Source organism: Indicator indicator, chromosome 14 (assembly GCF_027791375.1).
Source record: "Indicator indicator isolate 239-I01 chromosome 14, UM_Iind_1.1, whole genome shotgun sequence".
Lineage (NCBI taxonomy): Eukaryota > Metazoa > Chordata > Aves > Piciformes > Indicatoridae > Indicator > Indicator indicator.
In genome coordinates, this window is record NC_072023.1 from 12,381,843 (window position 1) to 12,489,630 (window position 107,788).

Consider the following 107,788-nt stretch of genomic DNA (forward strand, 5'->3'; position numbering starts at 1 on the left):
TTTAGGTTGCAATGAGGGCTCCCCTCAGCCTCCTTAATAATTATGTTCAAATACTTTGGAACAATCCCCATTCCTTAGTGGTAGTGGGCACCCATCCTGCCCAAGCAAGTTCTCTCCTATGGGCTCTTGTGCTGGTATGTGTCAACTCCATGTGGGACAGACAAAAATCAGTAGAAAGGTTTCCTGGAGAGGGCTGGAAATATCCTTCTAGCAATGTTTGCTTAGTGAGGTTTTTGGGGGGGTGTTGTTTGGTTTGTTTTTTTTTTTTTTTTGCACTGTATGTTTCAGCTTTGCCAGGGGCTGTGCCCTGCTTGCTAATGTAATGAAATAATAAAACTCCTGAATTTTACCTGTTTGTTAAGCAGACTGCTTCTGTTCACCTGTGTGTTGTCTGACTTTCAGCAGCCATGTGGTCAGAGGAGACAGAACACAGGAGAAATGATGACAGCGTCTCAGCTGTGTTTATTTTGGCTGTATGAGACACTGCCCTGGGGGAGAGACAGTGCTGAGGCACTTACCTGTTGGCCAGTATGTGTGGGAACACTGCCTTGGAGAGTTGTTACTCCACCACTGAGCATTCAGGGCTACGAGAGAACTTCTTCTTTGTGGCTTATCTAAAACATTGTGTTTAAATATCGGTCAGGAAATCGCAAAGCCCAGTTTCCTAATAAGTAGCCTTTGACTCTCCTGTGGTGTTTCAGGCTAAGGCAGTGTTTTCCTGGCCTGGGGGAAACTGATCACAGAATCACAGAGTGTTAGGGGTTGGAAGGGACCTTGAAAGATCATCCAGTCCAACCCCTCTGCCAGAACAGGATCACCTAGAGTAGGTCACACAAGAACTCTTCCAGGTGGGTATTGAATGTCTGCAGAAAAGGAGACCACAACCTCTCTTGGTAGCCTATTCCAAGGCCTCACACTGAAAGAGTTTTTCAGTATGGTAATATGCAACCTCCTCTGCTCCAGCTTGCACCCATTGCCCCTTGTCCTATCATTGGGAATCTGAGAAGAGCCTGGCTCTCTCTTCCTGACACTGCCCTTCACATCTTTCATCAACATTCATGAGGTCACCCCTCAGTCTCCTCCAAGCTAAAGAGCCCCAGCTCCCTCAGCCTTTCCTCGGAAGGGAGAGGTTTCCACTTCATCATCTTTGTGGCTCTGTATCGGAGCCTTCCAGGCAATTTCCCCGAGCTCTTTCTTGTACTGAGGGGCCCAGAAGTGGACTTAATATTCCAGAGAAGGCTTCACCAGAGCAGAGTAGAGGGGGAGGAGAACTTCTCTGGATGTAGTAGCCACACCCCTTCTAATACACCCCAGGATGTCATTGGCCTTGCTGGTGACCAGGGCACACTGCTGGCTTGTGGTCGTCCTGTTGTCCACCAGGACTCCAAGGTCCTTTGCCCCAGAGCTGCTGATGCTATTCAGCTTTCTATTCTCAACATGTGAGCAGAAAGGAAACTGAAAGGTGACACTTTCCTTCACGAGTGCTATTTATTGGCTGTTGCCTCCCCACACGAACACAGAGAGAGGCATTCTTGACTTTATTTCCTAATCTTTCCCGTTTTTATGATTTCAGCCTGTGTGAGTGTGCAGTGACCCGTTGCTCAAGATGTGACTCTACTATAAGTCAAGGATCTCTTAGGGAGCAGGGAGTCAAAGCCATCAATGCTAGGACCATTTTGGGGCATCTCATCTCCAGAGGATGGTTGAGCAAAGGAATGCTTGCAGGTGTTTTACTGACTTATGTGCTGCATCTGTTTCTTGTTCAGCTTCTGGTGGCAAGGGAAGACTCAGCTGCTTTCAAGCACTTGTGTGCTGCAGTGCAGATCTTGTCTCATTGTGATGGTTTGAAACTGTCTTTTTAATTTTTCCTTGCAAAATTCAGAACAGAGAAAGTGAAAGAATGTAAATAAGTCACTATTGGGTGTAAGAAAGCAAAATAACGATTGTTCTAAACACTTCCATTGGATAGACAGAAATGTTTAAGAACTATTACCCAAAACAAAGTAGGCATTCGGCACATTCTGCGTTCGGCAGTGGGGGCAGTTGCTGGGCTGTCTGGCTGCTGTTTCTTCTTCTCTTCTGGCTGAAGATAACACACTGACCTTGGCAGCTAAGTTAACAACTTTATGCTTAACTAACTCTGCTTCTCTGTCCAGGGGGGTCTGGGGGGGAAGCTCCTGGGAGAGAGAGGCCCCTTTGGGAGGGTCCCCTTGGGGGGAAGCAAAGGGAGATCGATTGTGCTTTTTCTGTTGATTGTATATATTTGTAAATGTTGTGAATGTTGTATATTTGTACATATTCATTGCATTTCATTGTAGATTTTAGACTCTGCTTGTAAATACAGCTTTTCATTTGCTTCCAGACTGGGCTAGCCTGGTTATTGTTGGTGGGGGGGGAATTTCAGCTCACACCGACACACTTTTTAGTTTTGGCGCTCCAACTTGGGGCTCGATTGCTTGTGATTTATTTCTGCTCAGATTAGGAAGCAAAATGAAGCTGTTTTGGATTCTGAGTCATTCTATTTCATCTATTATCGGTGCAATTGTCTACAGATGGGCCATTTCTTGCATGATAGACAAGATTGTGAGATATGTGGCATATAAGTCATTTCTTTGGGTTAAGAACAAGTTACTGAATGTTGGTGAATTCTGTTGTGGTCTTATTGGGCTAAGAAGCTATGGTAACTCAACTATGGATCTGCTAGCAGACACATATGAGTTTGTTACTCCTCTTACAACTACAGAGGGTCTTTGGAACCAGTGGTACCCTAGATATCTTGTGCTAGCCTTAATCTTAATTTTGTTGCTTCTTGGAATAATCATATGGCTACTGATAGCACTGTGTCAAGAAAGACATAAGGCTACTTGCTCTTCCAACTCTGCTGTGAATGTGAAAACCAAGCCAGTAAATATGGTGGCCACTGTAACCAGAAAGCGTAAAGGAGATGCAGATGCTGCAGGAGATGGTGCAGATGGAGATGAGGGTCCTTCTACTCAGGGTCCCTCTGTTAAGAAAGATCCTTCTGATGAGGAAGAGAGGGTTAGCCTTAAAACTCTGGTAGACCTCTTGAGACCCCACATGGATGATGGAGATGTAGGTCAGGATGTAGACCCTGGTAGATTAGCAACTGCTGGCAGAGCCTCTGAACTCAAGGAAATTCAACGGAGGATTACAACAGGATTATGGGGACAGCAACCTCAGGATGATGATGATGATGAGGATGAGGATGAGGATGACATACAGTCAGCTAATGCACCCAGACAGGAAATTAGACATGTGAGAAAGGATTACATCAGAGGAGATAATGAGCCAGTCCTGTCTTGGCTAGCCAGGCGTTTTGATATGGGAGCCCCAGCATTGGTGGTAGGTGACAAGTCGGCCTCTCAGTTGGGGATGCTCTCAAAGGATACAGGCATAGACAGGCATCTAGGCAAGTGCATTGGTAAAGTTTCTCTGTGGGCACGCCTCCTACTGGCAGTCTCGCTGAGGTACCCCAGCAGAGATGATTTACCATGGAACCCTAAGCCTTGGACCACAATAGCTGAGGGAATCAAGCGTCTGAGAGAGTTTGCTGTGAGAGAAATAATGTATGGAGATCATAAGACTCTGAATCCTGATGAAATTCCTGTTGGAACAGGCCTTGCCAAAAAACTCATTAAGCTTGCTCCTCCTAATTATGCTACTATTCTGGCAAGCAGGATTGTGGCAAGAAATTATGGTGGAGTGCCTCCCACTGTTGGCCATTTCACTGACCAAATGAGGCAATTGGAGGATAGTCTTGCACGTACTTCTTTGGTTTCAGCCATTGAAACTTTGTCTGGAGAAATGAAGAATTGCATGAAAGAGCTGAAGGAGGAACTTAAAACCTCCATATCCAACTTGATGAAGGGGGATGATTCTGATTCCTCTTCCTCCAGATGGATACAAGTTTCAGCTGTTAGGAACAGACGTGCTCCAAGAAGGCCATTCCAGAATAGGTCAAACCAAAACAGACAGCAGAGGCAATCACGTGGCAGTATCTGGATAACTCTGCGTGATCAGTTTGGTGAGAACATGAAGAGATGGGATGGTCAACCAACTTCTGATCTTTTCAAGAGGTTACGGGAGCTGCAGAGGGGCAGATCCCGAGGTAGCAATACCAGAAGGGTAGCTGTCGCTTCCTCAGTTTCCCAGAACAACTCTGATAGCTCCAACAGTGATCCTAATTCTGGTGCTGGACGTTGTGCCAGCTGTACATGTGGAGGTAATCCCCACCATTAGGGGTGCCCTGCCTTCCGCCAGGGGGAGGTAAGGGATAATGGAGATAACAGAATCTATTGGGATGTGTACATCCAGTGGCCTGGCACTTCAAAATTTCAGAAGTACAGGGCCTTGGTTGACACAGGAGCTCAGTGCACCATAATACCATCAAATTATCAAGGGGGAGAATCTATAACTATTCAGGGAGTCACTGGTGGATCTCAAGAGTTGTTTAAGATAGAGGATGATATAAGTTTAACTGGGAAGCAGTGGAAGAAACATACTATTGTAACAGGTCCTAATGCACCTTGTATTTTGGGAATTGATTTTCTGAGAGAAGGGCGTTTTAAAGACCCTAAGGGTTACAAATGGGCTTTTGGAATAGCAACTGTAGAAATTGATGGAGGAAAATTGAAGTTGTCCATTAGACCTGAGCTTTCAGATGAATCTGCAGTTGTGGGACAACATGAGATAGAGGATGTAAAGCTGCCAGTTGCTTCTCAAACTGTGCATCACAGACAATACAGAACCAACCGTGACTCTTTGGTGCCCATTCAAAACTTGATTCGTCAGTTGGAGAGTCAGAAGGTCATCAGCAAAACTCATTCACCTTTCAACAGTCCAATCTGGCCTGTGAGAAAGCAGAATGGAGAGTGGCGTCTGACAGTTGATTTCCGTGCCTTGAATGAAGTAACTCCACCCATGAGTGCAGCTGTACCAGACATGATGGAACTCCAATATGAGCTGGAATCCAAGCAGGCCAAATGGTATGCTACCATAGACATTGCTAATGCTTTCTTCTCTATTCCCATAGCAGAGGAATGCAGGCCTCAGTTTGCTTTCACCTGGAGAGGCATTCAGTACACATTCAATCGTTTGCCCCAGGGGTGGATTCACAGTTCAACCATCTGCCATGCAGTGATCCATGATGCTTTGGAGAAAGGTGGAGCTCCAGAACACATTCAGTTCATCGATGACATCATCGTCTGGGGTGAGACTGCTGAAGAAGTCTTCGAGAAAGGTAACAAAATCCTTGACATTCTCTTGCAAGCTGGTTTCGCTATCAAGCGAGACAAGGTGAAAGGACCTGCCAGAGAAATCCAGTTTCTGGGAGTGCGGTGGCAAGATGGTCGCCGTCACATCCCAATGGATGTGATAAACAGAGTCTCCACCATGGCAAATCCCATCAACAAGAAAGAAACTCTGCGTTTCTTAGGCATAGTGGGATTTTGGAGACTGCACATTCCTGGATACAGTCAGATTGTGAAACCTCTCTATGATGTGACTCGAAAGAGAAACAGTTTCCAATGGGGTCCTGAGCAACAAGCAGCCTTTGACCAGATCAAGCGAGAGGTAGTCCAAGCGATGGGTCTGGGACCTGTCCGAACTGGTCCAGACATTAAGAACATTCTGTACACGGCCGCGAGTGACAATGGTCCAACCTGGTGCTTATGGCAAAGAGCTCCAGGGGAGACACGAGGACGTCCTCTTGGTTTCTGGGGTCGTGGCTACAGAGGCTCAGAGGCAAACTACACTCCAACAGAGAAAGAGATTTTAGCTGCTTATGAAGGAGTGAAAGCTGCTTCTGAAGTGATTGGAACTGAGTCACAACTTCTTCTAGCTCCTAGATTGCCAGTTCTGAATTGGATGTTCAAAGGCAAAGGTTCTTCACCACATCATGCAACAGATGCTACCTGGTCTAAGTGGATGGCTCTAATAACACAGCGAGCTCGAATGGGAAATCTCGAAAGGCCTGGTTTGGTGGAGGTGATCACAAACTGGTCAGAAGGCACAAGCTGTGCTAAACCTCCAGAGGAGAGAGTAGCTCGTGCTGAGGAAGCTCCTCCTTACAGTGATCTGTCTGATGATGAAAAGAGATATGCTTTGTTCACAGACGGTTCCTGTCGGCTTGTTGGGAACAAGCGGAGATGGAAATCTGCAGTGTGGAGCCCAACGCGCAGAGTTGCAGAAGCGAGAGATGGAGAAGGAGAATCCAGTCAATTTGCAGAGGTAAAAGCTGTCCAGCTAGCTCTTAACATAGCTGAACGTGAGAGATGGCCAAAGCTTTATCTCTACACCGACTCGTGGATGGTAGCCAATGCCTTGTGGGGTTGGCTGAAAGACTGGAAGAAGAATGGCTGGCAGAGGAAAGGAAAGCCAATCTGGGCTGCAGATCTGTGGCAAGACATTGCTGCTCATATTGAGAGAATCCCAGTGAAAGTGAGACACATCGATGCTCACATTCCTAAGAGCAAAGCTACTGAGGAACAACAACACAACCATCAGGCAGATCTAGCTGCAAGAGTTTCCCAGGTGGACACAAACTCTGATCCTGATCCTGATCTTGACTGGAAACACCGAGGTGAGCTGTTCTTAGCTCGGTGGGCCCATGACTCGTCAGGACATCAAGGCAGAGATGCAACCTACCGATGGGCTCGTGACAGATCCATTGACATTTCCATGGATGCTATCACACAAGTCATCCATGACTGTGACATTTGTGCTGCTATTAAGCAGGCAAAGCGGATCAAGCCCTTGTGGTACGGTGACCGATGGTCCAAGTACAAGTATGGTGAAGCCTGGCAGATTGACTACATCACTCTACCTCGTTCTCCATCTGGTAAGCAGTATGTGCTGACTATGGTAGAGGCAAGCACTGGATGGCTGGAAACTTATCCAGTTCCTCATGCAACTGCACGTAACACCATTCTTGGCCTGGAGAGACAAATCCTGTGGAGACACGGAACTCCAGAGAGGATTGAGTCAGACAACGGAACTCATTTCAAGAACAATCTTGTAAAAAACTGGGCCAAAGAGCACGGCATCGAGTGGATATTCCACATTCCCTACTATGCACCAGCTGCAGGAAAGATCGAACGCTACAATGGTTTGCTGAAAACCACTCTCAAAGCCATGGGGGGTGGATCTTTGAAAAACTGGGAGAAACATTTAGCACAAGCAACCTGGTTGGTGAATAGTAGAGGTTCAGTGAATCGAGCTGGACCTGCCCAATCAGATTTGTTGCGAAAGGAAGAAGGTGATAGAGTTCCTGTTATCAGAGAAAAGAATCTGTTAGGCAAAACTGTTTGGGTATTTTCTCCTTCAGGAGAGGCCAAACCTGTCCGAGGGGTGGTTTCTGCTGAAGGTCCTGGTCACACCTATTGGGTGATGCAAGAAAATGGTGAAATTCAGTGTATTCCACAAAGAAATCTAACTTTGGCTGAGAGAGGTTAAATTCAGAGTGTTGCGCAGATACAGCATCGCGCCCAAGAGGAGAGTTCATGAGATCTACGGTGCACGAACCCTGGAGAGCCCTGAGTCACCTGAGAGTCCCTGTTCCTTTCTTCGCTCCATCTGCGAGGAAACAAGCTGTTTGCTGTTTTTCCTGTGATTTGACTCTTTTGAATCATCTACATCTGAAATAGCCGGAATGGACTATGGTCTTTATTCACCTATTGTTGTAGATATTATTTTAGATTAGATAGATGATAGTAGCAGCCAATGGAATTGTTTAGACTCATTCAGATACCTTCAGCTGTTAAAACTCCCATTTGTTCTGTCTGCCCTCTCAAATCAGGTTTTGAGCTTTTTTGACTGGTGTCAAGCCTACTGTTGCCATCAGTCCCTTGGCTGCAGTGGTTGTCCCACTGCACACAGGTTAAAGCCTTGGCAGACAAGGACAATCTACGTTGGGGCTCATCATCCAACAAGAATTTTGTGCAGGTTTACTGAATTGCATATTATGCAGACTTAGTTTCTATTGCTGAATGCAAGAATCTTGATTTGCTTCTGAATTTATGCTATAATGGCATCAAAATGAGCCTCTGATAGCAGCTGAGGCAAACAGATGTTGTGGTTCCTTTAATTCTCACAGCAAAGTGTATGGAGGGGGCACGTGGAAGGGGATATAAGAGGCTCTGCAACACTCTATGCTTGTGCTTAGAAAGGTCCCTGGCAGAGGGAGTGTTGAGCTGACAATGCTTCTGTTTCCACCCAGCTTCTTGGTCTTTCCTCCCAGCAGGCTGGGGTGGTTAAAGAGCTTGATCTGGAGCTTGTATTTCACATAGGATTTCTTCCTTCAGGGCCAGAATGCTGAGAAGAAAACTGATGCTAGCACAGCTGAGACAGAGCTGTGCTCAGAGCTGCCCACTGAGCAAACAGAGACTACAACCAGAACAGCTGCCAACAGCACTGACGCCATGGGGGTCCGTCAGGAGCAGCCTTTCATTGTCCTGAGCCAAGAGGACTATGGGGAGCACCATTCATCCATCATGTACTGCAGGTAAAGGACTGCCAGAAGAGTTGGTGTGACTGAAAACAGCCTGCAGCTTGTTCAGTAAGAATGGGCAGAGATTCTTGTGAGTGGGAGGTGGCAGCCAGAGAGAAACTCCCTGGGACAGCAGGATGGTATCCCTTCAGGGCATTGTGCTTTGCACATGGAGCTCAGTGAGCTTCATTGTGCCAGTAGTTGTGGACTGAAGAGAAAGTGGTGCAAGGAAGTTCTGATTCCTGCAGAAGGAATTAGCATGTGGCCAGGGGAGGAAGGATGCTTAGGATATCTAATGTCCAGTTTTAGGCTCCCCAGTTCAAGAGAGACAGAGACCTGCTGGAGAGAAGCCAGCAGAGAGCCACGAGGATGATTAGTGGACTTGAACATCTCCCCTGTGAAGAGAGACTGAGAGCTGGGGCTGTTCAGTCTTGAGAAGACTGAGGGGAGATCTCATCATTGTCTATAAATATCTGAGGGGTGGGTGTCAAGTGGAGGGGTCCAGGCTTTTTTCGGGGGTGCGCACTAATAAAACAAGAAACAACAGGTACACGTTCTCTCTTCCCCTCCCCCGCTGCCCTTGAGCAATAACTATGAGACTCTGCAGGCTGAGGGCAATGTGGAGGAGAGTATTGTAGAGGAACCGATCAAGGAGATGCCAAAGATGAAGCAGCCCCCCCAAACCTTAAGGACCAGTGCCACAAGGAAAAAGAGAAAGGTTATAGTTATTGGAGACTCTCTCTTGAGGGGAACAGAGGGACCCATATGTCGTCCCGACCCATCCCATAGGGAGGTGTGCTCCCTACCTGGGGCCCGGGTGAGGGACATCACTCAAAGGTTCCCTAAACTAATCCATCCCTCTGACTATTACCCATTGCTGGTAGTCCAGGCTGGAAGTGAAGAAATTGAAAAGAGCAGCACCAGGAAGATTAAAAAGGAATCGAAGGCCCTTGGGAAATCAATTGACGGGGCAGGAGCTCAAGTGGTGTTCTGCTCAGTTCCCTCAGCAGCTGTGGTGTACACTGAGAGGAACAGGAAAACCCACACCATCAACAGCTGGCTTAGGAGATGGTGCCAGCAGTGGAATTTTGGCTTCTTTGATCACGGGGCAACTCTTACTGCACCTGACCTGCTGGACCTAGGTGGGTTGAATTTATCTAGAAAGGGTAAGAGGGTGCTGGCACTGGGGTTGGCAGGACTCATTGGGAGGGCTTTAAATTAGGTCTGAAGGGGGTGGGTGTGGAAACCAGTCTCCCTGGAGAGGAGGGAGGACCACACAAACTGGTGAAACCAGCAGCCCAGCTGAAGTGCGTGTACACCAATGCACGCAGTATGGGCAAGAAACAAGATGAACTGGAACTCTTGGTTCACCAGGAGAACTATGATGTAGTTGCCATCACAGAAGCATGGTGGGACGATTCTCACAATTGGAGTACCACACTGGGGGGTTATAAGCTCTTTAGGAGAGACAGGCAAGGGAGAAGAGGAGGAGGGGTGGCCCTGTATATTAGGGAGTCCTTTGATGCCTCAGAACTTGAGGTTGCAGATGAAAGGGTTGAATGCTTGTGGGTTAAAATCAGAGGGAGGCCGCACAAAACTGACATCCTGGTTGGAGTCTGTTATAGACCACCCCACCAGGACGAGAAGGCCGACGAGATATTCTATAAGCAGCTGGAAGCTGTCTCAAGATCATCAGACCTTGTCCTTGTGGGGGACTTTAACCTACCAGACATCTGCTGGGAACTTAATTCAGCAGAGAGGAGACAGTCCAGAAGGTTCCTAGAGTCCATGGATGACAACTTCCTGATGCAGCTCTTAGGTGAACCTACCAGGGGTAAGGCTCTGCTTGATCTGCTGTTCTCAAATAGAGAAGGGCTGGTGGGAGATGTGATGGTCGGAGGCTGTCTAGGGTGCAGCGACCATGAGATAGTGGAGTTTTCAATATGCAGGGAGATAGGGAGGAGCAGTAACAGAACCCTCACTTTGGACTTTCGGAGGGCAAACTTCAGCTTGTTCAGGCAACTCATTCAGAAAGTTCCCTGGGTAACAGCCCTTAAGAACAAAGGCGTCCAGGATGGTTGGACCTACTTCAAACAGGAGCTCCTAAAGGCACAGGAACTGGCAGTTCCCACATGCCGTAAGATGAGCCGGCGGGGAAGACGACCGGCCTGGATGAGCAAGCAGCTCCTGAAGGATTTAAGGGGAAAAAAGAGGGTTTATCGCCTTTGGAAAGGGGGGGAGGCAACTAGTGATATGTTTAAGGATGTTGTTAGATCATGTAGAAGAAAAATTAGAGAGGCAAAAGCACAGTTAGAAATTAAACTGGCCGCTTCCCTGAAGGATAACAAAAAGCATTTTTATAAATATATTAACGCTAAAAAGAGGGCAAGAGGAGCCTCCACTCTTTGTTGGACGTGGAGGGTAACATTGCAACTAAGGATGAGGAGAAGGCTGAGATTCTAAATACCTTCTTTGCCTCCATTTTCAACAGTAAGGCAGGAGGACTTCAGGATAACTGGCCTCCTGAGCTGGTCGATGGGGTCAAGGAGCAGTGTTGTACTCCTGAAATCCATGTGGAATTAGTTCGAGACCTGTTGAGTCACTTGGATATTCACAAGTCCATGGGACCTGATGGGATTCATCCTAGGGTGCTGAAAGAGCTGGCAGATGAGCTGGCCAAGCCTCTGTCCATCATTTTCCACCAGTCCTGGCTCACTGGAGAGGTCCCAGAAGACTCCAGCCAATGTGACACCCATCCACAAGAAGGGACGGACAGAAGAACCTGGGAACTACAGGCCTGTCAGCCTGACCTCAGTGCCAGGGAAAATCATGGAGCAGATTGTCTTGGGGGGAATCACTGCGCACCTGAAGGATGGCCAAGGAATCAGGCCCAGCCAACATGGATTTAGGAAGGGCAGGTCCTGCCTCACCAACCTGATCTCCTTCTATGATCAGGTGACCAGCCTGGTGGACGTAGGAAAGGCTGTGGATGTAGTCTACCTGGACTTCAGCAAGGCCTTTGACACCGTCCCCCACAGCAAACTCCTGGCCAAGCTGGCAGCTTGTGACTTGGACAGCAGCACTGTGCGCTGGGTTAGGAACTGGCTGGAGGGCCGAGCCCAGAGAGTGGTGGTGAATGGTGCCACATCCAGCTGGCAGCCTGTCACTAGTGGTGTCCCCCAGGGATCAGTGCTGGGCCCCATCCTGTTCAATATCTTTATTGATGATCTGGATGAGGGGATTGCATCAATCATCAGTAAATTTGCAGATGACACCAAGCTGGGAGCAGGTGTTGATCTGTTAGAAGGTAGAAGGGCTCTGCAGAGGGACCTTGACAGGCTGGACAGATGGGCAGAGTCCAACAGGATGGCATTCAACAAGTCCAAGTGCCGGGTGCTCCACTTCGGCCACAACAACCCCATGCAGAGCTACAGGCTGGGGTCAGAGTGGCTGGAGAGCAGCCAGGCAGAAAGGGACCTGGGGGTACTGGTTGACAGCCGCCTGAACATGAGCCAGCAGTGTGCCCAGGTGGCCAAGAGAGCCAATGGCATCCTGGCCTGCATCAGGAATAGTGTGGCCAGCAGGAGCAGGGAGGTCATTGTACCCCTTGTACACAGCACTGGTTAGGCCACACCTTGAGTACTGTGTCCAGTTCTGGGCCCCTCAGTTTAGGAAAGATGTTGAATTGCTGGAGCATGTCCAGAGAAGGGCAACGAGGCTGGGGAGAGGCCTTGAGCACAAGCCCTATGAGGAGAGGCTGAGGGAGCTGGGACTCCCCTGAGCCTGGAGAAGAGGAGGCTCAGGGGAGACCTCATTGCTGTCTACAACTACCTGAAGGGAGGTTGTAGCCAGGAGGGGGTTGGTCTCTTCTCCCAGGCAACCAGCACCAGAACAAGAGGACACAGTCTCAAGCTGCGCCAGGGGAGGTTTAGGCTGGAGGTGAGGAGAAAGTTCTTCACAGAGAGAGTGGTTGGCCATTGGAATGGACTGCCCAGGGAGGTGGTGGAGTCACCATCCCTGGAGGTGTTCAAGAGGGGATTGGACGTGGCACTTGGTGCCATGGTTTAGATAGTCATGAGGTGTAGGGTGACAGGTTGGACTCAATGATCTTTGAGGTCTCTTCCTACCTTCTTGATTCTATGATTCTAAGTTTGAACATTGAAGATTTCACCTCAACATGAGGAGAAACTTCTTTACAGTGAGCGTGCTGGAGCACTGGAACAAGCTGCCCAGAGAGGTTGTGGAGTCTCCTTCTCTGGAGACTTTCAAAACCCACCTGGATGCATTCCTGTGTGGACTACCCTGCTTTGGCAGGGGGGTTGGACTGGATGATCTCTTGAGGTCCCTTCCAACCTCTAATGTACTGTGATACTGTGATCTACTTGCATCCCAGAACTCTGTGGAGAAAAGTATCCAATTGGTTTCCTTCTGCACTTAGGGTTGATTGTTCTGGACGGAGGGTGGCCAGTTTGGATGTGGATGGGGTCATCAAAGTCTGGTCTTTTAACCCCATAATGCAAACTAAGGCCTCATCCCTTTCCAAATCTCCATTGCTGTCTCTGGAATGGGCGACCAAGCGTGATAGGCTGGTGAGTAGTCTGCCTGTGGAGGCTTCAGAGTCACAGCAGATGGTCTGGGGCTGTACTGCTGCCTGTGGCACATTGTCTTCTAGACAGCTACATTGCAGATAAGATCAGGGCAACAGTTTCAACTTTAGTGGGACATGGGCAGCTGAAGCCTCTAGGGTCCAAGGAAAACTAAGAGTGGCAAAGTGTGCTGTACGTGGTATTGAGCAAGGAATTCACCAGTGGTTGCCCTGAAACACAAGTTCCCATGCTGTAGTGTGGGCAAGGCTGGAGGACAGAGGTAGCTCCTTTTAAGAGAAGTGCTCCTCTTCAGGCAGAGCAGGCAGCCACTTGTGAAGGCAGGCAGAGGCACAAGAGCCCATGGGAACCCTGCAGCAGGGAGCTGTGGAGCTTTACTTGCACTCTGAGCCGGAGGGAGGAAAAAGAGAGCAGGGATGTGGTGTTGGCGTTCTAGTTACGCAGGTGTGAAAAGGGCTCCATGACCACTTTTACACTGGTACTTCATGAGCTGGGGGTAGGTGTGTGCTTAAGGGGCTCGAGGCTTGGTTAAATACAACAGTTTAAATGTTTCCTGTAGCGCTTTTCTCTAGCTCTGTTAGTAGAGAGGAGCCTTAAATTACACACAGTTGTTCCGAGGTTTCTTCTGCTTTGTGGAGCTCGTTTCCTGCTTGCTGATAGATTCTTCTTTCTGAACCATATGGGGATTCAGCAGTAAATCAGGTGCTGAAGTGAGAAGAATCTGGCTTGCTTTTTTGGTTTTCTTTAAGAATATGTCCCTCCATGGTTTTACTCTTGATTGTGGCATCACTGCTAAAGCGTGTGTGAGCCCTTGTGAATGATTTCATTTCCCCCCTGGAGGAGAGGAGGTGGTGTCTGCTTGGTTTTGTCTTAGATTGTTAAATCTGTGTTCCTCTTTCCTTGCTCCCCTAGATAGTGAAACTCTACATATGTTTTGCATCCTATAATATTGAGCCATACTCTAGACAGTTGCTTTTACTCCACCTTGGTGCCCACCAGATCTTTTTCTCAGTGGAAAGCAGTGCTTTTACCCTGACATCCCTAGCTCTGGGGCAGTCCTACTCAGTGTCACATGCACAGAAGGACAGGCTTTACCCTAGTGGAGTGGTGTTTAATCCAGATGCATAAAATGGTGTTAGTGGTTGTTGGAGAGCATTGTTGTATTCCTCACTCACACTGCTTCCATCTTCTCCTTGCTGGTTTCAAGCTCTTGCTTGGCAGTGGGGTCAGGACGGTTCGTCTCTAGGACACAGAAGCAAAGAAGACTCTCTGTGAAATCAGCATTGATGAAGACGTGCCCAGGTAACTGTGGAATCTTGATTTTTATATGTAGATACTGGGTTTGCCTGTGAAAAGGTAGGTCAAGTCTCAATGTTCCTGCTGTTTTCCTGCAGCGGCAGGACCATCTAGCCTTCATCCAAGAGGCCAGTCCTTGTCTGAGCAGTGTAAAACTGCTGAGTTCAATGAGACCTTTAAAATCCTGCTCTCCTTTCCAGTGCACCCTGTCTTGCAGGGTCTTAATGGGATTGCTCATAGCTGAGTGTTGTGCTTGAGGCAGCTGCTGGAGAGAGACTGTTTGCTGTGTTTCAGGATCCTCTCGCTTGCCTGCAGCCCAAGTGGTGCCTCCTTTGTCTGTTCTGCAGCAGCCCAGAGCCCCATCTCCCACATGGACTTTTCAGCAGTAGGCTCTGGTGGCAAAAGCATGAACCAAGTTCCTGGGAAACTGCTACTGTGGGACACTAACACAGTGAAGCAGCAGGTACTTGCTGGGTTTATTTCCTTCTTTCTGAGAATGAGTATCTTCTGTTTCAGTGGGAGTTGGACTCCTTGATCTCTGGAGGTCCCTTCCAACCCTAACACCCTGTGATCCTGTGAAGGTGTGGGAGCCCTCTTCCTAAGATATGCTGAATTTCTTTTCCATCCCCTTCTTGTTCCTCCTTTCACTTGTATCCCATGAGGGTAAAAAGGAACAGTTAAGTAGCTGCTGGGTTTGGGTGGGTGGGGTATTTCTGGTTGAGGTTTTTTTATAAGTGCATGGCCTTCCAGTGTCTCACCACCCTTACTGTAAAGAGCCTCCCCATCAAAGAAGTCATGCTGCTGGACACCAACTGCCCCCCTAGACTCCACCACGCAGGCTCAAAGCACAGCAGCTCCAGAGGAATCAGGAAATGTATAGGCTTTTACCCTGAGGCTGCCCTGCCCAAAACCCTGACAGCTTCCTCACTGCACACCTGATCTTGTCATCAATAACCTGCCCACCAGGAATTCAAAGGCCAAAAGCAGCCATTCCCAGGAGCTCTTCATCTAGCTCCCAACGTTTGTGTTGCTCTGCAGCCCACACTGGCTCAAAGCTGGCTGTGATGGCCTCCGGGCCCTTGCGAGCCTGCAGCAGCTTTCAAAGAAGAAAAAGGAAACTATGCTAGGGCTTTCCTGATAGGAGCTCACCCCTCACAGCAGTGCCACCCAAGCAAGCACATCACATACTGCCTATGGAGGTATTATTCCCTTATTAGTGGTGGACTTTCCCCTTTGGATGCCTTCTCCTTGCATTATGGAGCTGCACCTTCTGGCCAAGCAAGCTGTGCACAGTCACTAAACCAGGAGGTGAGCAGAATGCAGGCAACTGAAGAATTCCTCTCCCACTCTGCGCCTCCAGGACCAAACAGCCAGCACCACCCCAGCCCAAGGACAGCCTGCAGCCCAAAGTGCCTGCAGCTGTCAAAGCACAGCAAGAATCCCCAGGAGTCAGCTCAGATGTGATAAAAAGGAGTGAACTGCTTTGCCTCTCACACTGACTCTCAAGATTGCATCTTTTGTGCTGGCCCCTCTCCTACATCATCTACACTGATTTCCTATCCTGCTTCCAAAACCCTGCCACCACACCCCTCTTCCTCCCCTCACAAGGACACACTCAATACTCTTTAGAGCCACTTGTTGGCTACTCCAACACAGTTGGAAGTTCCTCCTGCTCCTAACGGGACCTTGCAACTCCATCACAATAAAGGAATAAAAGAGGAGCCCCAGCACAACACTGCAGGCTCATGCACTAAGACCACGCTAGCACAGCCCTCCACTCTTACTTCAAGAGATGCAAACATGCAGGCAGCAAAGGCAGCAGTGCTGTGCCCTCCCAGCCCTGTCATCACAGCTGGCAGCACAGTGAACCCAGGGTCACATACCCGCCCCCCCCCCCCCACCCCGAAGTTTCAGTTCCCTGCTCTGGTTGGCTACAAAACAGGCTTGGGCCCCTGCCAACAGATAGGCCTTCTCCATACCAGAGCTTTCCACCTCTCTAGTTCCTCCCGCAGGGCCTGGATCTCCTCCTGCTGGTGCTTGTCGCGCATCTTCTGGACTTTCCATGAAGATTCTGCTATCTGCCTCATTCGGAGAGCGTGGTCAAGCTCCCCCTGCTGCTGGAAGAGCCTTTGCTAAAGAAATGGAGTTCCGTGAGCATGGAGAAATCAGTAAGAAGCTGACAAGAGGAAAAAGGCTTTTACTCAAGGGATTATATCATTGGAAGAGTCTTCAAAGTGGCCAGCTGATCAAAGGAGGTGGACTCTCCCCTTCTACTCAACTCTGCTGGGGCTCCACCTCATGTACTGCATCCAGCTCTGAGGTCCCCAGCACAAGGAAGGCATGAACTAGTAAGAGTGCGTCAGGGGAGGGCCACAAAAGTAGTCAGACAGCCGGAGCAACTCTCCCACAAAGAGTTGGAGCTATTCAAGCTCAGGTAAAGCAGGCTGTTGGGAGATGCCATCACAGCCATTCCACAGTGAAAGATGGAGAGAGGGACATTACTGAGGGCACAAGTGACAGGACAGGGGGCAAAGCTTTTAAAATCAAGAGGGTAGATTTGACAAAAGGAGGAAATACATTGAAATGGGGATGGTGTGACACTGGAGCAGGTTGCCTAGAGAAGCTGAAAGAGGCACTATACCTAGAAGTTTCCAAAGTCAGGCAAAACTAAATACAGTCCAGGTCTTTCCACTCAGCAGCGTGAAAAACTCTGTGCACACAAACAGGCTCCATTTATGACTCCCTGCATCAGCCCCTGTAATAGACTCACCTGCATGACCGCTCGAAAATTGGCATGAGCTGCAGCACATTTCTTGAGGTGGTCTTCTTCCTGCAGTGCAGAAGGAAAGTGAGGGAGGACACAGTCAGAAGAGGAACCTGACTTGTATCAGAAATAGCATGGCCAGCAGGACTAGCAAAGTGATGGTCCCCCTGGATGTGGCACTAGTGAGGCTGTGCTGTGAATACTGCCTTCAGTTTTGGGCCTCTCTTTACAATACAGACACTGAGTTACTGGAGTGTGTCCAGAGAAGGGCAAGGAAGCTGACAGGGGGTCTAGAGAGCAAGTCCTGTGAAAAGTGCCTGTGGGAGCTGGGCTTACTTAGTCAGGAGAAAACGGGGCTGAAGGGAGACCTCATTGCTCTCTAGACGGTATTTCAGCCCTGGGGCTACAGAAGCCCTGACTTCTGCATTACCTTTGCATGTAGAGGTACAGGTTTCTGAGTGGAATCCTTATCTTTCTCATGCTGGCTCTCAAAACTTCTTCATCTTTTGTCCTGGCCCCTCTCTTACATCTACACTGATTTCCTGTACTGCTTCCAAAACCCTACCACAACATTCCTCCTCCCCTCAGAAGCACACTCAATACTCTTTAGAGCCACTTCTTGGCTACTCCAACACAGTTGGAAGTTCCTCCTGCTCCCAATGTGACCCTGCAACTCCATCATAATAAGGGAATAAAGAATGAGCACCAGCACCACACTCCAGTGTGCCTATTTTACGTCCACCAGCACACGCTCAGCTTTGTCAAACTGAGAAGAAGCAACAAACACAGGTGGTGTGTGAAACTTGTGTTCCAGGAAACTTGAGAAGCAGCTTTTGGAAAGGAACAGACATGCCCTCCTTCTCCACTTAAGGACAAAGCGACTTCACTCTTAGTGTCCTTTCTAATTGCAGGCACCAGGCTTATACAACAAAGGCGACTCACTCCCAGGTCACTCGATCTGCTCTTGTTGCAAAGTCTGCTCTCATGCACTAAGGCCATGCTAGCACAGCCCTCTACTCTTACTTCCACAAATGATGCAAACATGCAGGCAGCAAAGGCAGCAGTGCTGTGCCCTCCCAGCCCTGTCATCACAGCTGGCAGCACAGTGAACCCAGGGTCACATAAACTCCCCTCCATGAAGTTTCAGTTTCCTCCTCTGGTTGGCTACAAAACCGGCCTGGGCCCCTGCCAACAGATAGGCTTTCTCCATACCCGAGCTTTACACCTCTCCAGATCCTCCCGCAGGGCCTGGATCTCCTCCTCCAAGGCCATCTGCTGCTTCATCCACGCTCGTTTCTGCCTCTGCAGGGCCTGATTCTTCTTCTGCAGGTGACTGATCTGGACTCGAAGCGAGGATTCGGCCAGCTGTCTCGTGCAGAGAGACTGGACAGGCTGCCTCCGCAGCTGGCTGACACTTGGCTAAAGAAATGCAGTTCCATGACATGGAAAAATCAGTAACAAGCTGACAGGATGAAAGAGGCTTTTACTCAAGGAACTGTATCATTAGATGGGTCTTCAAAGTGGCCAGCTGATCACCGGAGGTTTGTGGCAGTTTAGGCTGGGTGCCCCCTGCCACTGCCGCATGAGATACACCTCTGGTGTCCTGGGTGCCCACCCACAGGGGTGGACACAGGAAACGACGTATTTCTACCCATAAATCCTGCACCCTATAAGGCCATCTGCAAAGTCATTCTCTTCCTCTTTTTCTTCCCTCTCTGCTCCCCTGGGAGATGTCCTCTCTTATCGGGTAATGCCGGGGGAGTATCCTCAAGGCCTCTTAGGCCTGTCTAGGCCTAATGCCAGGAGGAGAATGGAGGGGGGGCAGTCTCAGACCTGGCCAGCCTGAGACTTGCCTAGCAGTGGGAAGGGGAAGAAAGAGCCCTGGGGGGTTTGGGTTTACCCTCAGGTGGGAAGAAGGGAAGGATTGGGAAGCTTTGGGAATACTGTGAGGGGTTCTGTACGCTTTGGGATACTCTTTGTCACTATGCTTTGTGGTTTGTAGTTCTTTGTAGCTTCACCAATTGCTTTTTCCATTTAAACTTTCCATCACTCTCCAATCCGTTTGTGTGAGTCTCATTCTTTTGTCCCTTTCGGGGCAAGAGAGGATCTGTGTCTGGCCCTAAACCAGTACAGATTTTTGGTAGCAGAGGATGGTTCCTGTGCTGAACTCTGCAAATTGGATTGGAGAAGAGCAGGAGTGGAAAAGTTAAAATGGTATCTGGGCGTTGTTGGTTTTTTTGGTGGCTGGGCTCAAGGTTTTGTGCTGGGGCGACCGTGTGGGCGTTTTATGGGTTCCGAGGGGACACCCTGGTGCGTAGCCGTGGCGTGGAATCCCTCCTGCTGTTCCGAAGCGGCAGCGGCGATTCTATAGCTTCAGGCACTGGGGAAAAAGCTTAAGAATGCGGTGCCTGTCCCTTTCCCTTTTGTTCCCCGCGGCGCCAGCGGCGAGTAGAGCGGCGCGGAGCCGAGAAAGGGGGAGGGACAGTCGGAAGCAGACCAGGGTCGGCTTGTCCCGCGGCGGTGGGGGCTAGCCGCAGCGGGGCGGTGAGCGGTGGCTCCCGCAACTCAAGAAGGCGGGCGGTGGCTCCAGTTCAAAAGCTGCTTCCGAGGACCCAGGGAGCGAGTATAGCTTTGGCTGGAAAAGCCGCTCTTGTGGCCCGAGGGGTGGCGGCGGTTTTGATCTGTACCGCGGCTGCAGAGGTGACGGCGGCTCTCGCTGTTATCTCTCCCCTGATTTTCGGACGCGCTCCGAAAATGGCGCCTAGCACCTGGCTCCGCCTCTCTTCTCGGTGGGTTGCAGTGCAGCCACTCCCTCTCCGGGGGAGGGCTGTGTAGCCGGATGCCTCCACGCCTCAGCATGCTTACGCTCAGGGGGAGCGGTGTGCCTGTGCGTGGTGTGCATCCGTATTACCCTCAGGTGGGAAGAAGGGAAGGATTGGGAAGCTTTGGGAATACTGTGAGGGGTTCTGTACGCTTTGGGATACTCTTTGTCACTATGCTTTGTGGTTTGTAGTTCTTTGTAGCTTCACCAATTGCTTTTTCCATTTAAACTTTCCATCACTCTCCAATCCGTTTGTGTGAGTCTCATTCTTTTGTCCCTTTCGGGGCAAGAGAGGATCTGTGTCTGGCCCCAAACCAGCACAAGGTTACACTCACCTTCGATGCCACTCTCTGTTGTGGGAGGACAAAGGGCAACAGTTTTAATCTGTTTTAAAACTCGATTTATGGCTTTCTGCTTCAGTCTCTGCAACAGAACTCTCTGTCTGCCCCTTTAAAAACTGGCCCCAATCTAAAAGAGTTCAAAGTCAAGCAGGAAATGATGTCAGCCACCTTTTAAGGGAGCACATTGGCATCACCACAGGAATGAAAAGATGTGTGAAACACAGTCCAGGTGCTGGACTGTGAGAACAGAGTGAGACAGACAGTGTCTCTCAGTGGGGAAAGGGATCCTCAGCACCACTACCCTGCCTTTCAGCCCTGCTGCTCCAGAAGTGTCATTTCTGCATTACCTTGGTAAAGATCACTTCACCATCCTGGCAGGAGGAGCTCTCCTTGTTCTCTCTTTCAGCAGCTCCCTCCAGGCTATATACAGAAAGGAAGGAAACACATTGGGTAAAAATACTCACACACTTTCACACACTCTCTACTGGAAGAGCAAGAGCTGTTCACAGGCCATTCGACCTGTATTCATAGCCAGTGGGTAAAGGGGAACCTTTACATTTCTTCAGACCTGGGCCTCTGTGGTGACTTTAAGCCTGACCCTGAAGGACTTGAGAAATTTTCATTGTTAATCTGACCATCTGAGAGTTTAGTGCTCTCCTAAGTGGCTATCAAGAGCCTGACAAAGCTTGTGGTTGCACAGCCAAAGCCTGGCACCAGCGAAGAAAATTCCTCAACACATCCATTGAGTCAGAAGGCATTTCCTCAGCTGTGCCCATGTTAGGGCTCCTCCAGCCAGGGAGAGTGGAGGATTTGGCAAGGGCACTGCCCACCCCTGACAACTGCTGCACATCCAGCCCATGGACATGGAGTCTCTTCCACTCACCTCTGCTGCTGGGCCAGCTCGCCCCGGACTTCCTCCTCCTCCTCCTCGGTGCTCAGCACGGCGCAGGGTGTGGAAGGGCTGGTGTTGTGCTGCCGCTTCCACACCCTGCCGAGGAGGGCCTTGAGGCTGCTTTTGCCTCTTGGAAGTCCTCCTACAAATGAGGCAAGGAAAGCAACCCTGCTGTGAGTGCTTATTTTGCTCTGCTTTTCCTTATCTGCTTCCTCTAAAGGAGCTTTCAAAGGTAACCATTCAGCGTGTCAGGAATTACCTTTGCCACGCTGCTCCGTCCTCGGCTGCTGGCCTGCTCCCCCTGGACTCTGCACTGTGGCAGTGACAGAGTCTCCCTTTCCTGAATCCTCCTGCATGATTTAATGGCACATGTGAGAACTGGCACAGACTCCTTCTCGAGCCATTTCCACACACAAAGCCTTTCAATATGGAAAGATGGAGAGAGACTTTTTACGGAGGCCTGTAGCGTGAGGACAAAGCGGAATGGCTTTAAACTAAAAGGGGAGAGAATGGACACTAGGAAGAAGCTTTTTGCACTGAGGATGGTTCAACATTGGACCTGGCTGCCCAGAGAAGTGCTGAGAGCACCCCCAGTGTAAAATAGTTCAAAGCCAGGCTGGATGTGACTGTGAGCCACCTCTTAAGGGAGCCCATTGGCATCACCACAGCAATGAAAAGAGGTGTGAAACACAGTCCAGGTCCTGGTTCAGTCACATCCACTCAGCAGCACTTCAAGCTGTGCTCAGGAAGAACAACAACTATGTGCACAGCAAGAGGCTTCATTATGGCTCCCTGTCTGTATCAGGTTCTCTAACAGAATCACCTGTCTGCCTCTGTGACAACTGGCTTCAGCTGAAGCACTTTTTGATAATCTGAAGCTCTTCCTTCTCCAGGGCACAAAGTAAAGGAAGTGAGCAAAGAGAGAGACAGACAGTGTCTCTCAGTGGGGAAAGGGATCCTCAGCACCACTACCCTGCATTTCAGCCCTGCTGCTCCAGAAGTGTAACATTCTGCATTACCTCAGTAAATGAAACTACAATATCCTGGCAGGAGGAGCTGTCATCTTCTTTTTGTTCTGGAAGCTTTTTCTCCAGGCTATATACAGAGAGGAAGGAAATACATTTGGTAAAATTACTCACACACTTACACACACTCTCTACTGGAAGAGCAGCAGCTGTTCATGTGCCATTGTACCTGTATCCATAGCCAGCTGGTAAAGGGGAACACAGCCACCCCACACTCTCAGCCACCCCTTACTGCTCTACTAGACTATCTGAGACTGAAATACTGGTGGCATGTTCACGCTACAGGTGCCTATTCTTGTCTATGGAGTAACTTATCCCTGCTGGCTACACTCTCATCTGATAAACTCCTTTTCCTTTTGAGTGGCCAGCAAGATAGAAAAGGCCCCTGGCAGACTATGGAGGCTGAGGGTTCTGCTGAAGGCTCTCTTTTCTCCTGATCAGTCTTGCATGAGAGGAGGCTCAGACATGGAAGGGATGGGTTTTATAGCAGCTATGGGAAGGCTGTGCCATGTCTTTCTGCTGATCTGTGCCCTGCTCAAGCCTGGCAAGACAAAAGGAGCCATCTCTGCTTGGACAAAGGGCTACTGAGCTCTAGAGAAGCCTCACCACAGGAACCAGGCAGGCAGGGTGCAGCAGCAGAGAGCATCATCTGCCTCCTGTTCCAGCTTGAGCAGGCCCTCGTAGGGCTGGTGTTGTGCAAGTGGCCCTGCTCCTGGGGTGTTTGTGCCATGCTAGGCTCTGCCAGGTCTTCCAGCTAGGGTGGGTGGAGGCTTTGCTATGGGCACTGCCTGCCTTTACTACTTCTTCACCTCCAGCCCATTGATGTGCACTCTCTTCCACTCACCTCTGCAGCTGGGCCAGCTTGCCCCGGGCCTCCTCCTCCTCCTCCTTCCTCAGTGCGGCACAAGGTGTGGAAGAGCTGGCGTTGCGCAGCCGCTTCCACACCCTGCCGAGGAGGCCCATGGCTGGCTGCAGCGTGCGGCGGGGAAGAAGGTTCTGATACTCCGGGGTTAGCAGCCGCAAGACTAACCCCGGAGGGGAAAGGGAAGGGGAACCGAAAAAAATAATTTCTCTGCGAAAAGAATCTGCCTCCACCTCCGTGAGTCTCTCACCACCGTCTCCTAGCAACGCAGCCTGACGCTTACATTGCCCTGGACGTCACAGGAGAGTATGACGGAGTCGGACCGAGCCCGTCACGGGGGCGTGGTTGGGCGTGCCCCTCACGCCCCCAGCCAGCCAGGCGCTGCCGGTCTCGCCACGGCGCTGACTGCAGCGAGCCGAAGCGCTTCATGCGGGCGGCATAAAGCGCGACGGCGGCGGCAGCAAAGCTTCGCCCTGCCTGAGCTCCGCACTGGTGCTGTGTGGCCGGCGGGAGCTGTACAGGCACGGCAGGCCCCAGCGCGCCGACGCCGGCCAGGCGAGCGCTGGGCTTCCCGAGGCCGGCGCTGCTGCACGGGCAGTGGCTGCAGGTGTCGGCGCTGGCTCCTTCCGGCCTGGACGGCGGAGCCCGGGGAGCAGCGGGTGACGGCGGCGCCCCGCAAGGCCGGGCAGTGGCGGCAGCAGAAGGTAGCAGGGCCCAGGTAGTGTCGGTAGGGTGGTGGCAGTGGCGATGGTGGCGAGCGGGCGAGGCTGGACACTGCCCGCGCTGAGGGTCCATCCTTGCGGTGCGCAGGGCGGCGACGGCGGTTGTCTACTGCATGAACGAAGCGGAGCTGGTGGGCGTAGCCTTGTCTGTCCTGGCCGAGGTGAGCTGGGGACTCCCGGGGTCGGGGACTCAGCCCTGGCCGTACCTGAGCGTGGCCGGTGTCCGGGGCGCGGGCAGAGCGCTGCCGCCCCAGCTCCGTGGCAGCCTCTTTCCCGAGGCGCTGCTCAGCGCCTCCCGGGTTTTCCGGTCTCGTCCTCTGCTTCCCGGCGGCTGCCGGGGCCCGCGCCCCTGCCTTTCTCTTCCGGTCGCCCTGCTGGGCGCTACGGGACAAAATCGGCCTCCAGCGTGCACCTGGTCAGGGACGAGGAGGGTCCCACGGGGATGGTGGGCTGTCCCCCCGCTTCAAAGCTCGAGGTGCTCCCGGAGTGAAGTCGCACACAAACGAATCTGGTTGTTTTCTCACCGGTCAGAATCTACAGCGCAAGGAAGGTGATGAGAAGGGTCCGTCCGGGAGTGAAGAGGAGCAGGAGTGCCAGCCAACGCCAAGCGAGGCTCCTGGGAGCACTGGGGAAGGCAGCAACCGCAGTCCAGTTGCCCTGTGCCCTCCTGCCGCTGGTGCTGACACAGAGAGGACAGTGGAGGACGCTGAAGGCGATGTTCTGAAATAACGTCAGGGAGATCTTCTTCAGCTAACACAACCTTCTGTGCAGCTACCCAGGAGCAAACCGGCAAAGTAGGGAGGGTGTCGCCTCCCACGGCACGGGGCGTGGGGGGGGGGCCTGGAATGGGCTCTGTGTCTGCCGTGTCAGTGGCCCGAGGAGCTGATAGGAGGCCCACGAAGGCCATAGGGGAAAAGGAAGGGGTACTCTCTTCAGAGGGTGTGCTGTGTTCAGTGTGATTAGGCTCCAGATTAGGTTATGTTCACTTCTGTTTGGCATCTGAGAGCATGAAGAGATTAAGAAGAACATCTGACTTTCTATGAATGTCCCTTTGGTGGGTCAGTGTTGGCACTGGAGGGGAGCAGGGAGTTGCTGGCCCTGGAAGGCCTTTGCTGGCTCTGCAGTGTCAAATAGTCATGGTCCAGCCTTAGGACTCCCTTGTCCTTGCAGTCCTCTGTGACAGCTGCAGCAGGGCCTGGCAGGCTGTCCCCACTGGGACTGATGCTGAATTTTCTTCCAGGCTTGGCCAGGTGTCCCATAGCTGAGGAAGACAGGTGGGGGCAGACTGGAAGGGGCAGGGACCATTCTGAGGTGATTGACCCCATGACTGTGGTGTGGAGGTCCAGGAAAGGAAGAGAATGGTCCGAAGCAGGGGGGAAGAACAACCCACATGAGGCTGGGCAGGTTCCAGAGCCTTTATTGAAGTGAAGAATCAGTGAAACAAGCTTCACCACCCACATCCCTACAAGCACCAAGCAGGTGAGAAAACAAAGCCTTGTGTCCCTGAAGGGCATGGGGGAAAAGTAGGTGCTTCTGTGCAAGGTTACAGACATGGCATGGAGTGGTCCTATGCACTGCTATGGCAGAGAGACCCCTTCCGTTGTTCTGGCTGTGTCAGCCCAGGCAGGGCACTGCTGTCTGGCCTTTGGCAGCCCCTCCCCTGCTCCCTAAGCACACCCTTGCATGGGTTGTCTGTTGGTCTGAACTGGATTTGCAAGCAAGCTGCCCTTTTACAGTCTGCCTGAGCGCTAGGCTCAGCTCTGTAGTATCTGTTGCTCTGGGCCCAAATCCTTTGCTTTCTTGTGGAGACACTCCTTCTTAAGGCTGTTTGGTGTTCAGCAAGCTGTTAGGCTGATTCTCCAGGTGCTCTGCTGCTGCTGGCATTGGATGTGAGCCACTTCATCCTAAAGAACTGGAGATATTCCAGCAGGTGAAGTGCAGATGCTGCTTCTGAAGGGTACTTCCAGTGCAGGTCTGGGGCTGCCACTGTTGTGCTGCAGTGCAAAGCCACAGCTCCTCGAGTCACAATCGCCTCAAAAGCATCCCTCATTAGTCCAGGAGGCAGAGAAGCAGCCGAGTTTCCTTGGGCAGCTCTAAGAAAGGAAGCCTGTTTGCTTCTCTACCTGCCTATATTTAAGCTGGATATGTCCAGAGGGCTGTGTCCACTGTGTGGGTTCTGATCTGTCCCCTTCACTGCTCTTGGGGTGAGGGCCAGAAACACTGCTAGTGTGACGCTGTGCCCCAGGCCGAGGGGTGTGCTTACACACTGCTGTTCCCAGGAGCCTTATGAGCTGTGCTGTGGGTGGTGGCATCTGCTGCCTGTTTGCTGCAGGAGTGCTGCACGCAGCCACGTGCCACAGCGTGTCTGGATGTGGGCCTTTGGACCAAAGATGACATTCCTGCCAATGACTAAAGCTGTAGTGGGGTTGCTGTTTTAAATCAGGTTATCCCTAGCTTTTGCATCTTCTTCCCTGTTAAATATCAATGAGCAGAGCCTCCTCAGTATAAGGGCTTTGACATGGGTGTGTGTGCTTGGCCCAGCCAAGGTAGACAGTGACCGTGAGAATCTGGAGCAGTAGCAGCGCCTGAGTCCCAGGCAGTGCCAGGAAGCCCCCAGTTACATCACAGAGGTGAATCCACTGTGAAGTTTGTAAAAAAAAAAAAAAAAAAAACAAACAAACAAAAAAAAAACCCCACCAAAAAAAAACCCCACCCCCAGGCCTCTGGACAGAATTACCATCTTGATGATGAGTAGGAGGTGGATCATCTTCCAGCCCTCTCCTCAGTGCACTTCATGTGTGCAACAAAAATGAAGTAGAAGATGCTGAAGACCAGGCAGGCATACACACAAATCCTGGCCAGCATCATTCCTCAAAGGCTGATGCCCATCATCTGCAGATGTTTGTACTTCAAGCACTGCAGCTCCCCGACTGTCTCATTCCACAGGCAGAAGTTGTAGAAGCCAATGTGTTTCTCGGGGAGGTTGATCAGGTTTCCAGCTTCCCACAACAGGGCTTAGAGCATCAGGGCCAAGGTGCCAGCAGCCTTGAGGAGGATCAGCACAGACAGCAGGTGCCCAGCGCACTTGCGGTGCAGCAGACCCATTCTGGTGCCTAGAACCAACCCTTGCCTGTTTCTTTAGCCTGGTTTCCTGTGGAAGGAAGGCTTGTAGAAGCATGTGCTTTTGGTTCAATCACCTCACCTCCATGAGGTACAAAAGTAATTAAAAATTGTCCTAGCTGCAGAGGGCTTCTAGAGAGGGGGCAGAGAACAAATTTCCTAGCAAGCTCATGGAAATAGATGGCAAGGGTGGAGGAGAGCCAGCTCAGAGAGCCTGTTCTGCTGTGTGATCTCTACGTGTATGAGGGCCTAGGGAAATCCCATGGTATCTCTGCCCTCTCCTCTGCTTTGAGGCTCAGGTCTAGCAGGACCTATTCCTCAGTGATGCCCCTCTGCATCTGCCATACTGCAGGCAGATTTACCTCAGCCTCCTGCCACCTTCCCAGCCTAGCTCAGTGAGTAAATCCCTGTACTCAAGTGTCACAGGGGCAGAAACATGCCTGTGCCCTGTGTGAGGCAGAGAGCACAGGTGGCCCTGGAGGCAACTTAGGGTTTGGCAATGAAAGCTGCAGCCTGGCTCCCTGCCACCAGCAGAGCTGCAGACACAGCATCCGAGAGCTCTGCAGCAGCCCTAAGGCCAGACTGGAGAAGCAGAGGATAAACAAGAAAGAGCTATCACCCAGTGTACAGCTGTGACTTCTCCCAGACATCTGCAAGCCCTTTGCCTCTCTGGAGGTGACTGCCTTTGGATGGCAGAAGCTGTGCCTTTGCTTCCTAGGTGCTAGAAGCCAAGCGCAGCACAGCGAGCCCCAGCCTCGCTTCACTCCACTTGTGTCTGGGAAGCCTGGCTAGAAGCACTGGGCTTCACCATGACAGAGCTGTGTGTCCTGGTCTATCGGGCAGAGAGCCTCCATGTGCATGGCTTAGGAGCCCTGAGTGTGAGATGGGGCTTTTAGGGACCCTCTGTGCTGCTGGGACTGCATGGCCCTTCCTTCTGCTGGCTTGTAGGCAAGTGAGCACCTTCCTGGCCTGGGACCGTGCCTCCCCCGCAGCGACCAGCTGCTGCCTGAGTACCTGGGTAAAGGCAGAGGGACTGGGAGGCCAAGGCATGCCCCTCCGGCACAGGATCTGCCTTTTAAAAGGCAGATGTTTAAGTAGTAGTGGTGGCTTCTGCGATAGCCTGTGGAAAGATGCCAATATCTCCAAGCAGCAAGACATCTCACCTGCCTCAAGACACTTGTATCTGCAGTGTCCAAATTGTGCAGAGAGCACACTATAACCTAGAAATTTGGACTCCTACTGGTATTGTTGTATGCCAAGCCAACTTAGGTCTTGGCTGACAGTGGAATCATAACAAAAAGGATATAAAAATCTGCACGGTGTTAAAATTGCTTCCACTTCAACTCACATCAGTGTGAGAGAAGCCCTCTCCCAGCTGTGTTTTATACCACTGAAGGAAAAAGTAGTTCTGCAGTCGAAAACTTGAGACTCTCAGTATGATGTTGTACTAAATTACTTTGTCCTCTGAGTATTTTGCTGTCAAATTTGGTGATTAGGAATCAGTATGGATCAGGTGGATAAAGCTGCTTCTCTGTGCCAAAATCCCACATCATGTACAACTCAAATAACATTTCATTTGAAATATAACAAAAATCTTAAAAGGGCAAGAGATGTCTGTGTCTCTGCTGAGCCACTGGGTCATGGAGACCAGTCATTCTAGCTCTGGTTAGCCTACACTATCCTGGAGCTGAAAGGGTAATAGTGTTCAAGTTAAACAGCTTGCTTCCAAACCAGTATGTACTGGAAGACAGAGTAAAACTTCCTTAATGTACTGGAATTCTACCAGCCAAGGTAAAGAAGAAAGTTCCCACTCTGCAGGTATTAGGCAATGAATTTTGCCCTCTCTGGAGGTGGAATGGGCTAAGCTCATCTGTTAGATTTGTTCTTTCCCCAAAAGGATTGACCCTATTCTCCCATCCTCCCCCTCCATCACCTCCTCTACTGCTCATCTGGCTGCTTTATGAGTTGTCTGAGAACTGAAACAATTATCCCAGGGGAGGGGTAAAAAGGGCAGAACACAGCTTCTTGTCATCAATTTGGGTTTTTTTTCCATGGGTTTGATTCTTAACCTGTTTTACTTTTTTTAATGTTTTGGTGGAGTTTTCCCTCTTTCAGGAAAGAAGGGAAGAAAGACCCACCAGACTGAGTAACAGATGAATGCAGGGCCAGATGGGAAAAAGCCTCTTTCTCAACAAAAGCATGTCAGTAGCAAGCTCAGGAAGTAGCTGAGCTTGTGGTCTCCATCCTCCAAAGACAATTATTACAATCCTTCTGTGTCCACTGTGGTTCATGTTGTTAAGCAAGGCAGACACACGGGGGACTCCCTGGAAGCTGCATACAAGAGCACCCACACAATTGAGGCAGCATTACTGCTCTCTTGGCTGAAAGGCCTTAGTCTGGTTAGTGCCATTTTTGCATGGCAGAGCTGTCACCTCAGCTCCTGGTGCTGCTGGAGGACAGTTGAACATTGTTTAGCGACAGTACAAATGCACCTTGCAACACTGCACTGTATTAGAATTACTCCAAAATGGAAACAAAACATCTTCCACATAAACTACAGGGCTAATAGTAACTGTCACAGAAAAGATCTTTTGTAAACTCTAATGCTTCACTAAAAAAGGCTTTATTTTATACTTAAAAGAAAAAGCCTTGTCAGTATTGCACATTGTGGAGATTTAATGAAAGATGCCATTTAAATTAATTCAGTTCAAATGTTTAAAAAGTCCTGGAAGAGTATTTAATTACATTTCAACATTATTTGCAGAGGTTTAGTTTAAGTTCATTCCTTACAACTTTGGGCTGCTCATTGAGAATCTAAAAGACATACTCTTGACTCAGCTGAGAGATGCTGAAAGGTGGGCTCTTCCATAGCAATGCCCCACATCAGGAAGTTCAATGCTGACTCAAGGAAGTGGCAAGTGAAGATGTTGTCTGAGGGACAGAGAGGTCTGAAAGGACTGGAGGTGTCTCTGGGGAACAGGCCTAAGCAGAAACCTTTGTGGTTCAGCTGCCACACTGCTCTCCCTCCAAGTCATCTGCAGGACAGAGAGCACAGTAGAACTTGGAAGTGGAGAGCTTTGAGACATGAAAATTTTAAGTCTCAAGAAGACCAAGAAATTATAAATCCTTTCTGCCCCAAGGTGAGAGATATTAAGCATGAAGAGCCTATACCATAAGCCCCTTTACTGTGATATTATGGCTCCTGGGCCAACACAGTTAAAGCTTATACAGAATAATCCACATTGAATACACAGAGTGATGCTTCCTGTAGGTTTTCCTTCCAAGCTTCCAGCACTTAGTGGTTTAAGGGCATCCTGCACCGTAAGCTACAGCCACATCACTGTTTTACTACCCTCACACTGCGTGTGCATATGATTGGTCTCTCAACACAAGTGTATTTTTAGACTGTAACATCCTGTGGCCATGACTTCCATTTAGTTATGTGCAATACAGAAAAAACCCAGCCCTTGACTGCTTTGGTTGTAGCTCTCCTGTGATAAGTAATGGTGAATCATTGCCCCTTGTTTTCCTTTCCCATAAGTTTTATGATTTTGGGACTGCTTAAAAATATGTCCTAGGAGACCTCCTCAAGACAAGTCTAAACCGGCAAAAACTTGGGAAAGAAAACAAAAGGAGAAGAGGCAGAAGCAGATTAAAGCAAAAGTAAATATATATCAACATATCCAAAACAACAGATTTAAAACTCTGCAGGATTTAAATAGACATCAGCACCATACTTCTTGTTTTAAGGAAATCAGCAGCATCTCACATTTCCTTGTGAGGAATGTGCAATCCTTGTGCAATGCTCTTTCTCTGCCTAATTTGTAGGAGGCAACATGTCTAAAGCAGAGACACTACTTTAAGGTGCTTTATGGCAACTTCCCCACCAGTTTTATTTTCGGGTTGCTTTGATTTCCAACATGACTTTACCTTCAAAGGTACTTCAGAGCATACCCTGCTGATGGTTTGTGTACACATCCCCAGCCTAGTCAAGAATCTCTTTGACACGTTTTTCATCTTCCTAAATTAGGAAGCATGCATGCACACACCCCAACATATCTCCCATCTAGTGTCTCAGCCTAACAACTGTGCTTTAATTGGCCCAAAGCATTAAACCAAGCCTAACTGCTGTCTGAGTGCAGAGCCCTGGCTCACATGTGTTTTCCATTGTTTAACTTTGTACCTCAGATAGCAGAGAAATAAAGAGCCTGATGGCCACCTGTCAGACTCATTAACAGTACCTCTGTTAGCAGCATCTCTGCTATATTTCCTCCTCTAGCCATGCACTGAGAGCTAAGTGGTCCTGAGGTGAGGTTATCTGCAGAGATAGCCTCGACAGGCTGCCTTCATCTGTGTTAGCCCTGTTACAGGTTCTGCCCACTCAGTGTGCTCCAGAAACAACCCACCAAGTCTACCATGCAAATCCTCAGAGAGCACTGCTTATCTCAGATGTGGGCAACTTTCTACCCTTCCTGGTTTGTAGCTGACCCTGCTCCAACATATCCCTTCAAGAGGAGCTTCCCATCACACACAGCAGGCATGACACAGCCTGCAGACCAGGAGATGGATATGTGGAGCCAAGAGACCAGCCTGTTGACCAAGGGCATCACAGACTTCTGGCTGAGCCTCCATAAAGTCTCTGCTGCAGTGGGTCAAGCAGACAGGACACGGCATGTACTTACAGAAGTACAATGGCCATTACTCAGCCTAAGTGAAAAGATAATGATGAATTGGGAGGAACAACAGCTCTGTGGCAGGAGGGAATTAAAGCCTGCTGCTGGAAGGAAACATTTTAAACCAAACACCACACTTCTGTCAATTTGACATGCACTTAAAGCACCACTCTTGAGTACAGGAGCAGGGTGGAGAAGTAGGGACTTAGAGCACATGTGAGCAGCAGCTATCCCCTTGCAAAATACTGAAACCTCCATGTCCTCAGCAGCCTCAAGGGGACAGGTTGGGAAGAGATTGAGGCCCCAAAGGGCAGGCAGGTGCCAGCCAGACATTAGAGCACCTGGATCCATGGCTCCTGCTAGAGCTCTAGGAGACACACACCACTTGTGATTCACAAGCTGTGAAATCCAGCTCAGCTAAGCTGAGGTTCTGTTTAATTAGAGAAAATGCTACCCTATGGAAAAGCAAAGACTTGTGCAATCAGTATTACCTGTCTGACTTCAGCTACCAAACAGAAACCTCAAGGAATCACACTTACAAACGTGCAGTAAGCAGCAGTTTTGGTGCTCAATGGATTGACCGATGCAATTTTAACAGCTTAATGCAAAGGGAAGCCATTTATTTAAGGTGTTTATTTTTAGCAGCTGTAGAGCTAAGGGAGAAATGGTGCTTGCAGAGCCAAGAAAAACACAAACAAGGACAGTATGAGTCTCCTTGCATCCTCCCTTGCCACTGCCACCGCCACACCACCACCAGACCTGCTATGCCCGCTACCACACATACCTCTATCATGACCCACCTTCACCTCAGGGGAAGTTACTGTAAGTCTTGAGCTTTTATTTTCAGATATACTGGTGGTGTAGGGACGACCAGGGTCCTCACAAGAGGTGGTTGTGCTACGGCATTAAACAGTATTCATTTATGTCAAGCAGCTTCTATCTCTGGGATCATCCTTCATTCCATGATATAGGAACCTTGATATGTCACCTAAGGGAGAATTTGCCTTGAAACACCTTGAGTGGCTCCCTTCCACAGTTTATGTGTATACCTATGTATGTGTGCTTACGTATGACAGAGCAGAAACCTCAGGGTGGGAAGACTAACTCTGGGTCAAACTCAAATGCAAGTCACTGCTTTTGTTTGCCTTGTATCACACCACGTGGCACACCTGCACTTCTCATCAGGGGTCATATTGCTCGGCCATCTACAAGGCCATTAAAAGGGAAATCTTTGTGCTAAATGTATTTAACATTTCTTTTCAAAAGCAAGCAATAGACAGAGTTCTATTTGTTCTCCCAGGCACTAGCACTAAGTTCTCAGTATCAGCCATCTACCCATGCTGTCTCTGAGATGCCTGGCCACAGAACCTTGCAGTCCCTCAGAATAAAGCCCTTCCCTCACCCCCGAAAGGCAGCTTTCACCCAGCGTGGAGACGGAAAGGAGTGTCTCAGTGAGTGCATCCAGCAGCCTCCCACTGCCCTTTGGCAACAAGCACTTTCTGAGCGACCTTTGGGTTTGGTCACAACATCCCAGCCTTGCAAAATGTGTAGTTCAGAACTGCAGGCTCCCAGAAACCCCACATGAAAAGCTGCCCATCACTGCAGCTACTCTCCAGCACTTCCTAAGCCTGGTGGTGCTCTGGGGAGCACACTGCCACATGCCCCTTCTCCAAGGCCTCTGCTACGCTTCACACACATCACAGCCCCTGCCCTGCACTGTGCCTTCATCCTTCCCACCCCATACAACACTTTCCCACCCTCTCTGATAAATGCCCAAGCCCCTGCTCGACTCCCATCTCCCTGTTGACAACCCCAAAACAATACCTTGCACTGACACAAACGGTTCCTCCAGGATAGAAATCTTTCAAGACACTTTTGCCATTTTGTGCATACAGAAGGGAAGCAAGTGGTGTGGCAGATCCCTTTGTGACTTCTTTCTGCTTTTAATTTTTTTTTTTTTCAGATTTAATTTATCTCTGGAGGGCAAATAGGTGTTGGCAAGAAAGTAGTCTCACACCATCCCATGCAGAGGACAAGCAAGCAATCAGAAACGCCAGTCATCAAAGGACTGATGAAACTTCACTTTCAGCAGAGCTCACATTTTACCAGAAACATTTATACCGTATTCTGACCTGAAAGGAGTCTATCAAGTCTTATATAAAAGATTCAGCCATCTGGTCCCTTCACACTCTTGCATCGGCATGGCATGCACCCGCAGCACGCAGACATGGCACTTCCACTATCATCTACCAGCTGTCATTTCTGGAGCAAGAGACGTGCCATGGTGGCACAGCCAGAGACACGATCATTAGCAGGCTTTACAAGTGCAAGGTCTTCCCACAAGGCACAGCGACACCTACCCTACCATGAAACCTCCAGCACCTGAGACATCTTCAGGAGATCCACCTTGTCTGAAACTACTCCATTGTATGGATCTGCAACTACAGAGTCTCCAGCACTGGAACTCTCGTCAGGCAGCAGGTCTTGAAGGAGGGAAGGTAGGATGCAAGCTGGAACATGAGACTTACAGGAAATTAAGGATTGCTGCAACAACTCACACCAAGGGGAAAAGGGAGGAAGGAGAATGATGAGCTAAAGTTTGTGAAATTTGCCATCTGCATTTGTATCTGTAATAAATTAGGGTGATTCTCAGTTACACTATGGTAAAGTTAAAAAAACCCTGTTCACAACAAATGAACATGTCTGATTATAAATACTGTTCAACTTATTAAATTTTCTATTAGCCAATGTATGCTTAATTTGATAAGATTAAACAGTTTGTTTTGGCATTTAATACATCCTTTATATATATCTCTCTCTCATTCTGCACAGATGACACAAATGCACACCTGAAATAAAAGAAAATGCCCTAAAAAAAAAAAAAAACAAAAAACAACAAAAACCCCCAAAAAGTTTAAATTTAAAGTAAAAATAAAAGTAATTAAAACCAACAGCTACTGAATTGTAAGCCACTAGTGTAAAAATGCCCATTATTATGACATGACCCTGTATGTGGGTCCAATCTTGCAAAGCCAAGGTCATACATATCTATATTCCTTACATGCCAGGACCTGTCTTTCCTGTGTGAAAATGCTGCTATCCATGTGCTTAAATATGAACAGCTCAGGAACCTGTATTCCTGAGTTTTCAGATGTTATATAGATGGTAGGTAGTGCAAAGAGTGGAAGGTTTCCTAATTAATTTCTTATTTTTAAGTATGACCTTTGCCCATGGTTAGAATGTAAAAAAATGCACATAAAATAGATCCAAACTCTATTTGTGAGAAACACCTACCTTCAAAATCTAAAAAGAGATGGCAACAAATCACAGCTGGGTTGATCAAGGGGCCATCTTCTGGCATTTAAAAGAAGAAAGTGAGCTTGCTGTCACTCTTTGCTTGGAAGAAGCATTGAAATATGCGTATGTTGGTGCAAATATTCAATTTATTTAATAAACTGGCCAGAAAAATACCACTACAGATTGTTCATGACACCATACAAAACACATTTAAAAATCCTTAAGTTACAAAAAATAACTTAAAACAGTATTTTAGAAATCTCAGTAGAAATACATGAATTGGTTAACAGGTAGAAATTTTGACGCAAGGCACTCTGCCCATTTACCTGCTTTTCACACCACGCTATTGAGAACCTGAGAACCATTTAATAAAACCATTCCTGCTAAAACAGAGGGAAATGAAAAACCAGATCAAAACCCACATTCCTTTCTGTTACAAAGACGCATTTTAAAAATTTCTTGCTAAATAAATATGAAGTTTATCCAATGCAGGAGGAATATTCACGAATTTGTTATTTTCAACGGAAATCTCTTAAAAGTATTGGGTTTTTAATTAAACGTAAAACAAAGCACACGTGGAATAAAATACAGCTTTTAGGCCATACCTACACTGAAGATTTTTCACTATTGGTTTTTGAAGTGGGTGGGAGTTTGCTTTGCTTTCTTGTTTTGGGGAGTGTTGTTTGTTTGTTTGTTTTATCCTACAGGCCTACTAATCTGAGGGAAAATCTCAATACTGCTGTGTTCAAAGTGTCCAATTTTGACCTGAAATAGTGCAACGTACAATAGATCACCTGCAAAGAAAGAATGTGTTCAAATTTAATAAAGTTGCATGGAATTCTTGGAAATACAATTCATTCAACATTGGAACTGTCAGTTCCAAACTGGATTAATTATAATCACGTTAAGCTGCAAGATAAAGCTAAGACCACCACATCTGTGTTACATGCCATGGTTATTGCTTTCAGGAGGAAAAAGAACAAACAACTTTCTGTATAACAAGGCCTTAATAAAAAAATATTTTCCATTCTCACTAACGAGAACATTTGCACAAATAAGTTTCTCTAAAACAAAAAAGTCACAACGGAGTCAGTTTGGAAGCCAAGAAATACGTTATTCTAGATGGTACTAAACTATTTTCAAATGTTATTTTCTTCCTCATGATCAAACATGCAGTCCCAATTTCCCCTCCACAGGCATGTGAGCTGGTAAACACATGCTCAGGAGACCTTGCAATTGCTGTGTTATAACCCAGCACCTAGGGGTACCAAACAATTATCTGAACTTGTGGTAATTTTCTTGAGTTCAGAAGTTCTTTGTTCAAGTAAGAAACTAGAGAGGAATCAAACCAAACCAGAACAGTTGTCCAGCTGTGCTAGCAGTTCTTCCATCACTGCCTACCAGACAATGCAGGTTTCAGGCTATGACTTCATGAAAGCATTTGTTAAATGCCCTGCTAAGCAACAGCTCAATAGTCAATATTCCCATTGCATTGCTAATTGCCAGCCAATCACCACAAGTGACCAACTCCTGCAGTGCTCTTCTCCATTAGGATGACTGAATGTGCTGGTTAATATCTACACACTTCTGCAGACATCCCAAGATGGATTGTCCCTAAACATTTCTTCTGAATTGCAGAAGTTGGACATTGTGATGAAGGTCAGTCTCTGGCAATAACAAGAATGGGGGTCTTTAACCTCAGCATCCAGACTGAAGAGTACTTTCACCAGAACGCTTAGTCACAGAGAGAGTGGTGAATATCTTAAAAAGAAAGAAAAAAGAAGACTTTTAGTATGATCAGAATTAATCTTTTCTGGAAGATAAACTTGGGCATAATGCTCAAAACCACTGCTAAGTAATAAAATAATAATGAAAAACATACAATTTCATTTCTTGCCACACACACTTGCACATGCACTCAAATACCCTTTCTTCTCTTCATTTACCTGATGGTCCTCCTTCTACAGTGGAAAAGAAGGAATTAAGGAAGTGACATGGCTTTACACCACCCCATGTCTTAAAGCTCCTAAGTAGCAACGAGCTCAGCAATAATAAAGTCCAGGCTGTACACCTAATGAATAAGTGGCTTTATAGCTCAAAGATAACGTCTTTGTCGGGAAAATGAAGTTAACTCAAGGCTACAGCATTTGGAGAGAACATAAATTTTGCCTCTGTACATTTCTAGATATTATGGCAATGTGAAACTGATTGTTGATGTAGATGTTATGTCATTGATCCCTATCTTCCGGACAATAGCTAAGGTAGTTTGAAAAAGTCCAATCTTTACTGCTTTCAAGTCACATTAAAAGAAAGCAACATATTCAAGAATAATTTCTGTAAAATTGAAATGTATCAAAATTCAAGAAGAAAAAAGTTCATAAAAACTTGGTTTATATTGGAACTTTGCCATGCACATAATTGCAGAGTTTTGCATAGATATAATATAGAAAGGGAAAAAAAGGAAATCAAACCCACTTCTACCTAAATGGTTCAAAGTTGCAATAATTAGCTATCACGAGAGCCATCTCTCAGGAAAAATAAACTTAGCATAGAATAAAATACATGCACATTTCAATTATGCAAATCACCCTGAAGTAGCTAAAGATAATGGGGATCTGAAAGCTCTACAGTAGACGCTTTGCTGCATTAAGGCTGCTAGCAGCTCTTCAGAGAACAACATCACTAAATGATACACCTCTTCCATCTTCTGTAAGCATGTAAAGCGTCACACACAAATCAGGAAGACAAATGTATGTTTAATATACATGGCAAAAGAACAGCTGTTTAAACTCTAGTGCATGGCTTGAAACAGGGTTTCTAACTCTTCAGACTGGATCTACAGACTGGCATCATACTGAAATCTTCATTTATTATTTCACTTTGAAAGACAAAGATTAAACCCCACAAAATTTATCTGCTTTCTTCTTGGCCCCACTGCAGGCTCTGGGTGTGCTAACCCATTCCAGTGGCTGCAGGCACCACACAGCTCCCTAACTCTAGTAAGGCACCTGAAGAGTATTTGACAGCTATTGGAAACAGGGGGTTTTGACAGAGTTTGTTAGTTATTCAAGTGAACACAAAACCTTAGATCCAATGGCTGCAAAGCCATCATTGGCTACATGCAAGATCCATCACAGCTTTCAGAAGACACTCTCTTCATCACAGATGCTCAGTTACACACGTTTGTATCTCAAGTGGTGCAGTACAAGTCTGTGCTGAGAGGTAATTCTCTGTAAGTCTGTCCTACCAGCTTTGTGGATACAGTTATTTGTACTTTGCCTTGCAAAAAATTCCAGCGTTGTGGATACAGTTATTTGTACTTTGCCTTGCAAGAAATTCCATCCAGAATTCATGTGTTCTGCAGACTAAAATGCTGCTTGACTAAGACGAGAAATCTGGCTCTCAGTCTTACCATCTTCTTCAAATAAGAGTAATACCATGTTTTACAGGAGACTCTTTGAGCAATGAATTAGCACTAATACCAGTGAAGATGCTAGCATCTGACCCTGCACCACTGTACCTTTCCCGCTCAGATCAGGTTTCGTTTTCCTTATCTTTCACATGGATGTAAGATAAAAATAACACTACCAGTATCCAGAAATCTATTCATCCAGATTCATCCAGTCCTCATAAACTCCAAATAATTTTAAAACATTTTTTAAATGAAAGAGCACCATCTTGCACTTAGAGTTTTGTTTACTGCTTAAGAGAGTAAATTAAGTAACAGGCATAAAAAAACCTTCTGAAGACTGCTACTAAAATTGATCGTTGTTCCCTGGAGCTTTTAAATAGTGTACTTCTCCTGAGCCAATTTCTTCCTCCCCCACTCAAACAAATATGACTATCTGAAATTACCTCCCTAAATTATACCTAATCATCGTTCTATTCAGTTTCAATTTTAGCAGCTCAGATGTCCAGAATAAATTATGACTGTCATCCTCTCTTCACACTGCATATGCTAATATCCCACTTGAGTTCACAGGTTTGAATGGCTCCCTTGAGAGTTCCCCCTGCACAGGGCCCCCGGTAAGATAAGGATCCTCTAGCCCTCTTCAAGGGCTTCCAAGAACACCATTAGGTGATACTACAGAAAAAAACCTGAGTCTGTATTGTGGATGATGATTTGAAGATGATTCAGATTCCATTCCATTAATGAAATTCGTATTGTATCGGTTATACTGTACCACTTAGGAAACAAAACAAAAGAAGCAGACTTCACTTGTGCAGACCCGCATCCTGTTTGCAGGGGTCCTCACTTAACATAAACTGGTCCTGATGGTACTAAAATTCAGTGGAGCACCTCTGATTTACACTTAAGAGAAGGTGTCCTCCACACGCTACAAAAATTGATCTCTTCCTTTAAGAGGAACAGCAAGATAAACACAAGAAATGTTTGTGTGCCGTTGTGTACTTCAAAAGTGGAGACCTACAGAGTCAAGGAGAGATCTTGAAAAAGGCAGAACCTCATAGAAAAAATTGTCTTGCAGCTGGTCTCCTTCTAAAGTACTAGTTTATAAGCCTATTTTGAGTACACATATCTAAAAAGCCCCAATCTATTTAGCAGAAATAGTATTTGAAGCCTTCGTAAACAGAACTTTGAGGGTGAGGAAAATTCTGTACTTCCCTTTAGGAGTGCACTGGATTAGGGGAGACCATAAGCATTCCACAAATGAACATATTAAAAAAAAAAATCACAGATTAAATCTAAATGTTAGATTTCTAAATATTAAAACCAGGTAACTTCCTGACCTTTCTTCCTCTTTACTTTCTCTCAAATTCAGACCCCTTTCATTTTATTTTTCTGCTGTTCAGGTTTCCAACACCTTACTCCAGAATGCTACAGAGCTGGGCTATGAGGTGATTTCATATACGAACCTCAGCACAGACAGGATGAATTCCTATGGTGTTGTCCATCTGTTCTTTTGTTATCCCACATTTCATAGCAGCTGCAAACCCTTGGGTGACTTCTCCAGCATTTGGACCAAGGACATGGAAACCAATGACTCTCTCCTAAATACCAAAGACACACAAATGCAACCACAGTCATGCATTCAGTTCTCTTTAGACAACATGTAAGATTTTCTTACTCAGACTATATAAGCAAAAATTAATGTAACCACACAAATGTGAACTATCACTAGCACCAACAGATGGCAGATAGTTGGTATAATTTTGTTCTATCTCTGAAAAGTAAAAGGTTCAACTAAGAACTCTTTACAAAGTTTTGCGCAGGAGTCATCTGAATCGACAGTACACAAATTTAACACACACCATAGTCTCAGCTTGATAATGGTGTGTGTCCCAGTTGCAAACATGCATTTCAATTTTATTCAGGCAAGCTATTCCACTCATTACAACTGACTGCTTGCCTAAGGGAAGTTGAGCACCTTGCACGAAGGTTTGCAGTATCAGGGCCTATGGTGGGTGGCTGCATGGTGCTTATCTACTGAAGAACTTTCAGTTTGATAGCTGCTGACAGGGAAGGGCCACAGGCTAAAAGTCTGCCTAACGAGATGTGGCAGAAAGTGTATTATAACTAAACTGATGACTACTCTAATTGCAGGGTTTACTGTCATTTGGAGATAAGATACCTAGAGACTGGTAAAACAAACCAAAAGACATCCAGTTACAAGGAAGATGCTGTTACTTTACACTTCTCGCATCTATATTACTGTTCAATTGTAAAATACATCAAACTGTAGATGCATCCTCAGCAAACACTCAATAGAACAAGCTGTACTGACTTAGACCTGTTGTTCTATGGAAAAGCTTGTTTCTCTAAGAAAACCAAATCTCCTTTAGCAAATGCCAACTGCTGTGGGCTTTAGTGGCTTTTTCACAGCATTAATCAGATTTTGCTGAGCACTAACGTAGCCCAGTTAGATACCAAAATTTATCAGCTTCTCCCACTAAATGTAACATATAAGGGAGTAAGGATACTCTGTACTGAAAGGTCATTTTTCTTTCAGGAAACCTAAGGACTGAGATTCACCACATGGCTTATTTAAATAAGAAAAGCTATAAATAGTTAACAACTAAAATGGAATTATCCTTATTTTCCTTTAGAAACATGAACGTATGTAAAAAATAAAACCATAGTAATGAAACCAAGGTAACTACAATTTTAAACAGTTACTATACTACTTCTCATCCAGGGTAACTCTTAAGGTTTAAGGATTTTCCAAATTTTCAGGACAAGAAATGGAAACAATTCAGTGAAACACTTTAAATCACCATTGCATATTTTCATTTTCTTTAGTAACTTTGGATGAGGAACATAACCATGGGTTCTGAAATAGCTTCCACACTAGCAGAAACTCCTCCAGAAAGAGATGGGCAAAACCAGGAAAGTTTGCAAATTTTACAATACGGTGATGTCATGCTTAGAAAGACAGTAGGAAATTAAATCTGTATCTAATGATAAAAGAAAATAGTTAAAATAGCTAAAAGAATTTTCTAGGACTGACAACTCTATGCCACTGTTTTAATAGGAATACATAATAATAGCATAATAATTAACATTATTAAACTAAACTAATGTTTTATTTAACAGATGATCATCATTCAGAAAAGAGCATCCCAATGTTTTTAACCAATCACTAACTTTGCTTGTGCTTCAGCAGGTACTGTACATTTCTATTGCCAGGAAATTTTATCCCAGTCCAAGGATAATCCTGGCATTATCACTCTAAATGAGATTTGTGCAGGCAAGATACACTAATCCTATTAGAACGAGCTCAGGAGTTGTATAGACACTGTGGATTTGCAGGGGTTATAAACTGTGATAGTTTCTGAGAGACCTCAACCTCAGAGAGAGCAACCTCCCAGAAAAGAACATCCCAGACTGGGAAGATGACAATAAGAGAAACCAACAAAAACTTCTACCCATTTTTACACGCAGTTAAATTGTTCACTTTTCAAAGCTAGCAAGCAGACTTGGAGGGTCTGTACTTCTCATTTTACATATACATAAGAAGTACCATATACCAATAGCAATGGCAGAATTTTCAGGTTTCTTAAGGACCATTTTTGTATAAATACTTACCTAATACTTTGTTACATTTCAAAAGAAAAAAAAATAATTTATTTAAAATAACCTATTTATAGAACAGATACCTGCTGCATTTCCCTGAAGGAAGGATGCACTTACATTATCTTGGATATTGCAAATTATCTTTGCATAGCATTTGTTGTTGTCTCTGGATGGCACTGTCCACTCCAGTGGCCAGAAATGGCTATGATACACCTAAAAATACAACACAGGTTGAAAAAAAAAGAAAAAAAGAGTTTTGTAATTTCAGAGGTAGAGCTCTGCTAATGCCCACAAACACTTTTGGAAATCACACACAAAAATTTTCAACCAATTGTGTGTGACACTGCACAAGGACAAACCATTAACTACTAACTCTGCATCAGCAATCAGCCATGCACATAGAATTTGGAGTACTCGAGATCAGGGTGAGACTCTTTCCCCTTGATGAATACCAAAGAAGAAAGTTTCAACAAAACTAGCACTAGTGTTATCCAAAAATTAAAAGGGGAAAAAAAAAGAAGCCATAAGTGTACTACACTCTCAGAATGTAATTCACCAGGCCCTTAAACTAGAAGGATACAAGACATCTCTATTGTCTCTGGGTCTACCCAGGATGAAGGCAAAAGTATTTCTCAGAGCAGAATACAGAAATAAATAGCCTCGGAGTATGAATTTAGGAGACATAAGGGCATGATTTTGCATGCTGTCTTATAGATCCCTGCAAAATGGAAAGTATATTAAAAACAAAACAAAAAACTAACAAACCAACAAAACCCAAAATCACACCACATTCTTCCAGCTGCCCCAGCCAGTATCACTGGACTGATTCCTAACTGCAGACAAGGTTCCTCACCTTCCTGTATGGCACAAAGCTTAGAAAAAGGCTGTTCTACCCAGAACTCCAAACAACACCCATTACAAGCTAACCCTAGACTGATTACTGTTCAAAATCAGTTTTTAATTGATCAAAACTCTGGTAAAAATATGTTCCTTCACAAACTAGGAGAGACAGCTCAGGCCTTTTCCATATTAATGCAGTTACAATGCATTTATTTAACTTTAATTTAACAAGTCAGAATGACAGATACACGTCAATAATCCTACTGAAGGTTGCAAAAGCCAGTACAGTGACATAGAGAGCTCAGAATAAATTAAATTAGGACTTTAGCAACAATAGAAATTCTTCTGGATGCCTGTTTTCAAAAATGGATTTGAAAACACAAAGTGTATTCTCCCCAAAGAAGGGGCCAGTATTACACATGCAACAGAAAGAATTTGACTCGGTAGCAAAACCTTGACTGCATATATACAGACTTTGTGGGGAGAACAGATTTTAAATCCCTACCCTGTAGTCAGGTTAGCTGCACTTAATACACTGCTGTTTTTAATTCATAATTACTTCTTTTCTCCACAGTGCAAATTAAAAAAATGTAACTGGCAAGAGAGAGGCAACTTCTCACCTTTGAGCCATCAGTCCTTTTCCCAAATATTGCTCTTCAGTTGATCTTCATGGAACATAAAAGTTCAGTTTATTGTCAGACTCCCTCCCCTCATGTTTTCTGTAATGTGGTTTGTACAGTACTCTGTAAGAACAGCCTTAGGCACTAAGTGCTTATCTATGTCCCATTTCACTCTCGACCAGCAATCTCAGTAAATAAAAAGGGATCCCTCATGTGAGTAAAATTAAGCACATACCTCCTTGCATAGTCAAAATAAACAGGAAAAAGGAGCACAACAACATTTAGTTCCATAAAGTAAAAACATAGCAAGGAATTTGCCACACTGTAGCTCCACTCTGACACTAAAACCAATGTTATGCTTCCAACACATAACGTTTAAGGCTTTAACTTCTCCTTAAGTATTTGCAGATACAAATAAAGTCTCCCTTATTTTTTTTAACCAAGTATTCCACCTTCGAGCTCTGTTTGCCAAAAATAGTTCATATGTGCAACTAGAGTTATTAGAACTGGGGACTATGTTTATAATGTCTAGCAACTGCCACAGAGGACAAAAATGTACCTAGTCACCCCCTGCTCTTACATCAGAACACAGAATGTTGTTTTAATTGACTTTTAACATTATCTAAATTACAAATTGGGAACTCAAAATCCAGATGAAACTAAGGCATTTACCTCAATGTTTTCCTCCCCAAACTTCTCCACCGCAGCCTCTTCAGGATACCCACAGGCTCCATACTCCAAAGGAGTGAATACAGCAGTTGGAACGTTCACATAGTCACACTGCGTGGCATTCAAAACAAAACAAAAACCCACACAACATCAGTAATAAAATCGGCACACTGGATAAAAATCCAGCAGTCTGAAAGGCAGGAAGAAAAAATGTATTATTCATAATTCTGAAAGCTACTTGCCTGGTCGTTTTTTTTTTTTTTGTTTGTTTGTTGTTGGTTTTTTTTTTTTTTGTTTTGTTTTTTTGTTTTTTCTTTTTCTAATTAAGCTACAGTGTTAGTTTTGTTCCTCTCAGAGGTGTTAACTGGAGCAAGAACAGGCAGTTTAAAGCTACACTGACATTATTATACATATATATTAAAAGGAAGAGGAAATGCAATGCCCTGTTTTAAAAATGTACCAGATCTACAAACCATGCTTTTTTTAGCTGTGGATGATGCAGAGACACCACCACCATCCAAAAAACATCATCTTTATCAGCTGTGGCTAGAGGATGCCAAAGAACCAAAGACATGAACTACAGGCATTTGGGGGAAAGAGCTAGAACTAGAGCAGATACTGTGTGCCCAGTCACACACCACGAGAGGCAAACACTGACCCCTGGCTCTTTTTTCTGGGCAAAATCTGGGGCCTGACCACCCTCACTGTAAATATTTTTTTTTCTTGTATTTAAATGTTATTTTCCTGTGTTTAACTTTGAATCCATTGCCTCTTGTTCTTGTACTTTATACCTCTGAAAAGAGTCTGGCTCCATTATCTTTACTCTTTACCATCAGGCATAAACACACAATGATATGAGTCCCCTAAGCCATCTCTTCTGCAGGGTATAAAACCCCCACTGTCTCAGCCTCCCTCATACGATGGATGCTGCAGTCCCTTCGTAATAGTCATGGCCCTTTGCTGGACTTGCCCTGTCCTTGTACTGAGGAGCACAAAACTGGACACAAAATCCAAACCCACCTCTCCAGAGCATATCCACAGTACTGCAGCAAGAAGACAATTCTGGCTCCAGCTATAGCTCTTGTAAGCTTTGCCTGCCTGATGTAATGACATTATGCACACTGATTCAGGACTTCATTACTCCACTGCACTACCTGCCAGCCTTAAACTCTGGCCAACAGCTACACTTGATATGAATACAGCAGGCTCTAAAAAAAAACAACCTTAAGATCATACCCTATAGTTAGGAAGATAAAACAAGGACCCACATCAATGGTGCTTGGATAACAGGTCTTTAAAGACACTCTCCTTTACTCCTGATTTAAGGATGAGGAGGAGGAAATGTATACTAATTTTACTCCTCTTTGGACTAGCACAACTTGACTGAAACCTACAATCGCACTAGTAGGAAATGTAAACACTGAATTGATGAATTCAACTTCTCAGGTACAAGAATGTTCTGACTTACTGGTACATTTGATCATATAAGCAGAACCATATATTACATCAAAACAACACAGATGAGAAGTGAAAAAAATAGTGGAAATAACATTGAAAATGAAGAGCATCAAAAACTCCTATTACACTCTATCTAGGGACCAAAAGCAAGCTTAGTAAGCTGCCTGTGAAACAGAGTTAAAGCATTTAATGGAATGGGAATGATTGCTGACATTTAGGGAAGGCAGTAGAGTTAAAAACAAGTTAATGATCTCAGTTAATTTTACTATCATTATACACTGAAAGGTAAAGCCTCTTAACACAAAAAGAGACTACTGCTTAATCCAGAAGGTATTTGTTTCATCCCACACAATTAGCAGAATATATCTGCAGTAATATCTTTGCAAGGGGAAAATTAAAGTGATCATCAAAGCTAATCCATAAAAGCCTACTGAGTTTATTCCATAAACAAGCAAACTTGCACCCTGCATTTAGAAGCAGAGCAATGACAGTGTTTTGTGGCAACTGGTGCCTCACCTTTGTGGTTGCCCCAGCATAAAGCCTTCGAACTAACAATCTTCCTGCCTGGATTGCCACTGGTGTGAGTTCCAGCTTGTCCTGTAATATATCTCCAACAGCATAGATATAGGGCACGTTTGTTTGCTCCTCATCGTTGACAGGAACTTTTCCTGTTCTGCAATTTGAATTAACAAGAAAAAAGATCTAAGTATTCCATTGTGAAGACTGGAGATAAAGACACATATCTGAAGTACAAGTGGAAGAAGTCATCTTCAGAATCTTACAGTCTCAGGAATGGATGTAAAACAGTGCAAAGTAGGCTAAAATGACAAGAATTTACACACTGGATAAGGAGGTAGCCCATGAAGTTGCGATTCATCTCCTGAATCAACTATTTGGTGAGGCATAAATCCTTTTCTCCAACACTCTCTATTACCAGCTGAACTGTGTAGTGGTAACCTTGAGGAATGGCAGGAAGAGACATTCTCCCACTCAAGCTGTAGGACAAAAGAATTTATCCACTATTTCAGTCCAGTGGCTGTGGCAGTTTCTAGAAACTCACCCTTCAGGCTTCTACACAGAGACAGGTCAAGCTGTTAAGACATCCTACTTAAGGGACAGCCAGCTTTTTAGCTACAAGTGTATTGAGCTAATGGAAGATTTTAATTATTAATATTTCCTACTTCATTAATAAATAAGATAGTGCAATATTACTGGAGGCAATACATGTAACAGGGAAAGCTAGTCAGACAGGCACAGGAACAGTCACACAGTTACTTGAGGGACCAGCATTGATTCCTGTATGAAAATCCAACTTTCTCAGTTTTGCTTTTGTTAACAAATACCCAGTTTATGCTAATAATTTTGTATTTCATTCTACTGGGCTAGTAATAGGTGTCCTGATGCTAGAAAGATGTATACTGTTCTACAAGACAACATAGGTCTGCCAAGCCTGAGTGGACCAAAATTTCCACTTATTTAGAACATTGCAACAGTTCCCTTCAGAAACATCAGTCACTGTGTTCATATGCAAGCAGCCCTCTGCACTGTTTTTCCACAGACTACCAAGCCAAGTTCATGGTCCTGTGTCCTTTCTTCAAAAGGAAGATCTTCTAGACCTCACGTCTAGTCGTTTTAGTTACCGATACTGAAAACATTACTGATAGCTCCACTCTCTGGTGCAAGAACCTCACTACATTAAACATAAAATGCTCCTCTACAGGACAGAGATTGTTGTTAAAGGGTGGCTCTAAGGAAAGAAATAAACTCCTTCAAAACCTCAAACACATCACCAGCTTTGAGTTTAAGGAATGCTACTGTGACCTTACATTTCAGAATTTATGTATAGTAGCATTTGCATTAAAATACACACAAACTCTATCACACTAAAACCTTGTATGAACAGATCTCTGCCCCAAGAGGTGGTAGGGATAAAAACAAAGAGATGGGAACAAAAGAATGCAAGGAACAGCTAGAAAGACCTGTCACTGGTAGAAGCTGAGACTGATATTTGGAAATACTCTTCACTGAAAGCATTCTTAAACACTGGAAGAGACTGCCCAGGGGAATGGTGGAGTCACAATCCCTGGGAGTGTTCAAGTGCCGTGTGGACCTGATGCTTAGGGACATGGGTTTAGTGTTGACCCTTCAGTGCTGGATCAAGGGTTGGACTGGATTATCTTTGAGGCCTCTTCCAACCAGATAAATTCTGTGATCTGTGAACCTAGACAGAATGGAACAGGCACTTGTGACTCCCAGCATGCAGGAACTGACATTTCAGTATCAAAAAGCAAATGTGACATACTGTGGGATAAAATGTAGTTATGTCCTACAAAGCCTCCAATTGCAGAATGCAAACAGGAAAAAAAATTTCCTCAACATATTTGAATGTCAATGCACCACTACCGTTGCAACAGCAAATGACACAAGCTCAGTGCAGACACCTGTCCTTACTTTTCATTGATTTGCACTCCAACTTTGTCCAAACCAATATTTCTTGTGCATGAATCTCTTCCAATTGCTAGCAATACCTGCAAAACAGCAATTCATGTTAGTGACTTTTTCAAACGTCAGGAGTTCATCTGCATGAGGCTATCTATTATTTTCACTATACACTAAAGATCAATATCTAAGGCTTGGTCACGTTAAGACGAATATATTAGTTACCCATTGTACATTCATGGAGTTCAAGACAAGCCACACCACCAAAGCCTACCAATATGATGCACTGAAACATGTCCTTGTTATGGGATGACTAATGGATTGTACAGGCAAAATGAGGTCACTGCCACACGGTATTTGTAGTCTGAAAACCTCAGAGGGGCAAATGCTTGCATTTATGCATTCTGTATAGTTCTAAATACTTTATTGACAACTTTTTTTTCCTTTCAGCGTCAAGGCCTAAGAAAAATGAGTGGGGTGAGGGGTGGTGGAAGCAGTCAATCAAACATAATGACATACCTGCACACTGCAATTTTACTATTCTAAGTATGCGATGTTCCCTGACTGCCTTGCCAGAGGCTGTTAGTTGTTTTTTGTGAAGATGCTGCATCAACAACAGGTCATGAGAAGCCATGTCACCTCTTTATTTCTTGCACAGACCATGGTTTGGTGCTAACTCCAGAACATGCTTCAGCTACTACGGAAGCTATTATAAATCATTACTTATCATTTATGAGAAATATCCCACTGGAGAAAAATCCTGTAACTGACTCTAGACGACCAAGCTCACATATATCCCTAAGCTAAGAAACAGGTTTCAGAGTTGTGCCAAGTGATTTGGCAGGGTACATGAGACTCATGCCCATGGATTCTGGGACTTTTGGCACATTCATTACCTGATTACATGCAATTAGCATATGGTAATGATCAAAATAATTTTTAAAAATTGAAACTATTATTAAAATATCTCAAAACATCTTAACATTAAATGGAAGGCTATTTCACATTTTATCATGTACATAGATAGGACTCACAGTATTGTATTTCCCTTCAATTATTTCATTCCCCTTTGCAGACTTGGCTGTAAGTTTCAGTATTCCAGGAGTTCCTTCTTCAATCTGCTCAACCTACAAAATTTTTGGGGTAAAAAGAAAAAAAAAAACAAAAGAGAGAGAAGAAAAGAAAGGGTTAGGTTCAAATATTTAGATAAAGCTATGCAAATGTATCTTTGTCCCACTACATATCCTATAATTGAGAGTGTTTAACCATGACTTAAAATAAGGCATTTACTCTAAAGATATTTTCACCTTTCTCTAGATATGTGATTACTACTTGCATATTTCAATATTTTTATCTCCATGCATTGATTCTTAAGACCAACACAGTAAGACCTCATTTCTTCTTCTAAAGGTTGATTGATAGCCAAGTTCTTGCCCAAGCCCTCAACATGAGCTGCTGGTTATCAACTGGGGACAGAGGAGGTGAGAAAGAAGGGAACCTCTGCACGATCTGGAAATACCATTAGACGTTTTTTCCAGACACACCTAGAGGACCATTGTGCCTTCCATCCATGGGAAGCCACTATCATAGCCCAGCCATTAGCAGTACAGGCCTTTGCCCTGTTTCAAATTACATTAGTCTGACATAAAAAGCTGCCATGGCCTTGCAGGAGAGGGCAGCAGTTGGCTTTAAATGGCTGATAAAACGTGACCAGTGGCTTAATGCCAAACTGAAAACTGCCTAAGACATTATTTCCCATTTCATAATAATTAAGCAGTAATTATTGTTAAAAAACATTAAGAAAAAATTACTATTAATGCCCTCTGAAGTCTCTCTTTTACACAGGAAAAGTTCCAGGTCTTATTTAATCTGCTTTTCAACCTGAGCATTCCCATACATGTAACTAGCTGCACGAGTACTCCTACTGACTTCAATGAAAACTGAACAGGCATTTAAGGACTCTGGCAAGTAAAAGATATAGATGGATACTTCCAAAGCCCATTTACTTTTCTGGATAGTCCACTGGTCCTGGGCACACATAAGCTGTATTTGCTGGCTGAGAATTTGAGAACTGGCAATGAAAAATATGACTCTTAGTGACACACTGGCCCAAATCATCCGGTAAATTATATATCTGCCTAATTATGAGCCTGCAAGAAGTTTCACAGATTTCAGAACAACTGCTGAATTTAAATATATTCAACATTTGCAGGACCAGGATGAATAACATTTTTAAAGCATCATATACTAACCCATCTAGTTCTGGAATCTCATAACATTTTAATACTAAGACTAAATTGTACCTTTCAATTATGTATGATTCATGGACTCATTCAGTTTAAAAAACTAAGCCACACTGTATCACAGGAGTTCCTGTATTACAAATTCAACTTTTGTGTATTCACTAAAATAATTTAAATCTTCGAACATTATGATAGATACATTGCAATCAATTGTAGTCAAACACTACTTTGAGCCTACCTTGATCGGCACAAACTCTCTAATAAACTTGACTCCATGTTCTTCCATATATTCACCAATTTTGTTTGCAATATCCTGGTCAAATCCTCTTAAGAGGATGGATCTCACCATTACAGTGACATCTAACCCAAGACCTGCAAGAAACCCTGCACATTCCAAGGCAACATAGGAAGCTCCAACCACCAGGGTTTTCCCTGGACAGTAAGGCAGAGAGAAAAGATCATCACTGGTGGAAAAAATAAGATAAAAAAAGAGAGAGAAAAAAGAAAATTAGAGGTAACCAGAAGAATATTTTGTGCTTTATATTTATCTCATTTCTTCTGTATGAATACGATTTTATTCCCTTCCTGCTCACCCAAAAAACCCCACAACTTAAGTTTTTTAGAAATTAGTTGGAATATAAAATCAGTACACGATAAACTAAAGAGTCCTAATTAGGAGTACCAGAAAAAAAAAAAAAATCAGAATCACCACAATTTTTTTTTTTTTAAACTTAGGACATATTGTTTAAAAAAGATAGGTTGGTTTTCTTTCCTCTGAATCTTATTTCAAATACTTCATTGCAAATTTTAGCTCCCAGGAGCTAACAGGACTAAGAAGGGTCCTAGCTTCAAGATAAAAATACCATCCTCACTTCTTTGAGAACTTGGTCTCCCGTTGAAGCGTTACACACAGTGCCAACATACACAGACAGTAAAATAATTTATGCAAACCACAGGAACAGGCAGACACAGAAGTACAAAATTATGGAGAACAGGTTTATTTGCCTGATTTCCATTTCTTTCATCAAGCTGTATCAGTTCTACCACACATTGGACCTAGACTATAAAACCAGGGCTTGTCATGAAGGTATGATGCTTACTCAACAGAGGCTTAGGCAGAGTTTGGCAATGCAGTTCTCCAAAGATTTAAATATAAAGCAAGTGTCTCTTTCTCAGCCAACAGCTTGCAAAAGCTAAACAAAGATGCCCTCTGCAAATGTTGTGGTATAAAATGTGATTGTGTAATTAAAGGCTACATGATAGTTCCTTTCCCTCAGGGAATCCAGGGAGGATTACACAGAGAGCCTTTAACTCTGGCATTCCTGACTCTTCCACCTTAATGTTAAAGTACCACTTCACAGGGTATATGATCTGCTGTCTTTAATTTCACTACTACTTATTAGAAGGGAAATATACTACCTGGTGTTTTGGTTTCATAGAGATTATGCCAGTTATTTATTTCATTGCCATATGTTTGCAAGCCTGTAATTCCAACCTCTGCATCTACATTAAGTAATTTTAAAGTTATCCTGGTACGAAAACACATCCCACCTGCATATCATGGTTTTTTGGTCAAAATTGTACTAGAATTGTACTATCAATTTGAATTAAGTTCACTGAATAGCTGGGAAAAAAAAATGAGTTGAGCTTCAAGACTGCCCCATTGCATGAACACAGATACATTTCTACCAACTTCACAACATCAACAGATTGCAATTCCCTCTTTCCTTGATATGTGAGCAGGGAGGTTTCCTCCAAGCAGCCCACGCTCTTCATTACCAAAAAGCTTCTGTACATGAACTGAAAGACTAAGGAACAGAGAGGACGTGGGTGTACTGGTAACTGGGTCAGAGTTGGTGAATTGATTTTACAATGGACACACACATGATTTATGGTATTCTTGATTACTGCTGTTATGAGTCAGAAGCACAACCATCCTAGGCAGCCACCCATAGTTCTGTGGTGTCTACTAGACACCAATGTTTTTGGCACCTTAAAATCTCCCTGTAGCTATTCTCCTGTGCTTGATTACTCATAATAAAAAGTTATACAGGAAAGAAAACCAGCAACCAAGCAGCTCTGCTCAAGCGTTACCACTTTCTCTTACAGGTTAAGCATATACACACAGTAAATGACTTCATATTCCTCCCCGTTTTTACCTGCTAATGCAGTATTCCTTGTCTCCAGGTATACCCAGGTAGCGTGGTCGTTCACCAGTGGCAATGAGAAATCTCTCAGCTGTGTACAGCTTCTCAACTCCTCTTTTATTTGTTGCCTGCAGATAAAACATTGGTTCAAGGTGAGCATTTTGTAGTCCTAAAAGGGAAAAACTATTCCATTTGAAATGCATCTCTTTCCAGAAAACACTACACAAAGACCCAGCAAACATGGCTTAGGGAGTACCTTAATTGTGTGTGGCCCAACAAATTCTCCATATGCGTTCTCATACGTGACTGACTTCTCTCTCAGTGCAACCCGGTAGCCCCAGTTCAGTGAGCCAATGTAGTTCTGAACAGATTCTGTCATAGTCATCCAGTTGTGATTGACTGTTAGAAACAAAAGAGGAGGGTTCATCTTTCAAGCTGTGAGTTCTTTTTCCACAGTAAACCTTGTATTCTCAGAGGAATTTTTGCACAACCCAGTCACCTTTGTCTTGCTCCTTTTTTATTGCAGGGTAACTCTACTGAAATTCAAAGAATTTTATCAGCATGGACAACATGAGAGGTCACAGTGGAACAGAATACAGAAAATTTAGGCCTACTGCATTGTGCATAGTTTTCTGTTGACACATGCTGTGAGCAAGTAACATTGCTCAACAGACTATGCATCTCTGAGAATGTTCCTCACCAATGTCTCTCCAATGTTCCTCACTATAGGATGACATCCTAAATAAATACCAATACTACAAAAATGCACTTTAGAGGTAATGAAAAGTGAAATTCACCTTCTTATGTAGTAGCGAGAGACAGAAGGAAAGGAAAGCAAATCCTTCCCTGCAATTATGAGGAAGTTTCTAGCAGGAGACATTCTGAGGGAATATCCTTAGATGTTGTGTTACATTCAGAAATGGAGTAGTACCTTATTGCCTTTATTCACACAGAAATATCTTGTCATACTTAAATACTAACATAATGAGAAGCTATTAATCAACAGATCAAATGCTGCAAGGTAGGAAGCCCCACAGCTTTAGATGTGAAAAGCTGTTCATGTCTAATCTCCCTGAAGTTGCCTCACATCCAGCATATGCTTAAGCGTGGAAAAAACCTCTGGATTTTCAGCACAAATGACAGAACTGAAAATGAAGTGTTCTCCTTTACCTTCCTCCGTAAACTGCCATCCAAATTTGCGTGCATCCTGCAAGGCTTGCCCCAGTAAAGCTGCCTGGTGCATCAATTTTTTAGGTATACAGCCCACATTTACACAAGTTCCTCCAAGACCTGAGAGAAAGGAACAGAATGTGTTTTTCACAAGTGTGGCTGATCTCCACAGAGAATCAGAGTCTCTGAGCAAAGCTCCTTTATAATAGGTTTGCCATGAAGAGAAATTTACCCCATGAGTTTCCCAGAGGTGTAGGCTTGACAAAGTCCAGCACTAGTACTTTCTTTTCATATTTGGCAGCCTCCTGCAAAACAAAGACAGACATATATGTAAACACTAAAGGTTAAATTTGGAATAGATGATAACATCATGCATTTCTGAAAAGCTTTGTAGCTTTTAATTAAGTAATAATGAATGATCTGCAAAGGAACAGACAGTCATTAATCTTCTGCATTAATCTGTGCACTCAAAAGGAAAAAAAAGATGAAAGGAAAAACACAGGCATTCATCCTGCTGCACAACAGCATAGCATCAGTTGGTACACAGAAGAATCTGGGAGTCAAAGCTCTGCTTCTCTCCCTCATATTGTCAGGTTTTTCACATTATTTCCCAACATGCCATGTACTTTTAATGTAGTAAATACACTCTTCATTAATCCAGTTTTCCTTTCAAAGGTGGTTTCTCAAACATTAATTTGAAACCACATCACACAACAATTTACGCAGTCATGTGGCCAAGAATTACAGCTCTGCTTATCCAATCTTTCATCCAATCCTTCATCTAGTAGAAGGGAATGCTCAATTTTGAGTAGTCTGTAGTTGTCAGGCTCAGATTTTGCTCTTCAAGCTAGTCAACCTGTGGCAAGTTGTTTGTTGTCAGATTGTGCATATGTCATCCATACTAAGAAAGTGATGATTTGTTTCATCATATTTCCCCTAAGAAGTTTCATTAACAAATCTGCAATCAACATGTGTAAATGATATTGAGAACTGTATTCCATGGTTTCCTGTGCTTTTTAAGGAACAGGGAAACATTGACCACAGTAACTGGTATCAGAGAAAAACATAGAGTAAGCACTACATAGCTGAGAAACAACAGCAGCAGATTCCTCCATGAGATATAGCGAAATAACTTTGCTACTTGCAGTAGCCACAATTGTGCTGCATCAGATGATGAGTTCTCAGACATGTAAGCAATAACAACTATAGGCACAGGATATTACCCTAAGGCCTTGGGTTTGGTTTAGGAGGAGCTGGACAGCCTTCAGCATTGTTACCAGTAATACTTGTTAATCCAAATAGCTGACAATCAGGATTTGAATTTTAAATGTACCTTACTGCATGCAAAACACAAGTAATTTCAAACAACACAGGCTGTAAATACCTTTGGCAAACATTAACATACTGGATTTCTGCTTCAAATAAAGGTCAAGGTTGGCCAAGAAACTAATTTCTATGCATTAGTAGCATCTCTGAGAAAGTTCCTCAGAAAGGCCCTTAGGGACTGAGATGCATTATTAACATTCCTTTATAAAGACAACTCTTACACACAGCTCCAAAGAGCTTTACCAGTGTTAGCTAAGTAGAATGCATAGATTGCTAAGCTTATACTCAGCTATATATTCACATAATACACACAGCAGTGTGTTGCCACCTCTGTAGAGATCACAAATTCATACAACCACTTCGACAGAGCAATACACCCACAGTACCAAAACCCTGCCTTACAGTGTTCAGTGCAATGCCACAGGATCACAGCAAGTTCACTTAAGGCTGGAGCTGTTCTGTGCAAACTGATAGTACTGGCCTGGCACTTTGGCCTGGGTGTGCAGTTGGGCTGCATATTCAGCTTAGCAGTGTTTGCACTCACTGTGGAGATGTGCCTCCAAAATAACAAGCTATGAGCACAGTACAGAGAGGAAAAGAAAGAGAGCACACAAAGCTGCATGTGTCATAGTGAAAAGCATGATTTAATCAACATAGTTAAACACTGCTACAAATCTGAGTGCAGATATCTGGAATTTAGTGTAAGAGCTCTGTAGTTTGGGCATTTTTTTCCCTTTTGTTTTGTTTCATTTTGCTTTTTAAGGCATTGTTTGTTAATGCACAAAATTTAAAAAGTCAGAAGCTTATGGGTGTAAACCAGTTTCATTTAAACTTCATGAAACTTATTTGAAATACACACATTAAGAGACAGTGATGTGGACTTCATTGATCTATCATCTTATCTTCTACAATCACTTGAGAACCCTAAAAACCACAGTATTTTATGCACATAATCGAAGGAATATGGCAATATGTTCCTAGGTACACACCTTCTCTGTCCCACAGATGCAATAAATATCACTGCTGTAACTTCACAACCTAGCATATGTATACAACGAAGCAGAGCAGTCTCCTCATGGAAACTTCAACACATGGCTTTTTATTACTGCAAACTGGTTTTGCATTACTGCAAGCTTCCTTTTACTCTTGTTACTCTTGTGTGTGTCCTAAAACATCTTCATCCTCTAAAAACCAGTGCCTGCTTCTCTTTGCAGGCTCTCAGAATTCTCACAAATCTTATCTTCCATCCTACACCATGACAACAGTGCCTCTATTGATAGGAAAGCAGTGAATTACTGAAATAGACTATGGGCATATGGTACATTATGATCCACCACTCAGCACTCTCTACTCTGCCATTATAACAGAAGTCCTTCTAAGGGACCAAGGTTTGGTGTGAATCCACTGGTAGGCTGAAATATTTTCTCCTTCACTCCTCAATGAGTGCATTCATTTCTTGAGAACAAAAATTACTCTTGTCTGGAGGAATAATTCAGATCAATGAAATAGGTTTACTTGTAGGAATGCTCAATTATCTTCTAAATAGCTAATTCTACCCAGGCAAGAAGAGGCAAAATGTGCCTTAACTACCAATGTAAAGGACAGTTACTGACTTACATTACATTTCAGCAAGTTTCAGATATCTGGGATGATGACAAGAGCTGGTATATTCTGCACCACTGTGGATTCTTTCAATTAATTCTAGATGCGTTTCTAAAGGAAACAGCCTAATCAAAAGTCATAAATGATTTGGCCAGAGGCAGAATATCAGACCCTAAAAATGAAGGATGAGACCCTAACTCTGCTTACTCTCCATCTATGCAACTATATAAGCTCATGAGTCACAGAATCTGCCCCATTGTCAAGAATTAAAACAACATACACAACTATTTCTGAACAGATTTTACTGTCAGATAAAACTAGAAACCCCTGATTTTAATGGAACTATTTTTAAACTATTAAAATTTAAATTTTAATTCAACTACTAATAAACATGGTTGCGATACCTATTTGCAGCATCATCTCCCATTAGTGTGGACCAAATCTCATACTATTAAGAAGTATGTCATGGCATTTTTGTTTTTATTCTTCTGAATATAAGAAAACAAATATTGTATAACCGAGGCTACCCTCGCAAGAAATTCCACTGATGAGGCAGAAATGTTAGCTTCCTACAGTGTTGAAGACACCCAGATCCAAAACACTGAAGATGTCACCCAACTACTTACATGGGAAGTACAAGCCTGTATTTTCTCTCTCATACCTTAGCAGCTGCCAGGCCACCTGATCCCCCACCAATGACAATGAGATCGTAGTCATAGGAATGTGGCACTGGTGCATTCCCATTCATTTCCAGTGGTTTCTGAGCCTTGCCTTCTGTATTTGTCTGAATAGAGAAAACAAAAAGGATTAGGGAAGATTGAAACATTACCCACAATGCTCAAAAACTAATATTTTCAGTACCAAATATTGTGATAAGGCAACATAAGCACATCTGAATTTTCTGAGGTGGCTGCTTTTAATTAGCTTTTTTAAATTTCATCTTTTTAATCCATGCTTGAATAGTTCAGTATCTACTAGATACCAAACTATGAATTTTCTTTTTTGTTGGAGCTCTGGGTTTCCTTGCAGAGCTTAGTTTTCCACACCAATGCAATGCCAGTGCCACCTTACACTTACTCCAGAATCAGATTCATACTTGCTGGCAGAGGCATTCCATTAATTTATTTTATTCTTTTCATCCTCCCTGGACTTTCCTAATTAGCGTTTTTCCCCTCCCTCTGCACAAATCAGCAGGAAAATACAACAATCATATACAACATTGTAATAATCTGCAATTAGCAGCCTTACCAACTGACTGAACAGAACTGAATGAAAAAAGCCATTTCTGAAAACTACATTTTTGTAACGTGCTTGTGCTTATTATTGCCTTGGTTTATCATTCTAACCAACTCTGGTGTTAAATGGATCAAGTGTGATCATTGCAGTTTCACAAGAGATTATTTTTCTTTCTTAATCAAATGACTAGTGGCACAGAAAAACATCCCCTAAGTCTTAAAACACATATTGACAGCTAAATGTCACAAAGAATGCTGCACTGTCTTCGTATATTCTTTCTAAAATGAGCCTTTCTACTTAATCAGTGAAGGTCTGATAAGGCCTTTAGACCTTCAAACCTTTGGAGCTGCTGGCACAATTTGTCTCAAACTGTAGGACAAGATCTGGAGTGACTAAAAATCAGATTCCTCCGATGATGGAAATTAGTAGCAATTAAGGTCATGACATGACTTTTAAGACCAAAGAAGTAAAGAAAGAAACCTGTATTTTGTCACTTTACAGATCTGCTCACCTTCGTTCAAGTGTTTGGACTTGATTTAGCACTCTGGAATAGTCACGGCAAATAAAAGGAAAGAAAAAGAAAACCAAACAGGTTTCCCTTCTGGTTTTTGTCTTAATTTTGCTTTACATTAAGCAGCCCTTTCTACTGTTGCTTTTCTCTGAGGCTAGATTATTCCCTCTCTGTAAGTGTTAAGTGTCTACCCCAGAGCCTTCTGCCAGCATTGCCATATCCCTAACAAAAATCTCCTATCCCTCCAGCAAATTACACAGCAGTCAGCAGAAGTTCAGACTGTGCTTCTGCCTGTGGAAACTTACATTTCAATAGCATTTCATAACCCAGGCTAGCATGTTAATAATAAAAATAAAACCTAGAAAACTCCTGTGTCTGTTGTAAAGACATCCAAAAATACCTCATCTTTCTTCCTCTTCTCTTGCTCTACCACCCCAACATGAAGTCCTACCACTGAATCTATTTTGTGTTCAGTTGGTTCCCTGTTATTCTATTTGCATAAAGTGGTCATTGGCCAGGCTCAAGCTGCCTACTGTAATCACAGTAAGAGTGAAAAAGGAGCCTGTCTGTATTATGATATGCAATTTCCCTTAATCCATGTTTAGTGACATCAAATCACAGTGTGCCATTCTTTTCCAAAGCTCATCTTGTTTACTTGGTGGCAACACAATGGTGGGAACCTTAAGGGCAGACCAACTGCCACACAGTCATCAGACTCAGCTACCAAGAACGGTATCTTTACAATGCATGTAAAGAAACCACAATACCTACTCAGGAAATTTGCTTAGATCATTGCTTTTATCATGATCAGGTAGTGAGGTGAATTGTGAACTGGTTGAAGGAAAGAAATCAGAGAGTTGTGGTTGGCAGAACAGAGTCTAGTTGGAGTCCTGTATTTAGTGGAGTGCCTCAGGGTTCAGTACTGGGACCAGTACTATTCACTCTATTCATCAACAACCTGGATGAGGAAACAGAGTGCACCGTCAGCAAGTTTGCTGAGGAAACAAAACTGGGTGAAGTGGCTGACATGCTGGAAGGTTGTGTTGCCATTCCGTGAGACTCAGGCTGGAGAGTAGGGGAGGGAGAAATTTAACAAAGTTCAACAAGGGCAAGTATAGAGTCTTGCACTCAGGAAAGAACAACCCCATGTATCAGTGTGCTCGGTCCAGCACAGAGCCTCAAAAATGATTAAGGGAGTGGAACATCTTCCTTATGAAGAAAGATAGAGGGAGCTGGGTCTCTAGTTTGGAGAGGAGGAGACTGAGGGGTGACCTCATTAATGTTAATAAATATGTAAAAAGTGAGTGCCAAGAGGATGGAGCCAGGCTCTTCTTGGTGATGCCCAATGACAGGACAAGGGGCAATGGGTGGAAGTTGAGGCACAGGAAGTTTCACGGAAACATGAGGAAAATTTTTTTCACTGGGAGGGTGATGGAACACTGGAAAAGGCTGCCCAGGGATGTTGTGGAGTCTCCCTCTCAGGAGATATTCAAGACCTACCTGGATGCGTTCCTGTGTGATCTGGTATAGGTGATCCTGCTCTGGCAGTGGGGTTGGACTGGATGATTTTTCAAGGTCCCTTTCGGCTCCTAACATTCTGTGATCCTATTCTTCTCTTTTTTTTCTGTTTTTTTTTTTTTTCTGTGGTTTTGGTTTTGTTTTTTTTTTAAGAAAAAGGCTTTGTATTTTCACATGGATTACAAAACTTCAGCTTTTATTCCCTACTATTTGGTTCATTTCTCATTAGTTCTACATAATCATTGCTCATGAAAACATATTAGAAGTTTTGATAAGACAAAGATTAAAACTTTCACCTCTGAAACCACTTCCCAGAACCCTGATCCAAAGCAGCCAGGATCTTGACAAGCTCTATGTCCTGTTTATCAGGGAAACTTGTCCATGTCCAAGATCCCATCCTGAGAATAGATCTCCTTCACCTTTCTTCCAAGAAGTACAATTTTTGCAATGTCAAAGCTAAATTAAAGACTTAAAAATGTATCTCCCCTACCTTTAAAGTTTCCTCATGATCTCCTGTTTGCTTCTCCTGTACAAAACCAACCGGCTGTGAAGTTTCTGCTCTTACTTCACGCTGCCCTTCTTGCACCTTCTCTGCTGCCTCTGTGAAATAAAGAATAAAATAACAGTGCCTGGAGAGGCGTCCTTTATGAAGGCTGTGCTCCTCATGCAAAGTTATCTGGGGGAGTGGCCTGGTGGCCTCATCACTTCCTCGTCAGCGGCATGTCTGTCCCAGGGCAGGGTTTCATAAGGCAACTGATGAGTCATTTGCAATGTTAGCATGACTTGCTATATTTCTGTCTTTAATAAAATCTCATAAGAGAGTTGGTTGGGATTTCAGAGTTTTTTGCCCATCTAACAATATGCTTGGGATAAAGCAAGGAAATAAGATTTGCTGTGGCTAAGACTGAAACTTCAGTTTTAAAGGAAAATTATCATTTCTACTTTTGTTGCCCAGAAAGTGATTTTTTTTTTATTCTAATGTGCTGTCATTTTTTCAATCTTCAACTTATAATTCAGTTTAAGTACTTATATTTCCTCTGCAATTAGTTCCCTGAAAACTTCTTTCAGTTGAATTTATTAACAGAACTCTCCTCCCTCAAATAATTTCTGCTATATGTTATTATTCATGTTATGAAATCCTATAAACAAATGTCTTCAAAAGTCTGGAGAAACATGTGTTTACCCATTGGTCATAACTGATTTTATATACTCATACATCCCCAATAGAAAAGGTTAAACATATTATAGTGAAAGGGAAAAAACATATTTAAATGCAGCCATTTGCTATGGCATGGAAAAAGAAAACAAATCTAATACTTGATTGGAATCCACTATCAGCTCTGCCTTTCTCCAACTAACTCTGAGTTATGTTAAGCTTAATTTCCAATAAATGGGTCAGTACACAGTTGTTTGTACTTAATCACATACATAGTTTGCACTGCACAGCCAGCATTAATTAGCAAACTCTGACACATGCACATAGTTAGACAAACAGCCATACTGGATGTGCATACATTCCTTGGGTACTCAGCCCACAAACCTGAACAGCATTCACACAAATCACAGAAGGGTGGAAGGGACCTCTGGAGATCATCTAGTCTAATCCCCCTGCCAGATCAGGTTCCCTACAGCAGCCCACACAGGATGCTGTTCAGGCAGGTTTTGGATGCCTCCAGAGATGAAAACTCCACCACCTCTCTGGGCACCCTGTTCTAGTGCTCTACCACTCTTGAAGTAAGGAAGTTCCTCCTCATGTTTAGATGGAATTTTCTATGTTCAAGTTTGTGTCCATTACCTCTTGTCCTGTCACTGGGCATCACTGAAAAAAAGACTGTCCCCATTCTCCTCACAGCTACTCTTTAAGTATTTATAAGAATTGGTAAGATCTTCACTCAGTCTTCTCTAGGCTAAAAAGCCCCAAGTTCCTCAGCCTTTCTTTGTAAGAGCGTTGTTTTAGTCCCCTAATCATCTTCATAGCCCTTTGCTGTACCCTGTTCTTGAATTGAGATGCCCAGAACTGGAGATGGTACTCCAGATGAGGCCTCACCAAGGCAGAGTAGAGGGGGAGGACAACCTCCGTTGACCTGCTTGCCACACTCTTCTTGATGCACCCCACAATGTCATTGGCCTTCTTGGCTACAAGGGCACATGCAAGGCACAAATGCAGAAAGGCAGTCTTTGAAAACTGGACTGTAATCCTGTCATCTCTGATTTCTTCTCTAAAACTTGGTGACAAAATCCCTTTATCTCAGAAAAGTGTTGGGAAGAGTACTTTGCTGATGTTGGTAAAAGGGTTTAAAGATCAGAACAGAAACATTATGCAATAGTTAACAGAAATATTAGTGCTGGGTAATACTTGGCCTATTTTATCTTGGGGAAGGAATGCAGGAATGAATCTACCCATATACAGACACACATAAAAAAAGAGAAGTAAGAACACAGATTTTGAACACTGGTCTCAAACTTCACAAAGGAGAATTTTTTTCCTCTGTGTACTACCAACGCTACAGTCCTGCATGTACCTGAAGTATCTAAAGCCTTGTATTTTATTCCTATAACAAGTCTGAACAACCTCAGGAATGTTCACCTAAAACTCTAATGAGATAAAAATCTAGTCATTAGACAACACAGGCATTTATATAAACATCTGTAATTAATTTTTCAGGTAGATCGGTGCTAGAGTTGCCCAGCCTTAGCAATAGGCCCAAAACACAAAGGCAACCATAACCTCTGGCAGAGACTTGAAAGAGTTAGTATGCAGGCTGCTGCTTCTGCGAGGAGCCTCTCCCTTGCTGGTTTGGGCAACTTGCCACAGGCAGGATGACAAAGCAGAAAGTGCTCTCTGCATCACATGCTTGATCTCCATAAAATTCCATCCATTAACGGCAATGACAATAACCCAATACAATAGTCCTGGTGAACTGCTGTTTTCCAAAAATCAATCAGAAGATAATTTTTTGCAGAATGAGGCTGCTAAGGTGAACCTGGACCATGGAACCACTCTGGATAATCTTCAGAGATGTAGTGGTAAGGACAACTGTCTCTGCCTGTGAGCATCAGTGTTCCCTCAGAAGTCTCTAGCAACTCACAGCCATTGCAGGAAGATCCGGTGAGGCTCATACCCTGCACTACCACAATCTTCGAGTTTAAGTCTCAATCTAGAAGATGGTGGCTGTTGTGTGCTACCTCCTCTACAACTCTCAAGCGCTCCTTGACGTAGGGTGAACTGATAAAACAAATTGCTACTGTCATGAGGAGGCAAGCCTACTCTCTCCCACCTCTCTCTCCTTGCTATCTGCATACTTGGCACCAGTTCTGGCAGCCAAGAGACCCTTACATGAGCTAAATCAGCTCACTAACCTAGAAGAAAACTAACCCATCAGCCTCACAAGCTTTGCCAGCTCAGGGAAGGATACTATGAGCACCACAGCCAATGCCAGGCAGAAGGCATACCCATACAGACGAACAGGGAGGAAAAGAAAGCAGTAACTTTTATATCACTGGTAGCAGTAAAACTGCCAGTTTTACACAGCAGCTTGTTAAACCCCCACTTTTTTAGCATCTAGCTGAAGCAGACTGCACTAAGTCTCACTGCCACTTCTTGAACAAAGAAAATTAAACACAGTGAAGTAACTATGGGATTTTTAGTCCCTATATTTCCTTACTGGGAGGGAACTTCCTCACAAACCAAATTCCTTCCCCGGTACTGAGGCCTCTGAACTTTTGACTGTTGGTTGTGTAATTTCTGGCAGTGGTGAAAAAAGGCATGATTGGTTGCAGAAGGCCTCGACCAGGAAGCAATATGACCAGCCTAACACAACAGCCTAGAGCACCTTTGCAAGCAGAACTGCTCCAGGATAAATATCACTTCTCTGCAAAGGCATCCACCCAGGGATTCAAAACGCTGCCAAGACAAGACATGGGGACCCATGGAAAACACCTGCCCTTCAACTGCTTGCTATGAGGGTCCATAGGTGGTGCTTCTGGGCAATGGTCTTCACTAGATTTTGTTTTATCACACAGGAGGGTATTATCAACAAGAACAGATTTCACATTTTTGATACAATGTAATTTTTAAATAGCTGTCTCTACTCCAATAGTTCAGAAGATGCCTCTAATTTTGTAAATGCCTATGAACAAGCATATAACTTGCTTTACAATGTTATTTTCAGGCATCTTTTAGGCGGAGAAACTTCCAGGTTTCCGTCTCTTAGATTTGCTCATTTTTGACCTTTCAACATAGGTCACTACTTCCTCCATTGAGTAAACTCAAACATTTGGAAGTGACAGTAACAAAGACCTTATATCATCCAGATTATGCAAAGGGGGGGGGGGGGGGGTGGAAATCAAGCCTTTAAATGCACCCCTCCAGCCTGGAACATAACACAGACCCACACTGAGAGGCTGCCTTGCAATCAGCTGAACTGACAAAACTACAAAGGAAGGGAAACCTGTGACAGAATGCAGGGAACCATGAGAATCTGTGATAACTGCCTTTCACACAGAATCACTGAGGCTGGAAAACACCTCTAGGATCATCAAGTCCAGCCTATAACCTAACACCATGACATCAGCTAACCCATGCCACCAAGTGCCACATCCTATCTTTTTTTAAAGACCTCCAGTGATTGCAACTCCACCACCTTCCTGGGCAGTCCATTCCAATGCCTATCACCCTTTCCGTGAGGAAGTGCTTCCTAATATCTAACCTAAGCCTCCCCTGGAGCAGAAACCTCCCCTTTGCCCCAGTAGGAATCACAACACGTCCACACTTCACCGAGGGCCAGGAATAGTGGGTGGAAATTAAAAAATAAGCAACTGTACTTTGGTGTAAGTTAGACCTATGATCCACCTCATATGCTTATTTTTCACTGAGCCAGACACCGTGTAGCCTTACAAGCTAATCAAGAAAGCAACAGAGTTGGCTATTGTAGAAGACACGTCAGGGCTTGCTTAGATAAGGGCTGCATGTGCCGCACTCTAGTAATCCTGGCCAAGAACCACTGGTACCTTGGACAGGATAAACAAGCACAGCCCCGTGGCTATTCCTTTCCTTCCAAGTGCTGATTCAGCACTCGCCTGCCCTATCAGAGGAAATATAAAGATAGCTTGGAGGTACATATGCCTCCTCACCTGAACTTGGCCAAAGTCAGAACCCGTAACAAGTCAGTAATATTAATACAGGCCAACCTAACACAATTTACACACAAAATTCAATGCTCCCTGACAAGTGCTATTAATCAAGAGTGAACCACTTAATGTTGCATGAATGCTACTTCTGAAGGCTGGTATATATGAGCCTTGAATCCTGCAGTCTATGCACAAGACAAAGATACATGTTATACCCAATTACAAGTACCTCTGCCTTCTCTCTGAAATTAGCAGCTTGCCCTTAACTATCCATGTGTAAAGCACCATGCACAATCACTGCACAGAAATAATACAACTAGAGTAAAATCTTTACTTTCCCTTGTAAGTGACGAATATTAATATAACAAAACCCAGATGGTGAAAAACCCTACTTCAGAGCCTTTTTTGCACCTACTTATATAAGCAGGAGCTTGCAACAGTTGTATGTAATCCATATGGTTCACAATTTTAGCCTGCAAAGCAACAGAGTTCCATGGCGAGTGCAACAAACAAAAATATTTCACCAATACCACAGAAACACACATTTTTCCCAGGGATAAAAGGCTGTTTTTCCCTAAAGAGTCTCAGTGTCTGCATATGCAAGCCGTGAGGGAGAAGTTAAGAAAGAATGAGCTATGCATCCAGTCCTTAAGACTACTTGCTCACTTATGTTTGGTGCAGTTCAAGTGAAAAACAAAGAATTTCTGAGCATTTGAATAGTTCCTTCAACTGCAGAGGACACAAACTTTAACAGATGAGACTGAACACTGAAATCACTTTCATTCTTTTCTCCCTGGATCACAGATCTGTTTCATTATCTGCTGTTTCCCACGTATGCGGTCTTCATATAGCACAAAGTAAGTACCACATGCGTAAGACCAGAAAATAGACTTGATGCTGCTCTGGTTCTGCCAGTGACTTGCTTGACATATTGCTGAAATGTCCAAAAAGTGTTTAAGTGTTTGAAATTATTGTGATAGGAAGCATTACATTAGAAAGTAGATGCACAGGTTTGTTTGGCTTTATGCTCTCTCCATATCTGACCAAGAAGCCCTTAAAGCCATTGGTGAGAGTTATTTCATTAGATACTATATTTTCCTTAGCAATCTTTGACTGCTGATACAAATGAAAACAGATCCAAACCAGCCCAAACTTCACTAAGAGACTGGTTGTATAATGTGGCTCACTGATTTTCTTTTCCATGCTCATTTCCCTAAGCCTACCAAATTCATGAACAAATGTGAACAGGGTGTTTCATACAAAGTTTGATTCTGACCCACTCTCCAATTCAAAACCCACTAAGCTTCAAGACTGACAAGTAACAGACTAAGTGCATTTTCCTAAGAAATCAGAAGTTTTCTGAACTATGTTATTGCCTATATTTTATTCAGCGTGTTGCTGCAAAGTTTTCATTGTATTCCTGTTAATCCGCTTTTCATAATCTAAGATCTTAAGACTGCTTGCATTTAAATAAAGCACAGCTTGAATGAATCAAGACACAATGTGGAATAATAAGTTTGTGTACCCTCCTTCAACTAAGTGCAAACAGAAACTGGGGGGCTCTAACTTTGGCACAGATTTCTGTAATAGAGTCCTGGACTGTAGTCCGTAGCACTACTCCAAAACACTGATCTCCTTCATGAAAACATGAATTCTTTTTTTAGCACAACTATTTGAGTATAAAAGGCATTTAAAACTATTCTTGCAAGTAGTAAAACATCTAGGTACAAATTTTCTTCTGGGAACTTTTCAACCTAAGTGTTACGTTTTCTAAGCCAACGAAGGAAAAAAACTTCATCGTTCTCAGCAACTCAAATCGTTAATACATGAAAAAGGCAGAAAATGACAGAATGGTTCACAGCACTGTTTTCTCAAAGGACGATAAAAATCTACTGGGAACTTTTAATCTGACCTCTACATAGTGGAGTAGGAATCACAAAACCAAGACAAGCCAAGTAAGAAATACTGACAGGGGAATGACAAAAGCCAGATCAAATGAAAGACAAGCTCTGAGGTGACATCTGTCTGGCAGCCTCATTCAAAGCTCCCTATACCAAATAGAAAAGCTCCCATCCGAATGAAAGCCTTAAGTAACAAAATTCATGCCTTTCAGCTCAATTTTCTAATGAACATCTGGGAACCAACTCAGCAAAAATCCTTCAACCAGCTTTTCACTCTAGACAGATCAGCACTCTGTTTTGAGGGTTGCAGTCCGCTACCTTTGCATCCAAGAAGAATGAGATGAGTTGCAAATATAAGGCAAGAAGCTTATCACTAATACACCTCCTTCTCAGCCTCTATATTACCACGCACTCAAGTTCGTAACTTGTCACATAATGGTAGTCTGCAAAAAGGGTTCTGAAACTGGCCTCAGTTCCTAGTTCCTAGGAAAAGTAGTAATTCCTACTTCTAAATATGCATGTAGCTACCAAGAAAGTCCAACTGTAATATAAAAAAGTATTTTACTTTAATGATTTCAGCAGGGACATCATTGTACTTCTTGGTTTGTTACGAGAAGTCATCCAAGATGTGTTTCTGACATAATTATTGAACATGAAATCAAACTCCAACAAGAGCAGGGCTTTCTCACCAATTTTCCTACTACTGCTCTCACCACTGAAGTCCTCATCCTTACCAGACAACTGGTACTTGCCTCAGAAAGTCTTCAGCCTTTACTCTTTTCTTATGTAATTGTTTACAGTAAACCATACAGGAATTAGTCAGGTTGCTCTAATTAGCCATAACAGAGAGATTTTCTGTGAGTATAACATCACATATTGACCTCAAATATTTCTACAGCATCAACAATACAAACTCTGTTGACTTAAACAGAAGAAGTTATATAAATTAAACAAAGATAAATTTCAAATTATCTGTTTTTCAATAAAAAGACAGGTAACACTTGCTTTTAGTACTTCCATCTTCCATTTTATTTCATTGTGAACTAAATTAACTAGGTTATAAGAAACAATATAAGGCTTCTCAGCATCTGGAATTGTAGTAAAAGCTGCAACATCTCATATAAAGATTTAAATGCACTAGTTATGGAAAATATCTTACAATACCAGCAATTTTAACACAGATTTTTGTAAATTCCCTTCAAAAGCTGCTGTTGGTTTTGGTTTTATCGATACTAGTGTAACACTTCGTCTAATACTTGTAGATGCATCATGCTCACAGTGCCAATCCACACTGGCCCACCCTTCATTTGGGACGACCTAAAAAAGCTGAGCTTCCTTGTTTTTTTCTTGGAATTCCTATGGCAAACACAAACTTGCAGCTCTTACAAAGTCTGATTAATACTCTCATGGTACTTTTTTTTTTCTGATCAGAAAATAAACAAGAGGAGGATGTATCACCAGCCACACTTGTTCCGGTGGGGCACCTGAGGCTCAGAGAGCTGAAGCAGTACTCAGCAAAGCTGGAACAGAATCTCCTGGTGCTGCTGCTGCTATTCATTAGTCCCTACTGCCGTTTGCTATACCTTTATTGTTTCTACCACAACTAAAGCCATTTATCCATTCATCCCCATATATCTCTGTAATCAGGATTTCATTTGAGTCATAGAGAACATGAAAAGAGGCAGAAAACAGCTCACATACAATTATTATTTTTTTGTCCAACAAGCCAGTATTAGAAGTGAACATGGTTAAAAGCAAACACGCTTTCTGCAGGCAATCTCCCAAAATGGGCCTGAAGTTTAAGGCAGGTACTGCACTGTGGAGAGTACTTGGGTACTTGGCTCAGAAGTCTGTATGGGTTTTTTTAACCCAAGCAGGGCATTTTAAAGAGAGGGTCTAGAGCGATCAAGTTTCTTATCTTTGAAAAACAAAAGGACTTGGGTGGAATAATTTAATCCTGCTTGTGGCAGCCCAGCAAACAATGACATAGCATTTGTACAAGATGAGCAAAGCAGGATAATCTAACAGAGGTCAATAGCCTCAAAGAACCACAGAATCGTTTTGGTTGGAAAACACCTCTAAGAACATAAAATCCAACCTCCAACCTGTCTCGACACCTAAGTGATACCATAAGCCAATGCGATGCCTACAGCTTCTGACAAAGGTCTATCTGGACACTGTTGTGAAAGATGGGTGGAAAGTAGTAAATACACTACACTTTCATGAGCTAGAATTACAGAGATGTATTTACTCTACGTCAGGCTGCACAAACAGTGGAGGAGATAAGGAAGTTAAAAGCTTCCTTCACCCATACCTGGGATGCAACACCAAGACACATGCAAAAATTATCAAGTCAAACACCACTTTCTTCTCCAAGCAGCTTACTCAACAAGTAAACCAGGCAAGTTTACTAGAAGATAAAATATGGTATCTCATTTGTGAAATACTTAATTTCATTTCATTACATAATGCCAGTTCATTAGCAGGTTCTTAAGAAATGTTGACTACATCACACTAAACTACTGTTATTTGCTATGAGAATGGAAGTATTGGCATGCTTTACTTCCTTCCTTCCTTTGCATTTGTGTCTCTTATGCAAATAAGGGTCCTAGGTCAGATAACACTGTAACAGACAAAAATTACAGGGGACATAGGGTTCCACAGGGTTTACCATAAACAAGTCCAACTACATAAACGACAGTACAAGGAATGAAATGTACATACAGGAAAGGCAATATGCTAAGGAAAGCAACAGCTGTGAGATTTTGGGGAGAAAAATAGAAGGTAAAATCAAAGTGAACATGAAGAAAGAGATGGCACCAGATACAGCTTAGGAAATTAGTTACTGGACGGCTCTGTCAGGAAGACCTACAACACAACACCACATTCAGAAAAGGAAGATACTGAAAGGTGTGAACAAGAAAAATATGAACACTGGAAATTAATTTCACAGGAAATACATGAGTCATGATGCTACAGATTAGAAAACAGTTGCATTACAACAGGCAGGTATTAAAAAGCAGGTATCAAAAACAGGAGGCATCAAAGATAAAACTTTCTCAGGAGACAGCAGCGGTAAAATTCACTCACTTTAAACCAGTGGGAAAAGAAAAGCTGCCAATTCAGCAAACTGAACAAGCCAGAGTGCATTAATTTTACCTGGTGTTTTGGGTGTTTCCTACAATCATGATTAAAACAACAGTGAGGCACCCTACCAAAGGATGTCCAAGATGGGCTTAATGGAGCAATAACCTTTAGACAGGAAAGAGAGATTAAGTTTTGATTTCAAGGAAGTCTTGAAAATAGAGAAATCTTAACAATGGTCTGGAAATAAAAGGGATCAGTACCATGCACTGTGAGGGCCAAGCACTGTTCCTGCTCATAGCAGAAATCAAGCAGATTCATAACTGTTAACAACAGTAAATAAGGGCCACCATGACAGCATCTCCCACTCTACTCTTTTCCACAAAGAGTACTATGACACATCTGTTATTGTTACACCTGAGCAGTTAACATGTAAATTATATGGTCAAAACATATGCAGGAAATACTGCAAATATAAAAATATTTGTGGCCCCACTACTCACACTCACCACATGCAAATGTTAATGCAATTTAATCACTATCAGTGTTTGTACTGCAGCACAGAAATAGGGCCACCAAAGTGGATCCTCTGTTATTCTACCTCACAGTTGTGCCAAATTGAGAGGCTGTCATATTAGGACTAAAATGAGGGGCAATGATTTTAACAGCACTTGGTGAATTCACTTTGTAGAATCCAATACATATTTCATCTAAAGTGTACTATAACTTTCCAGGCCAACTAGCAAGCATATGCCATATCCCAAGTGCCCATTCCTGAAAGTCACTGAACAACTTCAACTTAAATGAAATTCAAACTCAATTGAAAACACAGCCACCCATAACATTGCAACTAGCATGAGGAGCTGGAAAAAAAAATAGTACTTGAGGTGATACCACATTAGAGCCCCACAGAAAAAAAATATGTTCTATATGGCAAAAGCAGCAACCCTGGCAATCTTAATTCTGAGATGTTTAAGTTTAGCTTCTTACTATACAGATCTGATTTTTCTCATTAATCCTCTCTGTAGCAAAATGCATGTTTATAGTGCAGAGATAAACTGACCAAAAAAATCAGGAAAGGCATCATCTTCTCAGTTATTTCTAATTTTCATACCTTTACACCCACAAAATGCCATAAATACTGCATACACAAAACTCAATTGTTAAAGAATGCTATTTGAAGATTGTAGGATAACCTTTAATAAAGCAGAAGCTAAGAACAAGAGAATGTCCTTAAAAGGTATGTTACTGTACCTTTAAAAGGTATGTTATGGAAAATACATATATTTAAGTACTTTAGCCTTTTTACTTTTTCCTGTGATAGCTATTATCTTCCTTGCCAGCTCACTGCCAGCTTGCTACTGTTTTTTTTAAAAACATCCTTAGATCTTAATTTATTTAATCTTAATTTATTTATTATTCCCATAAACAAAACAATGGAAGGGTGGGAACAAATCCAGAGAGTAATGAAGAAATTCTTGCAGCTAGGAATGTCCCTACTTCTTCTTCTTCCTACTACACACATAAGATTAAATATGCCTTGTCCCAGAGATGTATGTAGATACATAAAAAACCCAACCTACTCTCTGGTATGATCAACTATAGAAAGGAGTTAAATTGAGATTGTTCATGTTTCAGAGTCAGCTAAAGAAGAAGTAATTTGCTTATTTGACTTATGCTTCAGCTTTAGAAAACAGCCAAGTAATTTGCCTTAATTTCTGTAATTATTCAGTGTTAATCTTCTATTTAACCTCTCAATAGCACCCACACCTCCTCTCATTTCTTGCTTTTGATGGATATTAAAAACTTTTAACTTGTTCCTTCAGGAAATGAACCTTAGGTTTCAGATAATAATCCAGAAACAAGGCTGCCTAGATGATGAAACATAAACCTTGATGTCACAGTTTAAACCAACTTTCCTGGAGAATTACTTTAAGATGTTGCCAGAGTTGTACAATGGGCAGCAGGGAGTAGCAATGTCTTTAATTGAAAAACCAAAGGTATGGCAGAGCATATAAATTGAAGCTCAAACAGCACGTTATGTCATTTAGCCTAAATGAGTCAGCTTCACAAGGCTGAAAGCTCATTGAAATGTAGGCTTCATTTCTGAGTTTGTGTCAACAGATCACATTGTCATCCACAGGAGCTAGGTTTGGGCATAATTCCATAGCAGCTTATGCTGCCCCAGACTCTGCGGTACCACATCTGCCCAGCATTCAGTATCTGATTTAAAGCTAAATCAGGTATTTCTTAACGAGAATGTGATAGCAGCAGCATTAGGTAAGGGAAATGTTAGGGTTTAACCTTTACTGGTCTACAGGTGCTACACTGCCCTGAAAGTACAGGGACAACTGGATTCTGCTGACAGTTGGAGGATTTTTCCAGTCCCTCCTGCTAGGGTCAAAGACTATCTAGTGCTTCTAATGCCAGGCTTTTGATCCAAAACTGGTATATTTTATGTTGGTATAACATTAAGCAATATGGAGCCATAACAATAAGGCTATTTCATGACTTTTAACTGTTATAAACCTCATCCTTGCCAGCTCCTGCTGTGCTCCGACCTTTATACACAGTCTTACTGCACAGACATCTTACTTTGTTTGTCAAGTCTCTGACAATTTCCACTCTGCATAGTAAGACATGAAATGCTATATATTACCCTGAAACTACCAAGGTACTTTAGCATCAATGTGCTCAAGTTACTGAATACGTAAAAATATTTTTAAAAGCAGACATGTTTTCCAAGGATTTGGTAGAGGTCAAAACACTCCTTCAGTAATAGATGCTCAGTGAAAGACAAGAATGTTTTCATATATGCAAAACTGCTGTACAGCACTAGATGTAAGCATAGGCTAATTTCCTGGCATTACCTCAAGCTATTTCTGTTTTTTATCCCCCAAGTTTTACAGACACAGGGAGAGCACGGTTAATACTATATCCAAGGAGCATCAGAGACTTAAATTCTAACTCCAAAGAGGTATAAAGAGGACAGCTGACACACGAGTTTCCCCATTGCTATTGCAGTGACATGCCTCAGTCCTGGTAGACAGAAATTACCTCCATGAACCAGAGGGCAGTTCAACTCCCATCTAATTCCAAATCTTTTCCCTGCCTTACCGGATGCCCTCCAGGCAGCAAGTTGTGCCCTGAGGGCCAGCCCCCAGCGCTGCTGCCTGCACACCCACAGGGCCAGGGTCCCCCGACTCACACGACGCAGCATCTTCCCTTGCCCCTGTAGGTGAGATGACGCATACAGTCCTGCCCTGCTCCGCACCATCTACGATGGTCTCAAATAAAGCAAAGCAGGAGAAAAAAAAGAAGCCTCAGAAAGTTGTGTTTGGGACCGTGTAACTGAAACACGCAGCTGGATCTGTAGTAGCAACATTAATGTTGTTTCGCAGCGCGGCACTCCCGCACTCAGATCCACCTGAAGGCGCCCAGGGAAGGGGGCAGGCAAGGGAGGAGGCCCGGCGCGGCTGCGCCCAGCTCCGACCTCCCCAGTATTTTTTACCAGGAAACCGAAGTAATTTTTTAAGCTCGCCCTCCCGCATCGCCGCACTGGGAGCCCGCCGCCCCGAAGTGCAACCACGCAGGTGTCTGCCCATCGGCAGCCCTCCGCTGCCTACCTGCCGGCTGCCTCCGCTCGGGGCCGCCGCCGGGCGCTTGCCGTACCGCTTTGCTCTTCCGCAGGGAGCTACCCATGGCACTGACCAGCGCGCAGTGCCAGTACCAGTACCAGTGCCAGTGTCAGTGCCGCTCAGCCATTCACCCACCCCGGCCCCGGCGGCGCCCCCTCGTGGCTTCGACCGCCCCTTCTTCCGCCCCGAGTCCGGCCCCGTCGCCATGGCGAGAGACGCGCACGCCAAGACACGGCGTTGGCGCGACCCCTTGCGGCTCTCGGCGCTGGATCAGGGGCGGCCGTCGGCGCCAGGTCGGGCTGGCTGACGTGCTGGGGCGGCGGCGCCCACGGGGAGCGGGCGAGTTTCACGCTAGAGTACTTTCTCCGTTTTTCTTCCGTGAGCATCGGCCAGAGCGCAGCCCGAAGGGTGCAGCGGGGTTGACACTGGGGGGCGGGGCTGACACTGCCGGCGGAGCCTGCCTCGAGCCATCTGCGATGCTGATTAGAATTAGAAAAGCATTCAGGAGGTGTTTCAGAAATATTTTGTTCTCACAATTAATGGATCATTCTAAGAAATCTATACAGACAAAGAAGACACTCGTAACTGAAAGATAAGTGCCTGGGGCAGAAGGTCTGCTGAAGTTTATCATGCTGCTCCCTTCTGGCCTCTCGACATTATTTGCCATCATAATCTCACAGTGCTGCTCAGGTCATGGCCTCACTGTGATGGCAACAGGAGTGCCTCCCAAGAAGAATTTCTGGCATAAACCGAGAAGACAGGGTGTGATGAAAGCTTATAAACCACTAACAAACCTGCACACAAATGTCTGGTGTTACTGCCAGCTCCAGTCTGAGCCTTCTTCATGTGGAAGTGTGTGACTTGTTAGACCAAGCATGGTCATTTGTCTGTATTCTCACTCACAGCAAATAATGACATTTGTTTGAAAAGTTTTTAAAAGTTTTTAAAAGTTTTTAAGACAACTGTTACTGATTCTGGTGGACAGATCTTATTTTCAGTTGCACAGACTACTGGGCTATACACTGCATGTGAAGGCTGCTGTAACACTAACGTGTGGCAACCAAATGCACACTATAGAGTCAGGAGCTCTTAGTCCAGTTCCTGACACGACCATCAGGCTGTTCTGTGGTCCTGAGTCACACTAAGTGTCCCTTCCTGTGCAGAATGTAAATGTCATGCCTAGTTATTTTATAACCCCTTCCAAGCTGTTGATTGCTAACGCTTTTAGTACAGGACTGCAACCATGTCATCTCTCAGTATTCAGCCACAAAAGTAATGATGAGTGACAGCGAAGAAGCAAAAGAAAAGAAAGAGAATGGGTCTTGAGATTTAGGAGGCATTGCTTTGCTGCACAGAAAAAGGATGCAATTCATATTTCAGTTGCTGTATTACTCTTACACACTGCAGCGACTCTCTAGTGTCAGCTGGAGTTCCCAATATCAAAAAAAAACAAACAAGAAACACCAAACCACAACTAAACTTAAGACTCAAAGTGGAAAAAAGTCTCTGGACTCACTGTGGGAATGCTCACTGTGATATTAGAAATTATGTCTTCAATATAGGTATGTATAATGGAAAAAATTATTACAGTAATGAGGATAATAATTGTTATGGGCATTCAGGGATTATTATAGCTTCAGTAATAAAGTTATTAAAATAATTTGCTGAACAAGCTTAGGGAAGGAACTCTATTCCACCAAACCCCAGCTCACTACTTTCGTTAAGTGGGGGACTACCAGCTGGCAATTCATTCAGTTTGAGAAGAATCAAGTTTAACAAAACACCTTGAAGTGCTGCTAGTGTCCTTTAAATTGTTCAGAATGTTTCATTTTGCTTACTGTTTTGAAATGTTCTAATCACTTTTCCTTTCACTAAGAAAAGAAAAAAGTCTTCTGTTGCTATGAAGATCCACTGAAGCAATGGCAAATACAAAGTTCTACATTTGAGGTATTTCAGAAATTTGAAAACCAGTGATCCAAAAATCAGAATTATCCAAGAGCATTTATAAGCAAAGAGTCTGACACTGCAGAACAGAATCTTGATGCTGAAACGGAAGACCAATATTCATTTTCACCTTCTTTACCTCACTCCTCCTAATCTGTTCCTACAGTTTTACTGACTCATGTCACCTCTTACATTAGTTATTACAACTCCCCAAGTTAGTTATTAGAACTCCTCACAAACACTGCCTATAAGACAGTCTTTAATTAAACCATTCCTGATCCTGGCTTCTTAAAATATGGCTCCTTTCCCATTTTTTTGACAGGCTTCATTCTTTTTCACAAATCACAGGTTGTAATCATCTCCAAGGTCCTAGAAAACTCTTCCCTTCTGCCTGATTTATTATCTTGCCAGATCATTCCCTCTCCAGCTTTACCTACTTATTTACTTTGTGTGCTTATCCACAGAGATTCTTTGTTTGCTCTTACAGTGTTCTCCATGTTAAATCTTTTCTCTGGGCAGACCCAAAGAGTATCTGCACAATTTTTATTTAAATTTTGCCTAGAAACTATGCTTTTTATGAGGCTTGTGAAAAGCCAAGTACATCCATTTATCTTCTAATTTATTCTTAGTTGACTGAACTGCACACATACATGAGGTCCAGTGCTGGACCACTGAAATGTAAGCACAATATGATGACAAGAAGAATGGAAAGCAAAAGGAAGAGAATAGAAGAAAAATGCAGTATGTTCCAGTTATTAAGAATGTAATCTCCTGATGCCTTGTCTGTATATTACACACTTTCTCAGTCTTTGCCTTTCCTCTGTGTTTAGAAAACATCTAACATTTCAATTTCTACTGCTGTCCTTACAATAATTGTCGTGCTGTCCTTTTCCAGGACACACAGAGAACAGTCTTTAGGATGCTATAGCTGAAGGACATGCTATATCCTGTATATGTCCCTGATACAGACACCAACTTAAACTCCTGTTGGAAACAAAGATGAGTCTGTGTATTGAAGTCACTGGGAGACTGAAAGTCTATTTCAGTCCAAGACCAAAGCACTGATTCAAATATTCTTTGGGCTTGCCTATTAGTTCCATCTATGTGAAAATTTAGTCCAGATCTTCAGAACTGCTGTGTTAAGAAACAGGATGGCAAAGACTGTCTCATTAGAAATATCTGTAGAACAAAGAAAAATCTTGAAAATCTGTCACACTGCATCCTGCATCCTGTTTCCAATATCGGACCATTATAAGGCACACACTGCATAAGTTACCAATGTTGCATATAGAGATCAGCTGTGATAAATTGAATTAATGTGTAAAATGTCTAGAAAATACTTGAATGACTAATAAAAATAGCAATTATATTAAGATATTAATTGCTAATGTTCTTTACAAAGATAAAGGTGCTTTATCTTGAAATCTCGATAATCACTTCTAGCAAACATATTAGGTGCACAATTGCTGCTGAAGAACCCTCTGAGAGCTGATAATCTAAATGGTACCTCAGTGGGACCAGTCCCTCAATTGCTTCTGAGATAATTGATTCCCATCCCCCTGTGGCTATTACAATAGTGATCATTAAAATAATATTAGAATTTCTGTTCCCACAAAGATTTCTACAAATTCCTTCTCTGTGTAAACTGGGAAGAAGTCTGTCTCAGTAAATGAAGAGCCTGAAGTGCCACCTTCTTATAAAATACAGAATTCTCAATGCTGAATACTGAATCAGACTAACCATAAGCATCACTGAAGATCACACAGTCCTTGCATTTTCAGAATATTATTGTCATTGTAATGCCATCAGTCGTTTTTGCAAGCTTAGACTCATTTTACCTCCTATCAGCTACCTAAAAGTTTGGCCTCCCATATAAGCTCTTGATCTAAGCTCTTGTAGCCAACAGAGAAAGATAGGCATGTCCAGATGGTAACATCCTTCCACAGACAAGCACTTCTAAAGAGCGAGCTTATCCCTAGCTCTTAGTGTGGACAAACTCAGGTGAGAAGAATTCCAGTTTTCATGTTTAAGCTGACAGAAGAAATCTACGTCTCTGCGCACATTACAAATGTGACAGTGTCTCTCCGTATCTTAGTGACAGTTAAGGGGCACAGTTAAGGTCCACCCAGTGCAACAGATTCTACAAGAACAACTTTGTTTTAGTGATGCTGCTGACACAATGGTAATGTGTGTAGGCCTTTGGATCAGAGCACTTTGTAATCCCATACAAACACCTCTGCAGGAAAGAAACTACAAACACTGACAAGTGTAACAGCCTCTGGAAACCTCTGATACTTCCAGGGAAGTGCTGAATTCCTCCAGATGTGCCAAGCACAACTAAGTGAACAAATCTATTACCATTGTGCAATTCAACTGTGTGGACAAAAGGTGAAAACAAAGGCTTTGTTATTTTTTTAATTAAAAAAAAAATCATGATACTGTGCAAGACTTAGCTCTGTAGTCCTCCGGAGCCCCTGCTCAGTAACTCCAGTATATCAGCACTGTCTCAAGGCTTTCATAACCTATATCAGAAAGTCTCAAGGCTTTCATAACCTGAACGGTAATCAGAACTGAACTGGGCAATAGTCCACATTTCCTCACTTCCCATCTTTATCTGACCTGCTTTCTGCACTCCCTCTGCAGTACCTAAAAGAGAGCCGTAATGGAACCCAGGTTCCTCACCCATGGGAAATGTAGGGTTTCACTGCAAAGCCATTAAGCCACTGCCTATCCTCTTGCACAGCAGAATTAAATAAGACATCTTTCACCGTGCTTAAGCTACTGAGAAATTTCAACCCCCACATATAGCTGATAATAGGAGAGACCTCAAAACATGTAACCACAGATAGCATCTGAATGCAGATGACAGCAAATAAACTTACATGAACATTTGCAAAGGCATCATAAATTTAGCTACAGAAAGACTATGTTATTTTTTTACTAGAGCTACTTATGTTTTTTTATTTTATACTTTGTATTACTTGCCATGAGGTTTGAAAAAGCTAAATGATTTCATCCTTTTTTGTTTAAAATGAGCATTGATTCTTTTCCCATGTGATTTGAAATGAGCCAAAACCAATACAAATGTTTTTATCAAGGAGGCCATAATGGCACAATTGCAAAGCAAGGCTCCTGACAGACTGCATCTCAAAACAAAGCAGAGAAGATACTGTTATAGCTTCACCTCCAACAGTTGCTTGATTATTCATGGACAAGTTAGAAGCTTCTGCCAATATTGCTTCTAATCCTTCAAATGGTTCTGTCTGGACCATGATCTTGCACGTGCACTTTGAAGTTCTTTGTTGCTTTTGTGGAACGTGTATGCTTGATGTTTTAGACATGTTTTAACATACACATTACCTTGATTACAAGTCAGTTCTGCTCTATGTACATTTCAAAGGGATTGCTGCTAGCCACATTCAACCCCACCTGGCTGACATTAACTAGCACATCTGAACTTCAAGCCATATCTTTGGATCAACTTACTTGACTACAATAACATTTGAAACATTGGCCAAATTTAATCTACGTAGTGGAATATGTCTAAACATACTACATTTCTGTATGTATTATGAAAGAAAGTTGACCAGTGGTGAGGAAAAGGCTCAGAAATAAATTCACCTCTTATTAGAGATTGCACACAAGAGCTCAATCTCAAGTTGTCTTCAGGAAATGGCTTCACTTGTCATTTTTTTATGTGTGGTACTCTTACCTCTCCTGTTCACCCAGTATCTAAGCCATTCACAGTTCCACTAGCAATAAGAAAGTAGAAAAGTAATATTACTACTGGTTTGGCAGAGGAGGAATTGGGGCAAAATGTGATTAAAATTCCTACTTTCAAAGGTATTTATGCACTTCTCGATTGAAATCTGATGGCCCCAATGTCACAAAAGAAGTGTGCAACCGACCTAGGAATTGAATCCAAGCTTGCACCTTGCTCTTTGGACCATACTTCCCAAATAAGATGTAGTAATTTGAGAATCGCACTCTGCCCAGCAGCCTCTTTGGCTGGATGCCAGTCTGCTCTGAATAAACACATCCTTTGGTCCTCATGGTGTGGAGGTCAAAGCTGGCTAGTATTATAGCTCTGCCTCTCAGGCGTGCTGTAACAGTACTGACCCTATACATGACTCCCTTTCAGAACTGTGAGACCACACAGGATGAAGGCCACCTGCGCACCTAGCTCCAAGTGTAGCAGAAAATTTACTGTGAAAGGGGCAGCACTATCTAAAAGCAGGGTACACTTAGGTAGCTAAAGAATTTTTCAACACAAGTGAGAAGTGCTGCTCCTTGGAAAAATGAAAAATGTTTGGAACTTCAATTAATTCCATCTGATCTCATCCTACTGTGACTTGGTTAATTCCCTGTAGATAATTTCTTCTGGATTCTACATTCAATCTTTTTTTATATTGCCTGGCTCTGTAGCACCTTCCAACTATCTTTTAATCAGGATTGTCTGATATAAATAAGAATGAACTAGAAAAAAACAGAGAGAGAGAGAGAGAAAACAAGCTTGAGAAAGATCACTGTTAAGAATGAAAATAAGTAATAAATTCCTGAAGCACCATGGAGTTCATAGTTTGACAACAGACCTATTTCCAGTCTGTTTCACTCAAAATTTTACAGTAATGAGAACTCTGGAGAATGTTAGATGAACCTCCCACTACCATCCAGTGCTATTTCTACAAAAATTGTAATTTTTTATTTCAAACAGATACTTTTCCAAATTACAGAGTCCAGAGCACAAGCCAGGCACATTTTGGAGCAAGATGACACATTTGTTCACATTTAAAGAAGTATACTTGCCCACCTTTGACAGCTTTCTTAGCTAACAGCTATTGATTAGAGCAGAAAATATATGAAGATTTTGATTTCCTTACTGAAAAGTTCAGACACAAAATTACAACTTCACCAAATAGATCACAACTTCACAAAACTCTTTTACATCTTAATGCAGTTAACTATACCTGCTCTTGACGATTCTTCCCCTCCTTTTCTACAGAGATAATTTGAGCTGATCTAAAAGAAGAGGTAGATTTAGTACAGAATATAAGGAACACAACACAGACTGGAGAAATTATACATAACCTGGAGAACATAAAATCTGAATGACATGATAGAGAATTGAGACTGGTACTGATAAGCACCTAGACAACAAAACAAGAGCACTAGATGATTTATCAAGGTTCACACAAGACACCCCTAATACTGCACAGAGGGGAGATGCAGATGATACCTCTTGAAATATACCTTTTGGGGATATACAGTGTGAATAGAACGCATAGTGCTTCAAATATATGGAGCTTGAGAATGTACTTAGCATATGGATAAAATAATAAATCAGTTAAAGACTGCATGATAAATATGTGACAAAAAATGTTGCTAATGGAGGAACACAAGATAAAATGTATGTAAAGAATAATGCTGTGTTGGATTCCCTGTTTTCAGCTGGCTAAGATTAACCACTGAGTGCTGTTCTGTCACCAGCAACAGTGAACACTTGTTCCCACTAGGCTATCCTAAAGAAAAGCACTGAGTAAAATAAGTAGATAAGTGTTTCTCCATTAATAGAACACTGATAAATGCCAGAAAAAATGCCATTGGAGAAACACTTAATATTTTTGTTTCAAGTTTAAAAAATATGCAGTAGAAAGATTTGAGTGCCACATTTTCACTGAAAGATTCAAAATATCAATGAGCTGTCCCAAAAAAGGGCATTGTCTGCTCTGTGCCCTGAAGAACCTGCATACTATTCAGTATTCATCTTTCTACTCACTTGTGAGATTCTGGGTTAACAGAATCCACCCAGAGATCTTAAAACTACACAGCAAGATGAACAGTATATTTTCATGGCATTATCTTTAGTGAACACAAGGTATAAAATAAAGGGGAAATGAATTCTGTAAGGTCCCAAAGTTAGTGAATGTTCTTGCATCACTTCCAAGCATTAAAAAAACCCAAACAAAAACAATAACTGTGCACAGTACCCAGGAGGCAGAATCAAGTTGCATATAGCATTTGCAGTAAAAACCCGAGGCCATGCAAGATTTGTCTCATTTGATGTTTCAGCTGAAATTCAAAACAATCCAAATACATGAACATTTTCAGTGAATCTGAATCCTTATATTTATATAAATCTTTATGATAGACACACACATATATATATACAGATTAAACTAATGTTGCTATGGGGAAACAAGTAGAAATGTGTTAAAGTTTATTAAACTTTGCTTTGTTTAAATCCAAATGTCAGAATAAACCTAGGAGAGGAATGTACTGTGTTTCTCAGGTCTTAACCAGAAGAATGCTAGTAGAGGCCATTGTGAAGTGTGAGTCTCATACCTGTTTAGGTGAAAAACTTAACGCCCTCACGTAATGAAGAATGACTACAGGCTATTAAAAGCTGCACAAAATTAGTCTTGTTACTTCCATTGTGGAGACAGCACATATTCATGTTGATGTCAGGTGTGTGTGGAATGTCTTTGGCTGCCTTCATCTACATGAAAAAAATTTCTTCAATTCTAGTGAATGGCAGGATTATGAAGTGTTTCATATAAATGCTTCATAAGAGAGGTTTATAAACCTCAGTGAAGTCAGTCCAACTGTTATCTTCACTCAGCAGCTCGTATTTCTTCAGAACAAAGCCTAAACATGTAAGGAAAACGTGCTCTTCAGGCCCCGTATCACTGTGAGGGGGGAACAATCTTTCCCAGGCTCAGTGAGATTTTATTTCTGTAGAGGAAAGGGGCAACACAGAACTGCAGATATTCTAAACCAAGATTTCGTTCCACCGAATAGTTAGGTGGGACCTAGGTGCCATGGGCCATCCTCCTCCATCACCCTGCTCTTCTCAAGCTCTTCTTTCTCAGCTTATGTGAGACCTGGGAACTCACAAGGGGATGTAACTTGTTTTCCTCTCAACCGACGAAGCCAGATGGTGGTGGACAGCTTTGAACAGCGCTGAGGATCCTCTATAAAAATGGAGCCAGTCCCACTGACAGCAGACCCCCGATTGTGAAGTGACCGGAGCGCGGGGAAGAGGACGGGGACAATGCCAGCGGGACACAGTCGGCAAGGCCACTCTGCCCCGTTTGCTGTCTCCTAGGGTCTCCTTTACCATACCCCTGGGCAAGAAGTGCGCCTGGGTCAGAGACCCCACTACACAACCACCACCAGCTTTGCATCTGGCGGCAGAGCGCTCTTTTGCCGGGGCCAGGTAAAGGAACCTAGAGGAGCACCTCGGCAGGCCGTTTTGCCTCAGCCCCGCCGCAGTTCGCCCCTCGGCACGGGGTGGGTGGCCCTAGCTGCCCCTAATGCCAGGTCCTCTATTCGTATAAAACAGGCGGGCAGGGCAGAGCCGGGCAGGGCCGCGGCTCCGGCGGGCGGGAGCGCGCTGAGGGGAAGAGCCGGAGCGCGTGGCGGGGAGGCGGCGCGGAGGGAGGGCAGCCGAGCTGCGGGAAGCGGGGCTCCGCGCTGGGACTGGTTCCTTCGCAGCCATTTTCTGTCCAACCAAACAGCCGATTTGCGGAGGGAGCCAACCAGGGCCGCACTGGAGGTTTGTGCCTGGCTCCGGCCAATGATTGGTAACCGGTTCCACTGCAGGCTCGAATGAAATGTCCGTCTCCCTCCCTGGGCCCCGGCGCTGCCGCCGCGCCGCCGCCGCGGGGACCAGGAAGTGGGGGGCCACAGCCCCCCGGGCCCCGCCATCGGCCGCTTGCCTCTTTGTGCGACCAGAGGCGCGGGGGTAGCGTCGGCCGGGGGAGCGGAGTGGGAAGGCGAGGAGGCGGCGGCCGCGCGGGCAGGGAGGCGGCGGCTCGGGGGTTCCTAGCAGGGGTGGTGGGGCTGCATCATCTGCCGGTTCCTCCCTTTTGCCATGGGGCTCGGAGCTAGGAGGAGTCCCCCGCCGCTCCGGCTCCATTTTGTGGCCTAGGTGGGGTGGTGGGTAGGAGGCGGAGACGGGAGCGCGGTTGCCCGGCGGCCGTGCCCGCCTCGAGCAGGGCCGCGGCCGTTGGTGCGCGGGCAGGCGGGAAGCGCGGCACCTCTCACCGCCCACTGGGGTCGCGGCGGGGCACCTGCCGGCCCACAGCCTCTCCCCGGACCGGCCTGGCGGCCGCCACAACCCCCCCAGCATAAATTTCCCCTCTGGGCCGCCGGCTGCGCTCGGTGTGCCCTAGGGCCCCTCTTCTCGGTGGCGGCATGGCGGGCGGGGGAGGCGGCTTTGTGGCAGCCGCGCCTCGCTGTGCGCGGGCGGAGAGGGCTCCGCTCTTTTGTTTTTGACCGGCCAGCGCCGCAGCCCTCGGAGCCCCCTCCCCTCGCCGCGGGAGCGAGGGGTCGCGGCCCCGTCGCCCTGCTGGCGGTGTGCCACCACGCCCCCGGCCCCACGCCGGGCTGGGAGCCGGGCAACGGACTAGACAGACCTGGCTTCTGCCGCGCTTGTCAATAGCGAAATTTACTTGAAAGCCTGGCGGTGTTTTGAAGGGATAAGGCGTGCAGGGGCGAGTCACCGCGTTGTGCTGGGAGTACTGGGGTGACGGTGCGGGCAGCCCAACCTGGGCACAGCGGTTCGGATCAGGAACAACGGGCAGTGGTGTGCAGGAGGGCTCCGGCAAAAAGCTCCGGGCAGCGGATCGGTGTAGGTGTGCGGCCTCTTGGCCCTGCAGGCCCGGGGGGCTGCTGCGTTCAGCACGGAAATCACAGCCATGGTGATCTAACAATAAAGTTGGTAAATAACGGAATGGTGTGTGTTGTTCGATTTGAAAACAAGGAATCACAATAGATAAGGTACTTCTCGAATAGATGTGAGCTAGGTGCTAGGAAGACTGGGAGTGTATTTGTGTAAGTAAGGTTTTCCCCCCATGTGCGGTCTGATGTTGCATCATTGAAGGGCATGAAATCAGGAAGTGAGATTGATCGTCTGGCTCGGCCGAGCAGTATCGACGTTGTTTTAGCCTGTAGCACACGACAGGTAGAGGTGAGACTCCTAACGTTTGCAATGTCTACATAACTTGTGTGTTCATCAAGTGTTCTTGGGCATACCTGTCTATGCTGGTTACTACTCTGTCCAGAAATTATGTACTGAAGAGTATTTTTGTAGAAACAGGCAATCATATTGGGAAATAAATAAAAATGTTACAGGACTGTTTTTGCAAGTACTAAGATAAAGTGGTTAAAGAAACCTTCCTCAGTCCTGCTGCAATACTGCAGAAATAGAAAACCAGTCAACTCCTAGCTTGTCAGTTGCTTCAAAGGTTAACCAAAAAGACTGGTCTGCATAGAACTGTCAGGTAAAAGCTACCTTGTGTATTTGAATTGCGTTTGGGAAAGCAAAATGATAAACGTTTCTAGGTAGTGAGGGATGTAGAAATGTGGATTTCAGCCCTTGAATGGGCACTCTTAAATGTAGTAACCTTTGCCCATCTTGCTGATTGATGGAAGTTATTTTGAATTTTAAAAAATTCAAAATTTAGCTTTCTTGAAGTTCAGGTGAAGTAATAGTGAAAAGCTAAATGGAAGGAGCTGCATTTTTCGGTCTGACTTTCAGGAATGGAGAAATGGTATATGCATGATCATTAGCATAGAGTTTCTAAACAACCTTCATGATTACTCTCTACGTTGCTCATGTGGCGTATGGCATGAGAGGTATAACATTAAGAGGGGGATCTAATTCTCTGGGAGACTGGTTTGAGTCGTCATGAGATCTGAGTTACTTGTGCTCTGCATTGAGTGGGTGATTATATATGGTCTTGGCTGCTGGCATTTATAGCTATAAAGTTATATTTGAAGGAAGTAAACAATATTGGATATTGCTCTTTAAACTTCAATATTTGACAATGACAGCAGTTTAGAATTTGATAGATAAACTTGTTTGTGCCATTAATTACATGAAGGGAGGCAGGATACAGAAATTGAAAAAGATTGTTCAAGATACTGTGAAGAGAGGGAATGTTAAAATGACAGGAAACTTTCAGAGTCAGATTTGTCAACATTTAAAGGATTGCAAGGCTCTTTAGTGCTTTCACCTGTAAAAGTTCGCTTAGAAACTTCACTTTTCAGTACTGAGTTTTGCAATACTACTTTAGAGAATATTTGGAAATTGATGTTTTAGTGGCAGGATACTTGTGGAAGGCACAAAACATGACACTATGTGCATACTAAACAGTGTATGTAAATAACATCAGTATAATAAAAGGAAGAGTCAGCAAATTTGATAATTTTTATGAAACTACTGGCTTGCTCTGAACTAACTTTATTAAATTCTAACTCACCCTATTTCTTGGTACACCTCATGTACTGCTGCAGTGAGGGGAAAAAACCTACTAATGGTATCACCCTTAGAAAAAGAAAAAGTCAGGCTTTATGGCTTGCTGGTTTAATAAATAGAGAAGCTTAGTTTTTGACAAAATGCTAGAAAAGCATTGAAAACTATGTGGAAAAGTAATACAGGGCTTTCAGTCTGCTGCAGGAGGGAGGAGGTGGTGGTGCAGTCTGTTAAACACTATTGCCCTTGAATCTTCTGCAAAACCAATAGAACTGCCTCCATTGCTCTAGTGCTTTTTTGTTGGTTGGTTGGTTTGTGGGGTTTTTTATGTGTGGTGGTGGTGTTCCCTCCAATTTTCTTGTCTACTGCTAGAGAAGGCATGAGAATTGTTTATCCTGCTTGCTGCGTATCACTGACCCGCACTCCTGCTTCATGTAAAAATACATTTAGTCCATGCAGCTAACCATGCTTGTGAGCGCTTAGCCAGCCTAGTGAGGAGCCACCACATAACTTGGGCAGAGCTGGATCCATGCAGATGGGACTTGTGACTGGTGACATCAGGAGTTGTAAGATGACCCATGAAGCTGGTAATACTGTGGTTTGTGAAAGGGGAAATGGAAAGGTGAAAAGGCCTGGTTGGTTTCATGAGGGAAAGATTTCCCCCTCATGGTCCAGGGGAAGAAGCCTGGTACAACCTAGATGGTAACAAGCGTTAGTGACACTGTCAGATCCTCTCAGCATCAGTCTGCTTCACTGAATGTTATTCTGCTGTGGGGGAAAACACTGAATGTGAGAGATTTAGAGGAGCCCAAGATGGAGAGGTGCAGTGCAGCATCTATGTTCTAGGCATGTGCTAAGAGATTTAAACTTTGCATTCTTGTGGATGTGCTAGGATGATGTCCTATGAATGCGTTTACCAATTGGTGTTTCTTGCTACAGGAGACACTGCTTTGCTGTCAGGTGATAGTTCAGTGGGAAATCAGATTCTCCAGAAGTCATCGAAAAATTATGGAAAGGGGAAATGAAAACTGTATTTTCAGTTAAAAAAATCTTTCTGTTTCTATATAGGAGCAAAAAGTATAGGTGCAGAAGGTTCAAATACAAATTCACTGCCTCTGCTGTTGTGTACTGCTTTACATACCTTGTAATAAGATGTGGTGGCAAAAATTAATCTACAATGATTGATGTGGTTGCTACCTAGAGCGGTAGTTAAGTTTCTGTCCTCCTTCTGTGGCAGGGACACACACGTGGAAAACAGACCAAGTGCTTTGGTTCGTGGAGTATTATTTTCTGCTGTCCATTTTGTAGGCTATCGGCTTTGGGAGGCGTGATGGATAAATACCACATGAAGTACTTAAATCACAAGAGGCCTTTGGTTTCCCTTCAAGAGACTAGCTTTGCAAATCATTGCCAGATTAACTTTCCCATTATGAAGACAAAATCCTGTTTCTTTGATTCTATTTTTGCCTTTTATACTGATCTGTGTTTTAGATCCATCTTGTCCTCAGTGCTAGTAGATCTGGGCTTGCATTCTTTAGCTGTTGTTCAGTTGAGCCACTGATACTGCTCTCCTCTAGTAAACAGGATGCAAAATTTACTTTGAGATACTGAGGTTTTATTGATTCACTGTAGCTATATTCTATAAACAGTTTAAATTGTGGGTAGATGACAGGGTTTTTTTAAGTGTCCTCCAAACAATTTTCTACCAGATGTCAGTGTAAACCCTGTATGTGCATTCACTTGCATCTTACCACAGAATTTTCTTTGATGTTCTTGATCTGAAATGTTTCTCTTTTTAATGTATTTCTCAGCTTAATTTTATTTGATCCATTAATTTGTACATTCTTAGTAATACTATTTTTCATTAGAGATTAAAACCAAAAAAGCCACACCTGAAAACAACTAAGAACAGCCACAAAAATACCCCTCAAAAATCAAACCATACCAAAAAATCCCCCCCTAACAGACAAAACCAAAACCAAACTAAGCAACAAACAAAAACCCCAAAACCAAACCAACCAACCAAAAACACCACTAGGAGGCTTTGTGCTGCTGCTCTGTGTTTGTATGTTTTTTCTTATGTATCACCAAATACTTAGTTTGTGTGTCCTATGTTCTCTCTCACTGTTGATAAAAATCAGATATTGTGGTCACTTTAGAGACTGACATGTTGTCACTTCTGGTATGCTTAGCTGTCAGTCGTGATTCAGTCAATATGTTCATGCATGGTGGAGCATCAGTGTTTTTCTAGCACTTAAAGGCAATATGCAGTAGGTACTTCTTGCAGAGGTGTGCAGTACATGCTACAAGACCAACTAGAGTGTTGGAAGCTGTCCTCCCTTGTACAATTCACACAGGTGGGGGAGAGCCTATCTTGTATTAAAAGACATTGCAATGTCTACATGCTGAAACTGCCATGCAAATGGGATGTATAATCTGCAAATAGGTGCTGTGGTTTGAAGGAAGTTGTAACAGCCCCAGAAGATAAAATTGGAGGAGGGGTTCTTGCCCATCTTAACATTTTAGAATTAGATCTCCCAGGATTCTGTTCATGAAATTTAGCATCTTATTCCATAGAAAGAAGTAGCACTTTAATACTAAATGTGCCAATGTAAGAACTGTTGTCCTTTTAGTTCCCCAGTGACTACAGCTACTGTAAACAGCGTGTTTCTGTGCTACATTGGACTGCTGCCTTTTTAGACTAACTTGAGGGACACTGAAAGCAATTGGTTTTGTGGGTTTGGGTTTTGTTTGTGGGATTTGTTTGTTTATTTAAAGCGTGGGATTAGTTGGCAACAGTGTATTGAGAACAGTGTGTTTTCATTTTCTGAGTGTTTTGTTGTCCTGAGCTGGCAGTCAGGTATGTTGACTGAAGTCTTAAACACCTGAAATTAAAACTCTAATACATGAGTGTGTGACTGTGCTCATTATGAGATGACTAGGATAGCAGTGGCCACCTTTTTCAGCAGGGTCATGTTTGTGTTATCTATTGGGTTCAAAGAAATACTAGTAGGGTGACTAGTTTTTTTTTTTTTTAGGTATCTGCTATATTCAGATACCTAAATCTAGAATTGAATGAAATGGCAAGCCTGACAAATTCTTCTATCCAGCTTATTTGGATTGAAGCAGTATGTAGTGATGCTGCTCCTTTTGTAACTGTGAGGCCACCCATAACGTGGAAGAGGCTTACAAAGCAGCTGGGCAGGCTCTGTCTATGTTGGTCTTCAAGATGTGGCTGGATAAAGCCTTGAGCAACCTGCTTGGAGTGGACTCTGAGGAAGAGTTGGACTAGAGACACCCCAAAGCCCTTTTCAACCTGAGTTATCTGTGATCCCAGATTAGGACCTGGTTATGCTAAGCATTATGCAGAATGGTGTTACACTGTCTGTAATGCCCTGATCCAAGGTTGTCCTGGCAGCTGAATGTCTTTCTTAAAGTAATACTCATAGAATTAATTCCCGTTGATGTTAAGCTGTCAGTGCCTGCTTGCTTTATCTGAGACAGATCTGCCTTTTTCTTTTGCAAGCCTTTTCCTGTCAATTTTGCTATTCACTATTTTAGATTCATAATGTTGATAAGCTTCCACTTAAATTCTCACTAATTATGAAAGAATACATACTGTGTATAGATATGGAAATGTGCACACAGAAAAGAATAAAAGAAAAAGTTAATACCTCAAGGCTGCATTAGTATAATGTAGCCAAAACTATCTGCAAATGCAGCAAAGGTTTAAAAGAGATTTTAGTGGGAATCAACTTTTGAAGGTGATCTGGGCTGATGAAATGGGTTTTTTAATGAGTGCTGAATCTTGGCAATAAAGGTTCAGATGGGGTAGCCTGTGGGATGAATGAGCATAAAGCAGTGAATTATCACATAACTGCAGAAATTTGAAGAAGGAAATGTTTTAGAAGATACAGAATCATAGAATGGCTTGAGGTGGAAGAGACCTCCAAAGTACATCTAGTCTACACCCCCCTGCAGCAAGCAGGGACATCCCCCACTAGATCAGATGGCTCAGAGAAGACTGAAAGGAGAAAAAGTATTAAGACATTTTAAATAATACTGAGGCTGAGTGAACTTAATGCTTAAAGTGTATGGAGACCCTAATTCTGACTTTAATTCTAGTAAGGATCAGTGAGCCAAAACTGAGAAAAATACTACTGGAAAATCCTAATATAATTTTGGAGGTAGCTTTTGTGATGTACCAAGCGGCAGTGTGTTAATTGCTTCAAATTGCAGAAGAAGAAAAACAACTGTCTTTATTGGGGATTTTGATGGTCTTGATGAGCAGGATTGTGATATCCTTGTGCTGTCGTAACAGGGAGCTGAGTAAGCAAACTGCAGACCCTTTGGAAAATTGAAAACCAAAAAAAAGTATGCACAGTGCAGACAAAGCAAATTTACATGAAACTTGGCACACAGAAGGTTAATGCCTGAACTTACTCTCTTTTGTATAAGAAGTGAAACTATTTCATAAAGCCCATGAAAAGGGACCAGAAGTGCTTTGAAGAAAGAAATATGTATGTAATATTCTATATGATGAAGTGGAAGAGTTGGGTGGGTTTTTTTTTTTTTCTTTCAAGTAGCTCCTAAGGCTATGTCCAGCTGTTGTAATATTGTTTGAATGTGAGCAGCACTTGGGTTACACGTGCGTCTGTGGCTAAGTGCAGCACTGGACCTTGCCTAAAGGTTTGAAAGCAAAACCTAGCCCTGTGACCACAGGCAAAGTGCAGATTGGAGAGAGGTTAAATTACTCATATTTCTGGGTAAGTATAAAAATAGCACAAGACTGCTTCTCCCTCCCTCTTCAGGCTAATGGTACTGGGAAGAAGTGGGCTGTGTGGTGTCATCGGTAATGACCACACAACCCTTTTTGGGCCAAGGTTGTTTTCCAAAGACACCAGGGTACCTGCACAGCTGCTCTGTATCAGAGGGTGAATGGAGCTGGGTTCTGCCTCCCAGGGGGCTATGTGTGTAGCTTGTCAGTAAGGCTGGCTGCCCTTATCAGAAACAGCTGGAGTGGGAAGACAGAAGGATGGGAATTGCTGGTCCAGAGAAGAATGAAGTGTGAAGTGGAGAATGGGAATGCAAGAGATGATTTTCTAGCGAATAGGTAGATAAGCAAATATTAATAGAGTTGTTTGATGTTAAACATAACCAAGAAAATTCAGGGCAAAGGTGAATCTGGTGCTGTGCATCTAAGCATATTCAAAAATGTTATTTGTGTGCCGGTGTTGAAAGAATTTACACGTGCTGGGAGCCTTTTCCCCCTCCCTAAGTTTTGCATTGTTTCTTCTCTCCAAAAGAAGCATTATTAAAACACATGACTACAAAAATACCACCTGACAAGAAAAAAAAAAGGCATGGGAGCTAAATGTGTTGCAACTGGAAAAAAAAAAAAGTTGATTGTCCAAAGGCTTTAAAAAGTTCTAGACTTGAATTCAGACTTGTGTTTGACACTTAAAATAGCTCCTTTGAAAGTGGCACTGTTGTTTACCGTGGTTTTTTTTAATAGGTCTGAACTTTCTTCTGAGCACCTCCTCATAGTGTTTTAGGGAATTTCTTATTCCTGTAAAAAGGCAAAATGTATGCTGGTAACAGATTACATGGGCTGAAGCATTCGCTGCTGTAAGAACATATGTGTGTCTGTGAGTTGTGTGTGGTGGCAAAACATGGATGCAAAGGCAGAGATGTGTTGAGCTGCTGTTACAGCAAGCCCTCACAAAATAGCTGTGAACTTGAAAAGGAGCAAGGAGGCATCGTCACCTCTTTCACCTGCAAAGAATGAGGAATGCATTAGATGGATACATGCAATATCTCGCAAGTGGTGAGACAGCACGCTGCTGAGAAGCCTCTGGACCACAGCCTCGGTTTGGAGCAGCACCATGAGACCTCTTCAGTTGTTCACAAAGTAATCTAGAAAACACTGAGACTTGCCAGCAAATAGCTGCTGCTGATCTCTGGAGTTTTGACTCATTTGGAAGGGGAGAAGGCAGGCTTTTCCCAGACTTCTCTAGCTGATATGTGATTGGTGCTTCCCAGGACAATGGGCTCTAGCTGGGGACAGAAGTGCTGGGTCTTTTGGCTTCCTCCATTCTTCTAGCATTCAAATTACCTGTCACCTCAAGGGAAAGGCTTCTTGTTGGCCACCATGTCAGAACATTGTGAGAGCAGCACTGAAGTATGCCCAGGGAGAGTGAGGCAGGGCAGGACCAGGGAAAGCAAAGGAAAACATGACTCAGAAGGCACCTAGAAATGACTGGTGCCTCAAGGAAAATGAGGATGCCAGGCTGACTATGAGGGCTGGCTGGGAGTTTGTCAATGGGCTTGACAAGAGCTGTTTGTGTGGAGGGTACTGGTGAGTGAAGGATCACACTCTGTGTGATAATTGTAGGTAAAGCATTCAGTGAGCAGTGGGCTAATGTAGATTTTGAGGGTTGTTTTTGAGAAGCAGATGCCTTGACCAGTTCTGGTCAGACTCTCATGGGAACAATACAAGGTTGCTATACCTGTGCTGTGTGAACCAGATGTTTCAGTGCACAGCCTCTGCCTCTGGCTGAATTTTTTGGGAAGCTTCACAAAGCAGTTTTACTGTTTCCACTGTCAGTAAAGCTCAGTAACGAGAAGGGATGCTGTTCTCAAATGACAAAATATGCTTTGTATAAATTGGTCTCATAGTTCTAAGGTGATTAAAGTGCTGCTTTTCAGCAATAGCTGCACTTACTGGTGTAACAAACATACCTGAAATGTTTCCTTCTGGTTGTAGATGGATGGTGATAGCTCCACGACAGATGCTTCTCAGTTAGGAATTGCTGGGGATTACATTGGTGGCAGTCACTATGTGATACAGCCTCATGATGGTAAGAAGTAAATACAGCTATTTTTTTATTTATTTGTGTGTGTGTATATATATTTCCTTCCAGTTCTTGTATATTTCTCTATTCTCTCAAGCTAAAAATTTACAATTCTTTTATCATAATGCCTCACTATATGAAGCATATTTTCTGCAGTCTGAAGGTGGGGATTGGATTTTACAGTGGTAACACTGAATCTTTTGAAGTCATGACCAAAAAAAAAGTTCTAGGAGACAATTTGTATTTTGATGTATGACATTAAGAATGCTTGATGTTCAGGAGCGAATTTCTGCTCATAATGTGGTAAGGATGATGCTGAACAAAGTGCCTTGGTGGTGCATTTTATTTTATTTTTTTGAGTGATTTCTTCAGTGTTAATACACTGTGCTTTCAAAGGTCTTCATTCGTCAGTGTAAAATTTTAAACTGGCTTAATTTTTGGCTGCTGTCTGTGAAATACAATTTCTGTTAACTTTTCTTTATTTCATTAGACACAGAGGATAGCATGAATGATCACGAAGATACAAATGGCTCAAAAGAGAGTTTTAGAGAACAAGATATATATCTTCCAATTGCAAATGTGGCAAGGATAATGAAAAATGCCATACCCCAAACAGGAAAGGTAATATGCTTGTCTGTTATAGAAGATACATAAATGAGTTCTGTTCCTTCCTCTGAATGTGTTTTTACAAATGATGCTGGTTTACTGGAGAAAAGCCTTATAAGAGAAAAATAAAAAATCTGAGCAGAATTGAGTAACTGAGACCGAGTCCATTTTCCTTAGGTTTCTTAAAACTTTTAGTAACTGCTGTAATTAGAATATCCAAACCAGTGCTCTTCATAGGGCTTCCAAGAGCTTTCTTTTTCTAAGATGTGTCTTCTGAAATTGTCATAACAGGCCAGATTTGGTGACAATCCCATATCAGTAATAATATTTTCAATGCAGTTCTCTCTTAAGAAATTTAATCTGCTTTTATTGAGGTGCATAACATTTTGAATAAATGAACCATTTTGTATGAAACAAAAATCCAGTCCTCATCCTGAAGGAAAGAGAATGGTTAGTCTTCCATCACTTGAATCTTTACGCATCCAAATACCTAAATGATCTTAGAAGGCTGCCCTATACAATGTAGCAGATAAAGCTGGATATTCAAAGACTTCTTCTTGCTTGTAAGAACACACTTTTTAATCTATTCTGCTGATTGTCTCAGTGTTTGACCATTCTACCTGTTTATTTTAAACTTCTGCACAGCTCATATTACTTGCTGTTTATCTATTGTATTCCAGTAGTGTTCCTGCCCCAGTAACATTTCCTGTAGTTAAGCGGATTTCTTTCTCTCTTTTTTCTCTTTTTTTTTTTTTTTGAGCTTGCTCTAAATAGAAGCAAGACATAATTTACTTGCATCTGCTTGTACTTTCATAGTGTTCAGGGCTTTCTGAAGATCTGGGTGTTACATTTATATCTTTGCTGCGAAAATCTCCTCACTAGTCCATATTGTCATAAATTTTTAGTGATCAAGATGAGATTTTTCTCAAGAATTGAGCATATGGGATGTTGAGCTATCTTGAAAAAAAGGGAAGTTTTGTGAAAAACTGCGAGGGAAGCTCTTGACTGATGAGAACTTCTGAAAATCTCCCCCTGTGTGTCTGAAAATATCAGAGGAACTAGTGAAGGTTCTACATACGGTTACTGTTGGTTTTTTTTAAATGCAAACAGGTTCTTCTCATGTGAAAAATAATAATCTTTGTCAGTTTCCTAAATAAGCATGAGTAATGTTTGCTGTTATTTATTTTAAGTCAGGTAAATTACTTTTTGTCCTGCTGAAAACCATAATCAAATTTACTTACTCCATTCTTGCCAGGGGCATATGTTTCTTCATTTGAATTCTCATTTGGAAAAAGTTACACCACAATATTAAAGCATTAGAGAGGCTTGCTGCTAGGCACATACTGTGTCCTTGAATCTGGTCAGGATAAAAATATTTGTCACTGCCAAATTTGTGGGAATTTACTGCAGTGGAGATGGAAGTGCTGAGCTGGTTAAAAGGAAGATGCAAGTCGGCTGTGACATTGTAATGGACAAGTTTAAAGAGAAGGAGTGGTTAAGCAAAGTAAGCAATACTGAGATGCATCTATATGTAAAAGCTCATGCAGGACACAGTTATGGCTTGAGCAGATCCTGGCAGTTGGCTGTGCTGCGCGAAATAGTAAAACAAGCTAAAAGCGTGTTGCAGCTGTGCTTACATAGAGCAGCGATGACATCCAGTGGTTCCCTCACATACAGGTGTTGCTTAAATGGGTATCTATCATCAGGTTTGGAGATGTTTCCTTATTGCCTAGTGTATTCTTTGGGATTGTTTTTAAAATCTTCTTGCATCTTGATTAATCATTTTATGATACTTTTTCATTACTAGATTGCTAAGGATGCAAAAGAATGCGTGCAAGAGTGCGTAAGTGAATTCATCAGCTTTATAACGTCAGAAGCAAGTGAGAGGTGTCACCAAGAGAAAAGAAAGACCATCAATGGAGAGGATATTCTCTTTGCCATGTCAACCTTGGGGTTCGACAGCTATGTTGAACCTTTGAAGTTATACCTCCAAAAATTCAGAGAGGTTGGTATAGTTTACAAAAGTATTTTCTGATTATCTAACCTGGTTGAGTTTATTCTTAGTTCCCTGTCACTTTAGTTGTGTAATGGATAGCTTGCACAGTATCTCACAGCTATATTCAGGGACTAATCTAATGTTTAAAAGCGTACCAGAGGATATCAAGAGAAAAAGTAGTAAGTAAGCATTTTGATTTGACTTGCTGATTCAAAGTAGTTAAAGCTTTCAACTGAATAAATTCTCTTATATACTGCTGGTAGTAAATCACTGTGCTTTTTAAAGGTGCCTATTAAGAATACTTAATTTGATCTTTGGGTTCAATCAATAAAACTGTGCTAGACTGCATCCTCTGAGGAACTAGGCTAATGCCTATTACTTGTCTGGGCTTCAGATCTGCAAAGGAAAAAGATATTTTTCTCATGTTGGAATAATGATTCACATGGAAACTTATCTTCTTCAATGAAGTTTTTTAATTGGCCCTTTTTTTTTTTTTGCCTATCCCTCATTTTGCTTTTGAGACATAGTGCATGCTAGGTATGTGATACAAGCAGTTTAATTTATCCCTTCTCTGAAAGTGACTTTCAGCAATTTAACCTTTTTGAAGGAGGAGTTGCTTCTGTTCATTTGGGTTGGTTTTTTTGTTGTAGTTGTTGTTTTTTGGGGTTTTTTTTGTACTGTTCCTCCCTGTCTGGAGACCAAAGAGAATTATGCTTGCTTGCTTTGTTTTGGTGTTCATTTACCTCAGAATACCAGATTTAACCAAACAAATCAAAGTAATTTTTATCCAGTGACCTCTCTTCCTCATATCCCAGGGTAGGGGTGGGGGGGAAGAAGAAGAAAAAAAAAATTTTTTTTTTTTTTTAAATATGGATGTGTCTGTTGGTATGGCTGCTTGGCTTTACTGGCATGACTGAATCAGGTATGTCTGAAATGGCAGTACTGTACAGTACTGGCAGTACAACTCTTCAGACATTCTTTGTGTTCTATAAGCTGAAGTTTTTAATTAATGGGGTCAGACAAGCTAATGATACCTAATTTGATAGCACTTGAAGCTTCCCCTTCCCAGAAGGCCCACTTGCTGTGATGATTTTCTGTGCTGATATCCTTTCTGGCTGTAGTCCTTGATGTAGGAAAAGAAATCCAGTATCTTGGTTTTAAACATCAGCTCTTAGCTTTATGATGATGGCACTAGTGTGTGCTTGGGAAGCAAATGTTGCACATTCTCAGTAGTTCTGAGATTCTGTGATTTCCTGCAAATGCTTTTAAATGCTCCTTTTGGATTACTGCAGATCTTTGACTTTCTGCAGAACATGAAAGCCTTTCTTAGAACTACACAATCCTAGTTTGCAGAGTTTTGTTTCTGAGGAGTGTGGCTAAGATGAAAAACACCCTTCATATATTCTTGTCCTCTGCATGTTCTTAAATCCTATGGAGTTCTACAGGTCTTGGATTTCAGACTCCAGCTGCTGCACAGTGACTCTTCTGCAAGTCTTGAAACAATCTGAAGCACAAATTCTTCCTTCTTCACACAAATTCTTCATTTTTCTCTTTCTCCAGGCAATGAAAGGAGAAAAGGGAATTGGGGGAACAGTTACAACTGGAGACAGTCTAAGTGAGGAGCTCACAGAGGAAGCATTTAGTAAGTAATACTTTTCAATTTATTATATTATTACTATGTCTTTTCCAAACCCAGAACTTCCTTTAGACATCAGAATTCTTACTTGAGGAATACAGCCTGGACTGCTCATGTTACATCTATGCTTCATAGAGATTTTACATTTGAGATGTCTGGAAAATAGCCTGTGCTCAGATGAACTCCCAGTCAATAGATTTATGGCCAGAGTGAAGTAATACAGTGATAAATTACAACACTCTAGTAAGAACTAACGGCAACCATGGAAGATTTTTAAATGCGTACATTAGTTCCAGTATTTTTCTCTACACTTAAACACAGATTGTAATGAAATATGCAAACTTTTTTTTTTCTTTTTTTCTCTCTACCCTCCCAGTAGCTCTAGCCACCAGGGGTATGTCTAGGCCACATTTGTTCTCCTTGCAAGACTGTTGAGGAAAAAGTAAAATAAACTTGACTTGAGGACCTCGTCTTTGAGAAATGAGCCAGAAAAGGACATCATCTTCATATAATGCTAAAACACTTTAGTATTTCTTAGATTGAAAAGAATGCACAGTCTGGCAGCTGAGAGGTGCAAGGCAAGGAGCATCATGTTCATTCACTCTAGTTTTTCTTCCATTTACTGTGAATTAAAGCCTGACAGTTGTTGGGACTTTGTGTTGGTTTTGTTGATGCTGCATTCTTGCATGTAGGCTTCACCTTGCCATTTAAATGTTACAGACTGGTAATCTTGAAGCTCATACAAGAAGAATTAGAAGTTCAGCTCTAGTCATATCTAGTGATGAGATTTGTTTTTTCAAGTCTCTGATAAATCTTCTATTTAAAATCACTGGTAAACTACAGAACTAGTAACCATTTAGAGCCTAAGGACTGAAATTACCTATTCAGGGCCCCAGTGATTTGGCTATGCAGAACAGTACAGATTCTCATGGCTCTTCCAGCCTGGCAGATAAGATCATAAAACTGGCTGGAAATTAAGAATATAAGCCTTGATAGTTGCAGGGAACTTAAAGAAATACTATTTTAATTTTGTAATTAAAGATTAGGCAATACAAATAGGAAACGCTTAAGCCATACTCACTCAGATGCAATAGTTCTGTTGTTCAGAAGTAGTAAGACACAACTATAGGCCCAACTTACTTACCTTGTATATGTTGCTGATGGTTTCCAGATTGTAGTTGTTGGGAGCCAGCTTAGAACCTTGTCAAATTAATATATAGAAATTGTTCTAAAAGCTTAATTCTCTATATATTTTGATTTATACTCCAAACATGTAAACTGCAACTCAAACAACCCCATGTATCAGTATAGGTTGGGGACTGACCTGTTGGAGAGCAGCACAAAGGGAAAAGGGGAAACCACTCAGGGTCCTAGTGGATGGAAGGTTGACCATGAGCCAGCAATGTGCTCTTGTGGCCAAGAAGGCCAATGCCATTCTGGGGTGTATTAGAAGAGGTGTGGTTAGTAGGTTGAGAGAGGTTCTCCTCCCCCTCTATTCTGCCCTGGTGAGGCTGCATCTTGAATATTGCATCCAGTTCTGGGCCCCTCAGTTCAAGAAGGACCTCAAGGAACTGCTTGAAATCAGAGTCTAGCACAGAGCCACAGAAATGGTTAAGGGAGTGGAACATCTCCCTTACAAGGATAGGCTGAGGGAGCTGGGTCTCTTTAGTTTGGAGAGGAGGAGACTAAGGGGTGATCTCATTAATGTTTATAAATATGTAAAGGGTGAGTGCCAAGAGGATGGAGCCAGGCTCTGCTTGGTTGATGCCCAATAACAGGACAAGGGGCAATGGGTGGAAGCTAAGGCAAAGGAAGTTCCATGGAAACAGAGGGAAATTTTTTTTCCCTGTGAAGGTAACAGAACACTGGAACAGGCTGCCCAGGGGGGTTGTGGAGTGTCTCTCTCTGGAGATGTTCAAGACCTGCCTGGATGCATTCCTGTGTGATCTGGTATCGGTCATCCTGCTCTGGCAGGGGGGTTGGACTGGATGATCCTTTTGAGGCCCCTTCCAACCCCTAACATTCTGTGCTTCTGTGAAATGTTGAGGGAGAATATATAGTTGGAAATTGTGATTGTGCCTGTGTTCAGTATCTTCTCCAAAAACTTATGCTCTGGATGCTCATGCTCTAAGCCTGAGTACAATGCTTGCCAGAAAATTGAAAGCAAAAAGAAGAAATCCCCTTACATCTGTGGATCCTCTGTCCCTTTCCCAAATTTGATGGCATCATAGATTAGTTTAGGTTGGAAGAGACCTTAAAGATCATCTAGTTCCAATTAATCTGCTGTGGGCAGGGATACCTTCCACTAAATCAGGTCGCTCACATCCCTGTCCAACCTGGCTGTTAATACTTCCAGGGAGGGGCATCTACAACTTCTCTGGGTGACCTGTTCCTATACCTCACCATCCTCACAACGAAGAATACCTTCTGCACTTCTGTAATCTAAGTCTACCCTCTTCCAGTTTAAAGCCATTACCCCCTGTAATACTGTATGGATGTTCCCTGTTAAACAACAGAAGGCTGAAGATCTTCTCCTAGTCATTTGTTCACATATCTCAGGCCTGGGAGCCTCATGGGGCTCTATGAAATAGGCCTTAATTTGCAATTTGAAAAGAGCAGCTCTGGAATTGAATATCAAGTCTTAGTAGGATGCAAAGGAGATGTTGTAGTAGTAGGAGAAAACAAAAAAGAATTTCTGTAAAATAATTGTATCCAGTGCTGCAGGTATTTCTCTCCACAGGGACGCAGCTAAACATCTGTTCAGAATGATGGTCTTGCTGCAGGACTAGCAGTAGTAACTGTGCTACTGTGGCACAACCCTTAGTTCTTTGTCTTAGCCCCTGAAAGGAAGTCAGAGCCAGGTGGGTGTTGGTCTCTTCTCCCTAGTAACAAATGATAGGATCCTGAGAGGAAAAGGCCTCAAATTGCACTAGGGGAGGTTTAGATTGGATATTAGAAGAAACTTCTTTACTTGAAAGGGTTTCTAACCCTGGAATAGGCCCCCCAGGGAGGGGAGACAGAGATGTGGTGCTGAGGGACATAGTTTAGCACCAGACTCGGCTAAGTTAGATACGGTTGGACTTGATCTTAGAGGTCTTTTCCAACCAAAATCATTCTATGATTCTAATGCCAGAGTTGGGTCAAACGCCTGGTATTAAAATGTTGCATTCAAAACATGTACACCAAAGGGCAGTAAAATTTTGCATCTGCCAGAGCCACTTCTCACTATGATGTTAATGCATCTCTTAACTTGCAGCTTAAGTATTTGAAAATTAGTATAATGAGGGTAGGAAAAAAATATCCACCCACCCAAGCAAAAACCCAATTTAAAAACCCCCAAGCATCAGCTTTCAATGAAATTTCTTAAGATTAGACTGTTTTCAGAATTTTTTTCTGTGTTCTGTATCTCATTTATTTGCACATAGTGACAGCCATGCTTCAGAAAGAGAAAAGCCCTGTTGTTTGTCCCCTAGAGAACATTATGCTGCAGTGACTTACCTTACAACTTCAGAGCTTTGCTGCTTTGCCTCCAAGGAACAGTCCTAACGTGCGTACTCTGAATGCCACTGAGCTCAATGTACAAGCATTTGTGAAGGTTTATCTTCAGAGCATCACTCCCTGTGTTTTCTTTCTACATCTCAGAAGTAATTTCACTGTTCTATGAAATTTGGAGCTCTAGTGCACGTCCTGAAGGGCAAGCTGAAGTCAGCTGGTGTAATGTGACAGTGCCAGGTTTTTTTGGTCATTGCCCACCTCTGCTGCCTTCCATGGGGCTCTAGTCACTGATGGATTCTGTTTTATAAGAAATGCAACAGTTTCACTGAGTTCCTCATGCATGTGTATGCTCACATGCTGATCTTAACATCTGAACAAAACAAACAATTCTCCAGGCTTCTTGGGATATTGAATGCTGGAGACAGCTTCTTCAGTGGTCAGGATGGCAGCTGCGTGTGTTCTGCATCAGATACATCCAGAGTAGAGCAAGGTTCAGTCTTACTTTTAGATTATCTGACGCAAAATGAAGTTTAGTCTTGTTTCTTAGTAACAGAAATACACTTGATTACTTGTTTAACATCCGATAACATGTCTGTGCCAAGTGTAGGATGATGGCTGTCAGGAGAAGAATGGCTCTATAGTCCTGGAGTGAACCGCAATTACAAGTTATTTAATGGTGACAGACACATCAAACAAAGCTCTGTGTGTCCTGCAGTTCCTGTCTAACTTTCTTAAAACGCTCTTTCTTTCAGCTAACCAGTTGCCAGCAGGCTTAATAACTACAGATGGCCAACAGCAGAATGTTATGGTCTACACAACATCATATCAACAGGTACCGTACCACATCCCCTACTCTCCCTTCTGATGCTGAAATTCAAATGCTTTGTTCTGAAAGACGAGAATGAACTTTTAGTCCTTTGGTGCTGGCTGGCATGACATTTCACCATTGTGACAATTCAAGAGGGTGATGCAGTCTCAGAAAAGGTGCATTTGAATGTAAGCTTGCATTTTCTTTCTCTAGATCTCTGGTGTTCAACAAATTCAGTTCTCATGATTTGAAGATAACTTTGTATCTGGGAACACAAGACGGAAAAGCTGTGCGACTCTAACGAAGAGGCAGTTTTAATGACTGGTGAAGAGATTTATCTCTTTGTATATTAAATAGCTGTAATGTAGCTACCAGAAGCTTGACTAATTGAGGTGTGAGTTCTGACTCAAATCTTTTTTCATGATGATTTTAAAAAAAAATTTGGATTTTAAAGGTATTAAAGTATTTTTGTTTTGTACAAGAGTTTGTTGCTCTGTATAACTCCTGTATGCATTGTATATTGCAATTTATTACTGTCAGAGATTTGTAGACAGTTTCTTATTTTCATATTGAATCATGTTACTTTTGTAATTCAGGTAAACAGCTGGGTTAATTAATGTTTACCCTTTGAATAAAATTGTAAGGGGTAAAGTTCATTTTTGAATGCAAGTTGCCTTTATTATTATAAAGATTGAGTTGGTCTTGGTTATGTAACTTGTCTTGCATGACAACCTCAACTAACCTTACATGTCAACATATTTATTGAAATCTTGAAAGGGAGCAGGTCAGATGAATTGCTACAACTGCATTTTTTAAACGTAACTTCAGAATTAAAAGTTAGTAGAAACCAGCCAATGCTCTACTACACTTGGAGACTTAGAGCTTATCAACAGTGTTGATGGAACACTTGACTGGGTGTGATGCAGGTAAATTTTTTTAATTGGGTTTTTTTTTCAGTTGCATTAACTCTCCTTAGACTTACTTTGACATATTTAAGGTAGTTGTTGTGCTACTGAAATAGTTCTTCCTTTTTATGTATGGTTTTTAGAATCCAAAACTTAGAAAATAAAGGGTAGTGAGGGTGGGGGGTGGGGTTTTATAGCCCTTCTGGTGAAAGATCTCATTTTAACTTTTTACTGAAATGTTTTAAGGTTTCTTGTGAGACTGTGGGAACTCAAGTATGTTAGCAACTTCTGCGTGTGTGTGTGAGTGTGAAACTTGGACAACTGATACAAATCTGAAATGGAAGGCAGACTTCTGCTTTGCTGTCTTTCCTGGTTTTGCAATAAACTCTACCTAGGTAATGTAGTTCTGTATGTTTAGTGACCTGTTCTTAGTAATGTTGCTGTTGCTTTTTGTAAGTGGGTGGGCAGTTCTGTTAGATGCAATGTCTTAGCCTGTTGGGATTGGGGTGGTGGCTTTAATAATATCTCTTACTCAGATGAATTTTGGGACCTTTGATATTTTTACTGTTTGCAGTAGAATGAAATGTAATATAATGATCATTATCTTACCACATACCTGTCATTAATTTAAGCAAACCACACCTTGAATCTGTTGCCATAATAATTTCTTGATGTTTTTGCCGCCTTACTGTCTTTTTCTTAACAAAAAAACAAACCAAACAAAACTAACAGTTTGATATTGCGGAAATTACTTAAACTAAGATATCCCAGTAGCCTGAAATAACCAGCTCTTTGCTAAACAAAAATTTCATGTATGTGCAGATTGGCAGTGTTTCTTACAAATCAGCATCATGCTGGCAGATCCTCTGGAGACAATCCAGTGTGTTCTGTGGTGATCTGGATGGGTGTTCTGAGTCTTGCGGCAGTCTGTCATTCATCAGCAGCTCTGACTGAACAAATGGTTTTTCATTAAATGTAAAAATGAATAACACAATCCCTACATGAGCCCCTTTTGTTTGTATTTCATTTATTTCAGGCTGTCATACCCTATTCTTGATGTTCCCAGATTTGCAATGGAAAAAGCTGTGATCTCAGTTAAGGAGAAGCTAGGAGAGATTTGGCAGTTGGATGTGCAGAAAAGGGGGCTGAGGTCATCTGTCACATATGGTTTTCAGTTTGCCATCTCTTCTGTGAGTTTAGGTTAAAAGTGTTTTGACTTTGTGGTTTACATGCTATCATGTGAGCAAAGTTGCTGATACTGCTTTGTTTTTATTTTTCTCTTTTTCTTTTCTCTGCCCCTCACCTCCCAAGATCCAGCAACAAAACTGCAACTAACTTGCTCATTCATTTCCTGAAAATGCAGGTGTAGAAGTAACAGGTACAACACTTTGATCTCTCTGAAAACATTCACCTAATAAAGTTTGCAGGGTACTGTAGTGCTGGTAAAACAAATGTAGTATGAGGAAATAGTTGTCTAATTTATATTAGTAGTAGCACAACCACCGTGGAGTCTGTCTTTTCATTTTACATATTTTCTGGTTTTAAGTAGCTTAGACCCAAACCAAAAGTGAGCATTCCTGCTATATTCCATCTGCTTCTACAAAACTGCTGTCTTTGGTTCTCTCAATGTTTTGTTTGAACAGAACCACAAGTTGACCTTGAGCTGAAGACAGCTGTGGCAGCCTATGCTAAAACTTAGAGAAAGGCTGCTTGAAATAAGATTGGTCTTCAAAGATCTTTTTTTCAAGCACAGTGTCCATGATACGAGCAAATTTGACTACATTAATTTTTAAAATTAGTGTGATTTGTTCCTTCTGATCTTTCTTTACAGAGTGCTTGTGATATCTTTAAAAGCACAAAAACACTCAACATTAGCCAAAGTGCAGTTATGAGAAAAGCTAGTTTAGGTGGTGGTGTTTTACATCTCAGTTTCATTACAGGCTGAATGGGAGCTGAGGTTCTGCCTTTACCAGTCTTGTGATGTATGTATCCATCTTTACTATTTTATTTATTCCTCTGTTCTGATTTCTACTGAACACTAAAATATGCAGCTGGATGGTGTAGCCAGAACACAGAGGGAGTCTTGGCATGAAGCAGTACATCCTAAATAATCTACTGGCCCATGCTTATCTGCCTTTAGCTAAAACTCAGTGTGAATTATGGAGGCTATACTTTACATAGCCATCTTTCTTGAACTGCATGCTGGATACACTATGAAACATGTCAGATTAGTAGATGGTCCTTATTGCAGTTTCAAGATGATGCTGATTAACATTTTGCAAGCTCTTATAGGGGATATCTCTCTTGCTTTTGTTAGGAGAGGAAGCATATGGGCAACTGCAGGCACACAGGAGATTCCTCAAAGCAATATAAAGGGGAGGGAAAAGGGCTACTTAATTTCCCTTGTTGTCATAATAAGAAGAGCTGGCAGCAGCCTTGCTTATAGCCATAGCATTATTAATTTTTAAGAGCTTTGAATATGATTAACGTTCTACTTAAGTCATAGAGACTCTCTGCCTCAGTTACATTTACAGTGGTGAGACAATTTGCTTTCAAGTCACTGCCTTCCCCAGTGGGGCAGGCTAGCGTTTTTTTTTCAGTTTTGATTTGTACTGAAGAAAAAGTTTTTCACTTAAATTTGAAGTGAATTTCCCTAAGTTCATAGATGGAAAAAGCTTTCTATATATATATTCTAAGATGAATAATGTTGATGGGAAATTATATATTATGTAGGGCCCATGAAGTCCTATAGGAAGAAGTTAAATACTGATACTGTAGGCAACGGTTATTCTTATAGTCCCCTTGCAAATGAGTTTGATGAAAAGAGTGATGTAAGGATGCCTTTTGCCAGTGGTGCATAAGACATACCTAGTTGAAAACATGGACCAGTTTCTCCTCTCTGAAAATAAAAAGATGTTCTGGTATAATCATTTGCATTTCCACCCTCTAAAATGCTGAAAAAATGATACTTAAGCGGCTGAATATTGATCTGTTTACCCATTGATCTGTGAAGCTGGCATGATAATGGACTGCAACGTCACCTCTGACCCTCAGTATGTAAAAATTTAATGGAAAGCTCTCTAGAAACTCTGTGCCATTTCAGCTTGTGCTGACACCCAAGGCCAAATGCTCTGGGGAGTGCAGACAGTTTGTCCCCTATGCACAATGGTTTCCAAATTGTTGGTGGCTGCACCGCATTTATTAAATTGCAGTCTCCAAGAATGGTTGCAGAGGTGGGGAGAGAGGGGAGGCAGCGCACAGCAGCTCTGTGGGAGTTGGCTACACTGATTTAGGAAATCTTCCAGGCAGAATGCCAGGGTAATTTCTGGGAATAATTTATTGCAGCACACTGGGCCAGAGGATCCGTTTGTCAGGAGCAGTGGCACCTCATTTGCTTTTGTATGAAAGAAAACTATTGAGGTCTTTACCTCTGTTGGGCAGAGGAGCATCCTTCAGAGTGCCAACCTTGTCTATGTGTCCCTAATACGAGATGTGGCCCAGCTTGTACAGCATCAGAGCTGGCAGCTGCTTTTTAGGACAGGGCTGCCTGAAAGGGTTTGGTTTCTGGCTAACAGACCTCAGTAAGATAGAGGTGGCTCAGTGCTTGCCCCAGGAAGGCACATCAACAACGCATTGCAAACAGTTTTGGCAGCAATTTACTTCTGGTCAGAATCAGCCCAGGGTTTTGATTCTGTTTAGAGGTGCTGACTACTTTGCCCTAGAAATTGCTGGGTGCAGGGTGAGTCTTCCCCTGCCACTGAGGTAACAGTGACTAAAACAGGTTGCTGCTGCTCCTAAACTGTTTGCATTGTAAGTCTTCAGCATGCACAATAAAAAGACATAAAAGGGCTTTTGACAATTTAAAGCAGTTTCCTTCCCTGCTTTGATACATAGTTCTCTGTAAACGGTGGGTAGGGCATGGACCTTGCCACTGGTTGTAGCTCACCCAGTGACCACTACAGCAGAAAACTCTTAGATGTATTTGCTTCAGGGTTGTCTTTAGCATGACAGAAATGAGAGACAAAACTACAGAACAAAATAATAAAGTAAATAAGGGCAGAGAATCTGAATGAGGTGGCTTTGATGAGAATTATCTCCCACTTAAAAAGACGCAGTAACAGTAAATAAAAACAACTTCCAACTGCACATGTAAGCTTCACCGTTCAGGCATCAATGATGTGTCACTCGTGGTCACTGTTTTATGCAACAGCAAATCAGGAGCAATATATACTATTTTTATTTCTCACTTCAATCTGTGTGAAGAAGAGTCTGCCCCATCAGAGCTTATCTCCTATAGGGAGAAGAGCATAGTGTAGGTAAAGGACTCTGGGACACACTGTGTTGTCCAAGTCCTTGGCCCCAGTTATGAAACCCAAACCCAGCCAGATGCCTGAGTTCCCTGTGTAATACAACACACCAGAAGAAGCAATCTGGTGAGCAGAGAGCTGCCAGGAGGAAAAGCCAAGTACTAGGGGAGAAAGAAAAGGATCTGAAATCTCACCTCTATCCAGCTGGAAAGCATTTCTGCTGCAGGGAAACAAACAGGCTCTGTCACTTCAGGATGGGAACGAGACAACTGCAGGGCCTGTGGAGTGCTGCATCAGAGGATGAGCCTACTCTTGGTCTACACTAAACCAGCAGCAACAGCCACGTTTTACAAGCCAGGCAGCTGAAACTCATCCCAAGAGTCTCTTGAGTGGATGCGGTCAGAGCAAGTTCCATGCCCACCAGAAAAAGAAATACAAATAACTGGCAATTTTGTGTTGTCTGTCTTGACAGATCCCATGTTGGTTCAGATGGCTCAGCAGCACTTTTCTACAAGCAACTTGATCTGTCTAATCCCCTAGTAGCAGCACAAATACAAGAAACTTATCCCACTAACTAATCTTCAAATAATAACTACAGAAATAGTCTGCATTCATACTACAACATTTATGCTGTAACATAAGTAAGTAGCTAGTCTTTTTTTTTTTCAAGAGAGCCATTTCAGAGAGCTATTCCCAGGCTTTGAATATTTAACTCCGGGAGCAGACAGCACATAAAGTCAACACAAAAAAAGCCTTCTCCTTACTCATGCAAAGTACAACGAAGAAAAAGATGACAAATCTGCTACTAAAAAGAAAAATGTAGGGTACTTCTTACTGCTGCTCAAGGTTACGAGCTACTACTTGTACCTAATAACTTTTTGTTAAAGGAGAATTATACCAGCACTGCATAGAAGAGAGAGGTGGTTATTCTGAAAGGCAGGTAGAGTCCTGGCAAAAAAATACCTCAAAACATTTAAATGAGAGAAACAAAACAAACCCCAGTCAACCAAACCAAACAAAAAAAAACCCAAACCAAACAAACAAAAGAGGATGCAACAAAATCCAAGGAACTGGTGGTTTTGAATCTCCTAAGATAGCACATACCCAGAGTGCCTCTTCTCAGCATCATGTGGAAATAATTGCGTGCTTATAACTTCCATGTGTGGATAACAGCATTTTATAATTTCATAAGGTACAGCAATAACTCTCTGAGCACTACTTTTCATTTGGCACACAGGAAAACGCTTTGATTCTCTTTCTCTTTGAAGATAGCATATCCTAGCCTTAATTTTCATTTTAAGGAGCTGCTGTACCAACTACCAATTATGTAATATATTAAAAGCAGATGCTTGTGAGAAGCAAGAACCACCTCAATAAAACAATGACAGCAAACTAAGGCCAGCCCCAATATGGTGATTTTTTTGGATATTGGCAGGGGTTTAAGTTCAAGAAGCGATGTGAGGTACATCAGACTTTTGAAAGTTTTTCAGA

General features: G+C 43.1%; 4 protein-coding genes across 7 annotated transcripts in view; 2 read left to right on the forward strand and 2 right to left on the reverse strand.

Annotated features, from left to right (window-relative positions):
• LOC128971332 (WD repeat-containing protein 91-like) overlaps positions 1-15,299 on the forward strand; it is a 16,338-nt gene extending 1,039 nt beyond the window's left edge. The window contains 5 exon segments of the mRNA XM_054386841.1: positions 8,328-8,521; positions 12,945-13,095; positions 14,318-14,412; positions 14,701-14,869; positions 15,231-15,299. Coding sequence (XP_054242816.1) covers positions 8,328-8,521; positions 12,945-13,095; positions 14,318-14,412; positions 14,701-14,869; positions 15,231-15,299 — 678 coding nt within the window.
• Positions 15,300-25,511: 10,212 nt separating this feature from the next.
• Positions 25,512-27,146, reverse strand: LOC128971096 (transmembrane protein 140-like). The gene is given in 3 exon segments (XM_054386512.1): positions 25,512-26,495; positions 26,546-26,617; positions 26,620-27,146. Coding segments are annotated over 3 exon segments (579 nt in total). The 5' UTR covers positions 26,939-27,146; the 3' UTR covers positions 25,512-26,307.
• Positions 27,147-34,686: 7,540 nt separating this feature from the next.
• Positions 34,687-60,429, reverse strand: TXNRD1 (thioredoxin reductase 1). 4 transcript variants are annotated; one of them, XM_054386992.1, is made up of 14 exons: positions 60,226-60,429; positions 57,132-57,254; positions 53,775-53,847; positions 53,543-53,662; positions 52,629-52,771; positions 52,385-52,500; positions 50,464-50,689; positions 49,017-49,109; positions 47,995-48,071; positions 46,060-46,216; positions 44,089-44,196; positions 42,074-42,169; positions 39,799-39,933; positions 34,987-36,684 (listed from the first exon to the last, which is right to left on the reverse strand). In XM_054386992.1, the coding sequence occupies exons 2-14, from the start codon at positions 57,216-57,218 to the stop codon at positions 36,622-36,624; spliced, it is 1,494 nt and encodes a 497-aa protein (XP_054242967.1). In that variant the 5' UTR covers positions 57,219-57,254; positions 60,226-60,429; the 3' UTR covers positions 34,987-36,621. The 4 variants fall into 4 exon arrangements, with proteins under 4 accessions (XP_054242964.1, XP_054242967.1, XP_054242965.1 ...); XM_054386989.1 differs by lacking the exons at positions 34,987-36,684; positions 60,226-60,429 and adding an exon at positions 34,687-34,980 and having other exon boundaries at positions 57,132-57,250; XM_054386990.1 differs by lacking the exons at positions 34,987-36,684; positions 39,799-39,933; positions 60,226-60,429 and adding an exon at positions 43,417-43,461 and having other exon boundaries at positions 42,134-42,169; positions 57,132-57,250.
• Positions 60,430-82,967: 22,538 nt separating this feature from the next.
• On the forward strand, positions 82,968-101,502 carry NFYB (nuclear transcription factor Y subunit beta). Its single transcript, XM_054386659.1, has 7 exons — positions 82,968-82,987; positions 92,457-92,550; positions 93,035-93,165; positions 94,958-95,155; positions 96,707-96,788; positions 101,030-101,109; positions 101,299-101,502. Exons 2-7 carry the CDS (start codon positions 92,457-92,459, stop codon positions 101,329-101,331), a joined length of 618 nt encoding a protein of 205 aa, XP_054242634.1. The 5' UTR covers positions 82,968-82,987; the 3' UTR covers positions 101,332-101,502.
• The last annotated feature ends 6,286 nt before the right edge of the window (positions 101,503-107,788 follow it).

Coding starts and splice junctions, on each gene's coding strand:
- NFYB (XM_054386659.1), top strand. CDS start 92,457: ATGGATGGTGATAGCTCCACGACAGATGCTTCTCAGTTAGGAATTGCT. Junction 92,551..93,034: donor TGTGATACAGCCTCATGATG/GTAAGAAGTAAA, acceptor TTATTTCATTAG/ACACAGAGGATAGCATGAAT. Junction 101,110..101,298: donor ACACAACATCATATCAACAG/GTACCGTACCAC, acceptor TTCTTTCTCTAG/ATCTCTGGTGTTCAACAAAT.
- TXNRD1 (XM_054386992.1), bottom strand. CDS start 57,218: ATGAATGGGAATGCACCAGTGCCACATTCCTATGACTACGATCTCATT. Junction 52,772..53,542: donor ATGGCAGTTTACGGAGGAAG/GTAAAGGAGAAC, acceptor TGTTTCTAACAG/TCAATCACAACTGGATGACT. Junction 36,685..39,798: donor TTCATCCTGTCTGTGCTGAG/GTTCGTATATGA, acceptor TTTCTTTTTAAG/ATATTCACCACTCTCTCTGT.